We start from the raw sequence: 144,179 nt of genomic DNA, 5'->3' as shown, positions 1-144,179 counted from the left end.
GTGTTTCATGGAGTAAGAAACGTTCCGGTTTAAGTTGGACAGGAGTGTTCCATAATGATAGGGAATGCAGTGGAAAAAGGGAAGGCGACGGTCCGGATGTTACGCTGTCTAGGGCTTTCTACGCGTTTCGGAATTGGTATACGCCTTGTAAGTGAGTTTCTGCGCACAAGAGGAGGGGGAGAGAGTGGAGTGACGCGCGTGGTGATGTGGCGTGCTCCTATTCGTGGAGAAGCTCATTGCACCACGTGCGTGCAGCGAAAACGGTAAACAAGCTGGATCGGTCGCATTCACGTTGTCAGTTTCTCGTGTTTTACGTCATTTTCAAGCGATCATTGGTCCATAATTCTAGCTATAGAGCCACTTATCGGTCACTTCCAATAAGTAGTTCGGAGGCAGCTTAGAGGGATTTTTAAGCTCCTTCCCAACCATTTATTGGTTCATATTTGTAGCTAGAGAGCTACTTCCACTAATCTCTAGATTGCTAAGCTCCCTCATTGGCCGGTAGACTCAAACTGCTATAGGTCCATGTTTCTAACTGCTAGTCAGATATATCGCTCACGGTTAATAAGTAGTTCGGAGGGAGCTTATAAATCTAGAGATGTCTACATATCTAAGCTGCCTGCCAACTACTATTTACAATCCCCAAATCTTGCTGGACATCCACTCATTGGTCACTAAGTGACCAATGAGTGGATGTCCAGCAAGATGTGGGGATTGTAATTGGTTTATAAGAAAACTGCCGTTTTCTTATAAACCACAAATGAATCATGAACCACCCTATGAATCAAATGAATCACCCTATATATATTTTTTATTGGACTGTCTGGCCAGTGACTCTACTTTGGGTGACTGGATTAGAAAACGTACGATTCAAACCTGTCCAGAGATCGCGAAATTGTAATCGATAGACCTGTCCGCAAATCTGCCCAAAAATGAATAATACTGCGACGTAATTTACATATTTTCTGAAAAACGAGGAACTTCTGTGGAAAAGTGCCAATTCCGTCAAGTTTCGCTGAATCTCCGAAAACAAGGGCTTTAAGCATGTTCCATAGATTGTATTATTGACATATGCACCAAACGCCATTGACCACCCAACCACTTTGACTTTGGTATATATAAGTTCAGCTGTATTGCTTCTAAATGTATCGCACTACAGACTAAGCATTAGTATGTCACAGCGTTGCACTTACATGAAGCTGCTAGAATGAAGAAGATATGAATTATGAACTATTTATACATATCAATAATAACCTGGTAATAAATTGTAAGTGTTGTAAATAACCCTGAACAGCTTATCGCGTTCAGATCTTTCTTCTAACACCTCCTCCATGTCTTTGAAGTCGAGCATAGAATTCAGTGGGAGACCAAGGTCGTCCGCGGTGATGTGGCCAAGAACAGGGCCGTTATTTTTTCCCCTTTCAGATTCGTACAGTGCTTGAGGATATCTAGCTGCAGTTGCTGGATGTCTTTCAGTCCGTCGAGGACTTCCTTACTATGTTGCTTCGTCTGTGCTATGTGCTTCAGGATGTACTATTCGAACCCTGAAATTCAATAAGCTATGTGAACACAGAAGCTTCAATGGAAATCAAGAAAAAATCGTGAAATTTCCTGAAACAAACTCTTTAGAAAGGTCTGTAAATAACCCCTATTAGAAAATGAAATATCAAATTGCGTGCAAAATGTACTAATGTCCATGATGCTTTTTTTAATTCGAAAAGGACTTTCTATAGTAAAGTTTTGACACATATCCATTGACATGTTCTAAACCAGAGTCGAAAAGAAAATGTTACCGTTTCGATCATACCAGTTCAGTTCCAGTTGGGCTCCAGGGGACTATTACAAAGGATCGAAGCGGTTTATTCGAAATGGTTCAGTTCACGAACGGGTTCAATATACTGCATAAATTCAGGCCGTTTTCGTATTTCCGAAACAGATTTGCCATCGTAAAAGAAAAAAGAGCAATTTCTTCTGGTATCAGTATCATTAAACTCCGATTTCTAGGATACGAGAGAGAGAGAGAGAGATTATGGGTTTAATGGCACAAAGGCAGCAGGAGACGAGCAGCGGCTTTTGGAAATTTCCTGGAATGACGCTGAGGAGAGTTTGCAGAATTTTTTTTACATGTTTTTTTTTGCGCTTGACTAACTAAATCAATAGCTTCAGTAATGCTTCACTACCCGTTTTACCACTAGAAAAGTTGTCTTACAAGGAATAATCAATTGCAGGAATACTGTGCCTCGAAGCAGAAAAAAAGTTTAATCCCACCGCACAAAACTTGCTTCTTTGACGGTTTGGAAACTGAGGACAAAAACCTTGTTTTTCTCCTTTTCAGAGTAAAAAATTATGTTAATTTTCGCTTTAAAGAAATAATATGTGACTGGCAGGCATGAGTCCATTATAAATGAAACTAGCCCACTGTAAGAAATAAGATGCAAAAAGACAACAAATAAATTATTGTAATTAAAAAATTAATTATTTTTAAGGTATTATGTCAGAGCAGTTGCAGTGATGTTTCGATTTGAAAACATTTGTATCTTTGTAGACGAAATATGTCGGATCAGAACAGGCGACCTATGTTTCCACAATTGAAAATAAATTGTGGAAAGTATTGCTACAAGTCTCGAATTTTTGAGCATATGTTCCGAAAACAAAAGGAAAAGTAACTGTGTGTGATAGCACTTGTTCTATGCAGTACCACAATGAACAAAGCTCAGTCTAAATTTTCAAGGCATGCAGGAATCACACTGCATCCCAAACCGTGAATTTTTTTTAACGGTTTAGTTCCGGTTCAGGTACAAGATGGCAGCAACTATTTCGGTTCTGTGCAGTACCAGTGCGGCTGAAATTAATGGTTAATAACTGTTGTCGGTATACGTTCGGGTCCAGTCCGACTCCGTTGTAACCCATCTACACTGTAAAATGTGGAAAGTTACCGTTCAGCAACAGTGACCCCGTTAAGCTAGAGGTGATCTCTCGTCAGCTGCAAGGAAGTAAACGCGTATTCACATTCTGATGGCAACATGGCAGGGGAAGCAAACTTGATGCAGTCACTCACTCCAATGTGCAGAGACTAGATAAACTCACTTCTGGAAGGTTTGGGGAGTGGCCCTCAGGTGAATTATCTTCTGACCTTGCCAGTGACCCAGTTGACCCTCTCGAGATATTCAGCTGGGTTGTCCTACCTATCAAATGATGCACAGGTATCAACAAAGTGACAAACTGATGGCAGCTGTATCTAAAGAAGCATAAAAAATTTGAACCGCGTAGCCAAGATTTCACGCTTTTTAGCTGATCTGTCAAATTTCTGGCATATTATACAACATAGTTCTAGCCCATACATAATCTTTATAGAAAAACAGTGACAGCTGGTGGACAACCCTTGCAAAATATTTTATAAATGCAGCACCGGAAGAACAGAGGAAGTACACTATCCTTTCTGTCAGTGTCACAGGAAAGTCGCCAGTAAAAAAAATAAAAAGAAAGATGATCACATCTCTGCCTCATGAATCAAATCTCAGGTGGACACCTTACTGATAGTGATAAGGGAACACTTTCAGGCGGGCAGTGTCCACGTTGTAGTCTGACACTAAAGCGGTGCACATTTTTAACGACATGGAAAACATGGCTATGCAAGCCATATGCTGACTGAAAACAACTTTCTCTCATGTCCCTCGACTTGCCATACAACTTTTGAAATTATACCATTCATGCCAGATTAACAATCTAAGCTAGATAATTAACCCAGTTAATTAAGAGCGCTGAAAAACTGATAATGAGGAGGCCATCGCATGAGGAGGCCTTCGCTTTCCACCATGTTCAGCATGGTGACAATGGCCAGTTTAGCATATTTTCCATTTTTCTCACCCGTTATGATTTATTATTACATATTGGTTTTTCACTGAATTAAGTTAGCAGTGACGAAGCTTACTGCACGAGCATGTACAGCCCCCAGGCTGTACATCACAACTGCGTGAACCACATCCAGGTACTATTAATCGTTTCTCTATAAATATTCTGTGCCAGATAAAGAGAAGCACTATGTACTTTTCCTTGGAGAAATATGTAAGTGCGTGAAGCTACATTAAGTGGATTGCTAGTGATGCCTATGATGGTAATGGACGAACTGAGGAAAGATGAAGGTGTTTACACTGTTGCACTGTGTGGCCTTGACTCTGAGTTCTCACTGGTGTTGACGACAGTGTGGTTAGCCGACCCTCTGCAGGCAATGCTGGCAATCTGGTGGTAGAAATATCAGCAAACGAGTCTTGGGAGCCATGCAACGTTTCAACCACAGGCGACGGATGGATATGGGGTGATACCGGCGACGAACAGTCAGTAGTATGCCGCTCCAGCAAGCTTGCAGCTTGCACTTGCAGTTTGCACAGTGCGGAGTAAGAGGCGCGAACGTGACGGAGCGAGGAGGCAGGATGAGGGCAGCAGGAGCAGATAGCTTGCAAGAAGGCGGAACGGTGGGCTCGGAGTCAAAGCACGGCACGGCACTGAGAAGGACCTCTTCACGAGCACAGTCTATGACAGCGAGATTGTCACGCAGGAAGTCCCAGCCCAAGATAACGTCGTGGCAGCAAGACGACAAGACAAGAAATTCAACTGGGTACGTAACGTCTCGAATAGTGACCAGTGCAGTACAAGTGGCAAGTGGAGAAATGATAGTCCCGGAGGCATCCTTAAGGTGGCGTCCGTCGTAAGCAGCAAATCGGCAGTAATAACAGATCGAGCGGCACCGGTGTCTATCAAAGCAGCAACAACGTGGCAATCAACGAATGCGGGAACCAGGTTTCGAGGGGAGGGCGGGGGTGGTTCCTCAAGCGCCGTGGTCGCAGTCCGCCCTCGTCGGACTGTGGCTATTGGTTTTCCGGTCGCGGCGGACTCGGAGGGCGAGGAGACCGCCTTGAGGGTGATCGTCCGGGATACAGAGAAGGGGAGCGACGACGTGGTGATCGCGAGGGAGGTGCGAGTTGGGAACAATTATATCCTGGGGACATCATACGAGGTCTGTTGGTAGCTTCCAGGGGTAGATCTGACAGGGCGTGGGGTCTCGAGGCGCCGTAGCCGGCAGGATATTCATTTTAGCCCCAGAATCTTCATTGCATATCACGACGGCGTTTACGGCAAAATCGGGCAAGGTGTCCCCGAATGCCACAATAGAAGCAGGTGCGTTGTTCGCGCTGGCGATAAAAGGATGTGCTGACCATCGGGGCGCCAGAGCCAGGTGAGTCGTAAAACCCCGCAAAGGGGGCGAGAACAGCTGGTTCTGGAGGAGTGGGAGGACCGAGTGGTTGAGGAGGCGGAAGACGAACGACATCAGCGTACGTGGGGCGAGAGATGGGCGTAGTCTCTGGCGTTGTGAGGGAACGGGCAATTTCTTCACGCACAAGATGTTGAAGGGTATCATGACTAAGAGGCGGGGTGGGCGTGGGAGCAGGGCCTGGTAACGGTGCGACACGGATCCCTGCACGCACGAGTTCTTCGCGCAGCATGTCACGAATCATGCTACGGATAGTGTCTAGAGTGGGCGACGCCGGAGTGGCCGTTGACGAGAACGCAAGGAGGGAAGGTATTCGTGCATTTCTCGCGTCCTGAAGTGAACGACAAAGAGACACGACGTCAGCGACGGTCGTGGGAGCTTTGCTGACAAGAAGTTGAAACGCATCTTCACGAACGCCTTTGAGAATGTGTTTCATCTTCTGGTCTACCTTTGCACATAAGGAAAGAACGTTCTCAATGTACGACGGGTAGGGTTCTTCGGGAGCTTGCACGCGATGGGAAAGTTTATGCTCAGCATCCACTTTCCGGTGGGCTGGGCGGCCGAATAGCTCTCGGGCACTGGTGGTGAATGCGACCCAGTCAGTAAAATCAGCTTCGTGGTTCAAGAACCATGTCTTGGCTAAGTCGGACAGATGGAATATGACATTGTTGAGCTTGGTAGCGTCGTCCCACTTGTTGTAGGCGCTCACCCTAGCATAAGTGTCGAGCCACTCGTCGATGTCAGTGCCGTTCCTACCAGAGAATGATGGCGGGTCCCGCTGACGGAGAGCAGGAGCAAGGACAGGACGAACGTCCCCAATAACGGCGTCTGTTGACATTCTGGCGAGCAAGCGGTCAGAACGTAGCTCCAGAGTGGGAGTGTAGGCAGGGAACGGTAGCACCTCCACCAAATGTGGCAAGGAAACAGGTTTGGCAAGGTTTATTCGGGTTGAGGCTGGAACTTCCAGAAGCGGGAGCGAGCGAGCGAGCGTGCCGGAACCGATGATCACGATGGCGATCGTCTGCCTCACAATATATACTCTATAAGAACCACTTTTTTTCTAATCCAAGAGAGCCTATTCTAATCAAATTCTAAGCCAAAATCCAGTTCTAATCAACACAATCCAATTGTAATCCAACGCAAGCCATCTGATTGGCTGTCATTAGCCCCGCCCACTTCACGTTGATTGGTCCACGTCAAGCCTACTGATCATTGATTGGTCAATTGTAGCTCTGCTCCTTTATGCTAATTAGCTGTCTTGGCTCCGCCCACTTCACGTTTATTGGCTCATGCTGAGTCTACTGATCGTTGATTGCTCAATCGTAGCTTCACCCCTTTATGCTAATTAATTGGCTCCACCCGCTTCACGTTGATTGGCCCATGCCTGCTGATCGTTGATTGGTTGTCTGTAGCTCCACCCCTTTATGCTAATTACTTGACTCCGCCCACTTCATGCTGATTGGTGCACGCTGGTCGCTTACCTTTTATGCTAATTAACCGGCTCCGCTGATTGGTCGTAGTTATCACTCTCGCTCTGATTGGCCCGCACCGTTGAACATAGCCTTCACCAACGCGGGGTCAGCCTCGCTGCGGCTTTATCTCAGATGTCCAAACTTGCCTCTTTGCTGGCTCCGTCCACTTCGCATTGATTTTTCCATGCTAAGCCTACTGATTGGGCCATCACACCGATTGGTCCACGCTAAGCGCACTGGACAGTGATTGGCTAGGCTGCATTTGTCGCTCCTAAGCCACCAGGCAGCGACTTCAGACAAGACACATGACAATTGTTTTATTTCAACGTTTATTTGGTATAACAGGTGTCGTGTGAAGACGACGACGTTGACTTAACGCAGAGCAGTCTGCGCGTGTGGTGTGGTTTTGGGGCAATAAAGGATTCAACGTGTTCTCTCTCTCGGTGACGGTCTTCTGCGCTCTCATCCTGGCGGACACACCTCGACCACGACAACAGCCTCCTCGTTATGCAGCATTGTAGAGCATGGGTTGGTTCAGTTCCATCAGAGAGATCGTTGGTCCCGGTCATCTCTTGCGCTCATTGGTCACTCATCTCTAGGTGGAACCTTATGGAACCAGGGTTATTGAAACCTTCTACTCAGTTGGTTCACATTTCTATCTGGTCATCTCTCGCGCTTATTGCTAGCCTCACCTCCCTCTGTAGACAGCAACTGCTATTGGTTGTTCATCTAACTGCAAGTGGTTTGCTCATTGGCCCATTTGACTACAAACCTCTCATTCGTCGCTCATCTCTAGAGCTCTTTAAAAGGTTCCAACTGTGATTGCTCACTTCCACTCATCGCTAGACCCAACTGCTCCATTAAACAGCAAGCCGCTCATTGGTCACTCGCTCTAATTTCTAGATGAGATAATATAAGCTTAACTCTGGGATACCGGAACTTTTGCCATAGTTTAGCCTGGGGCTGGTAGGCTCCAACTGTTATTGGCTCATGCTAACTGTATGCCACCACAATGAAAGTATTTCATATGCTCTGACGGCGCCGAAGAAGGTTCTCTACACATAAAATAGATGCACCGGCCTTGATACTTGGGCCCTCTTTGCAAAGAAGGCTGATGCTGTCGATGGACTGATGCGTGAAAAATGTCCATTGCATTGATGACTCATTTCTACCCAACTGGTTCATAGTTCTAGAGAGCCAGCGTTGGAGGGCAGAACAACACAAAACAGCTTACATCAACATAGCGCCTCCTCCTGCTGTTCACATAGCCACAGTTGCTAATGGGAAATAAAAACACATGCTCAGGGTACGACGCACGCATCTCAAAGCACACTCTATCCACCTACATGAGTAAAGTTGGCTTCACCTGGTTGCGCGCGTGTGTTAGGTGACCCTGGGAACAAGCTTAGGATCGTTTTTCCTACAGAGGGTGCTTTGCACTTCAACATAAAAATTGATTTCAATGATCGATTGATTTCAATGTTTCGTGTGTTTATTTAGAGTGCTACCTCCCTTTGTCAAATTAATATATAACGATGGATTAATGAATGTTTCATTATTTAAAATTAGAGTTTTTTAGTCGTTGAACTAGAACTCGGTGAGATCAGATTGTGTGTGAACTTCTGATGATTGCGATGCTTGCGATGATGAATCAAACTATGAAACTTCCTTAAAAATAAAGCGCATTGCTTTGCGCTGAATCTACTCCAACCCTTTAAGTTTTGCGGTTGATGCCGCAAACCGAACCACAGAACCACATTCTAACACTGAGCGTACTGCCTTAGAGGCAGTTAATTTGGTATTGGAATTAGCATATTTAAAGTACTCATCATTAAAAAAATACCACTCCATGTTAGCTTTTGTGACTACTTTACTATTATGTTTGTTCCAACTGATGTCTTCGCTGAACATCAAGCCTTAGTACTGGCAATACTTGAGCAATACTGGCAGCTTGACCTGGGCAATACTTGATATCATTGATCATGTAATTGTCCTCATGCTCAAAAATTAAGGATAGTGGCAGTTACGACTGTTCCACTACAGGGATACCAACTCAACTGTAAAATACGTGGTTTATTGTAGCAACGGTGTTCTAGAAAAAAAAAAAAAAGACGACGTCGGATTTCCCATAGTGCAAAGGAGCAGCTCCATGGAGAAAATTATATGCGGGCATCCCGCAAACATGTTTGTTTTAGGATAGGAAATGTTTCAATATGCTGTATCTTGGTAGCCACTGACACGCATGCACTACAGGAAACGCAACAGCAAGGTGATATTGAGCGCAAGATTATCAAAAAGCTGTTGAGATATGGTGTCCCACTTTTGCAGGACAGCTCTTCAGAGGTTCAGGAGGGTCTAGGAGGCGGATGACGATATGCAATACGATTCGATTGGCTACGAGAGTAGCGCATTAGCCAACATGATATGGATTTCCATTTGCTGGGTGGAGTGTAATCCCCACCACAGAGGGCCATCTGAAAGTGGAACTTGCTTCTGCGGCTTAGCTGAACCTTTCTTCCATTAGGAGATCATTGCACCCAAAGCGGGACAAAACGCAACCAACAAGGAGGAAAGTTGGACAGCACGACATCAACTGAAAGAGCGAGACCTGTCCAACCTAATTCGGGACGTCTGCTACCGTTATGCATGATGCGCCAAGGATCAGAGGCACCATAAGACACAAACGCCTTCTGGTGCGCTGTACTTATGGTTACTGGTGCACCATGCTACGAACAGGTCGCTGCTGCACATTTCGCGCAGATTTGATGGGGTCACTTGTCTCCTGGGAACACATACACAACCTCTCACTGGGAACCACATATCAAACCTTCCTTGCCGCCAGAACACGCAATACGTGCTCTGGCGTCGAACGGTAGCTTTGGCGTAAAAACGACTGACGTGCAAAACTGCACAAACATGTGCATGAATGGTGAAAGTAGGAAGCCACTGAAAACGTTAGCCAGCTGTAGTACCATCACCTTCTTTTACCATTAATTTCTTAGGCACTTGAGGCGTTGTATGAATTTGTCCTTTCTATCTCTTCCAGTCTCTGGACATTAATTCCAATCATGCGCATGGACCCCACTAGGCATTTCTAATGCCAGATAGCTACACTTAGTTATGCTTGTCGTGGTATTTGGAACACTGCTATATCCATTCTTATCGTTTTGGGACCTGAAGCAGCTCGCTATCATCACAGGTTGTATGCTCATCCGTTGGGCATTAATTATAAGACGTTTATTTCATGCTCAAGCATCCTCGTCTGTCTAACCATGCTACCCCGAAATCTTGCGCACGTAGAGCACCAGGTGTCTTCCCACATCCAGGCTGGGCACCGTTTTAATGGAGCAGCGCTGAAAGACAAAAAGAAAAAGTATTTGTATTCCAATAACGAAGCAAAACAAAAGTGCTTAATTAAGCGGGTTGCGCCACATGGTTTCCAGTTACCCCGGATAAACATAAAACGCAATTGCCCCGATGTCAACCTGCATTCCTAGATTTGCAGCAAACTGAGAAATAGACGAGAAGAAAATCGGTTCCGCGATACGGAAACCCGTACGGTTATGACGTCACTGGAGGCGTCTTTGCCGATAAGGAATGTCACATGCTTCCTACTACCAATGAGAATGAAAGAAACTCTTATGTAGAAGCTTGACGAGTACAGATGTTCAACACTTGTTTCTCGCGAAGTGCGACAAGTAGAAAAATAATTATTTGCTTTTCAGTATTGTAGTGTACATGATAAGTGATTAATATACACGTACATGATACAATCAACCAGATCTAAGAAAGTGTCACAACCCCTTTTAGCTTGCAAAGGTTGAAGGAGACAACGAAATAACGAAACAAGAAGACGCGATATAACTTTACATGCAGGCGACCGACATCAATCTGCCACGAAACATCATCACGCGTCTGTGCTACTACAATGCACTGCTACGGTGCTCTGGACAACACGAACCATGCAGCAAAGCTGATACGAGGCGCCCCATTGTACTGAAGCACATGCAGAAACTGCGGTCAGGTATTTGTGACGTCGTCGCTAGTTTTCCGTTTTCGGTGCATACCCGCTTGAGGCGTAGTTCCGAAGTTCCTGAATATATGTGTCTGTGCGGTAAGGTCTCGATAGAAGAAAGCTCTGTGTACTTAGTAAGTTGATATGGCGTATTTAAAAATCTGATGCCACTAATTAACTAATCGGTTTCGCGGGTTGCCGATGTCCGTCGAAGTCGCTTTAGCGAATGAAACTCACATTTCTGCGGTCGTCAGTCTTAGCAGGCGTACACAGCGGAACAGCATGCTGTTTAGTTCATTATCAGGCTATGTTACACTATGTTCACACTTCACCCGCGTGAGTCGTTGTCCACCCCACCTGAGGCACAACTTCCAGGAGCCCACACCTGGAGCGCTTTGCCCACTTGGCCGAAGACTGCGTAGTCGCACTGACATCGATAGCATCGGCAATTGATCAGGGCATCGGGAGTCGACTATAATATAGCGCCCATTACATACTGATTTACAGATAAGGGCACTGGAGGTATTTTTGCACCATACGTTCCCGTCACAAGAAAGAAACAAGATGGTTGCTCCAAGGTCGTGTTGAACAGTGGGAGATGGTCGGGTCGAATCTCTACCATCGACGGTCTGAGGATCCGCCTCGATTTGCGACACTTTTCAGACGCCTGTCGGCTCAGCTACCCCAGAAGTCAGTACAGGAGGCACACGAACACCCACGCGTCCTCCTACTTCCTGCTATCTTCTCTCCATGTGCCACGTCCCTACGGTGCCTTGGCCGCACTTGCATTCACGGCTCTAACACGTAGTGAAAGAAAAGAGTCATGGTCGACGCATTGGGGGATCCGACGGAAATGCTTTAACATTACAACTTGAAAACCCTTTGGGAACTCCACTTCGCAACGCTAGACAGCCCTTCACATGACCCTACACAACGCTAACGCAAGACAGCGTCAGCAGCCCAACGAGCCTATAAGGCTCCCTCCTATAGACTTCTACCGAAGAAACGTCATCATGACGCTGGTAGACGGACTGCAACCGAAACAAATCAGAAGGGGAGGGCTGGGTTCCACGGATGGGCACTTGTTTGCTGCCTCCTGTTGAAAGAAAAGTAGGACCGAAGGTCTAGTCCCTTCCAGGGACCATCGTAATCTCCGTACCCGTAATCTCTCGTAATCTCGCACCCGAAAGACCGTAACTTTCGGGTGCGACCTTGTTTTCCTCTAGCTTCGAGCATAGTTCAACTCATTGGGGGCGCTGTCAAACACTATGACGCCCAGAAGAAGAACAGTCTCTGTTCGAAATATCGGCGGCTTCTGTCCTGAGGCAACTCCCTTCCTACATTCTACCGGTTCGCTGGATTTCTACCCATCTACTATGACGTCATTGGTTTGCAAGAAGGAATATGTTTATTCAGCTTGAAGGCTCCGTCACGCAGCCTCGGCCTTCTTTCGTCGCCGCTCATAACTTTCCGCAGCTTTCATACCCCATGGCGCGCCCACTTAGACAAGTCTGAACATGTCGACCGCCACAACTGCACTGCTCGCGCAAGGCGTCGCGCTGTCCACGCGGCCTCTCCTACTCCTTTCGCTTCCTGCTCTCCGGGTGCGCCGTGCCATCCTCCTCTCCCGTGGCCTACTTACGCGGGCGCTCCTCCTGTACTCTCCCTCTCTGCAGCGTGCCTCTTCTCCTCAGTCTACTCTCCCCCTCACCCCTAGTTTGCGCCTCTCTCCAGTTTCGTCGCTACACACAGTCCACCTCGGATTCTTTCGTGACGATTACTAAAACTCATGAAACATCGTCAGGGAAGAGAAACACGAGAAAGCGGCAGTCTTGGCAAATGTGAAGGTGATACTCTCGAGTTTGGTTTTCCTGAATTGAACACTTCAGGAACTTGTATCGCTATTTTAACTTTACACCTCAGGATAATTCCAAGTAGTGCAGCACTGCATGTTTGGGATGAAATTTGTGTGGCAGTCTGGTGCGTTTGCCATGGGTTGTTGCTCGAATAAAGGATACAACAGTACTTACAATTGCATCTGCAAGATGCTGCCTGTCGTGTTCGTCAAATTCCTGCACCGCAGTCTGTGAAACAATGTGCTGATGAGGTTCATGAACAGAACTTCATCTGGTATCGCGTTTATCCGAGTTGACAAAACGTACTGAAACCATCGCCTGTTATAAACGTCACTGCTTGAATTCCCTTGCTGATGTTACGAGTGAGGAAGCTACTATTATTGTTATTGTTATTGTTATTATTATTATTATTATTATTATTATTATTATTATTATTATTATTATCAATTTATTAGTAAGTAAACTGAAAATATTATTAACTATAATAAGTTCTAATTTGCTTCGAAAACTGCGAGTACCTGCACAGAGAGCCAAACTCCAAAGCAACAGGGAGCTCTACCTGCGCTCCAAGAATCAATTCGTAGAATTTTGTTGCCACAGGTAGTGCAGTTTCCAGTCTAATAATGCTCCACTTTTAGCCGATCTTGAACGGCACAATATGTCACCGTCATTATAAACGCTTAGAAGAAAGCATATTTTAAATTCTCACGCACGTGAGACGTATGTGGGAGGTTAGTGCGACGAAGTAATGCTGTCCCTATGATGACATGCCTATTCGGCTTAGTATTGGCTTCTTTTGCACCTGTTATCTATTGCGTCAGTAATTTGCTTCCTTCGTTGGTACCGCGGGATTTTTCGCGTCCCACTGCAGATAATTAATGTAGTAATTATGAGGAGGTGTGGCAGAGGATGCTCACTCGTCACCATCCTCAGGGATCCTTATGGGAACGTCGCGCGAGCTCATGAGGGGATTGTCCCGTTTGCTTCGCCCGGATGCCGGATGCTCGTTGCAACAAACTACGGTGCACTCTCCGAATTTTGATTGAAATATATCGGATAAATATTGTTTTGGGTCAATCGCTGCATCCAGTATCGCGGTGAGACGCAAACTTCTACTTCCCGCCAATACCGCGTGTTTCGTAAACTGCGACGCTCGAAGGTAGCCGCTAATTCCTGGTTTTCATCGCGAGAGAACACCATCGGTGAAGAGGAGACATTTCATCTGGAACGAATTGGCCAAGATACCGTCACTGGGCGTGCCAATGGAAATCTCACAACCCAATCGATTTCAGGCGTATTATTTTTGTGTATTTTTTTTTCAACATTTCATTTCAACAATCATTGAACGTCGGAACATAGTCACAAAATAAATCTGTGTCAAATACAAAAAAAATGAGAACAAAAACAGTTTTTGGAACAGAAATTTGGAAAAGCGACTTGCTCGTGAAACGGAAAACGTCAGCGTCCCTTGTGTCGGCACTGGTGGCTGCAGGCCGGCGAGTAGTCTTTCGCTTGCCGTGTACCTCCTGTGCGTCCAACGACAGAGATCATGGCCTCCTTGGTAGCTCGCTCGGTAACCTGTTGGCTTGCTGAGCTCAAAGTCGCGAGTTTGATCCAGGCCGAAGACAGCAGGATGTTGGGAAGTTAAACGTTGCTTTGGGCATCACGTGCCGGAGATTTCCGGTGCACGTCAAGACAACCTGAGGTGGTCTAAATTACCCGCAGTTCTAGACTGCCGTACGTGCAGCATGTCGCCACACTCAGCAGACAAACCTTACGCGCAACATCGGCGTCTTTTTTTTTCCTTTCAGGGAATATGCACAGAGCGTGGCAGGTCGAGATGTTATATAAAAATGCGTGACAACAAATTACTATTTTTTCTTGCAAAATGTTCCTTTTGAGATTGAAAGCTCTCTTGCGCACCTGAATGGGCCCGCTTAACTCATAGGCCGCGTGTCATGTCTGCATGCGGCGTTACGTCATGCTACCGCCCTCGCCGCTACTCGCAGGAAAGGGAATTTCTTACGTCTTCCTCTCCACAGTCCACCTTCGGTCATGATAGTTCCATACATCGCACAAGGGTGTAGCGGGGGTTTATTATCCACCGAGCACGACGTGCGGCATTTTCGACAGAAGGGAGAGTGCGTAGACTAGCTGGTGCACGACAATAGCAAGAAAACCAGAGACACTGAGACAAATAAAGTGCTTGAGTTAGTCTTTCTTTGCCATGTGTATCATGTTTTCTTGACACCCTGCAACATTATTTATTCACAGAATATATGGGGACGGATGCTGCATGTCTTGGAGCGAGGCGACACGCGGTAAAGGACAAACCCTGCGACGTCGATGTCTGCGTTAGTCCTTTACCGCGTGTCCCCTCGATCGACATGAAATGCAGTAGTTAAGAGCGTGCTGCACGACGCAGCATGATATGGGAGTGTCTAATTCAAAGAAAGCTCCCGGAAAATGCACAGAATCTCACAGAAAGTTTAAAATGTGATTGACATTTTGCTTTACGTCGCTCGTCGTTCCATAACATTGTCGACGGTGTTACACATTGATCAATCCTACGCAAACCTTGTCGTATAGCATTATGCGATTTCTCGAATACATAGCACGTTTTTTTCCAAAAAAACGTCCGTTGCCATTTTCTTGCTAAAACGGCTGTCGAAATTTCGGTCTATTTCCTCAAAATAATTGACCCTACACTGGGCAAGCGGCGTAAAGGGGGTAACGCAAACGCGACTTGATACAAATTGTTCGAGCTCACAAAACACAAACGACTAACTCCAGTCACAACATCGCACACAGCTTCGTTCACGAAGGAGTTCGCAGCTGCTGCACTGTTTACTCATCGCGAGACCAGTGGAACCCGGCTGTCCGCCATCTTCAAGCACAGGTAAGTAGAGCCACGAAAAGCCGGACCACGAAAAGGACTAATACTGTGACGTCGATGCCTGTGTTAGTCCCTTACCGCGTATCACCTCGCTCCGAGAGATTACTTAGTTTTCCTATCATTGCGAAGCCTTCATGTTAAGTAAATAGCGCAAGCAGAAAAACAGTTGTACTAAAAGAGTTGCGTCACTAACCCAGTTGGTGAAGATCATCTGTATCAAACATTCAGTGTACTGCGAGAGAGAAAAGATGGCATCAGTAGGATAAATGTAAGCAGTAAGTAATCAAAGAAGCAGGGCTGTCGTTCCGGGAAAATATATGTATTCAATAGCGTGGGCCCTCGGTACTTTTCCGCAAGCCCCAAGCAGCACAATGTACTGAAAGACGAGTGCAATAGGGGTGGGGGGTAGGTGGAAGGCTTTGAACAGACTTGTGAAACTAAAGGATATTGATAAGACGCATGCCGGCCACCCCTATTGCACTCGACTTTCAGTACATTGTGCTGCTTGGGGAATTTTTGTCCCAACAGAGCTTGTGCAGTGACGTCACTTAGGTCACATGACTCGGGAAAACATGCTTCCGCACCGGAGTCACAGCATGAGGGCATGCCGTGACCTGTTGAGGTATGCGCATAATTACGAGGAGATATTGTAAAAACACAAGCTGTCCCCTCACAAAGCCCGCAGTTGGACGGCTTCTACAATACTAAAAGTGAAAATTACGGGCAACACTCTCAACATGGTCACGAACAACATTGGAGACGGACAACACTGTGTCTGAAACGAGAGAAGAAAAAAAACGGCACCTTTTCGCACCAATGTGCGAAAAAGTGACCGCGATATCGTCGACGAGGAAGAGGTCGCTGCGTTGCGCGCGTGCGAGGGTCATGTGCGTCTGAAACCGCAAGCCATCTCGAAGGCGCACTCACACACATGTCTAAATTCGTTATTCAGCAAGTTTTCAGCAGACTCCGCGATGACAGTGCCAACTCCGACGTACCCACATTAACTTCAACTACACACGTGTGGGACAGCTTACATCTCATGGCCAAGGCTTTGTGGTCGTGTACTTGTTCATTCTCCCAAATTCGTGTCTTGGTTACGGCTTCGCGTTTCCTGAGTTTGGAATTGTACTTTAGCTTCGCCTCATCGTAACCACTTTGCGTTCCTTCAGTGCCTGGTCATGTTGTCTTTGTGTAGCCAACGCACGTTGGATCGCTTGTTCGCTGGATGTGCTATACCGTTCGCGTGCTGCAGTCGGTGCTCCGAGCCTCCCCATCTGCGGACGGCGGCCGTGGCCGCCACATAGCGTCTGACACACTGACTGCGCTCGAACCTCGCTTTCCTTTTTATTTTGATCTGCTGTACGATTTGCTGCTGCACCAACCAATAGCGCGCCGAATGAAGTGCGAGGATCCAGTAATGGTCTTTATAAAAGTTCCCTCATACATCTATCTCTCTAAAATATGTCATTGGTGGGCATGTATGAACAAGGCTTCAGCAGTAACATCAACGTCCTCAATGCCCGGCAAGGCAGGATATACTTAATAGGATAATTAGCCGCGCGGTCACACCGTCTACCCTACTACGCAATGCATCCAATCAGCCCACTGTCCATCAAAGCAATTGTCTTTATCAGAAGGAGCTATGCACGTCCTTCGACGGCCAGACAGAGAAATGAATCTTGAATCCTTGATGGTCCTTTTCCCAAGTAGAAAATCACGTGTCCAATCCTTAGCGGTTACTTTGTGAACTAACTTAACTGAAAAAAAGAAAAGAAAACTAAGACCTCTATCACCATGTCAGTGCTACTCTCGTCGGACGAAGGGCGTGGCAGTTCTATTTTCATCAAGGTCACAGGTCAGGAAAATAATGGCACTGCTCATACGGGCACTATTGCATGAGGAAAACACTCACGAGAACTGAAAATGCAGCTAGGAATATCATCAAAGGAAAGCATGCACAGAGAAGACAGAGAATTAGGCATAAAATAAATGCGCTCATATAATGTGGAAAATCAAGACTACTTACTAGCATCGAAGTATTTTTGTGCACGCGCCACTCAGTCAGAAAGAACCCCCGTCGTAAATCTGCCCCTCACAATAGCCGTACGAGGACGACATTCACGTCCGTCACCGCGGATACTCCCAAAGCAATAAGGTGCTCGTTGATTTCGCCGCCAAACGCTGCCCGGTCATTGGACTCTGTATGGCCGTCGATAGGCGCGGACGGGCAGCGGTGGACACACACTGATAGATTTCAATCGACTTTTGCGTGCTTTTCCCTAATTTGTTGGTGACGTTTGTCTCGCCTTCCTGTGCATGGTGGACGTTGACGTTGTTGTTTGCAATTCTAGCTCTTTTTTTGTGTTGTTGTTGTTTCAAAATAGCATGTTTTGTCTGTCGTCCGCAAAACCATTATTATACCGAGGGTGCTACCTTACCCTTCGCCGCGGGGGCAAGATTAGCACTGACGTAGCCACTGAGTAATAAGTCTGCAATGAAATTATTTCAGAAAGTAACCGCTTGGGCGAATAGACGCACAACTTTATACATGGACACAAAGTGCGAACATGCAGTTCAACCTTTTTTCGAAGACTGCGACCGTACCGCTCGCTGCTTCTTGCGACCGTTACTCTGGAGGACAGTGTTCTGGTTTGTGGTGTATTTGGTTTGCCTAGTCCGTGTTGCTAACTATTGTCCCGTGTCTAGTGTCGTTGCCAGCATATTATTTTCTTTCCTCTATAAAAGTTCGCATTCCTGTGTCGATTACAAGTTTCTTTGTCCTTGTCAGGCGATGCTTTCTCACGGACAGTCGTCGAGAACTGCGGAACCGCAGGCGATGCATCAGAAGACCGCGTGGAGTCGAGCGACGCGAGCCTTGTGGTCTTCCGTTTCCTCTGTTGCTGTGTATTCAGTAGGCTTTGCGAGAAGTTGCAATGGTGTCCTGGAGAGGAGCGCTGTGGAAGACAAGTTAATGTCGCTTTTTCACAACACGGGCGTGGGTAACGAAGGATCATTGGAAGACCCTGAACCGAATGATCGGGGTCAGTGGTTGCTCGTGGCGACGCCTTGAGTTGTAGGTGAAATTGCTCAATGGTCCATTTCCACATCCCCGTCGCCCCCTGCCGTGCAATGTAGAACGTCTGTTTATGCAAGTGATCACGGCAACGCCCGTACGAACTGGAAAATCATGTGCCAAAGTCGGAAGAGACGACTGCACGAAGAACGCGGAACCAGCGAAAGCTCATTACGAGTACGAGTACAAAGCGTCGGAAAGACTCGGTCTACACGTAAACTTGAAACGAATGACTTCCCCCAAGTAACATGGCGGTCGACTGCAGGTGGCCATTCCTGCCCTTAGACACACTTGGAAATGGCGGGTTATCCCATTCGCTGACGAGTGAGAGGCTGTCGTGTACGTATTTATCTTGCACGAAGGAGCTTCCAGTGTGAAGGGAACAGTCGAGGTTCAATCTGGGCGCTTCTGTCTGGAGTGACACTTGAGGATAATCCAAGCCGGATATGCTTGCCAGTCGGAGATATGCCAGTGTGCTAGAGATGCTTGTGCATCTGTGCCGGCATTAGTGTCGCCGTTGGGAGTAGTTTCGAAACATTTTGTGAAGCGGCCGATCATGCTCAGCAAATAGGCTTGACCTGAATTAGGGTTACAGGCCCCACAATATCTACGTGAATTCAGTCGAAAAGAGTGGCAGGCGGAGGTATTGAAATTACTGGTCGAGTAGTGTGTCTTGTGAGATTCGTTAACAGACCAGGCTGGCGCTTTTCCATCTTCAAATATCGGCTGCCAAACGTATAGTGACGGGGCTTTGTCAGCTTCGCTCTCCTTGGTGAGCCGAATTGTGTATGGTGTGTAAAATGCAATAAAAGGGGGAAACGTGTACCAAAAGGGACTGATACGATAAAGGGGGACAGAAGCTGTCCCCCTTTCAGAAGCTGTCAGGCAGTACGGGAATGAAAAAAAAAATAATGTGTAAAATTGACCTACGGGATTCAACAGACACGTACAGGCGTCGGATTTCCGTAGATACCTCACACATGAGTACAACAGGAGATACAGGGTACCGCACGTCGGACAAGTGGAGGTTGAGAGACGTTGGATGACCAAGAATATCAAGCACGACAGCGACTTGCGCTTCTAGAGAAGCGTTTCCGTTGATTTGCTAGGCGCTTTGATGCTACCACGTTTATCTCAAGATATCGTTACATGCATTCTGATGCTACCGAGTAGACACATGGGTGTATCTAAAATGTAGAATGAAAGTAATGTGCCTAAGTAGAAGGAAATCGTCTAGTCCTTGTTGATTTCACCATTGAACTTTCTTAACCACAAAATATATCGTCACTATACCGTGACCACGCCCGACTTCGTGCAATCACCAAGTTTATTTATATCATATTAACCTCAATATCATGATATCTGTTACGGTTTGCTCTTGCTGTTTACATGTTTACTTCCTTAACTGTCTGATGGTGATTATGACGCTTTTCTCCATTGGTATAGCTTGGAAAATTGTTACCTGTGGCAGGTCTTCTCCAGTGCTCTTTAAGCAGATGTACCCGTTTTCGCAGCCATAATTTATCATCTGTAGAAGAAGCAGTGAGACAAGAATTTTAACAACACGGATTACATTACTCTGCCTTACTAATCTCATGTCTCCCGCGCGCATGATTTTGCTACGTTCGTTACAGCGTTGCGGATAATTCTTGTATAGGTCCGTATCTCGTTGCTTTGTTTCTTCCTATATGTTCAATAATATGAGAGCGACTCGAGCAACCATTAATAATTTCGTTAGAGGGCCACTGAAATCATGAACAAGAAATTATCACCGCAGAATGAAAGACGTCGTTACCTTGGCATCAACACAAAAGGAACGCGACTCGCCCAATGCGGTTCACGGCCAAACGCATAATTTACAGTTTCCTTTTCCCTCTCACCCTCGGAAAGGCAGAAGATCCGGAATGTGTTCTCGTTGGTCTTAGCAATAGATATTCCTCCAATCATCCCGCAACAAAAGGAAGATACCTGGGACTCATAATCACCTGTAACCTTCACTGGGACATCCACATTGAATATATATTGTGCTATGGATTTCAAGCGACTATGCCAACAATTTCATGGCAAAACAGCCTAATGCTCGAAAATTGTTAGGTCGGCACCTGAGGCTGATCACGTGAGTGTTGCCACCCGAATGACTGCCAGGAATCTAGCGGTTTCAGTCGCTTAGATCACGCTAGGAGCATCGCGGTCTCCCGTTTTCGGGTTCCGTCGTCTGCTAAACCACGTGACCTTCAACGTGCGGGCCTATGAGGGCTCTCGCCACCGTTGCAGCGCGGATGTGACGACACTAGATAGAGTTGGGCAACCCGCTGCTCGGCCGTTTCGAGACCGGACAAAGCAAATGCTAGCTGGCAAATTCCGGGCGCTCGGGAAGTGCCACGCTAACATGTGAGATTGCTTCTCTTTGACCAAGCGACCATGAGTGCTCGGGATCTGGCAAAAAGAGTTGCCAGAAATGACCAGCCGAATTCGCCATAAAACTGCAAACTTTGTTGTCGTTGCGCCACTAAACTCCCAATCATCATCATCATCATACAACTGCAAAAACTGTGAAACTGAACGCCTATAGGACACTAGGGAAACCCATTCTAGAGTATGTCTCAATCGTGCGGAACCCTCACAAGATTGAGAAGATATAAAAATTTAAGGAGTTGAGCATTTAGCAGCCCGTTTCATAAAATGTGTTTATCGTCATCCGTCACACAAATGATTAATCAAGTAGATTTAGAACCACGACATTTACGGCGTAAAAAAAGCTCGACTGGAATTCCTGCTCTGTCTACACAATGGGCACTTAATGTACATAAAGACAAGTATCTTTTACCTCCTTCACACCACTCTGCGAGGTTGAATCGTTCCAGTTGTACAAAACCATTCGTCCCATGTGTTGATGTGTTTAAATATTCGTTCTTTGTGCATGTCATCGAGGAGTGGAACTCATTACCCTCCTCTTGTGCGTTAACCTTGAATATAAGTGAATTTCAGAGGAACCTCAAGCGACATTTTAATGTAAAAATCCGGTTCTGATTGGACGGAAGCTGCCGTCTGCAGTCTTTCTAAGTAAGCAAAGTAAGTAAATCAGTTAGTGAGTAAATACATAAATAAATTACCTTATCGCGGGAGATCATTTGAGGAAACCACTCCGAGGCCCCTCCGCGTTGTCTATTTTCTTGAGAAGGAGAGGGATGGCATACACTGTCTATCATTCTGAAATCGCGGACGACGCAACCAATCATGTTGGGTTCGTGTCAAAGAAAAGACGTATTTCATTCTGCGAGGAGAAATGTTTTCACTTCCTTGTCCGCTAACGGCGATTTCATGCAGGTCAAAATGCCGGCTTGGACTGGAGACCTCTACCATCGCCCTGTAATCTCAATAATTTCTGGAAAGACCTGGTAAATACAGGGCAGGTATGCAGTAGCATCTATGCTCCCGGTTCCCTGGCTCCTTATCCGGAAACGACGCATTTTTTTTCTAATAAGAGATTAGAAAAAAAATATTATATTTGACTTAGCTGGACTCGTTGCGTACTCTACGCCAATTTCTTGTTACCGCGTGGATGAAGATGGGCTCGGTCTGTCGATTATACGGCTCGGTCAACGTTACATCACCTGCTTTGGTTCTGTTGGGTCGTGTTGGGATACGTCAACGGTATCGTTTAAAACGGGTGTCTCAAACAAAGCTTAAAGTAAAAAATACAAACAGTCGCTTTCGCATTATGCTAAGAGCAGGTGTTTGTTGGGATTTCAGTAAAACTAGAAACCGATTATTTACAGTTCAATTTTATACCCAGCGCTTTCCTATCTGTGCCTTGACTATCAACAGCGTCTAGGATAGCCTCGTCTAAAAAAAATCAAGTCGCTGACTCCAGACAAATAGTCTATGATTGCGTTCTACCATAGCGCTAACACAGTCCTCAATCACATCGATCTTGTTCGCACAGAATTGTTACGCCCTCCAAGTGTACAGCCAGATCTGAACGCCCAGATGTGAACGCAGCCAGATACGTTGTCGCATGTGGACACAAAGTTTTTTTTTCGAGTTACATGAGAAACCACAGTAGTATTGGATAAACACAACTTAACTAGCAACATGACACCTTCCTCCTCTCTCACCCCCCCTGTTACCCCCAATTTTGCAATTTCCACCCCCACCAATTTTTTTTTAAATTGTTTTCGATTTGTTCACTTAAAATCGCTCATACACGCATAAGAATGCGATAATAGAGCGTAGAATATAATTTTCAATTAATAAATTCAATTACTATTCATTCCAACGAGAGAGAGGAGGAAAATATCAAATTATCGTTAAGTTGTGTTATTCTATAATGAGACACACGAAAAGAAGCGCACATACGCATAAATGCACTTTCTAAACTCATTTAATAATTCAAGTCATTACTATACACATTCAATTCATTAATGTGTCAGTCCAGGTTCGCTAACAGCATCAGCCCATGGGCGCCGCCTATTTGCAAAGCGTCACACCAGGCAGGTCGGAAAGCATCACGTCAGTTGGCAGCACCGCTGTCATCATGGGGACTTCCGTGCAATGCAGAAAAAAACAAAAAGAAGTGCTAACGAGGGGAAAACACGCGCGAAAACAGCCACACACACACAAAATTTTCACCATCGCGAATATGTGCGGGCATGCACCGACGAGAATAGCAACAAGGGTCATTGACAGAATGGCGTACAAGGGAATTGCGAACATGTTTGGGCATGCACGGACAAGAATAACAACAACAACAAGGGGAAGACTTTCTACTACTCGCAACAAGGTAAATCGCCAAACATACACTACTCCAATACACACTGTCAAGTAATCGCAGTTAGGGGGTAGGTAAACGCGACAACAGAAGAAGTATTAAAACGACAACTCACCGGCACCGAAGTATTTCCACACACATCACTCAGTCAAAAACAGTCGCTCGTCACGAAATCCGTGGCGAGGAGAGCACCAACAGCATGACCGCCACTCAGAGATCCACCCGAAGCAATGAAGCGTCCGTTGATTTCTCCGCCAGGGCATCAGGAGCTCTGCACTGTCAATGGTCGTGACGTCATCCGTTCCAAAGGTCGTCCAGAGAGGAGAGCTTCGCAAATCCCCCTCTGTTATTCATTAAATATAGTAACCAATTATGACGTCACTGTTTATGGAAATCTTGCATTAAAGCGAAATCCAGACGGGTGCGCACCTACACCATAACCATTGCACTAGCTTCCCCTGCGAGAATGAAGCACTGGTCTACCAGACACCGCGCTGTTTGACGTCATCATTTCCTCCCATTGTCTGAGGCTGCTCCTGTGAGCACCCAACCACCGCCCAAACGGTCAACGTTTCAAAGTTCGCTCTTGCTATCAGGAGTGAAGAATGCGCGCCAGACAAGAGTGCTTCATGCTCCCTGGTATTAATTGAATTTACATCGCCATATTATTTTCTTTACTGCGCTATTACTGATTTTTCATTCTTACATTAAAGATTACAAAAACTACTACTACAAAAAAAAATGGTCTTGCTCCTGTTATTGAAGGTCATATGAAATTACTCTAATTTTTAACAGTCATAAATTATATTCACTCATTAAAGGAAACACCATCCATGCGAAAAGGCTGAGAAAAAAAAAGAAAAAAAAACTGAGCCTTGCAATTAAGCGCTATTTCCTCGAAGACTTACTAAATGACTAAATAAACATATCAAAAAGCACTTTTTCTACTTTGAATCATCGTGAACCATATCAACATTTTTTGTACAACAATTCAAGAAACTAATCATCGCTCTCTTCATGGACGCTGTTGCTTCTGTCTAAAATAACTGCCCCTATTGAAGATGAGAAAATAATAAGCGAGCCTGGACCACTCAAAGTGATCAATAGGCTTACTCAATGCGCGAAAATAATATTTTCTTTCTGATTTTGCTTCTTAAAAGTAGCGCACTATCCACAAAGCGCGATCTCAGTTGTCTCGCGACGTAAACCCCCAATTATTATTATTATTATTATTAACCATAAAGCGCGCAAAGTTTTCCTCAACCCCCATTTCTGCTTGCTACATGATGTGTCATGCAGTGACGCAGAGCAAGAATGAATAAATTTAGCATATGAAACGCATTTTCACCATTCCGTTTTGCAGCTTGCTTCCATGACCAGACACACAACCCTCCCTTTTTTGTTCACGTTCTCTATGAAATTTAATTATTATTACTTGAAATGGAACAAACTGCAGCAGATTCGTCTCACAGAGACGGAAATTTGCATTGAACGCTCAGATACCCGATTTTCTGCGCTACGACTGCAAAATTAAGCACCATCATCAACACGTAAGTCATAATACTTGTCATGCCTTATCGAGCAATGTGCATACCGACAGGCATGACAAAACACAGAACACACACACACACACACTCCCGTTTCTACTGTCCGAAAATTATGGAACCGCGTAATTGTACGCACCCTGAATTTTACCAGGAAATCTAAACTTGAACAGAGCTAAAAGCCCGACAAAAGCTAACACTGACAAACAACAACTGAAAAACAACAATTAACAAACACACCCATTCGTTTCTGCTGTCTGAATTCGTGCTAAATGCGTGAGCGATTCCATCAGCAAGCACACCGTTTGAAGAAAGCCTAACAAATGTAGCTCAACACAGCCCTCGCCACAATAGCCGGGTGGGAGGCGGCACGATTCACAAAAAACGACTTCTCTTGCTGATTTTGCTTTTAAAACACGGTTAACTAGCAATTAAGCGCTCCAAGTTTTTCTTACTTCTCATTCCTTCCTGCGTCTTCCGCGTCCTGTCATGCAATGAAGCATGGCAATAATTAGTAACTTTAGCATATGAAAGTCATTTTCACCATTCCATTTCGAAATTTGCTTCCATGAGCAGGCACACAGCCGCCCGTTTTTTGTTCACATTGGCTATGAAAATCCAATAATCATACTTACTTCCAACAAATTGCAGTGAAATCCAGATTCGATTCACTTAGACGATAATTTCTACCCTCTGCGTTAAGCGCCCAGATACCCGTATTGATGCTGGAATTGTAATAGCTATGACTGCAAAACTTAAGCACCTTCATCAACATAACAGTTATAATGCCTGTCATGCTTTATCGAGCAAAGGGCATGCACAAGAATCGTGAAGGATGACAAGATACACGCTAACAAACAACTAACACACACACACACACACACATTTCTCCTCTCAGAAAATTATTAAGCAGCATGATACGACATACTCTGAATTTTTTTTTTTGATTGCGTGTTAGCACCGCGAAGCAACTGTGGCTATGAGCGGCGTACAGATGTGGAGAGACGGAGAGAGGACAGCAGGAAGGAGTGGGGGATTAGTATGCGTCCTGGGCCGACTTCAGGGGGAACTGTGCCGACATTCGTCTGGAAAGTCTTCGGAAAACCCAGGGAAAACCGCAGACAGCACAGCCGGCAGTAGGATTCGAACCCACCACCTCCCAGTCTACAACACGACCTTAGTTACCACCAACGAGCGGACGCCTTGGCCCACTCGGCCATGCCGCTGGTACTCTGAATTTCACCGATAAAACTAAGTTTGAACACAGCTACAAGCAGGACAAACGCGCAATCTATCAACCTACAACAATAACTGACGGTTAACTAGCAAACACACCATTTAATTCTACGCTAAAGGCATGAGAGATTCGATAAGAACAAAGCACACCGCTTTATGAAAGCCTAACAGCTATGTAGTTTTAATACGGCCCTCGCTGCGATAACAGCGTGCAAGGCTCATAAAATCGGTGCGAATCCTTGTAAATTAGCGTGCCCAAAACAAGCACTTCACCTTGCCCGCAAGTCATTCCACAAAGAACTCTATTAAAAAACGCGCGCGATAAACCTCATTTTTTAAACTAATATTTCGCGCAATCGTACATAACTTCTTCACTCGACCGACAGGAATAGGCATACACAAAGGACTTACTTGTCAAGTGGGGTCCCCGCATAAAATACGCCCGCACACAACAACAACAATAAATGATGACGATTAGATGGGGTGTGGTGGGGTGCTGCGGTGGGGTGAGGCACGCACACAGACACACATACAGACTCACATTTTTCACTACACACAACGAGCGTCGCGAGTCTTCACAGTCACAGAAATCCATATTATTTCTCTAAGTCAATAATTATTCATCGCAAAACACTGCCCATATATACTATGTATGCAGCCATGAAACAATAGAGCTTCGGTTCGGATGTTATAGGATTCACCGTCTGCCGACCGACGCGTACGAGAGAGAGAGAAAAAAAGAAAGAAAAACACGAGTGACAGCAGGCCAGGAATGTGCGTTGGCTATGGGTATGCGTACAGAAAAAAAGAAAGAAACGGTGCCATCATGCTCATATGCAGCATCTCTAATACATCTCCTATTATTATTACTATTTTCAACAACATCAACACCATAATACAGATGGGCTACACGAAATTCTGATTCTTTCCTTTTACTTGTATTCGCTTCCACTAAAATAATTTGAAGGAATAATATACAGTGGAACAGGAAAATGAGAACAGAATTTCAGCATACGCTACACGCTGGTTCACCTAACAAGCTCGAAACCTTTCTGAATATATCCTGCAGGTACTGGAATAAAGATTTATCGCAAAGATAATCATCTGCTGCACGTCGTATTTTTTAAAATAAGCAATGGTAAAAACACTCGCTCTCAGCGTGTTAAACGCTATATGTAGCAAATAATAACAACAATATCAGAGCATTTTTGTTCTTTATTTTGTTATTTCCAAGAGCTCATTACTTTGTGCGAGCCATAGAAAAATTAAAAATTTCTGCTTTGCTGCCGTTAAACTAGCACGAAAGCGCACTCGAATAGCAATGTGCATATTGTCAAGCATAACAAATGCACACGCTAACGACAACAATAACTACTAAGAAACACAACCCTTCATTTCTACTGTCTGAATTCGCGGTAGGAGCGTATAAGTGCTTTCACAAGAACAAGCACAGTGCTTGAAGAAAGTCTATAACAAATGTAGCTCAACGCAGCCCTTCCCACAATCACAGTGTTGAAGGCTGTCTTTCCTTTCTGATTTTGCTTTAAAAACGTAGCTTAAACAGTTTTTCGCACATAACATTTCTGCTTGCTACGTGACGCGTCCTATCATGTAATAAAGCAGGGAAAGAATTACTAAATTTAGCGCACAAAAAAATGTTTGCGATACCGATTCGCAATTCGCTTTCATGAGCAGGCACATCCCTTCCCTTGTTTGTTCACAACTTCACAGCGCGCATGAAATTTAAACACGATTACTTAAAATGCAACAAATTACTGCAGAATCGTCTCACGGGGGCTGGAATTTCTACCATCTGCGTTAAGCGCTCAGATACCCGCATTTTTGCACAAATAGCAAAATAGCTATGTCTGCAAAAAGTAAGCACCTTCAACAAGTTCATAATTCCTGTCATGCCTTATCGAACAATGTGCATACCGACAGGCATGACAAAACACAGAACAAACACACCCATTTCTGCTGACAGAACTGAGCTGTACAATGAGGCACGGAGCAACCCGGGCAAAACAAGAGCTCACACATTCAGTGAGCAGTGACTACTCCTTGATCAGCATAATACTACCACATACTGTGAATTTTACCCCGAAAACTCAGCTTGAACACAGCTACGGGCATGACAAATGCACGTGCTAAACAAATAACTGACAAACACACGCTTGCACTGATACTGTCTGAACTCGCGTCAAGTGAGTGCCAGCATAAGAACAAGCACTCCGGTTCTTGCTGTTGTTGTTGCTCTTAACTAACAAATGTAGCTTGATGCAGCCCTCGCTGTGATGACCGCGTGGAAGGCTCATAAAATCGATTCGAATCCTGGTAAAATAGCGCGTCCACAACAAGCACTTCACCTTGTTTGCAGGGCACCCTGTACCCATCTCTTTTGAGAAAACGCGATAAACTTTATTTTTAATCAATATTTCGCGCTACAGTACTTTTCTTTCACACGAAAAGGCGTAAACAACGCGGAGATTACTTACTTACTTTTCAAGTGACTTCCTAGCTTCACAAATACACACGCCCACACATATTTTTCATACACACAACGAGCGTCGCCTATTCAAACTCCCAAAAGTGTCTTCCCAGCCACATTATTCCTCAGGTCAATAATTATCCAACGACAAAATACGCAACACGCATATGCGCCAGTGGTACAAAGGACAGCGCGTCTTCGCACCGGATGTAATAGGAACTTCCACGCAGACGACACCAGCTAAAACAAATAAAGCAGCTCAGAAATGAACATTGCCATTGCGTACAGAAAGACATCGAGCTCCATGCAGTAATAAAAAAAGATGAATAACACAGAATTGGAATTCGTTGCCTCTTGCTTTATTTACTTACACCAAAATATTTTGAAACCATACTACAGAAGTGAGTCAAGCAATTGAGCAAAGAATACATCTGGATTCGCTATACACACAGCACCTCTAAGCCATTTTTAAACCAAACGAGAATGCATGTATTCATTAGTATGCTATAATGATCGTAACAAAAAAGAAAAAAAGAAAAGAAAGGAATGCATGTTCGCTATACATCCATGAGAAAACGGTGCCGAGATTTTGCGCAGCAGTTATGATACAGAAGGGTTATTTTTGCTTTTATTTTGTTGCACCCATATATTTTGTAAGAATACTATAGAGTGGAACGGGTAAATGCGAACATCATTCGCTACACACTGTAGCTGTCATCATTTTTAAACCAAACCAGTTGACATGTGTTCATCAGCATACGACCTTTCACTAGATACATAAGTTGCTAATGACACTCACAAAATTGTCATTCCAACATCATTGACTGCAAGCTTCAGTGCCCAACAGAGCAATGCGCGCCCATCAGCATGCCTTGGACTCACTTCGCACACATACGATACCTTTCTTAATATATCCTACTGCCACCGGAATCAAATGTTTATATGTTTATCGCAAGGATAATCATCTGCCTCGTGTCGTATTTTTTATTTTTTAAGAGACGCCGAAAGAGCCTCACTCTCGTCGTGTTAAACAGTACGTAGGGACTGATACAATAGAGGTCAGGGTAATTTTTCTTTATTTCTTTATTTATTTTATTTTTTCTTTAGAGTTTATTACTTTGTACGAGTCATCTAAATTTAACATGTCTGCTTTGCCGCTGTTAAAGTGATGAAACAGTGCGCTCGCACGGGGAATCGGTAACGGAGCGCGCGTCATTGCGTCAGGCGTGTCCTAACTGCGAGAATGGGCACGCATGCGGCTCGCGTGGGGACGTGGTTCAGGCGCACTGTTTCATCACTTTAACAGCGGCAAAGCATGACACGCGTTATAACTGTTATGTTCATGAAGGTGCTTAAGTTTTGCAGTCATAGCTATTACAATTCGAGCATCAATACGGGTATCTGGGCGCTTAACGCAGAGGGTAGAAATTATCGTCTCCGTGAATCGAATCTGGATTTCACTGCAATTTGTTGGAAGTAAGTATGATTATTGGATTTTCATAGCCAATGTGAACAAAAAACGGGCGGCTGTGTGCCTGCTCATGGAAGCAAATTTCGAAATGGAATGGTGAAAATGACTTTCATATGCTAAAGTTACTAATTCTTGCCATGCTTCATTGCATGACAGGACGCGGAAGATGCAGGAAGGAATGAGAAGTAAGAAAAACTTGGAGCGCTTAATTGCTAGTTAACCGTGTTTTAAAAGCAAAATCAGCAAGAGAAGTCGTTTTTTGTGAATCGTGCCGCCTCCCACCCGGCTATTGTGGCGAGGGCTGTGTTGAGCTACATTTGTTAGGCTTTCTTCAAACGGTGTGCTTGCTGATGGAATCGCTCACGCATTTAGCGCGAATTCAGACAGCAGAAACGAATGGGTGTGTTTGTTAATTGTTGTTTTTCAGTTGTTGTTTGTCAGTGTTAGCTTTTGTCGGGCTTTTAGCTCTGTTCAAGTTTAGATTTCCTGGTAAAATTCAGGGTGCGTACAATTACGCGGTTCCATAATTTTCGGACAGTAGAAACGGGAGTGTGTGTGTGTGTGTTCTGTGTTTTGTCATGCCTGTCGGTATGCACATTGCTCGATAAGGCATGACAAGTATTATGACTTATGTGTTGATGATGGTGCTTAATTTTGCAGTCGTAGCGCAGAAAATCGGGTATCTGAGCGTTCAATGCAAATTTCCGTCTCTGTGAGACGAATCTGCTGCAGTTTGTTCCATTTCAAGTAATAATAATTAAATTTCATAGAGAACGTGAACAAAAAAGGGAGGGTTGTGTGTCTGCTCATGGAAGCAAGCTGCAAAACGGAATGGTGAAAATGCGTTTCATATGCTAAATTTATTCATTCTTGCCCTGCGTCACTGCATGACACATCATGTAGCAAGCAGAAATGGGGGTTGAGGAAAACTTGGCGCGCTTTATGGTTAATAATAATAATAATAATAATAATAATAATTTGGGGTTTACGTCGCGAGACAACTGAGATCGCGCTTTGTGGATAGTGCGCTACTTTTAAGGAGCAAAATCAGAAAGAAAATATTATTTTCGCGCATTGAGTAAGCCTATTGATCACTTTGAGTGGTCCAGGCTCGCTTATTATTTTCTCATCTTCAATAGGGGCAGTTATTTTAGACAGAAGCAACAGCGTCCATGAAGAGAGCGATGCTTAGTTTCTTGAATTGTTGTACAAAAAATGTTGATATGGTTCACGATGATTGAAAGTAGAAAAAGCGCTTTTTGATATGTTTATTTAGTCATTTAGTAAGTCTTCGAGGAAATAGCGCTTAATTGCAAGGCTCAGTTTTTTTTCTTTTTTTTCTCAGCCTTTTCGCATGGATGGTGTTTCCTTTAATGAGTGAATATAATTTATGACTGTTAAAAATTAGAGTAATTTCATATGACCTTCAATAACAGGAGCAAGACCATTTTTTTGTAGTAGTAGTAGTTTTTGTAATCTTTAATGTAAGAATGAAAAATCAGTAATAGCGCAGTAAAGAAAATAATATGGCGATGTAAATTCAATTAATACCAGGGAGCATGAAGCACTCTTGTCTGGCGCGCATTCTTCACTCCTGATAGCAAGAGCGAACTTTGAAACGTTGACCGTTTGGGCGGTGGTTGGGTGCTCACAGGAGCAGCCTCAGACAATGGGAGGAAATGATGACGTCAAACAGCGCGGTGTCTGGTAGACCAGTGCTTCATTCTCGCAGGGGAAGCTAGGGCAACGGTTATGGTGTAGGTGCGCACCTGTCTGGATTTCGCTTTAATGCAAGATTTCCATAAACAGTGACGTCATAATTGGTTACTATATTTAATGAATAACAGAGGGGGATTTGCGAAGCTCTCCTCTCTGGACGACCTTTGGAACGGATGACGTCACGACCAATGACACTGCAGAGCTCCTGATGCCCTGGCGGAGAAATCAACGGACGCTTCATTGCTTCGGGTGGATCTCTGAGTGGCGGTCATGCTGTTGGTGCTCTCCTCGCCACGGATTTCGTGACGAGCGACTGTTTTTGACTGAGTGATGTGTGTGGAAATACTTCGGTGCCGGTGAGTTGTCGTTTTAATACTTCTTCTGTTGTCGCGTTTACCTACCCCCTAACTGCGATTACTTGACAGTGTCAATTGGAGTAGTGTATGTTTGGCGATTTACCTTGTTGCGAGTAGTAGAAAGTCTTCCCCTTGTTGTTGTTGTTATTCTTGTCCGTGCATGCCCAAACATGTTCGCAATTCCCTTGTACGCCATTCTGTCAATGACCCTTGTTGCTATTCTCGTCGGTGCATGCCCGCACATATTCGCGATGGTGAAAATTTTGTGTGTGTGTGCCTGTTTTCGCGCGTGTTTTCCCCTCGTTAGCACTTCTTTTTGTTTTTTTCTGCATTGCACGGAAGTCCCCATGATGACAGCGGTGCTGCCAACTGACGTGATGCTTTCCGACCTGCCTGGTGTGACGCTTTGCAAATAGGCGGCGCCCATGGGCTGATGCTGTTACCGAACCTGGACTGACACATTAATGAATTGAATGTGTATAGTAATGACTTGAATTATTAAATGAGTTTAGAAAGTGCATTTATGCGTATGTGCGCTTCTTTTCGTGTGTCTCATTATAGAATAACACAACTTAACGATAATTTGATATTTACCTCCTCTCTCTCGTTGGAATGAATAGTAATAGAATTTATTAATTGAAAATTATATTCTACGCTCTATTATCGCATTCTTATGCGTGTATGAGCGATTTTAAGTGAAAAAATCGAAAAAATTAAAAAGAAATAGGTGGGGGTGGAAATTGCAAAATTGGGGGTAACAGAGGGGGTGAGAGAGGAGCAAGGTGTCATGTTGCTCGTTAAGTTGTGTTTATCCAATACTACTAACCACGACGGTATGGGTGAACGTTTGAATTTGGCGCCTACAGTAGTAGGACTCGCACAGCAGTCGTAGGAAAAGTGAACAAGAAAACGCGTTTATCACGAGATAAATTTGATGAAACCCATGCTACAATGCAGCTACTCTGATAATGACCTTGCAGCGTAGACTCCTCTATTTCAGTACGATGTGACATTGCCATTTGAGGCCGCCATCCGCTTCATGCAATCTTAAACCACGGATGACGAGCTTTCTCTCCACCAAAGAAATTCACTCTTGAAAGGAGCGTAAAACAACGAAAGTGAAATGTCAGGATATATAGCTGTTTTATAGCCTGAGCCGTCAGCATTCTTCTTACGCCACAATTTTACTCCCAAATCCACTCATAGCGTTTCCTTTTTCTTTTTTTACAATTGAAACCGAAAATTACGGTCACCACTGTTTCTAAGTGGACACCCACTGTTCGTCAAGTACGGGGGAAAGCTACATTGCATGCGGACAACACTGGGTCTAAACTGGAAGAAGTTGGCTACGTAGGAATGAGGAACAACAATCATTGTTGCTTCTCGAATTGTGGATTGAGTGGCAGCAGGTGTAGCCCCGTGGAGCTTTACTCGAATCTCGCTAATAAAATATTAAGCGTTGTCTTTCACATTGAATCTTGTTTTACTATGCCTACAAGATACAAGCCGCTAAACTACGCCGTCAAGATGGACTGCCTTCTCGGTACCCTTCAAAGAAGACTACGACAAGAGGGGCACGACAGCGCCACCCGAATGATTTGAGAGCAGCATTTGAATGATTTTGAAGTGTACTCACAGCAAAAAGGAACCTGGAATCCGGGAATTTGTGGAGTTTCTGCAGAGGCGGATAACAAACCTTCACGAAATGTTGCACCGCCGGTCCAACCGCTGTTGCGACGAAAATGCCTGGCGAAAAGGGAAATAAATGAGTCGATTCGTGAGTGAATAACATCGTCAAAAGTTCACTTAACACGAGTAAATACCGACTCGTCTGCTTTACCGAAGAAACAAAGAACACCAACTTTATTGCAAGATGATGAATGGGAAGTTTCATCGCCAGGGGTGATTCTCTACCCAAGTGCTGGTGGTGACGTGGATAATGAAACAATGAGCTCCTTCTGAATAAGGATCAAAGTCCTACGCTGTCCGAAAAAGGTCAAAATAGCTTTGAATGCAGAGCGTTGCTGGGTTGGATTTGGCCAGGAACAAAGTAATTTTGCCAGAGAGAGGAGGAGAGAGTCCACCTGATTAAAAGAGCATACCAGCTCTCCGTCCCAATGTATTTCCTATCAAACATTTTTTATGCTTTTTCTTGGTAACATCCGCGCAGATGTTGAGGCGAGTGGAGGAAGACGTGATGAATTAAATAACGCAGAAACAATTCTGAAACATGTAGTATGTATTTTACGGTGACATCGCTCATGTGAAAAAATACACACTTTTTCTCGCCCCTCTGTGAACAGGTTTTTATTAAATTCCTATAGTCATTACAAAAAATACATCGTTTAATTTTTCTCAAAATATTTCACGAATCGATAGACACCCAGTTTATATGTCTGCCACTTCTCGTTTTTATAAAAAAGCGTGAAATATGAGTACGCAGACACACCAACTAAAAGCCCAGTGAACCATGTCATTCTGTGTAACCATCTGCTGTCGCACAGGAAAAACAGCGCGGACCGTATCCATCCGCCGAGCAAGCGGTGCGCATGCTTAGCACAGTGCTGGCTCGTATGGGAGGTGTGGGGGTGTGGATGGCATCATGCTGGTAGCTGCATCATCTTTCTCTCTCTATCTTCTCATTATTTGCATTGTCCACTGACTTAAGGCATGGCCTTGGAGACCAGTACAAAAGGCTGCTTAGCTGCTCGTGAGGGGATTATCCTCTGAGCCTGCATAGTCATTGCCTGTGTACCCTAAAGAGAAAGTACACTGATACAAACAACCCTCCTTGCTCTCTTTCTCTCTCTCTGCGCACTGTGCGTGCATAGAAAAGTGAGACGAGTTTATTAGCTTCCGGGGGCGGATAACAAACATTGAATAAATGTTGCACCGCCCGCCCAACCGCTGTTGCGACGAAAATGCCTGGCGGAAAGGGAAATAGATGTGTCGATTCGTGAGTGCATAACATCGTCAAAAGTTCACTTAATACGAGTAAATACCGACTCCTGAGTTGAAATTTCATTCAATTAGCAACATAAAATCGATATAATTCGCTGCACTAGTTCGTTAGCGATATCATCTTCTCGATGCTGGTATTTTTGTACAGTTGGCCACACAGGTCAGGGGACAGATCGAACACGGGACATTTGCTCGAAACGATCGAAACGGCGATTTTTTTATTGGTTCACTTGGAACGTTGATGAAAGAAAAAGAAAACAATAAAAGAAAGCTCCAGTTATAAATGCCGTTATCCTGAGGAATATTGAACTCTGTGTAGTCCGCTTGCCCATAAACACATTCTTCATCCTAACCCACTTTTTCGCATCCAAAAAGCGGTCCAAGGGCCTGAGTTGTTCATTCTATCCTGTTTCACATATTGATAGGGTTTTCCTCTCTGACAGATAGTGACATGGCATACGTGCATTTGAGCCCTAATCTCCCAACACTTTGTCAAATAATAATTGACGTCAGTTGTATTTATTCGCGTCGAACGTGGACAAATTTTAACATTGCATTGATAACGTTTGTAGTTAACACGACCATTGTCTTAGAGAAAGAACAGTTTCAGTTAATTTACCACATCACCATTACTTATCTGTTGTTGTTTAGTTTATTTACTTTGCGCCTATGTGCAAGTGAAACAAAATTCGGTTCTTTGATCTTGTTCTCTTCTTTTGTTCTTCATACACGCACCGAAGAAGTCCTTCGAAGCCTAGACAGTATAAGCCGGGGAGCAGATCTTTGCACTCTATCTTCTTCCTTTTTCTTTTTGGTAGCGTGAATGTGTAGGTATCTCAGACTGCAGATACAGTCCCTAAACAAGGTTAGACTAAGGTTCTATATGGCTGTTAATTTGATATCTTTATTTTATGCTATGGTGAAATTTCCTTCTTAACATCCACAGACTTCAAGTGGCTTGCGTGCACATTATGATAATCCCATTTCGGATCGTTGCTTTTAAATTTGTCACCAGCACTGAAAAGGGTGCCCAGAAGAAGCACACGCTATCGGCTGATCCCAATCAATCTGAGGTCATTTTCTTCAAAACGTGTCCTACTGGTTCGACGGATATTTCCGCATTATTACCGGCCTCGGTGGCTCAGTCGGTAGCGTGTTCGCCTTCTGATACCGAGATCGCGGGTTCAAACCCGGCCTAGTAGGACAGCAACTTGGTGGCAGGATACAAATTGCTTAGACACGCCGTCTTCTGCGAGGGACCTTAAATAGGGGGTGCCGTGTGCTGGGCTTTCGTCGCACGTTAAAGAACCCTCAGGTGGCCAAAAGCAATCCACAGACCGACCGCTGTGGCGTCGCTCATGAGCTCAGTTGTTTCGCGACGTAAACACCCAACTATTATTACTCCCGCATTGTTCTCTTGAATTCAGTCCAATTTTATTTTGCCTTCGGAAGGAAGGCAGTAAAAAGCCAGAAGCCTGCGCTGTTCGTGGATGGCAAAGGTCTGGAAATAACCAGTGGTCTCCCCTCTTTAGCTGAAACAAAAGCAAAATAAATAAATAAATAAAAATAAAAGGAGTAGAGGACACTGGTTGCGTGCTCCGTATGCTCGAGTCAAAAGCTACAGAAAAAGAGGTGCTAAGGACACGCTACGAGCTTTGAACTCCCCTCGAACAAACGGCGTCGAACGAACGGCTTTCGATCAAAAGTCGTTTGACCAAACGGCGTTCGATCAAACGCCTTCCATCAAAGGGCGTTAGACCAAATGGGCGGAGACCGACCAGACACGGGTTTTACCTTTGTCCCCTGCATCTTTTCTGTGTCGATGTTTATGTACATTGAAAGCTGGACACTCATTTATTGATTGTTTCATGGCCCGTACAACACCGCTTCTGCTGAAGATACGGTTCATCGACATCAAAAGTATGAGAGAACAACTGAAAAGTCTGTGTCTGACAAACAATAGGAAAATACGATACAGGATATGTGATATAGCAGCCCCACACAGTGAGCGTCATCCAAAGATGTCATTTATTTATTTGATCGATTTATTTGTCAAAAATGTTTATTATTTGACATCAGTTACTATTGTAACCAGGATGAGACCTTAATTGTATGTTTGTTTGACAGTGCTGTTGGAAACAGTGTGCCTCGATTACATTCGGCAGGTACTGCTGTAACTCTTGCCTGCTAAACGAGACGCTCTGGGCCTCTGCAACCCCTCCTCCCAGAGCAGTTGCGAGACTTCTCAGGGATCCGCCGAGACGTCCCACCCTTCCTGCTTTGGCACGAATCATCTCTATAGTTATTTGTCTTTTATAGGAATCCGGAGGTAAAGTTGAACTAAAGTAAAATTCCTGCCTCATGCCCGTCGGAATTAGAGTGGGAGCCTGATTCGCGCAGTCTATTCCAGAGCATCTTTACAACCAGCTTAATACGCACCACTAGTGATGGAGTCACGACGAGGCGTGAACGCAGGCGGCAAGCTCCATCCGCTTCATCGCCCGCTTCATCGCTGCTTCATCCCCCATGTTACTGAATGCTCAAACAAGGGGATGGAACTTGCGAGTTTCTTTGCAGAATTGGGTGAGGCGCTGCGAGCTTTTCGCATCTTGAAATGTCATGAAGTTCACTATAGTTCACTGGAGTCGCGAATAAGCTATGCCTCCAATCACCAGACTTAACACACCTCTGCAGAAAGCAAATTCAGCACATCCTCGTTGGCAACGACACACAAAGGCGATGTACACCACCAATACGTTTGCTACCTATGAGACCTGCGGGTGTATTTCTGACCAGACAGGCCGCTTTCTTACGCTACTGGATTTTTACAACACAATTGTAGGCAAGGGCAATTGCGTGCAGCTCTTGCAGGTGATGTTGGTGAAAGCATGTGCAATGCAAAAGAACATTATGCCATTGTTTATGCTTGAATGAAAATGCATTGCCCCGATGGCAAATAAGATACGATAGCAAAAGACATTGAGCTGAACAATCTCATGCCAACACACGCTGTTCGTTTACCGATACGACAAAGCATTTTAGTGCAGGTAACATTCGTGTACTAGGAGCAGTAATCTCTGATTAACTTCAAGGCCACTGTAGTAGATGAGGCACTTCAACATAGAAGGACTTCTTCAATTGAACTTCAGGTGCAGGGGTATCCATTCATTCTCACTGTGGAAGGATGCAGTGAACATGATATCCCTCAGTGCATTACAACATTACAATCACAAGAAATAAAACAATGCAGTTATCAACGCTACTACACATATAGGATTCCAAGAAATAAACATATACCCCCCCCCCCCCACACACACACAAGAAAATAAAGTAGGCGTTCATTAACCCGCAAAATATGAAGGTAAGAAAAACAGTTTTTCCTGCATTACAATGCAAGTTCGCAGATGATTCCACATAAGAGGTATCTATGCTTCGCAAGTAGTCTCTCTGCACACAGGTTTGCGAAAAAAACAACAACGAAAAACAGTGCAGACATTCAAGCATTTCTACAATTAACCAAAGGATTTGTGACACGCTCGTTCACACTCTTCTACATTCGAACGACGTGTTTCTAACCTATTCGTGTGCCTCTTTTAAAATTTATTATTGATGATTAAATAGTGCAACATAGACATGCGCTGATAAGCTATACCTTCAAACGGTCACAAAGGAACACCTACTGCTACGCAAAATTCGGAATTTCGTTAACCGAAATATTCCGATCATAGTGTTCCTCCTGTGCAGTTGAAGGCCAGAGTGTCACAAGTTAAGCCTGAAAGAGAGAAACGTTCCGCAAGGAGGAAAATTAACGCAATCACGTAAAGGATCAATTGGCGATATAGACGGGCGGAACTTCATTTTCTTCGTCTGAGGCAACTACGGGAGGTGGTTGTACAGGTAACGTGGTCGTTGTGTGAACGTGCTCGACAGTGTATGCGATGCGCAGCATGTCGCCTACCGGCTTTTCATGACTGACCAGCGGAAGCCAACTGTGCACGGATGCTCCGACTGACAACTTCAGTGAGAGTTGTACGTTCTCAACGGTGCGTTCATACTGCCCATTAGTCCACAACAATGCGTCACAGGCATCGAGAGACCGCCTCGAAACCAGAGGCGTTCGCCTGACAAACGACCACCAACACGGCGACCGTTTCACGATGTGATGCAACCGGCAGCAGTGACACAGGTGCCAATTTGGCAACGTTGGTATTCGCCACGCTTCTATCCGCCACACTGTTTCGCGAGACAGTCAACAAAGAAACTTTCTTCGTCTTGTTATTGCGTTTTTTTTTTGTTGTTGTTGTTATTAATGTTTCGGTGGCGTGGCGGAGAAGGCTTGCAGGGAGTTAACAACAGCAGCAAAACATACGCCTTTATACGCTACTTCTCCGCCACCGGTCTTGGAGTGTAGTTTGTCCACACGGCTTCGGTGAAGGTCCTGCCTATCCCAGTAAACCACCTACGTCCAAGGAATGTCCAGTGGATATTGAATTCTGGATATCTGATATCCAATGGAGTTTCGTGATCATCCGTCCGACGTCTAATGAATATCTATAGGCGATGAACTTTAGCCTTCTTTTTGTATCCAAGAGATGTCCATACGATTTATTCAGAGTTCGAGGTAACTCGTTACTGTAACTTACTGTAACTTATAACTTAACTCGGTACTTTTGCGCCGTGGTAACTTTCAGAGGAACTCGTTCCTTTTTCAGGTAACTTTGCCAAAGTAACTAAGTTCCAAGTTACTTTTAATTCGCTTTTCACTCGCGTCCATATATTTTCTTGCTTTCTCTCCGGTTCTTTCATGGCGTTTTATGCCATAACGCGTATTATTCAATCAATGACAGTATTCTATTTAGGAAGTTAGAACCACTGACATTGCAGAACCATTCCGCGCCCACATTGAGTAAGATGCAAAGCGTTCGAACTGCTGGACATAAACGAAAACGATCTAAGTGTGTTGCACTCCTCCGCAGGCAACTGCTCACGCGCGCTGCACCTCTGTCGTGCTATTTTGTGTCCGAAGCAACCTGGAAGTAACTCGTTCTTTCTTTAAGTAACTGCGTAACTGCGAGTTACATTTCAGGCTGAAGAATTTCGTTATTAGCTTAGTTACATTTTTCACACGGTAACTTAACTTGCAACGATTTCTTTTTGACGAGTAACTTCTCGATCTATGGATTTATTTCCTGGAAATGTGGATATACCCTAGAGGTTAAAATACTGGAGGCCTGGTGTGCTGCTTTGAAATACTGTGGTGCATATTTGGTCTCCACCATGAGACTGTACACTGTTCTCGCTTAAAAAAATTAAACTCAATTAAAATGTGGAAAAAGTGTGATTAAAAGTGTTATATAAAAATATGACTAGCTGGTCCCTGGGTTGTGAGACGTCTTGAATAGGGTTTTGGCAGTTTCAATGAGCGAAAGCACTGGGTGTTGGCCTTCTTGAATCAGGTGTGGGTCCTCTTGAATGGGCCCTTTATTGCTGGAATATGTATTTTAGAATGCAATTACTTTGAGTGCACAACACTCAGTGTCTATCACTTCGTGTTGCTTTATACTACAGGACCACTTGAACCAATCAAAGTATCGTAACATGTGTAGAAAGGAAAGATGAATGGCCTTTGCTGTGCTAACAGTCCTAAATGAGCAGTCATTTGGGCGTCTCCTCTGTGTACAACAAGAGCAGTTGGTGAACCAGTTCCCCACACGTAGAGCAGAAGGAAAAGCAAGAAATGGGAGGAAGACATAACTAGGATGCAGCTGAATGACCAGCGAATAGCTTATGCATGAAATGCCAAAAGATGTCACATCAAGCTCGAAGTGCGTCTTCACTAAGTTACGAAATATTTGAAAAACCCGCCTCCCTATGTATTCTACCATTGTTTAATACCCTTTGACTTCATTCTTGCATTGTAATTAGTGAAAGTGTGCATATTGCTCATGCTCATCATATTGCTCATCACAGACGTCCTTGAGCAAATGTGGCTTCGAGATGCCGTCACTTTCATCGCGAACTTTGGAAATCAACTGGATCAGTTCAAGGATGGGAACATATGCATAGCTATCTGCTTCGCATGTGCCTGGTATCTGCGGCAGCCTGACAGTGGATGGTTCTACAAACCCCAAGTTTCGTTTCCAGTGGCTCTCTCTTTCACGCCTGCTAGAAATGATCCTCATTGAGTTTTCGCTGACTTCCGAAATTTCATTCTTGTATCTAAATAACTATTCAACCAAATCTTCCGATATCTCAGTGATTGTGGAGTCTGGAATTTGCCCGGCTTCTTTCCACTTGAGCAGGAGAAAGGATAATTGATCCATAGCGCTCCACATGCTTGGTTCTTCGTCAGAGCGTCTTTCATTCCGAATCTCTTCCTCCACGTCGCCTGAATAATTGCTGTCAGCGCTGTCGCATCAGTGTAGTCCTGCAAAAACGGTCGACCACAAAATCCTCTGTGCGTTGTTCAGTGCCAGTGAAGAAATGCTTGTGGCGTCTCCTTGCATGTTTACTGAAGGAAGCATAACGCTTGAAACTTTGTGCGCAGCCCTCGAGACTACATATCCAGCCTTCCTCACTGATGTATACGAAATTTACAACATAAGTTGTAAAGAGTTGTAAAGAAGTTGTAAAGAAAGCCTGATACGAAACTTCGAAATGAGGTTATACTCATTGGGAATATTCGTAGATTATTCTAAAGCCTTTGACCTCGTCAATCACTTAATACTTCTTAGCAAATTGGAACACTATGGTATTAGAGGGCAAGCTAACCTCCTATTAGAATCATACTTAACCAACCGTAAGCAATTTGTTGTTATTAACAATTGTCCATCAGAGATGTGCGGACTGAAAGTGGGAGTTCCACAGGGAAGCATCTTGGGGCCTATGCTTTTCTGCACATATATCAACGACATTGTTGACATAAGTCCACATATTCAATACATAATATACGCAGACGATGTCAGTCTTTTGCTCACACACCAAGACATTGCCCAACTCAACACTCTAGCAAATAATGTTCTCTCTGCACTTGCACTATGGTCCAAGAATAACGGCATGATTATAAACACAAATAAGACAAAGGCGGTTTTGTTTCGACCCAAAAATAAGGTTCCCAGTTGCAGTGTAGCGCTGGACTTACGAATAAATAATGACATTATAGGTTTGTCAAAATCCACAAAAATTCTAGGAGTAACATTTTGTGACACATTAACGTGGAACGAACATATTACACACATCCAGAATAAAATGTCGAGAGGTATAGGTATTTTAACAAAATATCGCAACCTACTTCCAACATCTGCAAAGATTTACATTTATAACTCCATTGTCATGTCTCATGTCACCTATTGCCATTTAGTTTGGGGTAACACCACAGAAACAAACATCCACTCCTTATCCAGGCTGCAGAAAAAAGCAGTTCGAATGATCGCAAACGTTAGTTTTGATGCTCATACTAGAGAACTTTTCAGGCGGTATGCCATGATCCCAATCAAAGAGTTACATTTGTTCCTACTTAGTAAATCTTTTTTAAAAGCTGTTAAGTACAATAATACATACTTCCTGGGTCTCGCAAATTTGAATGAAAGGAGGTACGCCTACCCTTTCCGTGACCCAAACAAATGGATGGTACCTTTTTCTCGCACATCATATGGCCTACAGTCGCTCACAGTGACGCTCCCGCGTTTGTTAAACGACTTCTTGGATGCTGGCATGGATCTGTTTACACAACACATAAGTCGTAAGCAACTAATAAACCATTTTGTCTGGAAGGATACCCCTGAACCCAATGTATAAATCAATGGCACGCTCAAGTTGATCGTTACTGGTTGTTACTTGTTGCCCTTCATGACCTGTTTCGTTTAGTCTCTGTTTTTGAAGTTGTTGACGCCAATGTATTATGGATGACCTGATGTGTACAACATTCTGTTCCTTATATGTTTTTCTTTCTTAGTTTATTGCAACTGCTGCACTGCAACCGGGTGCCCAGCCTTAGTCAAGTAGCTAGGCTGCTTTTTGCCGGACACTCGGCGTTCATGTTACGTATGAACGAAATAAATAAACTAAATGAAATGAAATGAAATAAGTTGTTGAGTTTCATAATTAACTAATAAACAATTAGTGAAAGTTCCACATGTTAACTTGAACTTCAATAGACACAGGGACTCGCATACTTTGGTACCGGCACAGTCACAGGCGCAGTCAGGGACGTCAGAAGAGGGGGGGACGCAAAGCTCCGGTTTTGCCCCCTCCCCCTTCCACCCACCATCTCCACACACTGACGCCTATCACTGGAATCGCGAACACTGCGACTTTCAAAAATCGTCGACGGCACGGCGAAGGAGGTTGATAGCTGACATAAGAAGCGTAAGTCCTGGCTTGATGACGGTAAGTTTACCTATTAGAATGCTGTGACGACTTTTTCGGGAGTTTTGATTCAGTATTTGGCACGTTGAGATGTTTCGGACCGCACATGTCGCTAGACGGGTATGCTGTAGCCAGAGAACAGTGACGAAATAGAAATATATGAAGACTAGTATGAGAAATGGTGAAGTAGAGACTATTTCGGCAGGACAGTACTGCAAGTTAAAACATGTAGGAAGACCAGGTTACCTGGAGGCAGGTAAATGATGCATTCACACTGGTATTAGCTTGTAACGGGCAACGTTAATTTCAATCTAAGGACGACGAAGCAGGTAACAGGAAGACGGGCCCAGTGTGTGTTTTCCCGCCTGTCATCCGCTTGGTCGTCCTCTGTCTAACATCTCCTCTGCATCATGCTTGCAGGTTCATGGTAACGAGTGCTGTGCTTCTGTGCGCCTCGCTTTCCTTTTAGTCTCTCCACAGTCTAAAATGTAGCTTAGTGAAAATATTGTAAAGAAAAACCAAGAGAGTGAACAGGATGGCTCTGCTCTTCTTGTTGCATTATACATGCCGCCTCATTTTGCACAGGTGTTTGACCAGGATCTGCAAGATTTCATTGACCTTGAGCCGGACGAAGTGAAACAAAACGCTACAAAAATTAAGATTGTTCACAACTCCTGGATCACTACCGCCACCACGGTAAATTTCGGAATTCGTTTCATAATGTGGCTCTTTTAGTTTATATTGTTTGGAGATTTCATAATTGTAGCATATTACTTGAAGGCCACGTCAGAAGAGCATAACAACCGCACGCAAGATTTTGAAGACGCAGCACCTCTGATGGTCCCGGGCCGACAGTAAAGCACTATTCCTGAAGCATATGCACCAATTACTGCATGGTTATCAAAGTGTGCAACTTTTGTCTAATTATCAGAACAGGCGGTACTCAAATAATAAAACTGCCGGAAGTAAGCTGAGTACCAAGTGTTGACATTTTTCAGGCTTGTAGCTTCCCCTGAGACAGCGCACACGCCACCGCAGGACCCGGATGATTATAAAAAATTCGTCCTTCCCGGCTTTGGTAACCAATAAAGAGTCCTGGCAAAGGGTACTCCCATAAATGCTCCCATAAATGGGAAAACAAGAGGTCATATCGTTTCAGAGCTGTTTCAAGCGTATGTCAAAATTGCATGGTAAGCCACGGCAGCTTAGTCTGCCACCGCTGCTAAGTTTATGCTATCAGCATTAGGATTTCTTTTGCTTGTATCGATATCTTTTTACATAAAAAACGCGATTTTCTGTTCAGGTTTCCGTCTCCATGCCTATACGAGAGGGCGGTTGATCTATCTTTGTTGAAGTACCCCCACTTGGTGGATACTATTGGAACTGGAGGGGTACGTTTGTTGTTCATTATTGAGGAGACATTTAATAGGACGCTGTCTGTCAGATGGATACTTCTGACTGCTGTAGAAGTTACTTGCTTTACTTATGCTTCCTGTATCTCGCGAAACTTGGTTTATTTTAGCAATCGTGGAAAGAGAACCTGAGGCGACAGTTAAAAAATGAAAGAGCGAAGCTCGAGCCAAGGGAGGAGGGAGTGAGGAACATTCGCGAAAAGCATAAGCAGAAGACCAAGCCCTGCAGAAAAGGAGAAGATGCGCCGACACCAAAGATTGTGAGCTAAGAATCCCGCATGAGTGTGTGTACAAACCGTCTCATTCCTATCGTGTTATATACAGGGTGTCCAAACTAACGCGCACGAACGGTTCAAAAAGACGATGGGCTCCATGTAAATGAAAACCGCTGGGTGTAAACGCAAGTTGTGTTCCAAAACCACCTCTGATATTCTCATTACTAACTAACTCGCAAACTTGGAAATTTTTCACTGTTGAGCTATGGTGTAGATTGCAAAGTTGTAGAGAGTGTTGAGAAACCGACATCGCGACCGTTTCCGTCTATGTACGCCCCCCGTTGGCGTTTTTTCCTGCTGACAAAGAAAGCGCGATATACAAGAACGTACATCGTCACGGTACCCAGCGAGCCTTCACATGCGCCTGTAAAATAGTGAATTCACTCGATCTGTGCAAATGACATCTACAGATAAATTGGAACTGGTAATATTACCCTGCCCTGCAGTGTTGGTTCACGTAAAGCGTCCTGTCTACGCTAAAGTAACCCCAATTTTTGTTATTTTGCTTCGGAGTGTTCTGCAATGCATAAAATGAGTAGCTGCGAAGAACGAGATACGCTGGTTAAATGGCGGCGCGTGCCTCTGAATGGCGTCCCCTTCGCAATGCCCTCTGCTGTTTCACTGGGGCACAGCAGAAAACTTCACATAATTCGCCACATGATCTGGTAACGCGGACGTGGGCCCGGCAGACGGGGCGGCGGGATGCGTTTCCCGGGCGCTTTTGTAAATTTGATTGTGCGGCGCTTACGTGACTCACTGAAATAAAATAAAAAAAATGCACGGTTCCTCTTGATAAAGCGCTTGAAGGGCTAGTTTAGATTCCCTGTCATGCTAAAAGTAACATTAGTGCTCCTTTAAACCTGTTGGAGCAGCGTTAGTCCGGGCACCTTGTATAAATAACCACATGCCATGAAGTATGGTACAGGTATTCGTGCCGTCAGTTATCATTCACGTCTACTGCAATTGCGTTGCAATTGCAATTGCGGAATTGTAATTTTTTCCCCCACCATCTCCTCCTAAGGTTGTCTGGGCTGTGGTTAAGAGCCACTTCTCGTTGCACGGAGAGCAACGGCGCGCTAAACTGGTCACGCGTAGGACAGCAGGAAGACATAATAACGATATTTTTCTTGCCACCTGGGTCGTGAACACAGACTTGCATAGTGACAAAATGGAGTGACGTCGGCAGATTCTATCTGGTAGCATAAAAGAGCGAGCTTAACTTGACAAATTTCGGGGCTGTGTTGTGATATTTGATGAGGATAAAGCTAAAAAAAAAAACGGAATGAATCCACATCAGGATTTGGCAAAAGCGTAATAAGATTAAATGTCGTGGACCGTGGGCCTTTGCCGAGTATACGTTTTATTACAACTTTGTGACGTTGTTACCAGGACATTCTGTAGATGCAATTTCAGGCCAGAATTTTTAGTGCACCACTTGTATGCCGCCATTTGCATTGCACAGACAGTAACTGTTGCTTGTCTATCGTCTTTTCAAAGGAATAACAAGCCGTCTTCTGGCTGACGTTTCCAGGCTCGTTGAATACGTTCTCCCATGTTACCAATTGAAATCACATACGATCCGAAGCACACGAAGCACATAACTTGATTTCAGAACATGGACCACTTTGAAATTGAAGGTGAAAATAGCACCACCATACAGCAAACATCAGCACCCGAGGAGACGGACCACTACAAGGAAAGAATGGTGGTTACAGCAAAGGCAAGGCAATAACATATCAAGTCCCTGACCGTCCAGGAGACGCCAAACGTCTGTTCATTCCTCAAGAGTCAGACAGCGGTTAGCATGCCTTGTCACGGAACCCTCAATGAGCGCTTTCATCAGTTACCACAATGTATCTTCTCTGAATTCAGGTCTTATTGGTGTTCGAAATACAGAAAGGAGACTGGTTATGCCAATCCAGAGTGGATTGACGACCATAACAGCCTTCATTAATGAACATGGAAGTGAAGAAGATATCACCAGTGTACAGTATACAGGTAAGCGTAATTTGTCTTGCATAAGTACTACCGTGAGCATTCAGGGAACACAAAGTGTGTGGTAAACGGCCTCGCACACGACTTGTGGCGGCGCCCAGTGCACGATCTGAACAACAAATCGGTCGAGAGCGGCGATGTCGTGTTTTAATGTTACTTTTATCTATTTGCGACCTTCTGCATGGCGGGCACGAAGTCATTCACCCTCCGCTCGGTGTTCACGTTCATAATGCTCACGGTAGGACATCCACAAAAAAAGTCAGAAGCGCACAAATACACACGGACGAAGGCACGCAGACGAACAACACTAGAGCAGTGCGCTAGTGTTGTCTTCTGGCCTTCGTCCGTGTGTTTGTGCACTTGTGATTATGAGTTACCTATACCAACTAGCCCACCGTCTTTCATGACCGTATTCTATTGCTTGTACAGCGCATATACGGAAGTACGTCTGAGTTTTCACATGGTAGCTACTGACAACATAGTTTCTGAAACATTCAACACTACCCAGTACCAGCTGCGTTATCTATATTCGCCTTTTGTTTTCTGTGCCAAACAAATTGATCTTACCCCACGCATTCATGTCACGGCAGCGAACACAAGCATATTCGTGTTGTTGGGATACTCTTTTTTTTCTTTTTCTGACCGCATAGCATGGTATACGCACTTGCAATATTTACGCTGAAGTCGTAAATGTAAAACCAGTTGCCGGCTCGCTTTATGACTTTCAGATGACACAGTTGCTGCAAGTGGTAAAGCGCTGTGGAGGTAGCATGGATGCACTATTCACTAAGGTGTGCGCTATTTATTTCAAACTCCATTTAGCAATGGAGACCCACAATGTCACCTGCTTTCATTACCATATCTTTCTTTGTGCTATACCGTGTAATACAATAATTTCAGAGCGACGTCCTACCGCTTCACCCAGTCATCCTGGAGAAAGACCGCAGCTACGAGCTCTATGTTCACAGGCAGATGGTCTGTGCATGTGACGGAGCAGCACAAGCAGTTTCTGCTCTTTTTGCTGCCTTTTGGATTATTAACACTGTCTACACTAAGGAGGCACTTAACACATAAACATTTATTGAGATAGCGCTTGTTGGGCTCTCCGAAACAAAACCAAGGGTAAAATGTTTGCAATTCATAAATTTTTACAACCATTATATGACAACAAAATAAATATTCTTGCCAAGTTGCCAATTACGTTTTGTAGTTTGTGCTTGCCATCGATCAATGATACATGGTTCGGGCTTGCGTTTCGGTGTTCAAGCAACAGTGTAAAATAAGGTACTGCACAAACACATATCAACGCTGATGCACGTAACAACAAGGCACATCCCAAGTATATCTCATGTACACCATGGAACGCCCCATGTTACGTACAGCATGTAACGCACATTTTGTACGCCCCAAGGGGAATAATGCACACTCGAAGAGGCATAATTTATGCACGTCTAAGGTGTGCATATGTACCTTCGCAAAGGTATCGTTTATATACCCTCGGGTATTCATATATCCCTTTGCAAAGGTATAGTTTATCCACCCCTAAGGTGCTCATGTATACCTCCACAGAGGTATAGTTTATATACCCCTAAATATTTATATATACCTTTGTCGAGGTATAATTTATATATCCCCAGAGGTATACTTCCATGAAGGTATAGACAGTAGATGCCTTGTGGTGGTATAAATTCATGCAAAAAAAGGTGCGAGTTAGTGCAGGTCCGATTTTATACCATAAAAAGGTATTGAAAACATGTAAATTTGACAGTGTAAAGAAAGGGACTTATGGCGTAGATAACTTAGGGAATCTTCAGAGACAGCTACACGTGGCAATTGAATCAGCAATCTATCCTTTCTGCACATTCCTCCTCTCCGGAGACTATAAGCCTTGGGTACCATTAAGATTTTGTTCCGTGTCTGAGAACTTGTTATTTGCGCCCCGTTTTTTGCTCAGGTCGTCAGTACGAACCAGCTAGTCAGCGCCCTTTCATTATCATCACGGGACGTGCCGGTTGCATTGACCTCAGCTCACTTGCTGATTAGCTAGCACTACCAAACAGTCAAGGTGATAATCAGCCATCATCAACTCTGATATCGAAGCTTTATTGCAAGGCAACTGCATCATGTAGAGCAAATACTACGCTACGTTTCCACAGCTAAGCTTGAAACATTGCTTACAGGGTGGACTTCCTTCGTAGTTGCTTGCGTTGAGTTGCTTACGTGAAATACCAAAATGCGCTGCAGTGCATACACGCGTACATTCTCATTCTCCTCTGCCGTTTGTCCTCGCGTGGTCGCCTGTCCTCCTGACTCAGCAACGAAATCACAACAAAGGATGTGGTATATCGGAAATATCTCGTTCCAGAGGTGCGTATATTTTATTAAAACTGTTTATTACAAAACGAGCGTCTCTGTGAAGCTATAGGGCGCTCAGATACACTCTTCTGATATTGTGGACTAGAATTAGTGGTGCGCTGAGCGAAGGATGGTACTCTCGCTACTAGATGGTTCTACATGCGTCTCGATGGCGCATCGCGCGCGACTGAATCGCCTCTCACGGATTTCCGCCGAACTAATCGTTACGTGACAGCTTCTGAGCCATTAGCTCAAGAGTATGTATTCTTTCTTGCATGCGCTGTGTTTCACCTTGACTAGGGCAGAGAGCCCCGCCAATGCCTCACATACATGCAGTTTCTGAAATATGTTTTTTGTGCATTATCTATGTTATCTCAACCAGCACGTTAATATCGGTATGCGCGAGCTTCAATGACAAGAATAAGGCTTACGAAACCAACTTAGATGTTTTTCAGTCTGCGCGGGGAAGCTGGCTGTTCATCATCCGTATTGCACATATTTTTGATCATCAGCATGACAACATCAACGTTACACAAACAATCTTTAACAAAGTTTAACACTGCATAACTTCATTCAATAACCATCATCATATTTACAACAGAGACAATTGATACGTTATCCCATCCCAAAGAAACGGCTCAACCGCTGACTACTTATGTCTATGAAGGTTGAGCATGTTGATAGTTGACAGAAACACCCCTATGAAAATGCATTTTGCCTTTCTGCAGACTTCTTGTGGTCTTCTGTGGCCTTTCTGCAGAATTTGTGGTCTTTCTGTGCACCTATGTAACAAGTTTTTATTTCGACCGTTTTATCTTATAGATGGATGGATAGCAATTTCAGAGTGAGTTGCAAAAAAACAAAAAAAACAAAAAACAACAACAACACATATCGGGTATACACCCCTCCTGGGAGGTAGACAGATTCGTGTTATCGGCTCTCTAAACAAAGCGGTGTTTGAATCTGAATTTATGATCAAATGTAGTAGCTTGAATGCCACTTTGTCACCTTTTAGCTGCACATTAAAACTGTAAATTAAAACTATAAAACTGTAAACATTTTTGTTGGCTTTGAGAAGGCTGTTCCTCGTATTATTTATACTTCAGTTCAGCATACAACGACCACATGAGGATCATGCACATGCGACCGACAGGTTTGCTCCACATTTTGACTCTGCGCCTCCGTGCCTCGCCCTCGCCTTGTCACGAAGCAGTCATCGCGATTAGCATCATCGGAATGTCGTTGGAACGGTTACGACATGTTTCAACTGGCTCGTCCATTAGTGAACAAAGGAGGACGTGATTGTGCGTCGTAAGGGGTAAGGTGTGTGATCGAAGTGTGTTCTTAGGTTTCACTTGTATTCACACCATAACTGTTGTGCTGTAGGCTTTTGTTGTTTGTTTCGAGCAGCGCCTGCAGTCTTGAGTCTTGTCAGGTAAGTGTACAAGTATCACTTCGTGGTCGGTGTTGCTTCTGCTAATTTCATTCTCGTTTTTGCAGGCCATGAAAGAACAAAGGAAGGGAGTTGCCTCAGGACAGAAGCCGCCGATATTTCGAACAGAGACTGTTCACGAGACGGTTCACGAACACGTGGACGAAACGTCCACGTGTTCGTGAACCTTCCATTTTTCTGTAACCGTTCTGTAGCCTAGATCACTACGTTCACATAATCCCCTCCACACTCTAACAAAGCAGCCATTCACTCCGGCCGTAAAAGCCCGTACGGAACCTTTCTTCCCTCCGGGCTGTTGACCCACAATTCGCATGAACCTTTAAACACGTCACACCTAACCCTTTAAATACCATGCCAATGATGAGGACGGTGCCCAGAAGAAGAACAGTCTCTGTTCGAAATATCGGCGGCTTCTGTCCTGAGGCAACTCCCTTCCTACATTCTACCGGTTCGCTGGATTTCTACCCATCTATGAAAGAACAAAGGAGGATGTGACTCTGCGCCGTATGGGTAAGCTGTGTGATCGAAGTGTGTGATTAAGGTTCACTTGTATTCACACTATGACTGTTGTGCTGTAGGTTTTTGTTGTTTGCTTCGAGCACCGGCAGCAGTCTTGCGTCCCGTTCGGGTAAGTGTACAAGTGTCAGTTCGTCGCCGTTGTTGCTTTAATTTCATTCTCGTTGTTGCAGGCCATGAAAGAACAAAGTAGGATATGATTTTGCGTCGTAATGGGTAAGCTGTGTGACCGAAGTGTGTGATTAAGGTTCACTTGTATTCACACCATGACTGTTGTGCTGTAGGTTTTTGTTGTTTGCTTCGAGCACCGGCTGCAGTCTTGCGTCCCGTTCGGGTAAGTGTACAAGTATGAGTTCGTCGCCGTTGTTGATTCTGCTAATTTCATTCTCGTTTTTGCAGGCCTTACTTTGTTAAACAGTAAGCTGGGTGAACCAACCTTGTTGTTCCTATGAACATTTTACTCAGTTTTACTCACCTGCGTTTGAACATTATTAATTTGCAATTGCACGCCCTATTTCAGACACATTTCTCCCCTACGCTTGGAGACGTCGCTTTCGCCGAAATTCAATGAATTTTGAGGTCCAGCGTTTAGTGTTTCATCGTGGGTCGCCAGAAGAACAGCAGATCATTGACTGTCAATTGTGCGACGCGACACTGTGTGGCACGAAGCATGTGTACTTGTGAAATACTTCACTACTGTGTGCCCGGGATGTATTGTATGATTGTGTTGGTACTGGATTCTTCTCTAAAGGTATGCATTTTCGGAATAAAATAGATAAATATAGTTTTCAAGTACTTAATGTCGTGCAATTTATGCGTGCAGCGAGTGAGTGAACATATGCACTCATAGAAATACAACTTCACCGCATAGCACGCTCCTAGCCGATCATCAACTCGAATTATATTGCTATGTGCCCTGATTTGTTCAAAACGGTAGGCGTGCGCCTTTTTTGTGACACTTACGCTGTTCATAATTGTCACAAAATTGGCGTACGCCTCCCTTTTTCAGCAGATCGGCAGATAACGATATCATTCGAGATGTTTGGCCAGGAGCGTGCTATGCGGTGAAGTTCACTTCTAAGAGTATAGAGTCACAGGAAGTCCACAAAAAGTCTTCACACCATACGCCGGATAGTGTGTTGACAGTACACATAAAGTGAACAAAAATCGCACAGCTATTCTGTAGCCAAATGTCTACAGAAAGTTGAGGGCCATAAGTCAACAAGAAGTAAACATACGCTGTCAACACGATGTCTACAGAAACTCGGCAATGTTTGCAGACTGGTTTCTGCAAATTTCTCTCACTACATCTGTGTTCATTTAGAAATTAAACTAATATCAGGCCAAGGGACTAATTAATTCCTCGTAATGAAATTTGCTGCCTACAGGGACTGTTTTCTTTCGACACCAGCTGACAGGGTGCCAGCTACACATTTTGCCGTGAAGAGAGTTTGCTACCCATGTTGACTGGGGTCTGTAGAAAGTAAAGAAACTAAACACCAATTTTCATAAGGGATAGCTCATAGCGGCGGACGTGATCAACTCTTTTGTTATGACGAAATGACGAAAGATTGTTATCTGCTAGCAGTGACGGTGCCATGGAGGGACTGCCCTCCCCGCCACCGAAACGGTTACTGGTATTTTTCTAACGGTTCAGTTGTAGCTCAGCTCCAAAACTGCGTCGGCGGTTGCGATTTGGTTCAGTTCCAGCTCGGCCAAAAATAACGGTTAGTAACAGTGTTCCTTTCGGATTATGTTCGACTCTCTGACACAAATAGTCTCAATAAACAAGTGCACTGTTCATAACCTATGCATGGACACAGGAAAGTGGGACACTTACACTTTTTGTCCTCTATGACGAAGCAAAAAGCTCAGGGGAAGAAAAAAATGTGCAGTGAACCACTCAATAAGTTTGTGAAGGGTACCTGCTATCAGGGCGCAAAACTATTCCACTAGTAAAACCGCGATCTAGCACGTTGAGTCTGCTGACACGGTCCCTTGATAGAAGTAGAAAGTAGCCAAGAGGTGCACGAGGCAAGTAACCTATTCGCTTTCTCCTGCTACGTATACATAAACTGACAATATATAGTGTGCATGTTTGATGGATTGCTGTTTGCGATCTCACTGATAAAAAATGAACGGCCACCGTGCCTGCGAGATCACATGCGTTGAGCCATTCCATTCTTTTTCCCTGGTAGTGCACATGGACTGGATGGCGTCACAGCCCGGGTGTCACCCGGCTGGTGTGCAAATACTTGCTGGAGAATGGTATAGCTGACTATCCGGACAAGCAAGCTGCTTTGAAACAAAACTGAAAATAGCCACTGAGGTCGAACCCTAGTACGCAACTTTTTCTTTTTGCTCTTCACATTTCGGTTTGAGTGTGCTATTGTCATCATTTACGAATTAACTACCGGCGCAAAAAGAATTAGTTTGCTGTATTCGGCACTGAGGAGTGCTCCGTGTTCGGTGTGATGCTCACCTTTAAAAAAAAAATCCTTGTGGAGTCTCTCTTTAACCTAACCCAACCGAACCAGGTGTACAAGTACAAGTGTTATTGCGTATTTATAACGCGTAATGTGTCATAGTTACCTCTGTCCTGTCGTTCGCCATGACATTCGCAAACCAAATTTAAAACCATTCGGATAACCTACACTTACAAAGTAGTTTGATGGCACTCACAGCGCGTAATGTAGGATCACCATCCAAGAATCAGCCACGTTTCGGGTTGCCTCAAACTTTACGCAACCTCACGTTATAGATCTTGTCGCACAGTTTCAACGATTATCACACACAAGTGGCAAAGGAGAATAATCTGTTATAGAGCCACATAGTCCACAACTGTGACCAGTTCTGAAACAGTGTCTCAATGCTATATTGAACACAAGACAGCGGCAGCAGCCACTTAGTCGAATCGAAGTAGAAAGCGCGACACGACCAGGTAATCTTGAGCAGAGTAACGCCACGTCATGGATATTTAGCACAGGCATCGATTTCGTCGTAATGGCTGTCTGGTATGTTCCAGTTACGACGGGACAGCGCTTTTATCTCGCTGTATTTCTTTTCACATTGCTTCCAGAAGCACAGCTGTAGGAAAAAAAGGAGAAACGATTATTGTTTAGCACGGAAAGTAGAGCGACTTTGTCCATTATGACATTCAGGTGACTTGTGACAATTCGTGCGTAAGCCTGACGGGGAGGTACGTTAATGAAAGGCTTATGTAACATGCTACATCTCTGAAATCAGGGACAGGAAACAATTTGGCGCTGCACTGAGGAGCATCTGGCTACTGGCCGATGTTAGGGAGCACTCGGGTTTTCGCCAGACAAAGAGATCAGTGCACTAGAGCGATATTCGAAGCTCTCACGATGCGTGACAGAAAAGAAAGCTGTGTCAGTGCACTTTGCATTGAGTTTCAACTACGGGAGATTGCCTATCTAGAGGCGTCTCCTGTGTAGCCAATGTGCCCTGTATTCCGTTGTTCCCTCCCATTTCCCTTTTCCTTTCCTGCGGTGCACAGCATAAACTTCAGCTGTTACTCAGCGCCTGTCGTCGATGGTTGCTGCGCTGTGTTGTTGTGTTCATTAAACATATCGCACCATGGACGTACACATAGATGAACGCCTGTGTCTGAATCCAAATCGCGGTCCAATAACGTGAATCGTACGAGAGTTATTCAACTTTAGACCCATCGTCATTTCAGCTGAGTCGTTGAAATGAAAGCATCGGCACGCGAATTCTCTCTTTTTTTTTTTTTTTTGCAAAAATAAACAGTCATGTGATATACGTAGAACTGTACATGAAGACGTGCGACGTTGTCCAAACTCACTTGGATAGCCAATGACTTTTCGTCGTGTATTGTGCGCTATTTGAGTACAAAATGCATCTGCGCGGCTATATGAATCTGTTTTCTGTTTCGTGCCACGCAACCAGGGATTGTGACGGGAAACAGATGCTGAAACTATGAATTGTATCTACCTGAATTTCATCGGAAACAAAAGTAGAAACAAACGATAATGGTTTCGTTACTAATACCAGAAACCGAAACAGAAACAAAAATGTATTTTCTTTCGTCTTACCAGAATCGGGAACAGAAACGAGAACGGAGCCAGACACTGAAAGAGCTGAGACACAAAAAACAACCGAAATACATACTGCAGGAACGGAAATCGTTACCAATATTTAATCACCAATGAATGAAAACGAATACAGCCAGCGGGGAACTTCGAGGGACAAAAAATGGAAGACTGGCTAGTCGCTGACGGCCGGTAATGACAAAAGCGGCAGTCCAGATTATGTCCCCATTTGACCAAGATCGATAGTGATGGATAAAGCTATTGAACAGCAGGCGTTTTATGAAAGACATTAGCTCGGTAATAGGTAGGACGAGCTTGTCCTGGTAGAGCGACTGATTTTCCCGAGAGACTTCAGTGGCGAAGCGTTCCACCGAACTTGCGTGAGATTAAAAAAAATTAAAAATAACTTCTTGTTAACACAATCACCCGTGATTGAAGCCAAAAATGACGTAAATGCGTTACGTTAAACTCGCATATATTGCTAATCAGCCTTAGACGGTGTTCCGCGGCGGCGAGAAAAAAGTACAAGGTAAGGAACTTTCCTGATCTCCAAGAGGTTACAGCTTGGGAGACAAGCTCGCGAAAATTCTATTCTGCTCCGAAAAGGAGGTGAACGCAACAGTGACTACTGAACTGTACAAAATAGATGCCGCAGGGAATCGGAACCGACCGAATATGGAACCATCTTGCCCCGTAACAGAGTGGAACTCCTGTCGACCGCGCCATGTCAGGCACAAAAAATTTAATGACGGTGTCGCCCAGCTGGTCGCGTGATGACACAGTGGTGGTCCAGATGATATCTCCATTTGGGAAGGACAGATATCGATGAATAAAGGTGTGAACAGCAGGCGTGCTAGCAATGCCGACTTTTATTCAAGTTAGACGTTATAGAAGATAGCATTAAGACTTTAGGTTCGTAAAGGGTCGAATTAGAGCTCGTAGATGTTGATGCGTAGATTCTGGCCTATGAACTCTCGTGGCATCTCCCATCGCTTTTATGAACGCGACGGTGAAAGTGATGAAATGTCAGAGGGAGTGATGACGACCATGATGATGCTCACACAATGTTCTTTTCAGTAACAATCACTGCACATAACGGCAAAGGTGGCTTTCTTGAAGGCCAACTAAATCATACGGATAGAGGTTAGAAGGAAAGGCGGGGAGGAAGACCAAAAGAGAGCAAATGAGCTGAACGGAGCTCTAATTTCTCTGTGGGTGGCCGCAGGAAGGCATACCGAATCAGTCGAGGGAACGTAGCGCATTTTTAGCTGGTGAAAGCAGGCGCAATTCCGAAACCAATTGGCAACGCTTGCTCCGGAGCTTCCGTCGGCTACGGATTTTGTCACAGTGTGCTTCAGTCGAGGATCGTAGCCAAGGCTAGTCGGGGCAGTGGCGGTGGTGTGGCGGTGGTGGGGCAGTCTGGGATGTGTCATCCACCCGTCGAGATTCAAACTTGTTCGACCGCGTCCTGGCGGGAGTGGATGGTTCTGCGGATCACTTTCGAACTTACTTTCGCTGAGCCTCTTGTTTATATTCAGTCTCAGCTGCTTAGCATTTCTCTTAAATATATATCGAGCGACCAGACTGTACTGAAAAAGCGCTGTGACATCTATAGCGCGTGTTTTCAGGAGACACAATATTGACCCACAAAGGGAAAGCGTTGCCAGGATTTTCCCAATATTGGCTGAAACTTGACACAAGGGCTCCATATTGCCATGATAGGCAAGCCTGAGCGATGGGAAAGACACGTAAATAAACACTAACACGAGGGCTCAAAACCAGATAGACGCATAATAGGTAATAACGAACTTCCTGAACACGTAGACGGTGCGTGGGAAGACAGAGAGAGGAGGAATAGGGAATTGAGGACAAAGTGAGTTGAAGGAAGGTCAGAGGAGCCGCTTGAAGGCCGGGTGGATACATACAGACGGCACACTACTACAATTGCCCACACTCTGTATGGCCAATGCTTCTCTCAAAAGACATTTTCGCCTGCCTGGATCCCACGCCAGCACCGCCGCCTGGGACCATAGGGGTTGACAATTATTACAGAGTCTTAGATGATCCGACAAATTTGAATCTGGGCTGTTTTTATGCTGGCCCAACCTTGAGCGCGCATTGAGTGGTTTGACCTATGTATACAAAGCCATAAGCTAGCGGAATTCTATACACAACATTTTTTTTGCAGATGGAACAAACATGATGGTTCTGTGTTCAACATTAATTGCCATTTTTTCCTTTATTTTGTTCATTGTGTTTCTTAGAAGACTCGTCTTTCCTTTATCTCCAATGTGAGAGGGAGAAAGAGCACACTATCGCCTCTCGCGTCCTGGAAAAAGATTAGAAGGAAACAGAACATGCAACCCAAGATAAGGCCAGTTCCGATAGAGTCACCCGATACATTTGTTTTTGTTTTGTTTGCGCAAGTTAAAGCTGATCTTCGACGCATGAGGCGGCACTGTGCTCCTTCCTCCTCTCACGTTGGGATGAAGGAAATACGCATCTGCGAAGATGCGCAATGAATAAAATGAAGAAAAAAATGGCGTTCCTTCACTAATTTTTTGCGGGCGATCTATGGAACGGATTTTTGTTCTGAAAACGGCTACGATATCAGGTGACCGAAAGGAACAGATGATCCATTGGGACAACTTTGTAGCTTTTATAATTAACAAGCTAATTAATGAAAACTAATTAAGACATTGCCTTTGGACTTTGCTAGTGCCCTCTTAGGGAGTGCCCTTCAGCATATGCTATATTGCAATTGATTTCATCTTGGAAAAAGTGTTCTAACGGCTCTGGCGTTACAGTGTACGAACGGAGCCTCAGACAACCACACCCTGGTACGGTCACGTACGAATAACCTTTTTTCTGTTTCCTTCTTCCTCGTCCTTACACATCCTACATTACATACTCTTCATCGTCTTCCCAGATCTTACATCACATGCCCAGTTTTAAAAGGTGCCGACCCGGCATCGTATATACAATAGTTACAGTGGCTACATTAGATCATATACATATTTACATCATAGGAGGCAAGAGGCCTCAGGTAGGGCTTTAGTCTTTCAACATGAACGATGTCGCTCCAGGCACAGTCCTCAGGCTCGATTTCATAATTGACCGGAGACAGACGAGACACTATGCGAACGGTCCGCGGAAGCTCTTGGAGCCCTTGACACCGGTTGGGGGCGACTTGATCAGCACCAACTGTCCCTTCTCGAAAGTGACGTCCTGACGTCGCCTGTCAAAGTAGGACTTCTGTTTTTCTTGAGCCAGTTTGATGTTCTCGGCAGCCAGCCTCCTTGCACAGTTCAGCCTCTCATGAACCACGGTGGTGTATGTCGCGGAGTCTTTCAGCTCGGCGAGCTCCTGTCGGTTAAAGACAACATCGAGGGGCAGCACCGGATCGCGGCCGTACACAAGAAAGAAGGGAGACTGTTTGGTGGATTCTTGGAATCCAGTGTTGTAGCAAAATACAACATAGGAGATTATGTCTGCCCACTTCTCTCCCCCCGCCGTTGCCAGCGTCATCATCTGCTTGATTGTCTTGTTGGCCCGTTCACAAAGCCCATTAGCAGCCGGATGATATGCTGTGGTCGGGTTGAGCTTGATCCCTCGATGTCGGAGGAACGATTCAGTTGACAGTGCCATCATCTGGGTTCCACGATCAGTGGTTATCACTGCCGCGCAGCCGTGCTTCAGGACCAGACGTATTTCAATAAAGTTCTGAATCGTAGTTGCCTCGATGTTTCTGACCGGCTTGGCTGCGACGAATTTGGTCAAGTAGTCTATGGCAACGATGACAAACTTGTAACGGCGCGACGGCTGGAACGGACCGATGATGTCCAAGCCCACGGTATGGAATGGAGCGTGCGCTGGTATAGGTTGCAATCGACCAGAAGAGAACGTCGACATCTTGTACCTCTGGCACAAATCGTAGCTTTACCGACGTCGTCCATCTTGTCGAAGTTCGCGATGGAACGTTCCATAGAAGAATGGTCCGCCATCTTGGACGTAGGTTTAAGACGATCGGTTGAGAGCGTCTTTCGGGCGTTAAGTTGTAACGGCTCTGGCGTTACAGTGTAGGAACGGAGCCTCAGACAACCACACCCTGGTACGGTCAAGTACGAATAACCTTTTTTCTCTTTCCTTCTTCCTCGTCCTCACACATCCTACATTACATAGTCTTCATAGTCTTCCCACATCCTACATCATTATATATATATATATATATATCCCGAACGATGCGCAGCTACCCAGGGCTGACGAGCCGCAAACACGGCGAAACACGTGTCCCCTGGTGCTGTCGCATCGTTCCATGAGTATCTGTTTCTCTACGTGCAGCCATGGAAGCCATCTTAATCTGTAAGTTTGAATTGCAAACACGTCTAGCGTCATTTACTTATTTCTTTAATGGCTTTTCCCCCTCTTTGTAATTCACTGGCTTGCACTGTGGCATGAGGAGTGCTCAGTCACCCTTCCAGGTGTATATCGCTCGCTGAGTGACACCTGGTTTGCCAATCCCCAACGATGCGCAGCTACCCAGGACTGACGAGCCGCAAACACGGCGAAACACGTGTCCCCTGGTGCTGTCGCATCGTTCCATGAGTATCTGTTTCTCTACGTGCAGCCATGGAAGCCATCTTAATCTGTAAGTTCGAATTTCAAACACGTCTAGCGTCATTTACTTATTTCTTTAATGGCTTTTCCCCCCTCTTTGTAATTCACTGGAAGCCATCTTAATCTGTAAGTTTGAATTTCAAACACGTCTAGCGTCATTTACGTATTTCTTTAATGGCTTTTCCCCCCTCTTTGTAATTCACTGGCTTGCACTGTGGCATGAGGAGTGCTCAGTCACCCTCCCAGGTGTATATCGCTCGCTGAGTGACCCCTGGTTTGCCAATCCCGAACGATGCGCAGCTACCCAGGGCTGACAAGCCGCAAACACGGCGAAACACGTGTCCCCTGGTGCTGTCGCTTCGTTCCATGAGTATATATATATATATATATATATATATATTTAAAAAAATCTGTATACACTTAGCTGGGACTCCCTGTATATGAAAATACTAGTATTCCCGTCAGTGGCGTACCCACGGGGAGGCTAGGGAAGGGCTCAAGCCCGCCCTACATGCCACTGACCGACCCACGCAAATCGTGCAAATCCGAGGAGAACATAATATATTGGGGGGGGGGGGACAGTTTGACGATCGCGAAAGTTATTTCAGTTCAAGCGGCACACTTAAATGGTTTCCAAAGTATGAGCTTTTAAATATCCTTCCAATCTCGTGACACCACCTCATTGGACATTATCGTATTGTGAATGTTCAAATCAATTATTTTCGTTTTTTTCAATGGCATGCTGCGGTGTGCACAAGTATTGTGTGTTGTCGCACCCAGGATCAGCGGGGGGGGGTTCGTGTAGACCCCCCCCCCTTGGAGGTCTGGCTACGCCACTGATTCAGAGTTGGGAACCAAGTCCGACGATACCCACGTTCAGCGAGCGTGAAGTCAGAGCATCATGATAGTCGGCATATGCGTTTCATTTCATTGGTACGAATACATAAGGTCATTGCGCTCAGTATTCTGTAGCACTCCCCTCTATAAAAGAACAATTTTTCCAACATATCTGCCAGAAATACGTAGAAGGCAGTAAGACCCTGGAAAATCACCAGTGATGAATCACCTAACGTCATAGTCAAGATTTATTTGTTGATGGAGAATCGCTTCCTAATCTCACCGCGTTGTGAGTACTCAGCAAAATTTGCGAGAGAGGAACAGAAAGAACACATGTAATCGGCACAACGCAAGCGGCGCAGCGGGTGCATTTATGTTATGGGTGCGTTAGCATGAATGTTAATTTTAAAAAAATCGCGTCTTCCAAATTAAACAAATAATGTGATAGCGCTTGATCGGCTATAGTCCGTTGCCTCAGCTGTTCACAACGGCGCTCCTGTAATTTCCGGGATACGGAGAAATCGCCTCCGTTGGGAACCTAGTTTAGAACTGGGTCCTAGGTTAGTTTTCAGAGGTTAGGTTAGTTTAGGCTTGTTTTTGACAGTCCACCGTCCACAGTTCATCGCATCGTCCTCATCACATTATAACTGGATATTCCGGTATCCTAAGCTGTTATTTGAAGAAACGTAATTGATAAAAGTTTCTTCGAAGGGAGTTCTAAGCTCGCAGCGTGTCCTAAGCACCTCTTTTTCTGTAACTTTTCACTCGAACATACGGAGCAGGCAATCAGTGTCCTGTCCTTTTTTGTTTGTTTGTTTCTTGCTTCTTTTTTTTTCAGCTAAACACAGGAGGCCACTGGTTATTTACAGACCTTGTCATTCACGAACAGCACGGTTTTCTGGCTTTTTACGCTCTCCCATCCGAAAGGAAAATAAAGTGGAATAGAACAATGCGGAAGTATCCCACGAAATTGTAACGGGACCCATTACTTCAATTCCCGCTTCACCTCCAGCAATGCGGTAGAGTATCGCGCCCGGCGATGAAACTCCCAACCCATCATCCTGAAATAAAGTTGTTGTTGTTATTGTATCCCGCGAACAAGTGGGACGCATACCGAAGAAAATGTCTTCAAGTTGGGAGCAGCCAATAGTGTGTGCTTCTGTGCACACTTTTCATTGCTGGCGACAGGGAACGATGATAGTGATGTGTGCACGAAAGGCACTCGAAGTCTGAATGCTAAGAAGGAAATTTCGAAGGAAGACATATTAACAGCCATATAAAATTTTAGTTCAATATTGTTTAGAGTATGCATGTGCTTCGAACGAACCAATAAAGAATCAAACGACCGCTGCTGTCTCCATCAAACGGTGTTCGATCAAATGGCTTTCGACCAAATGCCCCGCGTTCGATCAAACGGCTTTCGTTCTTGCGGAGATTGCTCTAGGAGACATTTTTTCCTGGGGATGGTTCTTCCCGGGGACATTTTTTCCGGGTAGGAAAATCCGGCATCTCGGGCGAGCTTTGAATATATGAAACGGCGTCTCCCTGATCATTCCTCCATTTGGCAACTAGCGCTCATATTCATCTCTGGAAACGCCAATTTTGTAATTGCATCTGTGTTGCCCTACAAGAATAGTGATTTTCCTGACCCACATGATAACGAGACCGAACTGCAGTTTTTGCAACAGTCAAGCAAGAACCTGTTATGTTGTCAGGTGATTATTGTTAATATCTTTCTACTCTGTGTCCTTTTATTTTTTGTCGAATCGTTCCTCTTGGCGTCCAGCAAAAAGAAAAAAAAGTTTGTTGGGAATATCGCTGCGAGGCCCCGCCGCTCGACCTTTCCGTATCTTCCTTGGTTGGGTCGACCCGAAGCGTTTATCGCCCTTGGCCTCCTTTGTACGGTTTTGCAGACTGGCACACCAAGGCGAGAAGAAGGGAGTCCCCTGTCACTGGGGGTTGTCGACTGACATTTTTCTGAGCCGATGTAATGTGAAAGAAAAATAAGAGGGAACATGGGGGAACGGAATACGGAAGTTTTCGGGTAAAGAAGTCTATTCTGCGATGAAAATTTTGAAAAGTATTTTGCACCAACGCCCTGTAAATGAATTCAAATATTTGATAATGCTTACTTACCAGAAATATACATTCCAAAATGTCATTTTTGCATGAATAATAGAGTTATTATCAAGGTAAATTGCATGTAAGCGAGTGCAAAAAAAAAAAGAAAAGAAAAAGGGAATACTGTTTCGAGCACTAGATTTACGTGACTTGCATTCTAAGCGCGTTGTGTTTATAGCCTAATTTACAGCCGCTGGTACATCCAGTTGAGAGCCTCCGAGATACCGACATCTCGGGCGAGCTTTGATAGCATATGAAGTTACCTTTCCTTGGCTAATTCCTCATTTCTTAATTGGCAATCGCCTTGTGCTCAGACTCACTGCTGGCAACTTTCTTTTATAATACCATCTGTGTGTGTACTGCCCATATTATAATACATTTTGTTTCATTGTTACATCAAACCAGTGTGTGTAAGTTTTCTCAAAAAATTTATTGAAGGATCACACACCCAATATACCCCTTATAATTGTACTTAATGAAAATAGCGCTTGGCAGAAGTTGGTATCAGCGTTCATCCAGAAATCATTGTCAGTTTTAAAATGCCAGAATGTCAGAATTTGTCAAAATGCTTTTGCCATTTCATGGTTCTGAAATGTTCCCGATGTCGTTGGATGTCAAAGATCTATACTATTCTTTTAAGAAACCTTTGCTGTTGAAACGCGTTTCGGATCTTTTGAACGAAAATTTGGTACGTTTCCAGTCTCAGGCTCGCATAGCTATAAGTGATTTTTTGGAATTGCTGAATTTGTACTTGAATTCTAACGTAACTTTCATAGATGGCGTTTTATACACCCAAAAGGATAGTGTTTTCATAGGTTCGTCTGTTTGCACCGTTCTTATCTGAAATCTATTTAGGTTGCCTCGACCCTCATTTACGTGCTTTTGTAAATCCGTGTTCGCCTGACGCTGTTTTGGTGGCTAGATACGTTGATGATCTGATATTTATGGCTCGTTCCCGGTCCTGCTTGGTAGAACTGCAACGTGTGGCTCGTGAATCGGCCCCCGAATCTCAAGGTTTTAACCAAAGGTTGGGCCAGCATAAAAACAGCCCAGATTCAAATTTGTCGGACCACCTAAGGCTCTGTAATAATTGTCAACCCCTATGGTCGCAGACAGCGGTGCTGGCGTGGGAACCAGACAGGCGAAAACGTCTTTTGAGAGAAGCATTGGCCATACAGAGTAGGGCCATAGGGGCCATACAGGGCAATTGTATTAGTGTGCCGTCTGTATGTATCCACCCTGCCTTCAAGCGGCTCCTCTAACCTTCCTTCTACTGACTTTGTCCTCAATTCCCTATTCCCCCTCTCTCTGTCTTCCCACGCACCATCTACGTGTTCATGAAGTACTACATATTGAACGTCTTGCTGGTTTTGAGCCCCCGTGTTAGTGTTTGTTTACGTGTCTTGCCCATCGCTCAGGCTTGCCTATCATGGAATTTATCCACGAGCTAGCCTGCATTTACGCCATTTTGTCTATGCTCCATATTGCCAAGTGTGAGCACTAATGGGGAAAATGTCGCCCCCCACCAATGTGGGCTCATATTGCAAAAATTCAACCAATATGGGGAAAATGTCAGCAAGATATTACTCATACCTATATTACCCATGTGCACCCCCTAATGATGAAAATACAGATAATGGGACGAACCCGTATTGATACCTGTTCCAAATGGCCAAGTCGCACGGCAATATCGGAATTTGAAGCGTGTGAAGCGCCCTACTCAACGCGTCGTTACATTTCAATAACTTCCCGCAGACTATACACATTGCTCGAAACAACATATCTGGCAATGCCACTGTAATATGCACTGGAACACCTGCTGGTATACCTGCTGTAATGAGTCACCACCTTGCTTGATGCCAATCGGTCGAAACCGCAGAATAAAACAAAACGTTTCAAATGTCATTTCAGCGAAATCGCGGTAATTATAGAGGGGCGTAAAAAGTTTGTAGCGGTGACGAGGATGGATGTGCCTTTGCAATTTCGCTACACCTGCATCGAGTCAATGCCATGCTAAAAATAATTCCGACATAATTTCCTGTCAAATACTGTGTTTTTAATTCAGGATGTCAGCTCTACTGTGAGTACCTGCTAAGTAGAGCTGATGCTAGCATTTATCTATTGCTTGAAGAATGCTACGTAAATGCTTTGCAAAGCGAGCAACACGAGAATACTATGTATTCACGCTGTATAATACGTTCAGACGCTATTTTTGCTTGCTCCCAACGCTATCGAAATACTACTCAGTAAAATAAGACTGACAGTAAAAAATAGATTGTATAAACATCCTACAGATCCGTATATCGAAGACGACTTCCCGATGACATTCGAGCGACATTCAATGAGTGTTCATATCCTGGTCTCTTGGATAGTCCAGGAACTTCCCCAGGATATATGAACTGCGCTTTATACATCGGAATGCAAACATCCAGAGCGCGATATTCTGTACACAGACATGTGCTGAGACATGTGTTGTTTACTGGGTAGAATCACAAAGTAAATGGATTTGTGGGATATCCCCTACATGTCACAACGATATCCGGATTTTCAGGACTTTCGTGACCAGGCAGAGATGTTCCAGGGATATTAATGAAAGAGGTACATTGATCGTTGAATTTGATTTGAATCAATCGTTGAATTTGAGCAACAAAGAATACGAAGAGGACAACACAGGACTCAAACCAGCTGTGAAGCTTTAATGCAGAGGGTACCGGAAAAGTGTTTCGTGGAATATCGTTGTCTCCGGCAAGGCGCGCAAGCGTAGGAATCCTAAGCAGTCAGAGGTATATTCTTTTTTTGTGTTGCAATTTTCTTCTCCACTTCGTTCTCTTTGTTCGTGTTTAGTATGTCATAGGAGAGCTTCAGGTAATTGTGCTTGTTGATTTTGCGGAATGCGTTGCAACTGACAACTTAATGCGATAAATTTCCTCGCGCCACTAGGCTCCCCAACGGAGAGTAACACGACACGGGTGCTACGTGGATTGGAGACAGACCCGCTTACAGCCAGAAATGTATGACCGAGAACCGTGGCTGTCGTACGATTTTTCTGTTGCTAAGGTGGTCGAAAGTGTGTAATGATTTCGAGTACTAGAAAGGCGTTAATAAAGTTCGAAATAATCGAAAATATATAATTCATAAATAAAATGATAAAATAACGGAAGGACAAACAGGAATACTAAGTGTGAACTAAGTGGGACTAACGAAGGAACCCCTAAATTCGCACTTACTATGCTAATTAATTTATGTATTCTATCTTTCAACACCAAACAAAGTGCAATACCATTTTATGTTTTAGTATTCAAGCTCCCGAGTTGGAAAATCGTGACAGTCTGAGTGATGTGTGAAGGGCCGGAGAAAAAACCTCTCCGCTCCCTTCCTCATTTAATACCGGCATTCCGCATCAGCGCACTGGTAGGTGGAATACCTCTCTACGGCAGCGAGGCCAGGGGGAGGGGGGAGAAGGCTGGCGTCCCTGTTGTTGCTTTGCAGTTAGTGGTAGTTAGTAACAGCTAGTGATAGTGATTCTTACGGGTAGATAGATTGGGTAGTGGTGGATAGAGCTGCGTAGCGGTAGTGCGTGAACGGTGCGTCCGCAATAAACGAAAAAAAAAAGAGAATACGCGCATTCCGCCGCATTAATGATGCATTATTTAATCGCACTTCGATTTTTGCAGTGAACCCGTTCCCTGGGGTAGCAGAATTTTGTAGCAGAAATTGCGTGTGTAAATAGTGCATACGTAGTTCAGTTGTTTGAGATACTGGCATTGGTTACACGCACGCGCGCGCACACACACACACAAATACACACGTGCACAAATTGTTCATCAGTGTACTTGTTTCACGTATTTACTGTTTATTTTCACAGGTGCCTGCAGTATCTTGGATGGGGTGATGGAAAGTATAGCGGTCTGTCCATGAAGCGTCTGCTTGCTGAGTTGTGATTGTGAGATCATCCTATCAACTTGGTATCAGTCAACTCAGTAACTCAGTCTCAGTATCAACTACGTGGTGACTATCGACGTGGTGACTCTTGATGTTTCAGTGCCCTCTCGTCCTGGAGGTTTGATCCAAAATAGGTTGAAGTCAGGGCTCAAGTATTTGCCATATTAGCGTAGGACAGCCGCGTTAACAGAGCCAGGAGAGTGGTAGCGCACAAGTACAAGACATTTTAGGTTCTCCTGAGGGTTGTGTTACATGTCTATCACCTCTATATTTAGATATGTTTTGAAGGTATACAAGTCGAATGACGATTGCAGGACAGAGCGAGCTCTGGAAGGGACGACGTTCCTCAGACGCTTCAAACGAGTGCGTGAGCTATAAGCTGCGTCACCGGAGACGAAACGGGCACTTCTCTCTAGACATAAAGAAGCTAGGTGTCTGCGTCGTGTCTGCCTGTGTCTAAGCGTGCGTCCTTTGGGTTGTTTTTGGCGCTTTGATTAAAAATTTGGTATCAATGTCCTATAGTGCCACCATAAAGCATTCAAGAGAGTTTGACGGAATGCCAAAAGATGCAACCAGTTTTCACGAAATATTTTGGTGCTTTCATCTGGTCATGGCTTAGCTAATAAAGTTGGTTGTCCAATTAGAAGATAAAAGTGCACGTACCACATGGTCGTCGTCGAAGCATGCTTGTCGGGACTGAAAGGCAATAACGAAATGTTAAACAGTTGTGTGACGCTCTCGTACATTTGGATCAGATCATAGCACACTCAAGGGTACCAAGGAAAATGTTTTTTTTCTGTTTTACAGGAAAACATTTTCTGTGCCCAATCGTGTGATCGATCATACAAAGTTCGGCACCAACCCCTGATGTGAGAACAGATAGGGTATCGACCATCGCATTTGTTCTCGTTAGGACGCTACGCTACGTCACCCTACGCTGCATGACGATACGTCATCCGTAGATGTCTCACTGACGGCGATGTCTGCCGTGGCCATGGCCGTGATATCTCACACAGTAAGCTTCCGTATTCGTGCTACATATTTACACCCTGCTACCCCGTTTACCCTGCTACTTCATATTGGGTTCACATCAGAGCAAATGTACCATGCTTAAATTCGGGTATGTAGTTATTCCTCGAAAATATTCTGGCACAGCGTCGATGTATTGTGTGTACTGGACTGTACTGAAAAAGCGTTCTGACATGTGTTCCCACTGTTCGACATGGTCCAGAATGGTTCTCAGCACACCACAAACCCAGGCAGCACACGACACCGGGCCGATATCAGCAGCTAGTTGGGCATGTCGGCCCAACATATCCCCGACACTGCCAACTTGTGACCGATATACGACAGAAGTTGGCAGTGTCGGCTCGATGTTGATGGAAAACGCGACATCTAGCCGACACTGCCAACTTGCGACCGATATCACGCTGAAGTTGGCAATGTGGGCTTGATGTTGACCGACACCAGCGAGATGACGCTGACAATGTCAACGCGCGATTGACATCTCATAGATTGACAATGTCGGCTTGATGATCACAGAAAGGAGAGTTGTTTGTATGTGTGAGCGAATTAAAATGAGACAGTCACCTCCACCATTTTGATTCCGAGACGAACAGGGCTCTCGAATTTGCGGAAGCTCGTAAGACATGAAATATATAGTATATGTTTTCGTTTCGAAAGGAATACCGGTACCTTTTGAAACCTTCTTGCACTTCGTTTTTTATGGAGCAACTTTTTTTCGTCTTGCTTTTTGTAATGCCGCGCTCATTGCACCATAGGAAATACGAGAAATAAAGGAAACCATCAGAAAATAAAACGAGTAATAAACAATGGTAGAAATAATATGTAGTTTCCTCGCAAACAGCCAGTCTAACATTGTTTTCATCCTTATGATTGCCAACACACGAATAAAAATACAAAATTGTGTTGGCGCAACATCGGTCACAAATCGGTAGCATGTCGAAATGACATCGGCAGCATGTCCAAATCATATCTGGCCAATATCCTGACCCGACATCGGCCCAACTCTGAGCGGTGTTGCAAAGCGTATGTTAGGCCGATGTAGGGAGCGTCGGCAGCAGCACATAAGGTTTTGCCAGGAGTTTCCCCGTATTCGATGAGACTTGGCAATAGGGGCTCCATAATGCCAAGTTTGAGCCGTTAACGGGGAAGTGTCGCTAATATCGCCCTGTATTGCAAGTGTGCAATCCGTCCCAACGTCATCCTCTCGTATGCTTAGCGGCACATAAAATAACTTTGTTCTGTTTTTCTAAAGGCGTTCTGGAATTTTGACACGGCAACAGCCAAAAGACAGCAGCGTATTCGTACGAACGGCACGAGTGTTATCACCCAGCAAGAAAACACTGATCATGTGTAATCCCTGTGTTCAGCACATGGTGCTAAGGCGTCGCATCGCTAATGACGACGACGGTGTAGCGGAACTAGACGCCATATAACAATGGCACGGGGAAAAAATCCGCGCCGGTTACGCTGTATTGCGCTCTTCCAACATTTTCACATTATTGCGGCCTCTGCCAACGCCACCTAGATACAGAAGGTCTGCTTATTACCTTGTCTCCCTCCTTCTCTACGTGGACACAAAGCCTGACTTCGTCTGATTGCGGTTTACCCTGTTACAAACTCCGAAATGATTGCAACTAACTTGGGGCCTGTAGACACGAATCTGTCGATAAAGAGAACGCTTTCCACAAAATTACTCACGATAGAAATATGGGACAGTTTTGAGCTTGATTTTGAAGTTTTCCTATTTACTACGCCTGGACGGCAGTGGTTCATCTACGTGGCTACGACAGCTAAAAGCTTTGATTTGTTTTTTTTTTTGTGGCGCATTAGTTAATAAGGCCATAATGCGCCAAATAGTACTGCATGTTTTACCTAGGTAAAATTTTTGTGCTTACTAAACCTGTGCTAAGTGCTAGGTTAGTAATTAAAATCAGATCCTTTAAAAACTCGGTATCTCTAAAAAAAAAAAAACATGTATACCTTTTCAAAGGGTACAAAACTTTCATTGCTGAGCTGAAGAGCCGGGTGCAGTGGCTAGAAGTTTCTATTGCACGAAACAAAATGGCGTTCACGGAGATGCTGGTAGGCTGGGCATACAATGAGGATGTGAAAGATTGAGAATTGTTCCCCACAGTCACTGCATTCGGGACAGTCTACTTCCCGTAAGAGATAGGTGTGTCCCAGGCGGCGCCGACAGGATAGCACCTCATACAGTTCATTGGATGCAGATGGAGGAATAGGTTTTATAGGTTTTATAGTGCGTAATTTGTTGCTTGTCTGTTGGTCCCGAAAGCTGTGCCAGTGTCTGCTGCTTTTTAAACATAGCCCGAGATCTTTTGATGGAATGTCAAAGGGCGTTATGTCGTATGTTAGGGCAGCACCAGCTGCTTGATCGGCTGTTCCTGGTATCCCACCATGGCAGGGTACCCAGCAGAAAAGTAACCGAAAAACTCTGTACTTGCTAGGTTCCTTGCACGATGGACAATGGTGTCTTTTGTGCAATAAATGCTACAGGTAGTCTGCGAAGTCAAAGAATCTGCGTATATGACTGATAATTTCATACGATTTTGTAAGATATAATTAAGGGCTAAAATTATGGAATACACTTGACACTTCTGCTGTGAAGACAGACATGGTGACCTTCACACGATGTGACCATAGCGCATGATACCTCGGAAACACCCTTTGAACCATCAGTGTACAACTCTATGTCGCTGCCAAAGCTATCCTTTCGCACCTCAAATTCCTGTTGCAGTTTGTTGTTTCACAGTTTCACGTTTGTTGTATCTGGAGAGGTACATGTTACATTTTGGAGGGGCTGCCATGAATGAGTTTTTTACTTGACTCAAGGATGATAGAGTTGTACTCTGGAAAGCCATAGTGATCACCTGGTTGTGACATTCGAACGCTAAAAGAAGACAGAGTTGAATGCCTGTTCAAGAAATGCTGTCTGAACGGTGTGCCTCTCACACATTGATATGTTGGGTTCTGAGGTCTTGATTCTTAATGCATATGAAGCAGCCAGGTAAAACCTGCGTTGCTCTAAAGACCACTGATTTGATTATATGTATAGACATTGTATTGGCGAAGCTCTGAAAACTAAACGTATTCCTTGGAGGCCTACTGGGCCCAGGATTTTAAGTGTTGATGGCCGTGCTGAAACGTACACAGCACATCCATAATCCAATTTGGAAAAAAGAGTGGAGACGCTCCCCAGGACCGGTGAAGCTGAAGTTTCGACCGGGATTTGCTACCGCCGTGAAAAACACTGTTCTGAATGGCTACGCCACATCCACGGGTGACAAGGCTTTATCCATCTAGATAGTGTTGACTCTGCCCTATGCACTTACAGTCTGTGGAGCCTTGCATGGACCAAGGAAGTTGGTGTTATACTGATGTCCCGAAACCCCACACAGCGTGGTACACGATTCGCTCACTGTAGAGCCTTGGCCCTAGAACGGTGACAGACGAGACGTGTATTCATCACTCACCATATCATTGTCACACATCCAACATGAAAATGACACCCATGAGCATTTTCAGTAAAGTTTCAGAATCAACAGCATTAGATGAAGTTTCACGGGGCCCGGGATTGGACTGAACTATAACGTCTTATTTTTAGTTTACTTCACGCTAGCGCCAGGACTTCACGCAGCGCCTGACGCCAATTGCGTGCTTCGGATCAAGCCTGAAATCAAATGCATGCGATCATCCCTACGGCTATGAGTCTTTATTACTCGCCACTTTCGGCATGGATATAAGGACGGTTCTCGCCGAAGTCGGCCTAACACGCAAGGAAATTCCGCTGCCTCGACGGCACAGGTGCAGCGTCCAATGTTGCTCGATAGACGAAAACGTGCTGGGAGAAGGCAATGCATTTGGGACAGGTCCTGGTCGCACGTCACAGGAAATGTCAACCCACACGTGACTATAAATATGGCCGCACCCGTGATCTGCTCGAAAATCGTTTGTAAACAGTCCGTTTACTCTTTTTGTGCACTGTTCTGGGCGTCATTCGATCTCGGTAGTTATATTCATCCGATAATCTCGCACTAAACACTGTTTTCTACGTGAGGTCTCCTACTGTTGACCACTTTCAAAGATGCAATGACGACGTACTATTACACACTGAGTCGATGCGATTGGCTTAAACTGAGGGGAAATCTGCTACTATGTCTCGAAAGAAGCATCGTATAGTTGACGTTGCCAAAATACGTTCGTCTTCTGGCATGAAGCCAATCGGAATATGTCGACAAGCGCTAAAACGACATGACCACAGAATAATGTCTATGCTTTGACGCCATGCTTAATGTTGCTTCACGCGTGTTTCCTAACGTGGTGCCTAAGCAGAGGCCTCATATTCTCCACTTTCGGGGCTTCTATCAAACGCACATAAAGGACACATCTTTCAGAGTGTTGTTATAGCTGAAACCGGTAGTATTCCCATATAAATGAAGCGTGCTTATCCTGAAATGCCTTCAGGTGTAGTAAATAATGTACCATTTAGTGCTGAGATCCGAAATAGCACTGATATACTTGTGTTGAGCAAAAAATGTATGCATGCCAGGAGTTTTGTTTCTCTGGTTGCGAGGTGAAGGATCCCCCTGAGGTAGACGACTTGCTTTGTGAGTGACGTATTCATTGTGTCAGTAAAGTATCACTAATCATACGTGAAGGTGGACACACTGGCAACCACTCCACTAGGTTTGCAACATTGGGTTTCCTTAAACCTGAGTGTAGGATTTATTCTTTGGTTCCATCAAGAAGCGGTCCGTCCGTAGTACCAGAGTACCTCATCACTAATAGTCTGCTGCTGAGACGCTTAGAGCTCACACAATACTAATCAATCAAATACTATCGATCGCTATTAAACATTAATGCCGTCAATCCTCGCATCTTCTTTTCATCACGCGCGAAGCAATTTCCTTGGAAATGCAGTTACGGGAAAATTCAAAACAAAGAGTTTTCACAGAAAAAAGTTTAAAGGAATTCGAACAGTCGAAAAAAAAGTTCTATTACTTCGCAGCACTACGACCTCGTTTACATTTCCATAATTTAAACAATACGAAAATACGAAAGATATGATTTTTCCCGTAGTGATGCTTACCGCTGTTAGTCCATCTAAAGTAGCGGCCGCCTTACAGAAATTATCTACGTTGAATCCCACTACTCCTGAAAATGTAGGCGCCCTTTGCGTGTCTGTCGTTGTGTAGCATAGGCTTCTATTCAAGTCATCCCTGTAAACAAACAAATTAGCGTCCAGAAATTTTGGTACAGGCAGAGTAGCTACGCTATGGGAAAAGAGCTGTCCAAAAACTGGAACTAAGATGGCCATCTTCAACACTCTCGGAGCTAATCATTATTGAGATACATTGTTCTGACTTCTTAGTTGTTGTAAATGCGATCCGTATTTGTGTCTCCGTGCTAAGCGTCTATGCTCTGCTCTCCGTTGAGGGGCATCAGGCAAGGGTACCAGTGGGCTGTGCGACTGGGACAGAGGGCGTCATGCGGCAAACATATTTTGCCCTGAATTTTTATGAAAACAATGCGTCTATTCAGCAGCCTTCCTTTCATGTTGGCACTCCGACGCAAGACTACATGCCATCATTCCCATGATTCCATGCCTATACCTTCGAACGGTATTGCTTACTTGCAGTGTAGAAAACACGTAGTTTATACGTTAATGTAAGCATCTTCCCCTTTCATGCAGGCCAACTGTCCCATTGTGAAGGTAAGTAATCGTGATCACAATCATAGTCCGGAATTTTTCTTTAGCGTGCACCGAAATCTCGGCACAGGAGACACAAGATTTAATGTCAGTCGCGGAAGACAGCAACTTGTGCCCTTCCAAAGAACTTACCATCGTCATCGTCCTGCTCTGAATCTTACCAGATAACCAGAAACGTCTTATGAACATCCATAAGACATGTAGTCCTGGATATTCTGCACTTGTAATAGATATCCATTTTAATCCAGTGGACGTACTATCAACATGTAAAAACCAGCTACACCGGAGTTCCTCAGCGATTTGTACCCTTCCAAAAAAATTTACCAGCGTCATCGGACAGCTTTGAATTCGCTATCTTTGGATCGGCGGGCGGACACACTACTGACACATCCGCCGAGAGAAGCCATTATGAAAGATGAGCCTTACTTATATGCAGGGATGAGATGTTGGTAGCACTGATCAAGATGCTTTTTATCGCATTCACCCTCCTTCGCTATCCTGCAAAACGAGAGTCATATGGTCATGTGAGTTTATTGACTGGCTCGAGACTTCGTGGCTCAATCTCCAACTGCTGCAAGCGTACAACACTTTCACGTACATTTAGAGCCCCTTGCTGAAGAAAATGAATTGAAAACAACGGCAATCACGAAATGCTCAGCGCAGCGGAATGTTTTTGTGCATTTGTTTTCTTCCTTCTCAAATATTTTCAAATTCTTCCTGCGCGCATGATACTGTGCTGATGCGTCCACCTGTACGTTGACTTTTCTTTATTTTGTTCATTGCGCATCTTCGGAGACCCGTCTTTCTTTCACCCCAAATCTGAGAGGAAGAAAGACCACACTGTCGCCTCTTGCGTCCTGGAAAAAATATTATCAGGAAAGAGAAAATGCAACCCAAGATAAGGGCAAGAGTCACCCCATGCACACGCTTTTTTTTTTCTACAAGTTAAAGCTCATCTTCGATGCATGAGGCGGTGCTGTGCTCCTTCACCCTCTCACACTGGGGGTGAAGGAAAGACGCCTCTCCGAAGATGCGCAATGAACAGAATAAAGAAAAAAATGGTGTTCCTCCACAAATTTTTCACGGACTATCTACTGAACGCCCCCCCCTCCCCCCGGGATCCTCAAGGGGCCCAATATTCCCCTGCAGAAAGAGCGCGAGCTATGACGGTTCGATGGTAGTACTTCCCACACGTGAATTCACTTTGTGTATTCCGTTTCACGTAAAGGCTCACCGTGCCAGAGCTCGAAACGGGATACTAATCCGAAGAAGCGCGAAGAAAGCGATAAGAAACGCCGCATTAACCTGTGCCGAGGACAGTAGCATCTGCCACTCTTCATTTTCTTTTCTTTATTTAGACTAGCTCGAGTTTGCGGGAAGTAGGCATGAATTGAATGTGCGTGGTGGTTGTGTCTCGGCTGGGGGAGGGGGGCACAGTTTAGCAGGTACGCTATAAATTCCGTACGTTGTAGCGCCCCTGGTGAAGTCAAGTTTGTCTTGACATGATGTGCTGATATCACTAAGGTGTGCACACAGTGAGACTGGCCTTGATCAACGCGATCTGCCAGCACCTGACTTCGTACATGACATTGATAGGGTAGGATAAATCGCACTTTATCGCACATGTAACACTGGTATGGCTTCTTGTTTTCATTGGGCGCAACTTCGGTTTGGAGGCAATAAAACCCCCGGAATATTGCGCCATGTCAAATGTCAAGATATGGGTTCGTACTCCAACGAAGAACGAGTGGACATGATCCTGGCCTTCGCGGAATCTCAGAGGAACGCATCTTTGGCTGCAAGAATTTACGCCCAGAGGTGTCCCCGGAGGCGCCACCCGGATTATAACATATTATCCGTCGACAGAAATCTTTCAATCTACGGCACCTTCGTCAAGCCCCATACGAGAGAGCCATCTGCGCGGAACCAGCAGGTCACGTCCAGTGTTCTCGAACATATCCGCGATCATCCACATGCAAGTGTCCGTTCCACAGCAGCTGTCCTTGAGGCGAGCCGAGCCACAACACGTCGCATATTGAAAAAGGCCGGTAGATATCCCTACCATCCCCACATGCATCAAGGAATCATTCAGGCTGACTACGGCACTGGGCACTTGCCATGCTAGAGGACGACGAGGACTTTCTATCAAAAGTCATATGGACCGATGATGCGCGATTTGGGCGCGACGCAAATGTCAACACCCAGAATCGGCACTACTGGGTTTCTACTAACCCGTATTGGCTACTCCCTGGTAAGCACAAGTGGCAGTGGTCATTTAATGTCTGGTGTGGCATTCATGGTGACCGCGTCATTGGCCCATACTTTTTGACGGGCACCTAACTTCACATAGGTACGTCGGCGAAGTGCTCGGGAACGTTGTCCGTGACTACCCCGACGAAATGCCTTTGTCCGACCGACGCAGCGTCTGGTATCAGCACGACGGCGCCCCAGCTCATGATCGCGGACGTCCTGCCTATGGTTAGACTTCGTTTTCGGAGACAAGTGGATAGGCGCAAGAGGTCCTGTTTCCTGGCCAGCCCGATCCCCTGACCTGACTCCTTTGGACTTTTTTTTTGTGGGGATACATAAAGGACAGAGTGTACGACACCGATCCAGCGACGCCGGAAAACTTGAGGCGAAGGATCGAGGAATGCTGCGCACAGATAACCGTTGAGCAGCTACGAGGAACCGTGGAATCAATTGAAAAGCGGCTCCGTCTGTGCCTTGCCGCGGAAGGAAGGCATTTTGAACACGTCCTGTGATTTCTGTGCCGCAATAAATCAAATTTTTGTTTTCCTAGTTTTGTAGTTTGAACTTAGGAGGTGGCCTTCATTATAAGTAAAGAACGAATCTTCATTGCGGTTGCAAGCACAAGAATACATCGTGGCGGTGCATAAGGAGCACATCGCTCTCTGCACCGTCACACCACCGTCGATACATCGTCCAACGGTCGTCTATGGACATTCAGAGAATATGGCATTACAGAAGCGAAACCAAGTGGGGAAATGGCATGATACGCATAATTTTTCCTGCTTCGAGATTGAAAGTGAATAGAAGGTCAATTGGTCAGAAGGCTTGTTATTTCATGGTACGAAAGCTCAGGACAACAACAGAATCTCCGCTTCACTCCTTTGTTTTGCTTGTTTGTTTCGTGCGTACATTCTTTGTTTTGGCGATAAAAGCACGTTATCTCGACTACACGACGGCCCCATAGAGCGGACTGTACATCAATCAGATAAACAGGAAGGAAGGTTGGCGAAGCGGGTTCTGCGGCTGTTACTTTTCTATCAGCACTCCCTGCTGCCAAACATGCGGAAGAACACGTAATTCCCGGGCGGGTAGCAATGTGAAAGAACTTGTGTTTGCGGTCCTACGCGAGGAAAATATGTAAACCGAAACTAATTAATTACTCGCGAAAATGACTAGACCCGATGATTTTTTTCTCTGAGGGGTATGTGCTCAAGATCCCCAATGGTGTAGTAGATGTCGCGGTACCGTCGGACGCGTACTTTGAAGGCTGTCATTTCCGGGTAATTGATTTTTAGCTAATTAATGAAAGTGCGCACATCAATTTCACACTGCATGGCTGGTGGACGATATCTCAGAGATGGTAACAAAAAAGAAAGTTTCCCGATAGATGGCGCCGTTCCCGAATTATTCTCCCCGGGGATTTATCTCAGACACCCTGTATATATATATATATATATATATATATATATATATAAGTGAAAAAAATAGCATAGGCTCTTTGGCTGCACGTTGAACATATGTTTATAAGTCCCAAACGTCGCCACACCAGCATTGGACAGCTGTTTCGGCCTTATTGGGCCTTCATCAGCAATGCGTAGGTGGGCGACGTTTGAGCTGGTGGCGTCGGAAGGTCACGTGGAACGTGATGTTCTCCCGTCAGGGTGAGAAACTTATAAACACACACACACACACACACACACACACATATATATATATATATAAAATCCAAAAAATATAAGCAATACACCCTGTATATGTACATACACCTACAAACACACATCTGTGTGTTGTCTGTGATAAGTAAGTAAAAGCACAAGGCTATCTTCCGACAGCAGCAGTACGTATATTGTGAGCTCCTTCGGCCCACTTTGCCGCTAGGGGCGCAACCATCAAAGTTTTTCTTTTTGCATCGCAGTCATACACAGCCAACCCTCCCCCTGCACCAGTAATTACCTCATGCATATAATACATGGATGTACACTTGAAAATATTTTGTGTTTCTGACATTGTGTAACGTGAATTACAGATGATACTGACGTACACTCTTAGAAATGGATCTTCTATCGTGTCTTCTACAGACACCCGAAAAACGGTAACTTTGCGGTTTCTACGTAGAGGCCACGCGAAAGCGCGGGGAATGACGTTTCCTCCTTTCGCGGTCGTTTCCCCCTCCCCGCGTGCTACTGCCTGGCCCCCGTTTCCCCCTCTCCCCCGTCGCAGGCTTGGCAGGCAGGCTTGCAGTCAACAGAATTTGTTTCAAAGGGGATTGAAGACTTTATTTCGGCAAAGTTGTGAAATTGTGACAGTGATACAGTGAACTAGACTTGCAAACTATGCAGAATACCCTGTTCACAGAGAAATGACTCAGAGAAAATAAAAATGAATGAGAACCACACATACTCAAAATATCACAGATTGCACAAAACGGCGCAGCTCGACACCGCTGCTGCGAAACTATTTGCAAGCTTGAAACTCGCTACGAAAGAAGTTTCGCTGGGATACAGACCTGTTTGTTGCTCAGGGCATAGGATCACCATATTTCAGCGGCTCTACATCTCTTTGTGGGGGCTGTTGATATGGCAGTTGCCACCCGTTGTGCAGCGTTTCCTCTATGCTTCCCATCTTGGCCTCGAATCGGAATTCTGCTTCAAGGCGTAACTGTGACGAAGTAAACGACGACAAAGAAGCATTACAAAGTGGATAGGAACAACATTAAGTGTAATAAAAGTCACTATCGACAACAGTGAAAGGGTACGAACTATAACTTATACTAAAACGATGATAGGATAGGATAGGAAAACGATGAAAATTGTTGCGGTTCGAAAAACGAGCCTTTATTATGATGACGATGAGGATGGGAACGATGGGTCTGAAATCCTTCTCCCAGTACATTGGTACCCAGTGGCGTATCTAGCGCTACCTGCGCCCATGGCAACATGGTTAACCTGATGTCCTTGGGGATGCGTTTTCGTGTGGTCCGCAGTAGGTTTCACGCTACAAGCTCTCTAACGGCGGGTGCTTTAGATCATTTATGAAAGTGCCAGGTTGAGTGCCCCACCTGGCACATTCACACCCGACCACATAATGGCGCCCCTGTTCACCTGGCGCCCATGGCACCTGTCCACACCTGCCACACCCTAGATACGCCACTGTTGGTACCACAGCAGTACCAAGTATGTAGGAGGAGAGATCAAAGAGATATCTTACTGAATGCGGTCATGGTCGACAGGTGACTGCTAGCATTGGACGCATATTCCGGGTAACACTTGTGCCGTGTACCGGCTAATATCTGTCAGTCTTCGGTGAATCGCACGCACATTTCCTCCAGGCGGCACGTTGAACACCAGTGAAGTCTTCGGTGGTGACGTCCATACCCACCGCGGCCAGCTGAGACAGAGAATGGTTACTCAAACCACGGTCGAAACGAGCCCCCGAAAGACAAAAACATCCTGCGTCATACACAAACGTTAGCGCTCGTGAAGTCCACGTTTAGAGGCAGTTCTAACAGAGCTACAAACCGGATACAGCTGATAACACATAAGCGTCCCTCGAATACCTTCACTATATACTTAACTTCTCAAGCATCACCACATAATTTTCGTTGACGTTCTGTCACAACCGCCATGACACTTCCATTCGCACCTGCACCTTCCAAATGATCGTTAGGAGCGTGGGGAAGTAACAGGTAGCCATTACAGTAGTAGTGCTGCTAGCATAGTTATCGCAATAAAATTTATGAAACGGAGGTGTCTTACCTGTAAAAGAAACCCAGAATCAGCAAAGCAAGGAAACGCCTGCGGCAAGGTATCGAAGAAGAGGTGTGAGCAGTGCCGCGCCACCAGCATGTCTAGCCCCGTCGCATAGTTCACGTGACTCCTCGACGCCGGTCAGGTGATCACTCCGAGCGCATAGAAACCACGGCAAAAATTTAGACAACACGAAATAGACTTCACGACGTCCGATTCCTGGTCACGTGATAAACGTGTCTTCTACACGGCGTACACGCCAAAAAAAAGAAAGAAGAAAAGAAAATTTTTATGGTATTATCTTTTCTCCCGGGTCACGTGGGCAGCTGTCGTCTAAAACTTCGGCCTTCAGCGTGAATCTAGAAGACACGGCAGCTCTGGACGGCACGATTGAAGGCCTATTTCTAAGAGTGTACTGAGAAACAACTCCCCTGCTTACACCAGCGCGCCGACAAACATGTCGTACATACTTGTAGAATGAACAGTTGAAAATATTTCTTAATTATTTCATCTGCATGCTGCGACCCTGCATCAACTTCCCGACCACACATGTGCGCCAAAACGCGAGCAGCTCATGTATCCGTATACACAGATAAGTGTGACAACACATTGGAACAAGAAACAGACACAATGTCACCTTTGTTATCATTGGCTCACGGTTTTCCTATCATGATTCGCGCTAAGTTTCTGTTCTCACAATAAATTTGTTTGTTTGTTTATGTTTATACCACCAGCCTATTGCGGTGTCGAAGGGAATGAACAGGCGGACAGCGCCGCAGCAGCAGCTCTCACGTCTCCGAGACGGACCCTTATTGCGCTGCCGAGGGGAGATTGTCGTTCCGTACTTCCACGCCTCGTCACTCCCCTGGCTTCCTCCCAATGAACCGCTGACACCCCAGATATGCAGAGCAAAGTTGATTCAGCGCTCCGTATACCTCTCATCAAGATCCCCAATTAGTTCATTGAATGGCCGTCGATGTCGGTTTTAAAACGCGTGACTCTCCCCAGTGCTGTCACTGCGGTGCTGTGGGAGATCTACAGCATATTCTCCACCTTCCACACCTTCTTACGTGACCTTCTGACGCCATCCGCTCAAACGTTGCCTGCCTGCGTACTGCTGATGAGGCCCAAGAAGGCCGAAACAGCTGCCCAGTACCGGCATGGCGACGTTTGACTTACAAACATATATATATATTATATTCTGCGGAATAAAGCCATTATAGAGACAAGTAAATGACACTAAACGTGTTTGAAATTCAAAATTGCAGATTAAGATAGCTTCTATCGCTGCACGCAGAGAAACAGATACTCATGGAACGATGCGACAGCATCAGAGGACACGTGTTTCGCCGTGTTTGCGGCTCGTCAGATCTGGGTAGCTGCGCATCGTTCGGAATTGGCAAACCAGGGGTCACTCAGCGAGCGATATACACCTGGGAGGCTGACTGAGCACTCCTCAATGCCACAGTGCAAGCCAGTGAATTATAATCTGTGGAAGAAAGCCACTAAAGAGGCAAGTAAATGACACTACACGTGTTTGAAATTCTAAATTACATAATAAGATGGCTTCTATGGCTGCACGCAGAGAAAGTTACTCATGGGTTGTGTGGTTGCGGTGCGTTTGCGGGTACGAATTTTCATACCCGCACTCATCACTACCTATAAGCTCATGCTTCGTCGTCATGGACCCCGTGGGCAAACCTTCCTACGCATGTCCTCTTATGTGTATAGTGTGTACTTAGTGTATGCTCCATTGGAACTTGCGTATTCCCGCATAAAAGACGTACCTGAGCAGGGTGTTGCTCCACATATATTGTGTAATAGCCATGTAGGAAAAGGGAGGGTCGTAGTAGATGTCGGGCAGAAAGTGTCCTCCACAGGGTCCTGTTCTTCTTTCGTGGACGTCTGAAACAAGTCAGCACACTGAAACAATGAAGACACAATAAAGATATTTTGATACTCTATCGACCACAATCGAAGAATCACGTATTTCTGTACTAGAACGCCCCGACAGACACAGCCGTTCCAGTCTAAAGTTCCGCCAGCAATGCATTTCGCTAGACACATCTTGCCTGACCCAGACACACTCAGCAAGCTCTAGGCAACATTTTTACATTTCAAATTGAAATTCGGAACTGAACGAAATTGAAGATGGCTACTATCACCTTCAAGTAACGGAGTAGTGTGAGAGGTGAGTGAAATAGTTTCTATCTGTATTTCATTCTTTCATTGTATTCTATTTGTATTAGGATGAAATTAATTCGAAACAGGAAGGTTGAAAGGAGACCCCAAACATTTCTCCCTCCCAAGGCCACCGCGTACAAGCAGTATACCCAAGCAGCTCCTGCCTGCTCAGCGACATATATAAATGCTTTCAAACATGAGTAACCCGCACGCTTCTCTCCACCACGCATACGCCACATGGCCTATACGCCACTCCGCCATAGGCTACGTGGCCTTTTGCAGTTCGGGATTAGCTCTACGCTACTGAGGGACGTGACGTTTCAAATTTCCAGCCAATAAACAGACTCCATTACCAGCTGTGAGGCGGAGTGTTCCGTTTGTTTCTGTGGAAGTACATTTCGCATCCGTCGTTCCGAAATTGAGCGTCATGACATCTCTAACATCTCCGGCTCGACTAAGCAATACTAAGCGCCCAATGCCGAGGCGAACGTCAATAGTTGGGCTGACGCGATTCCCACCCGGGTACCTCTCAGTTACAACTTCACATGGGCAGCACACTAACCATTGAGCCACGCGTGCTGGTGACGCGATGCCGCGTGGTTCAATCCAAAGTACGTCAGCCCAGTCTTCGGAACCATTCGAAGGTGACCAAGACGACGACCCATCGCTTACCTGAGATCTGGAAAGTGTAACGCCGTATATTCATTGGCGCTTGCAGTGTGCTGCGTGTTACTGCGCGGAAAACGTAGTGCGCGTGTGATAGCTAAATTGAACGCATTTCTTTTCCAGTTTGAAGTTTTGACGGAAATTGACTAGATGAATGTTAATGATATTTCATTGAACCCTAAACGGTTCAATGGAATATCATTAACATTCATCTAGTCAATTTCCGTAAGTGAAGTAAAATCATTCGAGGAACCCTTGATCATAAGTTCGGTTGGATTTCCGAAAGAACACATCGACTGAGCTGGCTGTCTCAGTACAGAAAGGAACCGTACTAAGAAAACATTGAAAAGGAACTCATTACTCTGGCAATTTTTATTGATTTCAGCAAAGCATTTGATTCCTTTTCACATAGGATACTATTACTAAAACTGTCGCGGTGTGGAATCCGGGTCCCGACACTTTCGCTGTTCTCGTCATATTTGATAATAGGTATCAGAAGGTTGGCATTAATGGCTACTCTTCTACACTGCAGCGCAAGGTAGCTGACTTGGTCTTTTGCTCTTTAGTGTTTACACGAATGATATAGTGTGGTCACCAAGAACGCTAAGTTTATCATATATGCCGACCATGCGAGCATCTTTTTTCACGGTTCAGACCTTGACGGGATAGTCACGCATGCAAATAGGGTACTGGGACGGGTAAAGTATTTGGCTGATCCTAACTGTTTGAACATCAACGCCAGTAAAACTAAGGCGGTTTTCTTCAACGCAAAAACAAGTTCAGCCCTCAGTATATCTTGAAATAGATAACACAGTTGCCGACATAGTACAAAATGCCAAAACTATCGGCGTAACTTTTTCTTCTACACTTGCTTGGTCATTAAACGTTAATGACGTGCATTCCAAGGCATCGCGAATCTTTGGTTTTCTGTATAGATATCGTAAGCATCTAACCAAACGAATTATGCTACTCTACAACTCATTAATGTACTCACATTTTAACTACTGCTTCTTGGTATGGGAACAACCAAAATGTCCAACCAAGATAAGTTGCTTGTGTTGATTCTTCCGAATTTTGGATTGTCTACCATATAACCACACCACAACTGGTTTGTTTGAACGGTACTCGCTGATTATTATTCATAACCTGTACCGATATAAACTTTTGTGTTATTACTGTACAGCTCATAAAAAGTCCTTAGATAATATCTTATCGTTGTTTGACCTCAAGGAGCACAGTTATTCCTATAATCATCGCGCCAAGAGCTTTTGTCATATCCCCCGATGTAGAACCAGATATGGTGAACAGAGTGTTCATATAGAGGGTGTTCCATTTAAGATTGACCCCACCTTTAAAAAATAATGAATCATCGCATAAGAATGAAACCAAGTGCACAGTGTCACCAACGCAGAGAGTGGGTGCAAATGAAAAGGTGTAAAAGAGCGGCTTCATAAATTTCATAGCCCACAGCTTTTCTTTCTTTCTTATTGATTTAATAATCTCGCGCTCGTGGTTCAAGGTAAGTCGTGAGCAGATATCTTCCGCTTCCCCTGTTTTGTGTCGCTTCACGCCTAAAAAACAAAGAAACGAGATAAAGCGCCGCAGTGACCTCGCTGGTGTTCCCGCACCCGTGACAGATGACACCATAGGCGGGACGGACGACATCAATGCTTGTTCGTCAAGCGGTCGTGAGAAAGCGCTGTAATCAAGCGCTCTTTTCGCGCGACGGAAACTGATTCCGTCGTAGTTTCGGAACTCCGGGCCCTTTCTGCTGGCCCGGGAAAAAAGACTCGAATGAGCTAGAGAGTTGCAACACACTGCATTCGCTTTCTCATGTCAACACCCACAACTTCACAGTTGACATCTCCGGTGTGATCCTCCTAATTAAAAAGTTAGAAAATTAATTAATTAATTATTAAGTTAATTGCGCGACAAAAAATACTATTAAATGCTCCAGGTCACTGGTAACACTATGCACTTGGCTTCATTGATGATGATGATTCATTATTTTTTAAAGGTGGGGACAATCTTAAATGGAACACCCTGTATATTCCCATGTATCTTGAACGAGCCCCCTATTGATCGACTGACAGTGTCAAAGAAAGATATTCATATCGCATGCATTTATAGTTTACCTTGCACGGATGCTTTTCGTGTCACTTAGCCAATGCCATTTTGTACGGGAGCTGTGAACCCGTCAAGTCGTTACTGCGATTTTTTTTCATTCTTTCATTCATAATTGGTGAGGCAAGCGCCAAGTCAAAATGACTTGGCTGGCTGAGATCACAGGCTGGAGCTAAGAAGCGACAGAGTGCATTGAATATGTCATCCATATCCAAGCGCCTTTCGGATTTCAGCGATAGTAAGTACAACTAGCTTTCACTGCATAAGTTGCGCTGATATAATACAGAGAAATGCGCACCTTGTTTTACTGCCCCTTTAAAGCAGCATGGAAAGTGGGGAGAAAAAGTTCACTGCTCGACCGCGTTGAAATGCCTCAAAACTGTCCTACCAAAGAGTTTGTGACCTATGCGAACGTTTCATGCCCCCGCTCGCGCGAACCTCTCCGCTTAGTTGCAGAGGTCGCGTGACAAGGCAAGAGAACGCGTCGCACGATCTAGCGAAGCACCTGCAGTCTCACAGGAGGGATGTCACTCGAAGGGGCGTGCAGGTTCACATGGAGTGAGAAAGGACCCCCTGCGAAGATATGCCGGCAAGTCCGAAATTTAAGCACATATGAGACAGATAGCGAATATCTTGCAGCATATAGTTGAGACAACAAATGGTCAATAAATTGATATTTGAATGATCCTTGCGCAATGTGTTAAGGCGAGAAAGTAATGCATCATCAACTTAATAATAAATCGATCAAACACACACAACGTGTCTCTGAAAACCATAAAACGTGTGAATGGCATTTCTTATTGCGCGCCGAGCGACGTAGCAACGCCGACTTCATCATATCATCATGATTCGTATATTTGGCCGTGAACGATCCATGGCCGGAGTCCTAGTGTTCTGATTACATGCCGGTACATCCATGATGACTTGCTCTTGACGATCCTTACCAGCCTCATCTCGCTTTCTTGGGGAGATCGTCGTCGTTTGTTTTACTGCTGCGCTCAGACGGTATGAGCGGATGATGCGCGGATGGCTGCTTCCGACGAAACATCAGTCTTGCTGGAGTGTTTCCATTGCTGCATGACACGTCGTATGCTGCTTGTATAGAAATCGCCAAATCCGACACGCTACTGTTCCTGAGGGTCTTCTTGACAGGGCTCCTTTAACCTCGTCAACCGTTCTCTCGGCTTGTCCATTAGTGGCAGGGTGAGAAACAAGAAATTTAGGACGGGATGATGGCTTGCGATACTCTACCCCATTGCTGGTGGTGATGCGGGGAATGAAATAATGAGCCCGTTCAAAATAAGGATCAAAGTCCTGTGGTGTCCAGAAAGGTGAAGAGAACCTTGAGCGCAGAGCGTAGGTGTGATGGATGTGGCCAGGGACCAAGCAATTTTGTGAGAGAGGGGGGCGGGAGTCTAGGTGATTGAGGGATGCGCAAAGTACGGTTCAGGGTGTGAAGATGCTGGTGTAACATGCTTTACACCGTTTCTTTTGTGGAATTCCTGGATCTCCTCGGATACAAATGTCGTCCCATTATCCAAAACAGCCTTCCGAACACGGCTGCCGAATTGTGAGTCATGTGCCGTATTTCCGCCCACTTACTGTAGGCATCAGCCACCAGTAACAGGTAATGGCCTTCAACAGGCTCAGCAAAGTTCATATGAATCGTGTAACACGGTTATCTGGGCGTGTCCACTCTGGCCGTGGGGCTCTCGCAAGAGCCTTCTGTGCCTCACAGCATGCTTCACATGACTTAACCATGGTTTCAATGTCTGTCTATGTCACTCCATCAAGCATAATCCCGCTCAAGCCCTGTCAAGAGAACGCTCAGGGACCTTCGCTTGTTGGATTTCGCAAGCAGCGTACAAAGTGTAATTCATGCATTTGTGGTTACTATACCACGGTGAGAGAGGCGGAACCAGAGATGAGGAGGGAAGAAGGACGACCCAACAAGAATTCTCGAAGATTCTCGAACGATTTCGTTCGAGGATTCTTGTTGTGTCGTCTTTTCTTCCCTCCTCGTCTCGGGTTCCGCCTCTCTCCTCATGCACCAGCTTGTGAGCGCCCTCTCACTTCTTTCTATACCACGGTACCCAGCATGCACAAATTCAAGGGCTTGCTTCTATTTCCCTCGTGAAATGGCAACATTCAATCCTCGAAGTATGCGACCACAATGTAAAGAAAGTTCTGTCGCCAATGTCCGATATCTTCGTAATTGTGCATCCTGTAGCTCGTCCGGTGTCCCCACATTAATAGTTTCGTACACTTGAGGTAGTACTCGACCACAGTGCATTGCTGCAGATATGTCTTCTACTGTTAGAGAAGGACGCCTTAATGATTCCCGCATTAACATATCCTCAGGCGGGCACTATTCGTCATCTGCCGAAGACATGGGCAACCTGCTTAATACGTGATAATTGCAGTTGAGCTTTCCCGGCCGGTAGCTAAAGTAGTAGCTGTAAGCTGCTAGCCTCCTGGGCACATCTGTTGCGGTACAGTATTTGTAGCTCCACCGATGCTTACCATGGGCTTGTGGTCAGTATATACTTAGACGTGACGTCCTGCGAGGTGCATGAGAATATGCGTAACCGCATGGCGAGTACAATGGCGAGTCCTACTGCATCTGATTGAGCGTAATATCTCTCAGCTTGATCCAAACTCCTGGACGCAAAATTAACCGTCCTTTCATTCCCTTCCTTGTCAAGTTGTTCTGGCACTGGCGCTACACCATACGTGGAGGCATCACAGAGAAATAACGGGCGTTGAGTACCATAGTGGGCTAGCATAGGAGCCCTTCAGATTTGCTGCTTGAGTTCCTCAAAAGCATTTTGGTGCTCTGTAATACACCAGTTATTCAAAAAACGTTCGTAGAGCGCCTTCATCCCAAGGAACGACTGCAGAATTTCCTTGAATGTAGGTCCGTGCGCATTCTGAAGCGCATGTAGTTTAGCTTCTGTTTGCTGAATGCTTAAGGCAATTATTTTGTTTTCCAAATCTACATTTCGACATCTTCAGCCTCGGCCTTGACTTTTCTAGTCTGTCAAGTAACAACTTCAGGCGGTGATGCGGCTGCAGTGGGTCTGCTCTGCTGGCCATCATGTCGTCCAAGTAGATTGCTATGCCACCAATGCCAGCCAAAAGCTCGTCCATGTGTTTCTAGAATATTGCTGGAACAGCAGACATTCCGAAAGGTAGGCGCTTGCCTTGGTACAGTTCCTTAATTGTACTGATGGTCAATCGTTCAGCCGAGGATTTCGTCACTCGTAATTGCTGGTAGGCTTAACCCACGTCTAGGGTTTAGAATAGCGTGCCCCCTAGCAGCTGAACTAAGGCTTCACTTGCAGTCGGCAACGGGTACGCAGCCTTCATCGATGCGGCGTTAACTGTCCTGCAATAATCACCACACAGTCGTATGCTGTTGTCCTTCTTTCGCACACACACTAGAGGAGTCGTCCACTCTGCATGCTGCACAAGCTCTAGATTCCACGTTGTTCCAAGCATTGAACCTCAGCACGTGCCGCATCCTGAAGTTCAATGGGCACCGGGCATGCCCTGAAAATGTTGATGTTGCATCTGTTTGAAGCTTGACGTCAACAACATTGCCGCTGTTACCTTGGATGGCACTGCCAAACACCTCTAGTGGTCGGCTAAAATCTGTTCAAGGGAACCACTGTGGAAGCAATTGATTCTGCGTACTTCTATCCGCAGCGGGTCGAAACAGTTCCTTCCTAGCAAAAGTATCCATGGACAGTTTGGTCATGTCCTTGTTGGACAGTACAGTGACGTTGCTTGATCCCAAGATTTCTAGTCCTTCTCCAAGTCAAGTCCTGAGATAGTTTTCGTAGCTAGTGAAGGTATGTTGTCGTACTAAGTCTGATTGTACGTTTCTTCACTTATCAAACGATAAGATGTGCCTGAGTCTCATTCTGACTGAATTGACTTGCCATTCACTAATAACGTTGCGAGCAACTTGGAACTCGAGTATTTATGGAATACCTGGTAGAGGTCGTCCTGTCACTGTCCTCTACAAGAAAATTTGATGTCCTTGTCAGCTGCTTTCCCCTTGCGACGTGCTCATGCTATATGACCCAACATCTTAGAGCATATACACTGCGCAAGTCTTATGCTTGCAGTCCTTGGCAGAATGTGGAACGTCACAACGACGGTAACGGAATTTGCGTACCTCTCTCGTACCTGATGGACATTCAGTTTATGAACGTGCCCCTACGATACTCCTGCGTACTGTTGTTCATCAGTTGCACCTGCTGCTCGTAATGCAAAGTCCAGTACTTCACTGAACGTGAGCTCCTGCTCAACAAAGGCCCAATGCTAGAGGTTGGCGTCCAGTATGCCGCAGACAAATATATCCCGCAGCATTGCATCAAGCGGCAAGATTGTAGATGTAGACCCAGTCCCCACTGTCATGGTAGTACCTGCACGTCCTGTTGGGCGATGCTGTGTTGTCAGCTGCTGCTGGGGTGGTTACAGAGCGAAAGTTAGTCTGCCACCAGCTTCCTTAGTACTGTAACGTAGCTGTTGATGGACTCGTCAGGTCGCTGATCTAGCTTTTGGAATCTGCGTCCGTGGAGCACCTCGGAAGGTTGTGGACCACAGTGGTGCTTAAGTAGTGACTCGACAACCATTTCGTAGGTTGTGGCATGTAACTGTCGTGCAGCGAACAATGGTCGGATTGTTGCAAACGTTAACCTACATTTCGTGAGTAGTTGAGCTTGTTTCTTCACGGGATCTTGAATTCCGTTCGCTTCAAAGATGGAGGTCAGACATGCCGCCAATATAACCCAGTCTGAATTGTTCCACAGATCCGTCAACTGTTGCTATTTTGCTTCCGTCTCAACGCCGGTGCTACGCTTATCCTTGGTGGGTTCTTGATATGGCACGATACCGGAGAAACCAAGCCGATTTACAACGATTTCTTAAATTACATCACTGCGCCACTCGTGCGCCACCTCGCATTTCTTTCTCCATCGTCGTCTCGAAATGTACAAGAACATGTCATCCAAACTCACCTGCATAATACTTCTCCCCTCCACTCCAACAAATGTGGTTACATGCAGGAAAGCTTCAGCCCATATTCTGTTTTACTCTGTTAGCACTTATTCAAAATATTTTGAATGATTCTTGTATTGATGCAATCGCAAACCGGAGACACGAAGCAGCAGCGCAACGTCACCAGCACTGAAAACGTTGACTATCCATTATATAATGTTCTCAGAACCAATATGCATAAATGTTCGAGCGCCTTCTACATTCTTTATCATCAACCACAGGCACCTAAACAGATCTGTCTCTTGCCGTTCGCTCGTCATCCGTCCAGTAACACGCTCTGAACACAAGAGTAGCGGCCACAATGATATTCCATGGTGTTTTGCGGCCGCTATACGCCAGTGACGCCGCGTCAACTGGAGGCAGCGGCGACAAAGGCAGGTTTGGAAATACGCCACTGAGCATTCGAAATAGGTCTGTTCCCCCATAGATCACAATATGCGATGCAGCTTGGACCCCGTTTCAACAACCGTTCAAATTAGTTACCCACAACGTGTGAGCCTATACAGTTTGAGCATCAGCGCAAATTTCGGAATTTCAGTATTGGGCTGACCACCTTGGTAGCTCAGACGCTAACGTGTTGACTGGCTGAGCCTAAGATCGGGTTCAAACCCGGCCGAGTGGGGCAGGAAGGTGGGGGAGGGAACACTGCCTATAGCACCATGCGTCGGAGATTTTAAAGGAACCCCGGATGGTCGAAATTATCCGCAGCCCTACACTGCGTGACGCCCAACACGTCGCCACATTATAGGCCCCCAAGCCCTACATGTAGCGTAATTGGCGCATTGTTGTCCTTACTAGGTTGTGGTTATTACTTGCTCTGCCTTGTATACTTACCCCAATAAAAATCGTGAGAACTTGCATTGGTGAGGACCTTTCTGAAAACAAGTTTCGATGGAGTCATTTTAATGACCACTTTCGCACTGACGATCGGAACGATAGCAGCACACCAGCGGAATATATAAAACAGAACGATAGCTTTGGTGAAAACCAAGGAATTAGACACGTTGAGCAATGGGCAACTGTTTATGCTAAAAACACATTCTCTTGCATTCGTCGTGAAACGACTTGAAATGAATTTTCTTGTAAGGGGTCTGCGATCTAGGAGAGACATCTTGCGTCGTGTGCTATTCCATCGACACCCACCTCGTGAACACGAAGACGATGTCGGACTCGTTGGTCCCAGGGTATTCAACAATTGTGCTATTAAGCATCGCAACGGTTTGATGTGAGTCAATCGACTCAACCTGTCTACCATGAATTTTCACGAGGTGGTTCCTGTCCTGTTCCTCATTCATCTGGAAATACAGAGGGTTAGCAAAGTCATGCATGTGTCCCTATGTCATGAAATTCCGGGGTTTTCTATGATAGTATTTATCATCATCACTGCCGCCAGTGTGGTCGCTGCGTGGCTTAGGCTCAAATTTTTGAAGGCGATTGTCCTTCCAGTGCTTTGGTTCCTTTCCTTAGGAACCCACAAAGCTACCCTCGAGAGAAGGTAGTCTTCTTTACCTAGCTATAGTATTGAAACCTGCTTCTGTTTTCCTGAACTGCTTCCAGCAGTGCGTCTGATTGCGAGAGTACAGAACATAACTTTACTAACCGCGTCCTAAGGACAAGCCATCGTCCTATATTTTGAACCTAAAAATCTACACTACATGGGTTTGGGAATGGACGATTGCAAGAAATCTCAGTGCTGAATGAAGCACGCGTTACGCCATGGGCGCTTATTGAACTGAGAAAAATAGAATTGCCGATTGTGGTTTCACTTTTGATGACTTTGACACGTGTTAACATTGACGTTGTAAGGATACCCATGCTATCTCCACTCGGTGTATGCTGTCAAATGTAGCATCATGAACACTAATACACCATAACAGATAAGGCAGTGGTCCTGCTTAAGCCAATAATGACCTACAAGACCCTGCTGTACAACAAGAAAACCGATAGCGTGTCGACGGAAGGCGAGAATGTACGAATGAAACGAAATGTAGCCCATCAGCAACTTTTGTAAATGCGGCCCTTTGGTGTCTGCGAACGTAAGGATTGTCTGAAACTGGGTGGAAGGTTCTCTGTCGGAGCGAAGGATTGGTCGGAAACGAAAGTAGCGTTTTAAAGTTCTGGCCTTATTTTTGCCCATTAATAGTGTGCTGAGTTCGCGGAACACCGCGATATCAACGTCCCTTGCAAACATATTCCAATAATTTGTTGCTGCTATGAAATTGCCTTGCCCTCAACCTGGTTTCATGCCAGCACCTTGGCTCAGTATGTGCCGTCTGTATGAATAGGGCCACTGATGCTAATGCATGTCTGGAAGTGGAGTATAAAATCGTACCACATAGGTGTCGTAAACTTTCATCTTCAGCTTGATGTTATTTTCTGCAAAGGCTGCATTGATCTGGAACGTAAGAAGAGAGATAGACAGTGTCCGTTAATTGGTATATTATGAAGTGTTTTTGCCATACCCGTCGAAGTTTGTCATACGCGTCGAACTTGCGATTCGTACATTACATAGCGGTAAAAACTGCAGAAAAGAATTACCTTCGTCCACGAATAAGTTCGAACAACATCGTATAGTGTGGCTAATGCAAGTTCCATTCAGAGCGAAAATCATTTTTCCAACGCATTGGGTGGGGTTTAAGCAGTGTTGTACAGCTTGGGAAAAAGAGTGCACGGAACAGCACCGCGCCGCATGTCTACATATCAGTGACATCCAAACAGGAAACAATGGCGGACATACATACTGATACATGAATAGAATAGTCAGTCACCCGTTTTTGACTCAGAGCTATTGGGTTCGAATCCTACCGCCGACTGTTCTCACTGAGGTTTTCCCTGGGTTTTCCTTAAACATTCCCGACGAATGTTGACCCAGTTCCCCCTGAAGTCGGCCCAGGGCGCATACTAACTCCCCTGCCCCAACTTCTTTATACTATCCCCAGTTCACCGGTCCACATCTGTACACCACTCACAGCCACAGTTGCTTCGCGGCGCTAACACGAAATTTAAAAAAAAGTCACCCGTTTAATATTCGACCTCTTCCTGGTATAATGCAGACGACCTCTGCGATGAAGACATGCGCCAGTGCCATGCATGCCAACTTTTGTCACAAGCTGTACGTGGCGGTACCGGACATGGACATATACCGTAATGGCTCTGTTTTCCGTTTGTGAGTAGAGATCTCGCAACGTTTCTAGCGAAGAAAGAATTTTCCGCTGCAAACATGGGTGGCTGCGGGCTCTCTCAGCAACCTTCTGTAAAGCACACAATTGAAAAACAGCAAGGAAGCTTCAAGGAAGCTTCAAGAAGCAAGGAAGCTGTATTACAAATTTTCGCGTGCTGACGACGAGAAAGCATTTAATAAAGTTTTGGAAGGTTCATTGTTGTTTTTGAATTGTTCTCTACTAGTTGACCTGACTTTTGCAGGTGTACTGGTGTATACCCCATCTACTTTCTGTAACATGGAAAATGCAGGGCAGCCAGGTCTAACGCGATGGCAATCGTTCAACTTCACACAAAATGCGGGGACACCTTGAAATTGCGTGTAATGATTTGCAGATATGAGTTAAATGTAGGACCATACTAGAGAGAATAAAGCGCTGCGAGTTTGGCATTAAAGGGACCATAAAATGATTTCCGCGAAATCCGAGTACTCTGCAGGAAACCGTGATCCGTAACTATCGTGCACACGTCGACTTTTACCCGGCCCTGACTGTTGCCTTATTAAGTACAACGGAGGCGCAGTTACTAGGCAAAAAATAGCCTGCTGACGTCATCGCCATCCAATCCCATCAGCCAACTATGAACGACGAGGAGAACACACCCCGCGGGGCCTCGCGGGTGCATAGTTTCGGTTTCGACAACAACGACGTTGTAATATCTATTGCCGAACTCAATTGAAATATGGCGAAAGGCAAATTATGCAACGATCAAACAAGATATTATGCGACACACACAGCGTCTAGGAATCGTTCGGCATGTAGCAGCTCATAAAAGGTCACCGACAGAGACATTTTCAGGGAGGAAAACCTGCTCTTGTAACCATGCTGACAGTCAACGGCTATATCACATTTCTCGTAAGATTATGTCTCAACGGTTAGATATAATCAAATAAAACATATGTCATGGCGAAATATGCAAGCTTGCTTGCAAATTTGCTCGTTGCAGTTTGCTCGCAAAAGCTTGTCCGCCAATCAGCAACATGCGGTATGCATGATGTCATGGCCAGTTCGCCTCGCAGGGGGGCGTAGCAGCTATCGTTCGTCCGTGGTTGATGTAGAATATTTTTGCTATGTGAACCATTTTCACCTTCATATTTCACACAGTGAATGCATTGTTACAGAGGAACTAACTAAAAATGATCATAGGCTTGTTGTTGGCAATATCCTTCATGGTTTTATAGTGGTAGCTGTTAACGGGAACGTGTCAGGAAGCCGATGTGGTTGTACCACAAAACTCTCGGTTTTAGTTATTCAAATCAACATAGACATATCTACACGTAATGAAAGCGGTTTTGAAATACTCACAGATGTGTACACTATCCCGGAAACCGTCTCGATTTTACAGCGTTTCCTGCCCCGCTAGTGCCACGATTATGGTAATACTTTTCTCCCGGTAATCCCAGTTGTACATATCCTTACTTACTTCACAGATGACAGGCCAGTACTTCTCACTCTAAAGTAGTTGTGCATATATCAGCAGTAAAAGTGTAACATCCACAGGCCGACACAGCGGTTACCGCCGAACTTTGCGTTACGTAATTGTAAAACCGTCCTGTAATTTTAGACGGACCATGTGTACCGTAAGTAGCACGCATCATGATCAAGAAAAAGGTACAGATACACCGGCTTCACGTAACAAAAGAACAATTTACTTCAACAGACGTTTCGTCCCCCATGCCGGAGACATCATCAGTGCGAGCACACACGTGAAAATGACGTCTAACCAGAGTTCGAGGTAACTCGTTCCTTTTTTATGTAACTTTGCCAAAGTAACTTAAGTTAAGTTCTAAGTTGCTTTTAACTCGATTTTCACTCACGTCCACATAATTTCTTGCTTTCTTTCCTTTCTGTCCTGTTTGTAAACACGGTCGTTTTCAGGCACATAGTTACAAGTAACTCGTCACAAGTAACAACTAACTGAACACAGTACTTTTGCGGCGTGGTAACTTTCAGAGGAACTCGTTTCTTTTTGAGGTAGCTTTCCAAAGTAGCTCGAACTAAGTTCCAAGTTACTTTTAATTCGCTTTTTTCCCGTTTTTTCCTTATGACATTTTGTGCCATAAAACGTGATATTCAATCAATTCAGTATTTTATTCAGGAAGTAAGAACCGCTGCCATTGAAATGAATCAACCATTGTGCGCCCTCAGTGAGTAAGATGCAAAGCGTTCGAATAGACCTCTACCAGAGGAACGTCATCATGACATACAGCCTGAAACCGAAACAAATCGGAAGGAGAGGGCTGGGTTCCACGAACGGGCACTTGTTCGCTGCCTCCCATTGAAAGAAAAGTAGGACCGAGGGTCGCGTCCCTTTAAGGGACCATATCGTAATTCCCTCAAGACCGTGGCTCTTGGGCGCGACCTTGTTCACCTCTAGCTTCGAGCCGAGTTCAATTCTACCAAATTTTGGCGCTGTCGAACACTATGACGTCATTTGTTTACAAACAGAGAGAGGTCTATTGTTGGACATAAACGAAAACGATCTAAGCGTGTTGCACTCCTCCGCAGGCAACTCTACTGCTCACGCGCGCTGCACCTGCGTAATGCTATTTTGTGTCCGAAGTAACTTGGAAGTAACTCGTTCTTTTTTAAGTAACGCAGTAACTGCGAGTTACATTTCAGGCTCGAGAACTTCGTTATTAACTTAGTTACATTTTGCACACTGTAAATTAACTTCCGAGTTAACTAAGGAGTACTTTTTGACGGGCAATTTCTCAATCTATGCATCTAACCCAGTTTATGAAGGTCGCTGTATACGTGTCTAGGAGAGGGCCGCGGTTGACATTGCACTCTCAAACATTGATATTGCACTCTCATTGTACTCAACAAAGACGACTATCACAAGAAAATGCAAGACATCCTAGATGACCCTGCACACTTAGCTAGGTTGCAGCACGACCCCACACCAGGAACCGAACATTCTTCGGTAGACCAGCTGCGTGACCTCAAGAAAAAGGGACGGTTGGACGACGCCACATACCGACGACTGTTTTCCTCGGATGCTTCCATTCCCCGAATCTACGGACTACCTAAGATTGATAAACCCGAGTGCACCTTGCGTCCAATTGTGTCCTTCATCGGATCGCCGACTTACGCTCTGTCCTGGTCGAAATCAAATTCAAAATCAAAATTCCTGGTCGAAATCATCGCCCCTGTAACCGGAAAAACACAGCTGTCGGTCCACAACTCGACTGAATTCGTGCAACTGGCCCGTGACCTGACGTTGGAAGAAAACGACATTATGGTGTCCTTCGACGTTGTATCTCTCTTTACCAACGTCCCGACGGATGTGGCTATAACTTTGGTCGAGGCAAAGGTCCGCACACGTCCCTAACTGTTGTGGATGTGGTGTTACTTCTGCTCTTCTGTCTCAACCAGACTCATTTTGCTTTGCGTGGTCAAATTTACCACAGATTGCTGGCTTCCCCTTGGGTAGTCCTGTGTCACTGACCATGGCAAACATCGTAATGGAACACGTGGAAGAGACCGCCCTGCAAAGAACACAACACGTACCCAAGTTCTACAGACGCTACGTCGATGACACTTTCGTTGTTCTTAATCAAGACCATCTGAACGACTTCCTTTCCATTTTAAATGGTGTGGAGCCCACAATACAATTCACGCAAGAGCTTGAACAACACGGCACGCTCTCTTTTTTGGACGGCAGCGTTCACAGATGCGAAGACGGCACACTACAAACCAGCGTTCACCGTAAGCCCTGTAACAAGATGAATTTCTTGAATTTCGATTCCCATCATCCGTTGGAGCAAAAACGAATCGTCGTGAGAAGCCACAGGTCTGACAAGTTCGCCTCGACTGCTGAACTACTCGCAGCCGAAGAAAAGACGATTGCCGACTCGTTGACTAAGCGGGGATACCCCAAGTCATTTATTGCCAACATAAGACGACGGATGCAAGAGAAGAGATCACACGACAAGAGTAATCACAGCCAGGGCAGGGTGTGCATTCAAGACGACTTTCAAACCTGTCATGAAACTTCGTAGTTTAATTTCCAAACCTAAAGTAGCCGGCCCACCCATGTCCCAAAGCAGAACCGTGTAGAGATAAAATGTCACGATTGCAACGCCACATACATAGGCAAAACAGGTCGCAAATGTTATACCCGGTTTAAAGAACATACACGGGATGTGAGAAACGCAACAAATGCGACGAGGTCGAAGACAGAACTAGTCGACCATTGTTGGACAACGGACCATATTTTTGACTTTGAGAACCCGAAGATTTTGGCTCGTGAACAAAGGTGCCCGGTCCCCGGAAACTGATCCAAAGGTCCCCGGAAACTGATGGCATTTACGGCGTGACCCACTTGCGTGCAATATCAACCGTGGTCCTCTCCCAGGCATGTACAGCGACCTCCTTAAACTAGGTTAGATGTCATTCTCTCGTGTGCGCTCGCACTGATCATGTCTCTTGCATGGGGGACGAAACGTCTGTTGAAGTTTGACCTTTTTCGTTATCTCTATTCCCGGCTTGTGGAACATTTTTGCACATCACAACACACATAGCACAACAAAGTAGAGCAATGTGAAAAGTGCAATTGGCCCCTCAATCATACTCCTTCAGGTCACTATTCTTTGGGTCTGAGTTGGAATATACTGCCTCCGCGTGGGATTCTGATCACACCGCTATCTCGAATTCAATAGAAGTATTACAAAATGGGGCTGTCCGATTTATATTCGGTAATTACAAACGCCAGAATGACGGTAGAATCTCAAACGCCCTCTGTTTTCCACTTGCCCAAAAATAAGCCGCCTCCGTTTGTTGGTGTCATTTATGCTGCAATACTGTCAAATGCTTCATTTGCTTTATTTATGCCCAATTTGTTCACGTGGTCTCTGTAAATCTTTGTATCTGCTCTTGTTAACATTGTACTTCTATTAAATTATTAAGGTTAACCATTTTCCTATGTATTCCGTCAATCCCCCTAGACTTGTTGCGGTGAATCATCTCCTTCCACCGTCATTCGTGTAGTTGTTCTTAGGCAACTAATAAATGCATTTCAAGGTGGCATAATACGGCAGCTGTCCACCTTCCACCCGGAAACCAAGTAAGTGGTCCATTTTTATTCTGTGGTTTATCCCTGATTCCCTAAATCAACATTTTCCGCTTCCTACAGCTGATGCGATGCCCGAGAACACACATGGTCCTCAGGATGTCCTGACAGTGTCATCATGTATCGAGGTGTATCGCCAGAACGTCCTAGGGATAACGATCGTGGACTGTCCGTGAAGAGTAATTCAGATTCGTCCTGTGCCCGTCCCTGTAGGTAGCTAGCGGGGCGAGCAATGATACTTTGTTTAATTTACCTGCTCAGAGTTTTTGTTTTGTTTTTTCGGCCGATCCTGAGACAAGATGGACATTACTCTTAAATAAAGAGTGTTCCAACGTAAAACTCGCTGCCTCCAAAAAGGACGATTGTCTGTGGTACATGGAGCATTTCTCGTGGAAAGGACAGTAACGCGCGATTATGTTGCAGTGCAAGAAACGGACTTTGAAGCGATCCAGAGCTAATACTTAGATCAATTCCTCGCTTCGAGTATTTTTTTCTTTCTTTTGGTAACCGAAAGAAAGATGGGCAGCTCACCCTTCGTTTTGTGTCGCAGGCGAGCAGGACTCTCGAATTTACGGTGGGGAGTTAAAAGCAATTAAAAAGATCTGTTTTGGCTTCGGAAGAAAACGTCACTTGGCGCTTGTTTCTGTGTGACTCCTCGCTGTCCGTCCTGTAAAACATTGCAGCACTTTTTGCACCTTATTCATTTTATTTTATTCGACAGAAGGAGCTGTATCGTCCGAGTGACACTCCTGAATTTTTGAATTGTGTGAGCGAGAGCCTGGGAGAGGAGAGGGTAGGCATACCGTAGTGCATGCGTTATCCCATAAACCTAAGAAGATTAGTTCGAAACATGACGTGTCAGTGGTGTAGGCTAATATAGGCTTCATAGACGGTGTCGAGTTTTTAACGCCCGTGTTGCGGGAAGCAGCATGCAGGGGATTTTGTTTAGTGCAGAACAGGAGTAGTGTATTAGATACCACTGTCGTGTGGATGATGCTATATTGGCCCACTGGGAAGGTGGGTGAATGATAGATTGAGAGAGCATGCGCTTGCGGTTCCGTCGGCCCCGTCTGGCCATTGCGTAGTTCATTATATCGCTGCACGTGTGAGCCGGATTTTGGTATGACCTTCAGCGTTCTGAGCGACTCTCTAGTGTTTGTTAGCGACGTACGTACACGATTCGTTAGAAGTAGAAATATCTCTCAGAGAACCGAGAGGATGGCGGGTGAAGGTCCGCGCATGAAAACCTCAGACACACAACAACGAACAACAACTCAAAAACAACTTTTAGTACTGTAGGGACAAATACAGGAGTGTGATTGGACTTTGCAGTTTTGGAGCAGAAATCTGAGCAGCGGAAATGCCGGTTTGGAGCAACAAAAACCAGTTTGGTAGAATCTCAATAAACTGACAAAAGTGCAGTCAGGTAAATATTTCACGAAACGTTTAATAATGAACACATTTGTAAAGTGGCGTACAACATAGAAATTGCTTAAAAGAATTTTAGTTATCAAGTGCCTCGGAAGTGCCTCGATGGCAATTTCTATTGCACTGTGCCTTTCTAGATTTGCTAGGGCTGCTACAAGTATTGGTTCTGCTTTGGTTCTGGTTTGCGACAGGAGGGTCTGTCTCTCGAAAGGTTGTTGATTTCATACCGTTTGGGATCCTCGATATGATGTGACATTCTTCTTGCATTTTTGACGTCACCCCTCAGTTTTCGCTCTGTATTTTTTGGATTCGTACCAATTCGTAGTAAATTAGAATAATGAAAGCCAATTTTCAGGACAGGGGCGCAGTTTAAGGCAATTGCACATTTGCCTTTTGAACACAATTGCCTTTGAATTTGTTTTCAGACATCGACGAAAACAAAGCGATCTAGCGGTCTGCAGAATGTCATGAATTGAGTATGCATTTGTTAACATGTACAAGTCCTAAACAGTATGACTGTGAATGCGACCTACATCTACGTGTACAATTTTACACAAGGACATCATTTTTAAACAAAAGCAGACCAAACAAAAGACCCCTCAGTAAGAAATTCTTTTGTGCAAAAAGCTGAGCCAGGCCGGCAAAAAAAAGTGCGACCGAGAGACGCACGGCATGTGTTAATGAAGGAGACTCCCTCCTGTGGGTACGACTGTAATATCAGCTTCCAGGGCTGTCTTTAAAAAAAAACGACGAGGTCATTACCTGTTACTTTCGACAATACCAAAGCCATGTAGGCACCGCAATACGTGTTCGAGCGCGCCCGCAGACCATGTAGCACCAGAAGCACAACCGGAACCATGTGGACTCGGATTGATTTAGATAAATAGCTTAGTATGGGCTTGAACTCACTCGATAGTCGACAAAGCCACTTAGGTTAGCCGGACGCGTAAGCTAGGCTATGGCAAGTGCAAGCACCCACTTCTGTTTTAGTATTGTTGCTGTTCAAGATGGCGGGGGGACTGACTTTGGACTGACTTTGACTTTTTTTAACAGAATGTAGCAGGACATCGCCTGGGCGCAAAAATGCGCAATCTGCGCAGAAATCACACCCCTGCAAATATATAAGGTCAAGAGATATGGAGCGGGGAGAGAAAGCCGCATAGACAGCTCTTTAGAAGAGAATATGTCGCCCGATATCTGATTCATTCAACAGTTAGAAATGAATAAAACACGGAAGAAAGCTCTGCGGCAGAAAAGGTTGTTTTACGGTTTTCTTTTTCGCTTCCCCTTATGCTACAGGGAAATCTGCGGAACATTCATTTAGGACAGAATAAAAGGACAAACGAAGTCGCGAAGCACCCGGGGCGAGGACCACAGTGGTATTGCTGACACAACCTGCCGTCGATACAATCGCCAATGCTATGCTTTCATTTCATTTCATTTATTTCCCCTTAAATGCCCATGCGGACTTTACATAAGGGAGTGGATAAATTGACAAAATATGAAGATTTACAAGCATGATGCAAACCTGAAGTTGCATACAAATAAAAAATAATAATTCAAAATAAATTCAATATTCGAAATAAATGAATACATAATAAGCCATTAATGCAAAAAAATATACAAAAAGTGAACATCGTAGTGAAAACACATTAGCAAAGAAGATATGATGACAACTGTGAACGAAATGAAGCACTGTCCTGTATGTTTAATACTGATTCGGGTAGACCATTCCATTCGTTTATTCCGAGAGGCAGAAATGAGAAGCAGTAAGCTAATGTTCTGCGTTGAGGACGTCTTATTTTGTATGGGTGATCAATGCGAGATGACACGTAGTAAGGCGGTGTTATGAGGATGTCCTTAAGGAATGGAAGGTGATGGTAAATTCTGTGCAGTAGTGTAAGATGTGCAACCTTGCGACGGATGTTAAGTAGAGGTAACTGAAGACTAGATTTCATTTCTGGAATGACTGCTGGAATGACAAGAATAATTAGAGCATATGAAGCGACAGGCACGGTTTTGAACACTCTCGAGCCCACGCGAAAGATAGTCTTGGTGAGGGTTCCAGATGGACGAGGCATATTCTAACTTGCTGCGGACGAGTGATCCGTAAGCCACTTTCCTTACTGTGACGGGAGGATGTTTAAGATTGCGCCTGACATAGCCGAGGGTTCTGTTAGCGTTGGTGGCGACCTTGGTTATGTGTTCCTTCCAGGACATATCAGAGGTGAAGGTGATCCCAAGATAAGTTAAGGAGGTTACGGACTCAATGGGGAGGTCGTTAATGTAATAATCAAAGCTAGGAACGTTTTCTCGTAAAATGAACGACCTTGCACTCAGAGCTGTTTAGTTGCATTTGCCAGCCGGAACACCAGTTCTGAACGCGGTGAAAGCCGTCCTGAAGCAGTGATTGATCCGAGGAGTTAGATATTTTTCTGTAAACGACACAGTCGTCGGCAAATAGACGTATGTTAGAGGAGAGACCATCAGGTAGATCGTTATTGAAGATCAAAAAGAGGAGTGGGCCCAAGACAGTTCCCTGTGGGACACCTGAGGTAACGCGTGACCCGGGGTAAGAGCAATTATTGACAGATGTGTATTCATGTCTCTCATGCAAATCGCGAATCCAAGCAACGACGGGCGGGTTTATACGTAGGCGGGCTAACTTGTAAAGTAATCGTTCATGAGGCACACAATCAAAGGCCTTGAAAAAGTCTATAAAAATGGCGTCAGTTAGGCAGTTATGATCCATGTTGGAAAGTAGGTCATTAGAAAAGCTAGATAATTGGGTCTCACACGAGTAATTTTTTCGGAATCCATGTTCGAATGGTGAGAGAAGGTTATTAGTTTCCAAGAATGATATTATGTTTGAAAATAGGACGTGTTCCATTATTTTTGAACAGCCATTAGTAAGGCGAATGGGACGATAGTTCAACTGGTTACGTTCGCCAGATTTAAAGATCGGGACGAGCTTGCCTACGTTGCAGTCGCTGGGCACGGTTCCAGTAAGTAATGATTGGGAGAAAATGAGGGACACGAAGCTACTGCAGGAGTATTTAATGCTCTTGAGTACTTTTACGTTAATGTCGTCAATACCTGCGGCAGAGGGCTTTAATCTGTCAATGATATTCACTATTCCATCAGCATTAATCACGTCCATGAGTAAGAGGACGGAGAGATGGCACAGAGGACGCGTCCTCACGCGTAAATACAGAAGCAAAGAACTCATTAAATGCAAGAGTTTTTGTTTGTTTGTCAATGGTCTCATGGCAAACAGTACTCGTGTTAGTTTACATGACCGGCAACTTAGATGATGAAGGTAGACATCGGAGTTCCTGCATTTATCGCTTCGTTTATGGTCAGGAAGCCTGTCATTAAGACAGCGGGAAGTCAGTTGCACGTATATCGTCCCACAGGAGAAAGGGTGTAGAGTAGACGGCATTCTTCCAGTGCGGCATATACCGGTTGTTTCACGAAAGTCCCCAGGCTGGATAGTTCGTAAAGAGGTGGGGCCATCGAAGAAATTTCTTTTTCGTAAACATGCTTGGGACATGGGTCATCAACTGAGTCGTGAGCGGCTCATATGGATAGGCTCACTAAGAAATCAATCATCCTAATTTTTAATGTTTACTTTGCACGCTTTCAAGACCACTGTCCTACGTATCGGTACCTTCAGCGAAATATATTCAAACAGACAAAAAACGAACGCGTCACGCTCATATAGAATGCCAAACATAGCAAAGCGTATCGTGCTGCTGTTCCTAATCTTCCGTCGCCCCGTGTTATGTACTAATCGGATGAACACGACATTGAAAGGCGGATAGCCGATTGAAAGAGCACATTGGTGCACTACTCCGCGCAAGAAATATGTAAACCGAAACCGATTAATTGCTCGAAAAAGTCCTAAGCGTCGACGAGTTTTTTTTTTTCTTGGAATTTTTCTCGCTGAAGGTCCCCATACATAAAACAGATATACCGTAGGTGTGTGAAGTAAAATCGTTTATTAGTGAGGGTATGCAAATGAGCCGCTCACAACTCAGTTCACGGCAGATGTCTTAACCAAAAAGAAAGGTCCGCTTTGGTACCACCTGTTTACGAATTATTCAGCCGAGGAGTGAACACCCGGTAGAGCAGACGCATCCCTGCTACACCTGACTTTAGGTACTCTGGTGTTTTTTTGCACAGTGGGAGGCGCGTATTTGGCTGGGTAATCACCATCATCATCATGATCCAATCAAGTTGTTTTTCCTGAAATGGTAGGACAAGCAGGACAATCACTCAGCAAGTAGAATGCATCATAGTTGATGAATTCGGGACAAATACATTTTGTTGAGTTTGGGGTCCGGTGAACCCCAGAAAGTGGACTCAATCAAGTATTTCGTATCCATTTGCTTAAAAAAAGTACCGAGCCCTATAGCTTTCACAGCAAGCTCTATCATGAAGATAACCTCTCCCACAATGTCAGAAACATACCTTCTCTCTACACATTCCCATCGTAAGCAACGCAGTACGTACATCTAATTCACACTTACTATATTAAGCTGGCTTTGTGCATATATCATGAATTGTTCCTTGGATATCGTGCTGTAGCTGTGATCACCGATGAAGAGGACTGTGATGGGGCGCGTTTCAGCCAGTTTAGTGAGTTCTTTGTCGGTCAGGGGACCCCTCGTAGCTGTAATTGAATATAAAAGCATCAGTGGCACTCTGCTCATATTTACGTGTTACTCTAGCTCCTATTTGTTTGCCATGTTGCATATTTCGCATGTCAGGAGGGCAGAGTGCTTACGATTCACCCGAAAATATGTTTTCTACAGCGTAGGGCACGTCTCAGAAAAATGTTGCTAACGGCTATTACAAAGCTGAAACATCTTTGTTGTTAGGTGCAAGCACAACGATGCAACTGTTGCAATGCGAGACTTACTGGCCTTTAAACGCGGATTCGGGCACGACCAAGTTGAAGGTTAAGTGCGCCTCGTGAAATGGATTCAATGGGAACTGTGTGGGGCCAACGTGTATAAACAGTTGTACAGCAGCACAACATTTGTACTCTTCCGCCATTGGTGCAGGATTCGTGCTCGCACATATTATGACTTTTTTATAACCGGAAGTCAATTAGGCGTCTAAATGAAATTTGGTATGAGTTACATTGATGCGTTATATTGATGGAACGGATTGCATCTAACCGACATCAATTTCTATTGCCAAGTAGTAATTTTTCAGTTCATTCGCTTTTTGCCATCGTATTATCAAGTGATCGGTAGGTTTTGCGTCTAAAGGCGCATAACGATTGCAGTGGTGCTAGCCGGCTATACTGAATCGTGCGCGTTCCCATCCCGCGCACGTCAAGAGAGGGAGACATTATGCGTGTAGTGGCACAAAGGCGGCAAAGGGAAAAGAGCGCCACAACTATGGTGAGTGTGTGAGAGATGAGGATAAGAGAGAGAGGAGGATGACGATAACAAGTGAGTGTAGCAGTTAAGGGCTATCTACAATTATGAGCGATGAGATGATCCAGGATAAGAGATTTACATAATGACTTAGATGACAAAGACAAAGCGGGGCAGTGCTGAACATCTACATCTGACACGAGTCAGAACGACTGAGATTTCGAGTTTGAAACCGCACTGCGAATAACTTCATTTGAATGAATATACAGTTCCTCTGCAACTGTGACGATGGGTCAATTGCGGTTCGGTTCCTAGCCCAAGTAACTAGCTTCATCTGCTACTGCAGAAGTTCGTGTGCTACTCAGTCTGTGCAAGCATCTGCTGGGAGTTTGAGGCTCTTGGTGCAACGGACGTTTGACCTTTAGCCGGAAGAGATGCCTCACGTGTGTCTCCTTCATTTTTGGAATCACGCCAGTTGTCGACTGGACAATTGGTAGAGATTTTAGGGAGCACAGAGTGTCACAGTTCGAGGCTCGTTGATCCGTCCGCAACTGATGAGAGAAGTCCCATCGAATATTTCCAACAGACGTGTCCGGGCATTAAGAAGATGTGTAAAACTTTGAAGACGAATGTCTTTGTCTTTGCATGCCAATGTCTTTGCATGCAGCGGTCCGGCGTTACATTACCCGAATACAAAAATAAGACTCTGGCCACGTTCCTTGCTTTTCACGGCTTTCATCACCACCTTACAGGATCAACGACTCAGAGCTCGCTTTGCTCAACAAGTGTCGTTGGTATCAATAATGCCTTACGTATCGCCGAAGCCTTTCTCCAGGCAGAACGAGAGCCTTGTCAACACAAACAACACCCACACATCCACACATGTCAGTAAAGTGCAAAGTGGCGATATTCGGGAACACGAGAAATGTTCCATTGTCGAGTGTTCCTATAGTTTCACCAAGGAAAGCTGTACAGTTGGTTTCTAAATGGTACATAGCCAACGCGTGTGCAGAAGGAAAACGTCTCACGGGTTATATGGCCGTCAACAGGTAAGGACTAGAAATAGGAGGAATCCACAATTTTACCAATCCGAATCCAAAGACGGTTCTGCGACTCCACGAGGCTTACGATTCTGGAACCTGAACTGTTTGAACTACAGTACGTGTACAGCCTACCTGTGACCTACATTGAAATTGCCTGAGCAAAAGAAGGACCGAGAACTGCAAGAACTGAGCCGTGAACTCAAAACTGGCGTAAACAAAGCCAAGAAGTGGAACTGGGGTGGTGAAGAGTCCACGCTGCAACAGGACTGCATCCTTCGAGCACACAGAGTGTTAATTCCATCGATCCGTAGCAGCAGGGTCCTCATGGAACTGCACCGAGGGCACTTCGGAACATCACGAATGAAGGCACCCGCTAGAAGTTTGGTGTGGTGGCCAGGCATTGATATAGATGAGATGGTCAATAGCTGCACGCAGGGCTTACTACACAGGAAAACGGCGGCCCTTGTGTCAGGAACTTCAATGGAAGCAATCGGAAACAGCATGGCAAAGAGTGCATATAGACTATGCAGAGTCCAACAGCAAGTAGCTACCCATCTGCGTGGAAATTTTTTTTTACAAAGTGTCCAAAAGCGTTTTGAACACAGTCAAGGAGCACATACAAGGCTATACACTTGCCTGAAGTCCTGAAGTGTTCAGCAGGTATGACTTTCCAGGTACACTAGTGACAAAGGCTCTCTAAGAAGCATGGGTATTAAACACAAAGTCACAGCTCCGTTTCAGCCAGCAACAAATGGGCAAGTAGGGAGATACGTTCAAAGTATCAAGCTGGGCCTCAAAAATGGACCATGCAGTGACAAGCCTTAAGGACTGTTTGCAGGAATTGGTTATGCTGTATCGAAGGTCGCCAACTGCGGCTACGGGGAAGTCGCCTGTAAGATTGTTTCTTGGCAGAGATATTCGCAGACTGCTAGACCTGGTCAAGCTTGTGAGTGTTACTAAAAAAGTGTGCAGCGAAGAGACGAGATATCGCAAAGACGAGAAGGTAGTGGTATGCTGCTATGGCCGCGTGAAGAAATGGACTGTTGGGGTAGTGGTCAAGAGCTTAGGCCCCCGTAACGACATGGTTCTAGTAAGTGGTGATGTTTGGAAACGGCACATAAATCAAATGCCTCCTTTAAGCGAGAAGGCTGACATTTGGAAGAGGTAAACGCGTTAGTGCATCTCTGGCTTGAGTTGGATATGTGTGACCAGGAAATAGCTGGCAACTGTCAGAGCATGTTCAAAAGATCCTGCATCTTGTGATAACGGAGGACTGGTAACTGTAACCAGAAGTGCATGGTCAGTAAAACCACCGGACAGGCTAACCTATTAGGAAGGGAGGAATGCTACCTGCTTCTGATAGCCGTAAGAATATAACACCCGCTAGAATGGAGGCAAGAGAGAGAGAGCGTTCCTACGGGCCTGTGTCTGATTGTGGATTGTGACCGGCATGTCGAGATGGCACCCTGCGCTGTCTGTTAATTCGTTCTTGCAACAGTTCCTACCCCTTTTGCGTAATTTGGTTAACACCAATAAAAGAATACAAGAAAACTCAAGCGGCACTGACATCACAACCCTTGGCGTCACGAGTGGGGCGGCGCACGAGAGGTAACGTGCTTACGGTGGCCAATGGGAACGACATAGCTCTGAGCGCTGTGAGGCCAGCTCTTTGGTCGATAGTGTCTTCGAGGGCTTCTATCTGGCTAAGTACGACACGTAGAAGAATATTTTTTGCTTCATTATTCAATATGTAATGAACGGCATCCATAAAGGTGTCCCAACTCATTTCATGCTAATCGCATGAGCAAGGCTTCAGGGTTTTTCAATGAACAGTGGAACAAAGAAGATTGCAAATTCAGTAAACATGACAATGGCGATCGCAGTGTTCATCGGGAGCCGAAATCTCCATGACGTCAGCTGCCACGCCGTGTCGCGTCTTCCGGTGATGCAAAACAAAGCCATCAAATGCGTTTCTCTGGAGTGTCTGACTGACAACGTGGATATTTAGGGTAATTGATTTTTCCATGTTACTTTGGCATTATGAATGATGGTATTCTTTCTACATGCTTAAAATTCAATCTTAAAATTTGCATCATATAAATACTCGAGACTACGGACCACCAACGGACAGGCACAACACCAAGTCTCCCTTCGTCTTCCCTATATGGTGTCGGGGTTTTACATTATGAATAATGTTCATGAGCTTGTTGCTTCTTAACCATTTTTTTCATTGTCTTAAAATTTGGATGTCAATATTTTCTCTTATCCCTACATACGCAAGTGTTTCAATTGATGTTCATACTTACTTGTTGTGGTGGTTGTGCTACGTGAGAGTTTTGGCGTCGTCGTATCATCTGAGGTTTGGGATTGAATTCTGGATGTCAGTATCGTCCTTAACTCTGCAAACTTTTCAATTGATGTTAATACTTACGCGTTGTAGTGGATGTGCCATGTATGACATTTGGCGTCGTCGATGGGACTCGATGATGGATGTCTCCTGAATCTGTAAAGAGCAACTCTGACAAAAATCAGGACCTGGAGCAAACGAATCGGAATTGTTGCAGAATAAACGTTGTCGCTAATTTTGAGTCCGAAACAGATAACGGTCTGACCCGTCAGAAAATTTGTCGCGAGGGACGAAATGTCGTTCGGGAAACCTTATTTTCCGCTAACATGCCTATCAACACGGCAGAACGACAGTCGTAGAAATGAGGAGAAATTAGTAGAGAAACGCTTTCAGCAGATCAGTTTCAGCAGATACATGAGGGGCAAACAGTGTATCACCTGCATGATTCTAAACGGATCACTCTTGATCGGATCTCTGCTGTGCATTCTCTGCACTTACGCACAGCCGCCTTGTCGTTATGACTGTGATACATGGAGCACAAGCCAGTAAGGCTGCACTTTTCAGCACAAAAGCGGACACAGAAAAAAGGTGGTTAGCTAGATAATGATACTGACTCGGCAGTCGGAAGACACGAATATATCTTGCTGTCTGAAATTTGGCTTTGGCATAAACATGCTACAGGAGGGCACATTATTTCACAGTTAACATGCACATACTGGTTGAGGAAGATACTATTTCCAGTGTTCCTACCTTGCTTGAGGAGCATCCAGGCTCTTGCGGCGACGACGAGCATAACCATTGCAAGAAGAATTGATACACAGGCCAACACTCGGCATCTGGAAACGAAATACGCAAGAACAAAACGCTGACATGCAAACTTCTGAAGTTCATCGAAATTTAGTGGGAGATGCTCTCCAGTTGCTGAGTTCTGACTGCCGCAGTGGCGTGGAACAGCAGCTTTTTTTTTGTGCATTCTCTTTCGACGGTCAAAGTTGCGATACCTAATTCGCAGTAATACATCTATGGTCCCTCAGATGACATTCTTGCAATGCCACTGCGACTGTTGCACCAGTAGCACTAGCTGTGCGAAAACTACCCTAATTAGCCTTAGCTCGATTTCACGAAACGCTTCCAGACATTGTTCGCGGGCGAGATATATCAGAGACATATCATATATGTATGTCAGAAAAGCTCACACATGGTGTCTGCAGGAAAAACACCGGTCGGATTTGATTAGGTTTGGTTTTATTTTTGCGACGGAGCTTGCACAGATCGGCGATCTAAAGACTAACGCGTTGCAGCAGCTGTGCACGATCGTGCCGGCATACAAGCTTCAGTGGTGAAAGAGGGTATCGACATTGCCTTTCCGAAGCTATTTCCATTCGCCCCCGATATAGTTCATATTATTCGTGACCTTCGATACCTTCCTATTTTATGTTATTATGGAATGTGCCAAGAAACCATTAAAGGAAAGTTACCCACCAACATACTCGACATGGTCCCAGTCAACACACATGGTTGGTTGGTACGTTGAATATTGCTGAACCATGTTGAACGCAAAATGCGGACATTGGTTCCGCGCTGATTTTACGTAATCAGTTCAGCATGTCAAACGTTTAACGTGGATTGTTGCAGACAAATTCACAGTACATTATCATAGAAAGTCACAGGAGGACAGACGTCGAATATACAACGTCGCTTTTGCGAAAATTTTGCGTCATACCTTTAGCAAAAAGCAGGCTCAAACAATGCGGATCTGCCGCACAAACCGTTCAACAGCGCTTTACCAAGGTTGCTTTTGCATGATTCTGCTAGTGTTAACATTGCAAGAGATCGTACAAAGAAAATATGAATATTGTAGTAATTCCATACGTGAGAAACCTATAGCTGATGGGAAACCAGTAGCTGCTCTCCCAGTAATCCAGACACGTTTTTTTATAAGATCAAATTCCATTGATTTCAAGGAAGAATAAAAGTTTGGGCGTTTTGAGTCCCCTTTTCTCCGCCAACTGCCTTCATCCCATCCTCTTAACTCTGCCCCCCTGCCGTCTGAGACCCCCCCACACACACACCACCGTACCACCGCCAGCCTGGCACCCGGCCACAGGAGTAATCTGCGCAGAAGGCGTATTTTTTCGTGAGGCGCAGACGAGAGAATCACGTGATGCTCTAGCACATTGCGTCGTTGCAGCGGTTAATTTCAAACTATTCCAGACGCCGCTGGAGGATGGAGTCGAGGAACATGACGGCGTCTCGATGTCTTGGAGGAGTGCTGTAATTTCCATCGCGTAGAGCTCCAGCACAGGTTGAAGTTTGTGAAGCTTTAAGTGAGCATCCCTCGTAGGTAACGGATGCACCACATGCTGTCACAGCCTAAACAGGCAAACGGCCGTGATGTCTGTTTATTAGCGTTCGTTTGAGACTATTGTTCTTCCAGTCGATTCAGCCCACCGAGTTCATGAGAATGAAAACGATCCCGGGTATGCTTGTAGGTACATTAGCGTGCGTGTGCTACTTTTAATTTGTGGTCGATTCACTGTAGTTTTCATCTTACATGTTCTTTTAGGAAAAGGAACTCGGAAAGTGTCTCTCTTAGTAAGCTTGGAATCATTTATCGTCTAATGCGCTACAGGTAAGAACGCTACGTAAATCGGAAAATTCTGAAACGTTGATATGTCTGTATCATGTCTGTGTTATTTTTCTCAGTTTGTTTTGACAGCGGAACTTATACTTGGCCAGTTCCAGAGGTTGGAAACAGGCAGGAACAGTGAAATCGGTAGCCGTTCAGGTAAGGCGACAAGGGACCAGAGGCTACAGTTGCGTCGCTAGCAGGCAGGATACGATTATACTGGTGAGTAACATCGATGATCCTTCCTAATTACATGAGGTGGCGATATTGTGATCGTGATCTGTATAAACGGACGCTGTGTGGATTGCAAACATAAATAACCACAAAGTGGCCTTGACACAGGCATGAGCAGCTCATCAGGTAGATATTTTTTACAGATGAAACGTCCAAGTGCCTACGTGTACATATAAGCTGAGGACCCAGCACAACCACAAGCCAATAGTCCAGAAGATAAACACGAGGGCTATACCAAATTCAAGTCAACACCTATGCCATATGTACTTTGGGTAATAAAGTGATTCTATTCTCCACTTTCCTGCGAAATTATTTTTATACTAGACTTGGGGGGGGGGGATGTCTACAGGGACATTCAAAGTGTTAAGGGGATATACTAAAATACATGTAATATTACACTGGACGTGTAATTTTCATCGTCATGATAGCGTTGGAGGAACGTTGTAAAGCGCTGTTTATTTTATGCTCTCATGTCGTACAATGTGGTACGTTGTATTCACATATAAACTGCATTTCATTTACGTTAAATTTACGTTGATCGGCACTTGTTAAATTAACGTGTTTTCGAGCGAACATTTGACATCATGATTTCGCGTTCGCTTTCATCGCCGGTTCAACATTCATTTTGTTGATATCCAACGTTTTTTCTACGTCGAATTTACAGTAGTGTGTTGACTGTAGTAATACGATCACGTGTACGGTATGATACGCAGCAGATAGTCTACTTTTTCTTTACTGGTTTAGCCATACACTGCATTTTGTTGATTATATTTTTGCAGGGGTCATCTAAGGCAGCATGGAGTCAAGAAACTGCCATCGAGGTGCCATCCTGGTGTCTATACCGCATGCAGTTATTACTCTGTTTTCAAGGGGGGTGGGGGATATATTTATTTTCACAGGAAATGTCAGCCGGGAAAGAAGTCTTGCTGTTCGTTATTAAATAATTCCTTAGTGTGTATTCTTGGGGCAGTTGAGAGTAGGGCGATGCGGGGTCCGAGATCAAAAGTGTTCCGCCGTCACACACGCGATGTCACTGCTGAAGAGACCGGTATCAGGAAGGTAGTGGAGAAGCACGGCGGTTACACCACTGCTCCGCGTGCCAATTAGTGTCGCGAGAGAGATGGAGTATCCGAGACTGCTCATGCGAGACTTGAGCTTGTCGCGAAAGGACCTGGAACCGCGGCAGTCGAGAAGAAGGTGACGAATATCTGACTCAACGATTCAGGTAGAAAATAAAGGTGTGGCTTGCTGGTCCATTTTGAACAGCGGTGACGGACTGCGGTTGACGTTGAGGCGGAGGCGATGTGTGACAGATTCTTCCCTCCTTGAGACACGACCGCAGATAGTGTACTCCATTGTTGCGTGAATGGTCCTCACTAGTCTGTTCTTAAGGGGATCACGCTTTCTAATTGAAAAGTACTTTTCGTAACAGTCAACTTTTTACTTCACAAGATGATCGAAAACGCAAAATGAATTAGTAAAATGGATGCAGAACGGCTGGCTCTTAGCGCGTTTACCTCAGCAGTATTCTGAGCGGACATATTACTTTTCAAAATAATTGATAATGGGCAATAGTGAATGAAGAATCATGTTATACAACCTGAATTTGAATTTTTTTTCAGTTTGTGTGGCGCTGGTGTATGTGAATCGTAAGGCTCTGCTGATTCGCCTTTTCAGGCTAGAAAGGAGGGTCGCGAGGGGGGGGAAAGACGGCAGTTGTTTGCTGGCTCTGGAACGGATAGCTGCTTTCCTAGCGAACAAGATATTCGCTACCATATAAGTTGTACGATCAGTAAATAAATCGTTTGTTATTCTGTGTTATTGTTCATCATCTTCGGCGGTTTGACGGGTCAGGTCAAGCACCCGGGTGGGATTCAGGCGGCGAAATCACACAATTTACACTGTAAAAGATGATCTTATTTTACGGAAGACATCGCAGACAAGAGTTTGTAAAATTTTGCGTCTCCCTGTCTGTAATTGCCCTTTACCGCGTAAAAGCCGTTTTCCTGTTCCAAGGTGGCGTCCATCGTGTGAAACGACCAGTGCGCTCACCGGCCTGTTTCTTGCACCGTTGAACACACTTCTGTGTAAGACTATCCTGTTGTTTAATGTCGAAACAGCATGAAATGAAACCAAAACCGAAAAAAATATTGCAGGTGGCATTGTATTCGCGACGCGCAGGGGGCTGCTACTTGGCGGGTGGCGATGCTTTGCGGATGACGCTTGAACCTAAGACGCCTACTCCTTAGAAAGTGGAAGTTAGAAAAGAAGAAGGCACGGTGGTACTGCCCCTTCGAACTCGAATTTGCGTTGGAACGACAAATCAGTCAGTAAATCAGAAAATGACTGAGTACTTTAGTGAAACGTGCATCTCCATTTGACCTTTGGGCACGGAACATCTCCAAGAACACGCTGACATCCCTCACTCATCCTGAGGATGTCAGTGCGGGACAGCAGTGACATCCTGGGAATGTCCCCACATGATCCTCAATTTGTTAGAAAAGTATTAGAATGAGACTCCAGAGATGGTCCTAGGGACAATATCTGGGTACTCTGAGGAGCACTATAGGATCATGTAAAATCCTCCAGTAAATCTGCATTCATTTCTCATTTCTAGAAGTGTGCCGACTTTACAGTAGAAACGGACTCTCTCTCTTGCAGTTTTCAACCTCGGCCACCAGCTTGTCATTTTCCGTCTCTCATTTTTTATTGTTTTTCGATGACGAACAATGGGTGCAGTGGCATAAAAAGCAACAAATACAAAAGGCCATGTGCCACTAAGTGTAAAACTTAAGACCGCCGACTTTGAAAGGAATATCCAACAGTGGCATTTCCTTTCACAGATAAAACACATACTATATATTGCTTATCTTGGAATCTCCCGCATGTGCGAGAGTCCTCCCAGCATCGCAGTTAAAACCAAGGGTGAGGTACCTAAGTTTAATTCGATTTCATGTATAAGCAACACACCAGTGACGAATTCCTTGTATGGTAAGGATACAACCAAGGTAACACCCGTGTTTCCTACTTAGTTGATTTAAAACCTCCACCGAAAGTGAAGCACGCGCTGTAATATGCCATCACTTTTCTGTATCTTCCACGCAAATAGTCCGTGCAGCATCCCATCAGGGACGTTGCACGAATGTTCATGGCAACAAGATCACAATGAAAGGTCTAGCAAGCTATATTTTATCGCACATTGAACCCAGTCCATGAAGTATCCGTCGGGATGAAATCATTCAATTTGTATTTGTACCACTGTATTTTTTGTATTTTCTCTTTGTAGTATTTTTGTAGTTTATAAATGATCACTGCTGATTTGGTTGAATTTGGTTATGACAAACAAACCGAAACACTAATTAATGGGCGCAGGCATAGAAATGCACATCGCATTGTTAAATTAATTTACTTCTCCTATATATGTCCTCCGGCTGGCGGCCGCAGGATGTACGCAAACGACTATCACTGGAAGATCCCATGATGACACTCTCCGGATCTCCTCCGGACATCCCATCACGGACGAGGACGCGATGACACTTTGAGCTATACTGCTGGCGCCAATGACTAATGGCTGACGTCAACGTCTGCAGTAGCACAATTTGTTGCTGGGACGTTGTGGTAATGTTTTACTCAAACGTTGCAGAAACGTGGCTAATGTCCTTTTGAAAATCAGTTGCAGCAACGTTGCTGGAAAACATTTCTGCACCATTCTGACAGAACATTGTTTTCCCAACGCAAACGTTTCCGGCAACGTTTCCGGCATGTGTCCACAATATTGTGACACTGTTACAGCAATGTTCTTCAACGCACACAGAATGTTGTGGCAACATTTGAGTAACTTTTCGCTACATTATGACAGTGTTACAGCCATATTTCTTTAACATAACACAACATTTACGCAACAGTTATACAACGTTCGTGCAACATTGTAAAGCGTTGCACCCATATTTGTCGAACACAGAACAAAGGTATGGCAACATTTCATCAATGTCATACTGCAACGTTGCCTTAACGTCAATAATCTCCACGACTTCATTTGCAACATTCATTTGTAACAACCAAGCAACGTGCACACAACAATGCAACAAACATTGCTGCACCGTATGTACACATTTTTCAATGCGTGACTACATAGGTGCCGTGCCCCTCCCTCCTGACTGGGGTTGGGGGAAACCCGTATTGCCATCAAGGAGAAGAGCTATCTATGGAGGTAGACTCTGCTGGGCAAACCGCTTGGGCGTCCCACTCGATGGAGCATATACTGAAACACAAACTGTTGGGGTACTTTCATTAGGTGTAGTGGGACGTAAAGCATTTGTAACGGTGATGATAATGCACACTTGCAATTAACCCATGTATCTATAACGAGTCAAGTATACCCAACAACATTCCTGACATCCCTTCCTGTCGAGTACCATGTTTTTGAGTCAGACTTGTACTGCATGGTCTATTAACAGAGAGGAATGGACGAGGCCCCCTTCACAAAACCTGGACACCTTACGAATATGATGCCTGAAACGTCGTATTTCTTTTCCAAGAAACATCGCGGCAATGCTGTCTAAATGTTGCACAAATACAATGCAAATGTTGCTTCCACATTGCCGTCTCAGTGTTGCAGAAATAGAACGCAAATATTGCCTCCACATTGTATTTGTGTTGGAGAAATATGGCTGTAATCCTCTCTCAAAGTTGCAGCAACATAACACAAACGTTGTCTTAATGCTGTATTTGTGTGGGAACAATATGGCTATAACGCTGCCTGAACGTTGCAGCAAAATAACAAAAATGCTGCCTGAATAGGGTAATCTGGTTGAAAAATTATGGCTGTCTCAATGTTGCAGCAACATAACACAACTGTTCCTCCATATTTTATTTGCGTTGAGGGAATATGATTGTCACGCTTTCTCAATGTTGCAGCGACATAACACAAACGTTCCCTGCATGTTTTATTTGTGTTGGAGGAATGGGACTGGGACGCTGTCGCAATGTTGCGGAAATGTTCTCCAGCATCGTTGCTGGCAACAAACTATGAATGGGACATTAACCACGTTCGCACAATATTTGAGGTAACATGTTCACAACTGTCTTGCAAAATATTGCGCGGCTATATGTTACGGAACAGATGCCTGGATGAGAAATTGTTGCTCGAAGGTGACTCAGGAACGTTCAGACACTGTTCCATAGCAACATTGGAGGAACATTGCACTGCCACGTTGCAGGAACATCATAAAATGGATATCAACGTTGGCACCTAAACAAATGATCCAAGCGATCCTGTGTCTTCGTAAAAGATTGCGGAAGTGTCCCGTTGAGCCGAGACTTCTCATGCAAGTAGATTTTAACACATTTTTGTGACACGTTAGGTGAAGTACCTTGTTTAATGTTGCGAGTGTGACGCCAGAAAAGTGTAGGAAACAGTACACTCTAAAGTCCGTAACCCATAAATAGAAGTAAAAAACTTGCAAACTTTTTACCTCTATTTCTAGAGGTAACTATGTTACCTATACTCTGAATAACCCTTGTACACAGGTTAAAGCATAACCTGTAGTCACTTTCCACGTTGCTGCCCATGTAACTCTTACACAGAGGTTAAAGTATAACCTATACCCACCCACTGCGTTGCTAGGTTTGTAACCTTTATCTTAAAGTTATTCAGTGAAGCCATCTACACAGGAAGGCGGGGTGAGGCGTCCCTGAGAACATTGCACGAACTCCTAATAAAAGAAGCACACCACAGAGAAATGTGTCCTAACAGTATTGGGTAATCATAACTATGCGCTCGCGGATGCCGATTTGCCTGTACCTGAAGCAGAGTAAGCTCGACACGCGCATCTTTTTGGAAAAATAAAAAAAAATCACAATACTAAAAAAAATTGTGGAGCTCAGTTGCAAAAAAAAAACGAGTAAGAATGGAACCACTGAAAACAAATTAAACGCATGTCACGACTTTCCAAAAACATCACGGAACTAAATATCGTTCACTGCATGCCGCTATGTAAAGTATTTCATTAACTAAAAGGTTGTTACACGTTCTCAAGGACACCTTGCCCAATAAAACGCAGGAAATGCTAAACGAAAATATGAAGCTTTTCTTTGCAAACACAGCGTTACTTTATTATCAACGGTTCATACTACATAGTATTCTACGCAAAATACTCGAAAAATATACTGTAAAATTATTTATCATCTTCATATGACGCATGGAAAGACCATTCAAAGAATGAATTGTAACATATTAAATAGGAGTAATATTAAAAGTTCAAGATGCAACACACTTTGCACTGAAAGTCAAAATCGAGTTCACAAGTCTCTTCTTCAGTGGAGCAAAATATCTCCGAAGGATCATGCAGAGAAAAGGCATATATGAAATATGAGTATTACTAAACTGCAGAACACCTTGCACTGAATGTACATATAACGGAACTGAGTTGACAAGTCACTTTTTGACTTTAGCAAGATAGATAATTCGTAGTCATCTTCACATGACGTGTAGAAAAATTATCTAAATGAAAGTTTAATAAGATAAAGAACCCCAACGCATTTTGCACTTAAGGCACGTTACAAAAAATCAGGGGTTCCTCATAATGCAACTTCCGAACCTGATCTGATTTTACCAAAGTGGTGTCAATCTGCACACCCATTTCCTGAAACAATTCCTCTATGCTGCTTACAACGCAATCGACAACCACCTTGGAGCAGATGCAGTGGCCCTCTGGGTTATGGCATAAATAGCCTTTTTATTTCAGATTATTCTTCGAACTTTGATCTGTTCTTTCCAACTGCTCAAGTAGCTCACCTATACATTGTGTTGGCTGGCTCATCCTCTCATGTTATGTCATCCTGTACTCGTGTGCTTAACTAAATACAAAAATTCAAATGATGTATGTATCTTTAGATGGTTTCAAACGTTGTTCCACAAGTATCACAAGAAGGGAGAAAGCCACACCCAACACACTGAACAACGTGGTCACAAAAGCACTGGAAATACCTAGTCGACAATCTACAATGTTGGCAAATATAGGTTCGTACATGGCTGGCTGGCTGGGTTTGCGACGAATCCCGAGCTTGCGGAGAGTTGTGGGGAGGACCTGGTTTGCTATCTCTCCGAGCCTCTGCAGAGTTATAGACTGGGATTGGGCTGCTTCTGTATTTCTGCTGGACTGTTCGTATGTATTTGTGTGGCACAAGATACCTAAATATAAACCGCAACGTCAAAAGGGTACGCGCTGAATATTTCATTTTTACACGTATCCCCACAGTTTACGAGTGCAGGAACCATTACCCACACTATTCACTTACCCTCTGCCACAATACTGCCAGGTAACTCATGGCTGTGTCCATCAAATTTGGAACCAGTGGAGCTGCGCTATGGGTTACCTGCGAAGAACAATCTTTTTTACTGCAATATTCTGCACAAATTGCAAGGCCATAATATATCGGGTGCTTTTAGTCCTACCACTTTCTGTGCTATTGCGCCGAATGCAATTGTAACGTTAAAAATGCTTTGCTCATGACGTCTCAAGTTCAAAACAACCCGCGAAGAGCCAAATGATAACGCTTACACAAGTCTGACGTGGAAACGCGCAGCTTGGTTATCCTCCTTTTCGGGATTCTATCATGTAGTCACAGGCGACCATGTGATGATAACCGACATTTCAGTGCAATGACAGAAGAAAAAACAAAAAAAGACCATAAGCGACGGTTAAAATAACTGGTTAGGAATCGACTTAAACAATAGTGAAGGAAAAGAACGAATGTCTAATTCAGGACGAGGAAGAAGCAGTCGCAATTATGATGCGTCTTTGGGATCACTAAAAGCGAATGCATCAAGAAGTTTCACGCAACGCAATCACTTGCTCAACGCATGCATAAAGCGCGTTCCTCGTGTTACAAACCTGTTTCACTCAGTGCTGCATGCTTGGCTCGTGCATGGTGACAATAACAGCATGCTACTTCCAGTGCATGTCCATTTTCATCCATTTCTCCAATAATTGCATTCATCACAATCACAGCCGGCGTCCGTGCAACGTCCCTGTGTGAAACCTCGAATGTCTGTGTGCGTCCGTCACATCATATATCCATCTGCGAGCTTCGCCCATGCAACATTGCACTAACATGAGAGTGAACTACGCAGGAATGTAATAGCAAATGCAGAAGGTTACTTACTATGTGACTTTGAATTCCGTTGTTTCCAATGCAACGGATGTCGAAGCGGCGAGGTACCACACAGCAAGCGAAACGCTCCTCCCGCTTTTTCCTGATACACGCTGTTGCCAACTGCCACTTGACGTGCAACCTCCACCTGCCGACTTTCGCGAAACTCCGGACCACTTCGCTTTTATAAGTAACGCTGGTAACTTCTCCAAAAGCGTAACGCCGTCCTTAGGGGTAACGCCACTGTTTCTCTCACAATGTAACCTGTAAGAGGGCAGCGCACGTCCGCATGTAACCTTTGAATGGGCTGTAACCTTTACATCGACCACAAATAACTTGTATTTCACAAGTTAGGTGCGTATCAAAGTAACGTTAGAGGGAACTAGATTAAGAGTGTAGTGTCGCGCTGCTTGATCTGGAATGCGGAAGTGAATACTTACTCTGATGAAGTCGCTGGAAAGTGACACCGACCTCATGTCAAACACTAGCAACAACTTAACAAATGGTTCAACATGTGCCCTTGCGCATGACCATGGTTCTTTCGGTATGTGGCCAACACTCGCACATTCACAGCATTCGCAGGATATTCGCGAGACACTAATGTTGCCTGGGCAATATTCCATTTTTTGAATATCGTCGCGAATACTTATATGTTGGATTATAATCCCGAAGCGAATATGAATTTCGATATTCGAGTTGCGAATGAAATCGATCCAATCCCTTGCACACCGAATATACTCGAATACTCGCCGGGGAGAAGATCACGCAAGAACAAGCAATGCCGGTGTGGTGCAGCGAAATCACCGCAAACAGTGTTTGAGTGCACTAGTAGACTTATCCTGTCACTTTCCTTAATGTGACAGTCCGAACCTCCACAGGTATTCGGATTCCGACTGCATTCGACTGTGCTATCGTCCAAGTGAGCAAGCTTCCCCGTTTTAGAGAAAATAGAGAGTTTTAGTACATTGTTACTAAAAGGCGATTCCGTAAGTAACAAATAGCGTTGATGGTTCTGCGCACGCCCACAACAGAGAGAGAGATTTGCGCACGGCCCATAACCACCAACGCTATCCGTTACGTACGCAAAGGCGATAGCGCTCGATATACTAGAACTTACTAATGAATGACATCGTGCGCTTAACCTATATCCGGTTTTCGTTTCTCTGTGACGTCAGCGGTGTTTTCGATGTCACGATTGAGCCAAACATAGAAATCGGCGCGTTCAACCCTAGCGTCATGAGCCTTGCGGGTAGAGAAACTGGGTAGTTGGTAAGTCATACTTAAGGTTTTTCTTTCTTTTTTTCAGCAGAGAGACAAGGACAGAAGAAACAGACAGGAAGGCTGCGTACTCACAACTAAAGGGAAATTTTATTGTTGACACATTTAAATATGTAATTTCCAAGGCGTAGGCATGTCACAAACACGTGAGCGCTAGGAACATTAGGTCACGTGAAGACCAGGAATCATTATCGAGTCAGCCCTGTGACCTTCAGTAACTACGTCTTCTTTCCGTGCCTCAAGGTCAACATAGCTTGTCAGCCTCAGCCGGCTGACACAGCATAGGTTACAAGAGGCACCTGAGAAGAAAAAAAAGAGAAATTAAAAAAGAAAGCGAGCACTGAAGCAAATGCAAGAAAGTCAGTCCAGGGAATGATATCACAATGTTCTCAAATGTATCAGACAAAATGTAAATCAAAGTTGTTTTTTTTAATGTTTAACCCATTCCACCCCCTCTAAAATGTATCTGCAACAACAGGCTCAACGAAAAGCACACTGTAAGGAGTTTCTTCTAACCAGCATTCAATGACATTGACAAGGAAGTCGACGTTGAACGAGCGTCATTTAGTCACAGTATAATTACTATGTGCTTAAGAGAAACAGCCACAACAATCGTGCTATTGAACTGACATTCAAGGCCCTCAACGAAACAAACATTGAGCAACAGAATGCGAAACGTTTAAGATTCCCAGCACCTTTGTAGCCGAAACGCATACGCCGTTTGTTGTCAGTACTGCTCTTTATGAATCGTAATTCGACAAGTTCTGCATTAGAAAAAAGAGAACATTCCGAAATACCTTTCCTAGAATAATCGAAGAGAGAGATCCAGCGCCATTACGCTTAACATTCGGGAGGAAGAAGATAGCAATAGCAATAGAAACTTTCGTTTCAACACGATCTAGCTGTAAACACGCTGTTGAGCAACATTAAGCAGCAATACTAATAGTGCCATTTGATCAGAGCGTTCAACGGGTGCCATTCATAACGTAGTCAATGTTGCATTGTACGCCTCAAAGTACAACTTTTGCACGTATTTTGAAGTATGCTACTGACAGACCCTTCTAGAACTGTTCCTGACGAAGTATTAAAAGCTACACGAGTCCAAACAAGTAGTAAAGCTGTTCAACTCACCTTTATTCGTGCTTTCGTGTACTCATAACAGAAGAAGCTGTAAGTCGCTGGGCTTGCCGCTGTGTACTCAATTATTCCGTAAGTTATTGACACAAAAACTGCAGTAGGATCCTATTTTTCGGAAGTACACGCTCGTTCGCTGTTTCAATTTTGAATTCGTCTTCGAAATAGCATCTCTGTCGAACGCAACCACAGCAAGCGGACGCCATTGTTGGCTTCCCGACGGACGGCATAGGATGACGTCACGGAGCTTTGGAGGGGCCTTGTGTATGTAAGTGGTGTTGACACAGCCCGCTGAGAGGAGTCAAGCAGAAGCCGGAACAGAACGCTCCTGACGTCACTACTGTTCCAAATGCGGCTTTCAGCCGAGGGCAAGGGATGCAAGTTCGGAATTGCATTACAAATTCTTGGAGTCGAATATAAACGAAACATTTTGCATTATAGATCGGAATGATATCAGGAACCATCTGACAAGGCCTGTTTACTTCACATTTGGGGTCCAGACTTGCCCTCTATTATGTCAGAACAATGGTGGTGAAGTACCATTTCGTCCTGGAATGCTTCATTCTCGAACGCATTACCTCCTCAATAGATACTAACAGAGATTTGGCTCTTGTATACCGAATTAAAACATATCATTTGTCTGCTAACATTTCCTGTACGTTCGCTCTTGATTTCTACTCCGGCTATGCGTGCAAACCGGTCCATTTTGGAGCTATTAGCTTCGTATTCGCTACGGTTCTACACTTATTCGCTTCGTATTCGAATATCCAAAACATGTTGTTAGCTTCGTATTCGCTTCGGCACTATAAGTATATGCGCTCCGTATTCGCTTCGGTTTTCAAACCACTGCTTGCACGGGATAGTTAACATCTAAGTAGCTGAGACGTTACACTGTATGTCGTGATGTAGTAGGGCGATAAGACATCTAACACAGTTGCTCACTGAAGAAATAGCGATAACCGTATTCGCACTCACATTCATCGACGAGATTTACTTCCTCAGGACGTTCAGCACGAGCGGCAGCAACTTCTGCGGTACCAAATACAATGCATTAACCAACACAGGTAAATGAGTGAGCCAATGACAACTTGTGGACTGCGCACAATCTACAACTCTTCTAATGTTTCCATCAGCGTCATATTCCGATGGGATCATTCATCCGGCTGTGGGATACGAGTCTTGAAGTGGCAAAATCGAGCCTATAACTTGTAGATATCGACACATTGCTGCCATAATGGCAGTTATCAATTGTGTTTGCGAGAACATGTTTCCCGCTCAACATATGCTGCTTGCGCAGAAATGCTCAACTTGTAGAAGGCATATGTTATTTGAAAAACACTGCATGGATCGGTGATCTGTGCTGCAATCTGTGGACGGTTTCAAAACCATGGTCGACATGTCAGTAGATAATGTCGTAAATTAATATATTGTTTCATAAAGTGTGCATTATTGACTCGAGTTCATAGAATAGCTGCCGCATTACAACCTGTGTCGACACAAGTTAAACTGTATTGAAATGCAAGAGGAAAACACGTACAAGAACAGCACAACGCACACAGATAACACTGATAAAGCACTCCCTCAATAGTCGAAATGCCCTTCTTATTTACATTCTCGACTCGTGTAGTACTGTGTCCGTCCATGGGACGTTTGCTTTGCGGTCGTACGCGGAATTTCAGAGGCGGTGCCTGGTGTCATTCTTAGGCCTGGTTTCACCATCGCTGGTTAACTTTGAATCAAGCGTTGCTAAAACGTGAAGTTAGCGCTTAAATCTATTTCACAAATGTTAGTTGGTGACGTGGTGAATGTTCCAGTAACAATTGCTGTCTTTTGTAAAGCAGAGTTAAGCATTAAATTCAAGTTAAGGGACCGTTGATCTCGGTTGAAGTGTTAATCGGCGTTGGTGAAACCGGGCCTTACTCCGTTCTCAACGGTATCTTACACTTCTTTAGATGTGCACATCATGACAGGGCACATGTCAGTAGACACTGTTGCTACACTTTAGACCTTCACGATGGGATGGTCGTTCAATCGGTGCAAGCAGTCGGTGCACCATTCTCACGTAGTCAGAGCGGGGTGTTTTGGGAATTCAGCTCTATCCAAAATCTACCTTTGGTACTGCTTTTGGTGAAGGAGAATGAAGGTGACATCCTCCTGCTCCATGCAAGATTCCCACAGAACCCTCCCAAAATATTTCCCTCACTACGCTACTGTCTGTCACGTATACCCATGTCGGTAGCTGACGCCTGAGCACCTGCCGTTGCTGAAATACAATTAAAACGATAGAGCGTCAGCATATACCACAAAGCGATCTCCATAGGAAGATGCAACTGGTATGTAACGATGTCCCACCATTCAAAATTCAGTGTGTACCTCCTAAAATGACTGTACAAGGTGTTTATCTGTATTCGTTACATAATTTTCAGCAGTTGAGGTTTACGGCCAGGCTAACATCACCGCGAAGTATGGAACTACAAAATTACACAGTACTAGAATTTATTAATTAGTTCTAATTATTGTGTTTATTGCAAAAGCGGGAGATCTGAATAAGAGACCATCCTGGTTGAAAGCCATTCCATGTCTAAAAAGTCCCAGAGCAAGCACGTGCGTAAAGGCTTCCACCCACGGAATTTGATATGCGAATATTCCAAAACTGTTAGTGGGGCAGATTTGCATATCACAATTGGAGGATGGGGATTTTAAGGCAGGTCCGTGATTCAGGATTTTTTAAACGTGGAATGGCTTTAAACTAGGAAAGCCTCTGATTCTGATCTCCCGCTTTTGCCCGAAATTCCCCAATTCAATAATTCATAAATCAGTCCTCCTGTAGTTGCATTCTTTCTTCGAGGTGATGTCAGCCTGGCGGTGGAGCTGAACTGCAAAACTCTCAACCGTAATTGCTCTGCAAGTTTAATAAAAATTCTGTAACGAATAAAAATAAACGCCATGTATATCTGCGGCGTCTTTGAAAGTGTTCGTGTTTCAGAACAGCACACCACTGAGCAACGTGCCTGTTTTGCGTTTTTCGATGTCCGTCCAAGTCACTTCACCTAATAAAACGAGACTGTTAGGAATGGCAGAGCGCATGCTCTAGAGCACCAGAAAAATGCGACGTTGACTTAGCCCATACTTAGGCGACATCTCGGTTTAGTCGAGATTTGTCGACTATACGTCCGCGCACATGTTCTACGCGTTGCTAGGCATGCTACCAAAATGCACCCCGAATTTCGGCCGATGATTTCTGACTTTGGGGGACACTGCCTTTAAACCTTCCAGTTCAATGCGATAATCGCTGTATTCATAGAGGTAGAAGTCGCACACAATGCAACAGCCTACCCGATTACTACATCATGGTTCCTATGGTTCTCCTTCCGGCTGAATAGCCATTGGATGCTTCTACTTTTTCTGTTGGCGTCACTTCCCATTTCGGATGAGAAATCTGGCAAGGCGAGATCGGGCCGAATGCGGCCCGAAATTCTGTTCTTCTCCGAAAAAAGTTGGTTCCCGAAAAATTGGGTCTGGGGTCATGTGGTTCGCGCTTAAGCGTGTTGCACTCCTCCACATGGAACTCAAGGTCACCAACTGCTCACTCGCGCTGCTCCTGTGTAGTGCTATTTGGTGTCCCAAGAAACTCGTTCTTTTTTCACTCAGTAACAGCGAGTTACATTTCAGGCTGGAGAACTTCGTTACTAACTTAGCTACATTTTTCACATGGTAACTTAACTCGATCTATGCTTTCAACACGTTGCCTGCTCAATATCGATTCATCATTTCTGTGGTGGACTACTATAGTAAATGGCCGGAAGCCCGCCTAGCGTCGACGGTTACATCAGACTCCATCAACGACTTCCTTACGGGGCCCTTCTCTAGGGACGGATACCCTGAGTTGGTCATTTGCGACCATGCGTCCCAATTTGGGGCCAGCGCTTTCAAAATGTTTTTGCAGTCGATGGGTATTGAGCCGTTCTTGTATCTACCATCACCAAGGTAACGGACAGATGGAGCGATTCAACCGAATTATAAAGGATTGCATTCAAGCCATCACCGTTTTGCATGACAACGTTCAACGGTCATCGAGATCTCAAAAAGGTTCTCGGTGTGTACCGTAGCACGCCTTATGCAGCCACTCAGCTTTCTCCTGCCGATCTGCTCCACGAGACACCTGGGGACATGTGTGGACATAGTGGTTTCCGCGCATTGGATGGTGACGTCGTACAGGAAATGGACAGGAAGCGTATCATCGCTTAACAAAGATCTAAGGCGCGATTGGACAAAAGCAGGATGGTCAAAGACCCCATTTTGACCCCCCGGAGACTTTGTGAGAATTAAGCTCCCGGGGAACTGTCCAAAAGGCACCCCACACTTCAGACCGCCAAGAGAGATGCAACGACAGAGTTTCCCGAGCGCACATGGTAGGACGTGGAATGCAACACGGCTTTCAGCCACTGCCTCACAGCAGCCACCAGCGTCAGCTGTGAGAGACGTACACGTTAATTCTGACCAGCACGACTCGGACCCGTCCCGTCCACCCCCATGCCTTTCACAGCGCAACAAACGATTCGTCCCATAAGCATCTTCCACGGAAGGGGAGTGTGTTGTGCAGTGTAGAAGGCGCATGTGCCAACCGAAAGGCACATGTACTTCTTTTTATTGGGCTGGTGAATAAAGTTGAGTTCTGACTGGATCACGACACGGTTCACTTGCGATGCAACAAGGGTGACATCCACATGTCCTTTGTAGAGTTCCCATAGAACCCCTCCAGAAATATCTTCCTTTTACGCTGCTGTCTGTCACTTACCCGAGCCGATAGCCGCCTGGGATGTCTGAGCACTTGGCGAGTCTGAAATACGGATTAAAACAGCAGAGCGTCATTATCTACCAAAAAGCGGTGTCCATAGGAAGAGAAAACGGAAGAGGAGAAAACGGAAAAAAGCGAATTAAAAGTAACTTGGAACTGAGTTACTTTGGAAAGCTACCTGGAAAAGAAACGAGTTCCTCTGAAAGTTACCACGCCGCAAAAGTACTGTGTTAAGTTAGAGTAGCGTGTTACTTGTAACTATGTGCCTGAAAACGACCGTGTTTACAAACAGGACATCACTGAGTAACGTGCCTGTTTCATGTCTATTGTTTATGTCCGTCCAAGTCGCCTTACTGAACGAAATTCAACTGTTAGGACTTGCAGAGCGCACGCGCTACAGCACAGCAATGACAGCACTGGGGAGCATTGCAGACTTGTCTCAAGCGGTAACGCCGCGGCGCAGCCGTAAACCACATCAAGGCTCATTCGATGAAGAAATGCTCCACCTTGACAAGAGGCACGTCGAGGCATTCGAAAAGGGAGCGCTGTATAACTCTGCTCAGCAGAGCTGGGGGAGAATATCGGTGGCCTATTTGCGGGAACACAGGCACAAGGCGTTTAAGTACGAAATGACGATCTGCTCTCACCAGCGCCATACGGGTGCATCTCATGGACGAAAGCTACTTATGCTGCGCTGTCAGCCTGTTCATTCTCTCTACCCTGTCCACTGCTTCGTAGACAAACTTGTAAGACACTAACACATTCATCACCATCCGTGCGTATGAGCTTTTGATGCCTTGCAGCGCATATTGAGAGTGCGCCAACATATATGCCTGAAAGCGTCAGAGGAAAACCCAGAAAAAAAGTAACGCCACCAATGATTAATATTAAGTTCCTGCTAGTGTTACGCGGACCAATCATTCAGCTTCATGAGCTTATGTAGCGTGAGTACTGAAGTCAAAACGCTTTATCCTTGTTTCCATCTCGGAGCCACAGATTGTTCGCTTTTTTTAATTTGGTGGTTGTGCGTGGTGTTGTAGCTGTTATTGTTACAGGCTGCACACAAGAGCGCAACACCACATAAAGCACTCCCTCAATAGCTTAAATCCCCTGTGTATGTACACTCTCGACTCATGAAAGTCCAAGTTACCCGTTAAGACAGTGAAGTTGCGATGTCATGTCTGTTAATGGTACGTGTGCTGAGCGTCCATACATTTCGCTTGGTTTTGCAGGTTGTAATTAAATGCCAAATTTGATAGCCTTGTCTTGTTTTTCGTCATTTCCTCAACTCCTTACATGTGAAATAGTCTGCAGGGCACATGTTAGTAGAACTGTCGCTACAAAGTGGACGACCACGGCGTAATGGAATTTCCGCTGAATAGCTGCAAAGCATTTATCAACGCGGACGTAGCCAGAGGGGAAGTTGGGGGGATTTAACCCCTGGTCAGAAACTGTACGTTTGGGAATGCTATTCGGGAAGGGAGATGAGGGTGACATCCCCCTGTCCCTATGTATAATTATCATCAGGTGTATAATCAGAATTAGCATGAGATCTAGAAGCTAGCGATAATACCATAGCATCATTCCTTTCGTTGAAATATCAGATACGACTGCACTCGATCTCGTGATAACCAAGAAGTGAACGAAGAGCGAGCTTCTCGCGCCTTCTTGTCCTAATTTTATTTTTCTCTTCTAAACATGTACCGAAGAGCCCATGGGAAGCATGTCCCATAGACTACCTCCCGAAATATTTTCATGGCTACGTTGCTGTTTTTCACTTACCCAAGCCGGAAGCTGCCGACACCTGAGCACCTGGCGTTTCTGAAATAAAAATTAAAATGAAAGCGTCAACATCTACCAGTAAATGATGTCCACAGGAAGAAGTCGCTGGTGTGCCACGATGTTTCAGATTTAAAAATACATGGGCTACGTCTAAAAATATCTATATATTTGCAGGATCCGAAAATGACCTTCTTTCAAAATAGGACATCACTGAGCAACGTGTCTGTTTCGCGTTTGTAGATGTCCGTCCAAGTGGCTTGAATCCACTTCCAAGAATGATCCAAGAAGCACTGGTTGATGTACAAGGAAATAAAATAAAACTCGAATTTGAACAGCAGTGGTTCAGAGGACGGTTTTCATCTCATTATGCAATCTCTTCCATTTCTAATGCGAACGAAACCAGGAAACATTAGGCTCCAGCACTTCGTTGCAGTCAAACGTGAGACTTATTGTGTCACTATCGCCAAACACAACACATTAGTGACATCTTAGTGACAAGGCAGCTGAAAACTCGTCAGTACTACAGCAATTTCTTCTACCCGACACATATTCTCGAGATGGGGACTTCGAATCCTGGGAGAAGCACTTTTTCACCTCAGCTCCAGATAGTTATTGGACCAACGAGCGAAAGTTATTCATCTTTCCGTTCTTCGCCGCAAATGAGAGATAACATAGTACGAGATCGGTTTATTCTTGGCCTCGAATCTTGCCACCAGAGATGAGGTCACCTCTGCTATCCCTGCAACGCTTGGTGATGCTTTTCAAATTACCGATACTTTTCTAGTAGCCTTGCAGTTATTCGCCAATTACCGCCATCTCCTTCCGCTGCATCGCACACCAGTGGCGTACATGTCACAAGCCACACCCACGACAGATCCACTGGCGGGACTTGCATCAGCGAGAGCTGAATTGGACAGGAAAGTGGATGCTCTTGCCACCTCTGCAAAGTGCACGCCCTGCAAACGTTCCAGTGTGCTACCGCTGCGGCAATCCGAGTCACCGCGCAAGGTGTTGTACACGGCGTCCACGAGGATAAGCCCAGTCCCGGTTTCCCAGATATCCGGCAACAGAAAACTAATCCGCATTCCTTGTGCGGCCTCGGTAGGAACGCCTATACAGTGGTCCACCGGCAACCTGGGAGGCCCCTCAAGCTGGATTACAGGCGCCATTGAAGGTTCGCCAGTTAGGATGCTGCTAGACTCGGGATCCAGTGTGACTATCCTCAACTACGATATGTGGCAGCAACTGCGGAGGCGTTCCCCGACCCAAGCGACTGTACCCCAGCCAGTTTACGACCTCAATGGTAACTCATTGGACGTCGCAGGAGTTTATGACCTCAAGATATATGTCCCGGGAACCACCAGTACCGTTCTACCTGGTTTCGTTGTCCGGGTATACCGCGTGACTGCATTCTCATCGTAAACTTCCTTGTCAGACACCATTACATCATCGACTTCGACTCTCGCACCCTCAAGCTCGCTCGAAACACAAACAGGGCCACAGGGAATCGTACGTCAGCCACTAGACCTCTGCTCAGCGGTCACTACTATACTGCAGCCACATACGGGTGACTCGGAGGAGCATGAGGTGTTACTTGTGGGAGTTTCCGTGAGCAGCATTTCAGACACGATGTACACCAGTCGGAGACGCTGGAGTTCACGCCGATCCAAAAGAATCTGCATTTAAGCTTCTCCAACGTTTTTTCTCCTACCGAGGTGGCCTACGAAGGGGATGTCATGTGCAGATTTGAGGATTTCGGCGAAGTTTTTGGCTCTGCAGGGACGGGAGGACTGGTGGGACACTCTCTTCCACACTAAACGGCTGTCGAGGATTTCCAAACAATGTTTGTGGCGCAGGTAGTGCTTAGATTCGGCCTGAAGAGACGGGGCCGTGACGCCTCCGACTGGGTACGAATGACCCACGACAGAACTGGGTCATGCATTTGGTGCGCACATAAATCGGCATGGGACAGTGCTGCGGGCGGCCTTATTCGCAGACAAGCCAGGCATTCGCGACAGGGCGTCGGCGTTGTGGTGCTGTATTCCCGGTGGGTGAATAACACGAAAATGAAACTCAGTTGAGTTGTTCTGCTGAGTTCTCAGCTGAGTTGTTCGAGTTAGCGTGCAACATGGCCTTCTGGTTGCTTGAAGCACCTGGGTCGTTGTAGTGCACTGTGATCGGTCCTGCTCACAAACTCCTAGCCGCTAAGGTAACGACGAAATATGCGAATGAAACAGACAAGTGAGAGCAGCTCTTTGCGTGTGAGTCTACTTCCTCTCGGGCTTGGTTAGGGCTAGACTTCCGTAAGCAATGACTCGCCCGCCTCGATCTTTATGCGTCGTTCGGTCTAGTTTCGCTCTTGAGAGAACAGCGCCGAAACCGCTGTCGCTTGCATCCGTGTCCAAAATGAAGTCTGGATAGCGAGGACTGGCGCGCGTCTGAGGAGGCGTTTAAGGTGGGAAAAAACAGCCTCAGAGTCTTCGGTCCACCCACAGGCGGCGCACTTTTCGAGCTGACGATGCAGGGGAGAGGCGATAGTGGCGAAATCTCTGGTCAACCGGCGTTAATACGACCTAAACCCAACAACGACCGGAGTTCCTCCGCACTTGACGGTGAGGGCAAGTTGACGACCTTCTCAGTCTTGGCCGGGTCAGTATGAAAGCCATCTGGGCCAACATGGTGCCCAAGATACAAGACGTTGTTCTTTAAAAAGCTGCCTTTCTGAAGTTTGACCTTGAGGCGCGCTGACCGCAGCCGAGAGAGAACGGCGTTGTGGTGCCGCAGGTGTTCTCGAGGAGCCCTACTGAAAACGATGAATGTCGTCCAAATAACAGGGACAGAATCTGAAGTCCCATACAGCGTGCTCTTTAGAACGTGGAAGGCGCATTGCAAAGCCCGAAAGGTAGCACATTGAATCCGGAGAGACCGGCATCAGAGCCGTATATTAAAAGGGAGTCTGGCCATTGGGAGGAGTCACAAAAAGAGGCTCGACTTGTCAATCACAGTTTCGCTCCACTGATTGGTTTGCTCTTTATCAAGGGGGTCGCCATGACACCTCACTGCCACCCAAAATGGCGACGAAAACAAACACGCAGTGAAGCGGGGATTTCGCGACAAAAAATTTTCACAGACTACTCTGATTTTACGCTGTAAATGTACATCCTCATATACGTTTCTTGGAAATCAGTTTCAACTAATGCTCATTCATCGATATCTAACCGAAAGTAATATGTTTTGTCGCCGGTGTTAGGCCTAGTGAACACGACGATCACAACGAAATCATAACAAAAACGGCGCTGTGCTGTACAATCTTATATTTAATTGCTGGATTTCATGGATATAAACAGTCTTGCCTCTTATATTCCAACTATTCATGTATATTTGATTAAAAATCATACCGACAACAGAGTGTGTCCCAGCAGGTGGTTCTGCCGGCAGCGGTACAACGACGGAAGCAGACGACAATTTCCGACGTGCCTTACGCTCCCTAGGTGGCGCTCATCAAATTGGCACCAAAAATCCACCAATTTTTCAGATTGCGAGAGCTATCCATTTCAATCCCATCCAATCCACTTGCCACCCAAAATGGCGCTGCCCATGTTGGATAAGGGGGCAAATAGTGAGGACAGGCTGATTGATAGCGCCCCATATTTCAAGACTTCATTGGTCGGAAAGCTGAAAAAGTGGGCGGAGCTTCAGGTATAGGCATGACCCATTAATGGCCAGACTCTCTCTTAATATACGGCTCTGACCGGCATGTGTCGTGAACGCGACCTTGTGTCGGGGTTGCGCACAATCTGTTAATCATCGTGTCCTTGCCTGCTACACGTCAAACAGAGAATGCTGCTGCTTCATGAACCTATTTTCTTGTCACCGCTATGCAGATCTGGCGGCGCTCGAACATGTTCATCGATGAAATATGAGTCACTGAACAGGTTAGCCAGCTGTAGGACTCGAACCCACTTCTTACAGCTGGCTAACCTGTTCAGTGACTTTCATCTTTCATGGCTAATTTCTTTGGCAACTTGAGGCCTTGTATGTGATTGTGCCTTCTATGTTGTTTCAGCCTCAGAACATCAGTTCTCTCACGCTCATATTCATCGAGCCAGAATTCACGACAACACTTTAGTTTGAAATGCCATTGGCTGTTCGTAGTCCGATGCTTCTGTCGAGAAACAGTAGAACACGATCAAAGACACCATCATACACGGATGAGACAGCCAACGCACTTGAGTCCCAACGAAAGACACCGGCGTCCACAGTTCTAATTTCAAATGAAACCGCCGAGTGCCGAAGGGCCGTTTTCAAATTCCGGCAACCAATCCGGACGAGGTTGGGGCGTCAGACCAATAGAGAGGCACGGATTCCTTCGTGCGCAGTAACACGCATTTTGATACAGATTTTGCAAGATCTGTGGGGGTCTGGCCGTGCTCTGGGACACGCTCAGAGTCTGTGACACACGCAGAGCAAAGTCAGAGGCTATCGAGTAAATACTGCAATACCAAACGTAACCCAGCTGAAAAAGGCCTCACGTTTATTCGTATGTATAGTCAAGTGCTCACAGACCGATACGCATGAAGAACATTTTGCTAGGCTGCTTATGGAAACGATCATTTCAACGTACCCATGGCTTCAGTCCAGTCTAAAGTTCTAACAAGGCTAGCTGCACAGACGGTGCAGCTTCAATAAATCCGTGTGGTTGGATATGTTTAAGCCCTTTCACAAAGTGTGCGCTCTAAAAATACACTAAAGGTTCCAGAAATAGGAGATTTTTTTTTTACTTCCCTAATCAGATTACCAGCTTTATTATATTCGTATTTCACTTACGTAAGCTTCGCTAATCATAACACCAGCTTTATTATATTCGGGATTTCAGTGATGTATCGAAGTATCGACGATACAAATCGAGTATCTGTGTCGAAAATCAATTTCGGTTCTGTATCTTTTATCGCTATTAGTTTTTTTGGAGGGTATCGAGTATTGGCATCGAAGGTACTGTTTAAGGATCGTGCCTAGCCCTGGCTGGAACACATAGAAAGATCAAATATATACAAATCCTCAAGTGCCTAGGAAATTAATGATGACAGATGGAAGTCACTGAAAAGAGCTCGGACTCGTACTCGCTGTTGGAGTCGGACACACATCTTCTGGATTACAGGTCCTGGGCTTTACCAATTGAGCTATGCTGACACATCTCCAAGCAATTTCCAAGAGTGCGTCATCTGAAGGGACAAACCACACACCTGTACGTGAGGCTTTGTATGTATTTGTCCTTTCTATGTGTTCCAGCTTCAGCACATGAATTGTCTCATGTTCAACAGATGCCGCTTGCGTCTATCCTGTCGTATGAATGTGTGTATGAGTGAGAAAAATGTAAGAGTGAAAACGGGGATGAGTGAGTGACAGAGTGGTTGGTTTGTCCCTTCAGATGACGGACCCTTGGAAGCGGCTGGGAAGTGTGTTAGCTTAGCTCATTTGGTAGAGCCCTGGACCGGTAATCCAGAAGATGTGCGTTCGAGTCCTACAGCTGGCTAACCTTTTCAGTGACTTTAATCTTTGATCTTTTAGAGCGCCCACCCTGTAGGTATAACATCTGAATCGAATGAAACAAACACCCTGGAGTTATATCCCTGCAGTTGATATCTAGTTGGATCTTCGGCATACTGTGTGCATATATCTATCGTGGAATTCTAGTCGTGGTTCTTTTATCCATGAAAGCACCGCCATCAGCGTCACATACGGTACATATTTTCTGTCGGATAACATAGCGCGCCCATGATCGATTTTGAGGAGGCATGGGCTGTCTCGCAGCTTCTTCCTCCCGTGCCACCTTGCCCCTTACAGTACATCAACACCCGTTACGTATCGCCTGCCATTTGGGCACGCAGGACTCTCACGCCTGGAGTTCCCCCATGGAAAGTGCTTCTGACATTCTTCTCGCCCCAGGCGCTTCCTGGCAAGCACACACCTTTCTCCTATCTCTTTTGTCCGATGGCGTACCCAAACTGCACAATATCAATTTCATTTTCTAACAGAGACGTAAAAAGCAAACACTCTTCCGCATTCTTGAGAGAGGAACAATCTTCCAAAAGCAGGGCGGTCCGAATAAAACTCCCACCAACGGAAGAAACTGTTTTGCATAGGGTGTATCTAAATAGGCCCAGGTAAAGTTAAGCATATATGCGTGTTAAAGAAGTGGTGTACTAACAGACTAGGAAACGTCCTCAAGTCACAAGTTCTTTATCAAATACCTCCCGACTCCTGTACATCATACGCTATATCGTTATGTGATTGGAAGTAAATCAATGTCTCTTTTTTCTTCTTTTTCTAGAAGATACGAAGGCAGAAAAATAGGCGATGTCAAGTTGCCGGTGGTGAGTAAATCAAAGAGTGATATTAAACGGTAGGAGCAACTTATTTATTTACACATGGTAAAAATATGAATATCGTACAGGAACGTATATACAGTTGACGGGGGAGGTGTAGCATCAGAGAGTAACACGGTGATGGAAAGGATGCAAATACAGGTGAAAATGAAAATAACATAAATACAAACGAAAAGAACATAAATAGAAATGCTGGGGTATCATCCCCTACGTTTGTATTTGTTCCTTTCATTTTTATCTGTATCTGCATCCTTTCCACCACCCTGTTACCCTCTGATTCTAAAACTCCCCCGTCAACTGTATATATGTTCCTGTACCATGTTCGTATTTTTGTAACCTGAAGTGTAGCCTCGCGCACGAAAGTGTTGTGACCATGGGTAAATAAATAAGTTGCTCCTACCGTTTAATATCACTTTTTTCTAGGTTAGTTCAAGGATAAGCTGGTCCATGTAACCCTTTGATTTTATGGCAAACCTCGTAAGCGATGCTACTTGCTTACACGTCACATTACACACGACGCGCATGCTTATAAGTATGTTGACGGGAATTTTCAGTGGTACAGAACTCACCACTCATGCTGCAATGTGGTACTTTTTTGAGGGGGGGGGGAGGGGGGCTTTGGGCAGCCCTGTATGAGGACGTAGATGTCGATACTCCTAACAAGTAAATCTTCGGCACAGCGGAGCAGATTTATCCGCACCTACAACACTTCGTACGCCCACAAATGTTTTGCAACTCCACCAACTTTTTTTCCCCTGTGTACCACTCTTACTTGTACCTGCACCCCTATCTTGGTGCAACTCTGCTCCGCCTCCAAGAGCTTACGGTTTTGAATAAAATCCTCGAGCGCAGGCAGAAGCCATTATACTATCAACATGAAGGGGTACTTACGCAGTGCCGCGGTAGAAGCGGACATGGTTGTCATCTGGTTTGCAAAAAAGACAGTTTCGGGAATTGGTTTTTGCATGGAAAACATTAAGTGCCTGAAGGCTACGAGTTAACACACAGCAATGGATAAGAGAGTCCGAAACGGAAGGACTCTAGTGCTTTAATAAATAAGTCAAGCTAATCAGTGCTCCGAATAAAAGGTTTCTTGTAAAGGCTTATAAGTCTTTCTGGGACGAGGTCCCAGCTGGCTAAAAACCAGGTATTGAGGGTCATGTAATTTCAATGAACATGGGCGCAGGCTCGAAGTATTCTATTGCCCCCCGATATGTGTTTAGTCGAAACATTTCAACCACATTCCACTGGAAACTACATCCATGAAATGTCGAAGTGTGACAAGTGAATATTTCTTACCTGATGACACAGTTCAAGTAAAATTTCAAGAGAAATATTCCAGAATCCAACTCAGTGTTGAAGAAACCTCAGGACCAGCACTGTTTGATCGAGAATGAATGAATTGAGATTGCTTGAAGAAACAAATGAATCACAAAGACACCAACTGAAGCGAAAGCTTCTCAAGTGAAAAACAAGATGAAGATTCTAGAAACTCCAAGGTCGTACTTGAAGACACCAACGGGAAGTTGAAGGAAGCCAAAATAACCTTAAGCGTAAAATGAAACGAAGGAAGGAAGAAGTTCCTTCGTACTCGTCCAGTGCTGCATGCACTCAAGGAAAAGTATTTGCCAAATTGAAGCGAGTAGAATAGGAAGGTATCCTGACAAATGTCAATGTCAGTGCATGGGCTACTCCCAACGCTTTTGTAGTAAAGCCCAATGGGACAGTCACGATATGTGGATATTTCAATAGGACCGTCAATCAGCACTCAGTAGTGGATCCGTATCCTTTACCACTCGGACGGATTAACTGGTGGACGGAAAAAAACAAAGATTGACCTCCGGCAAGCATTCGTACAAATGGAATGTGGATGAGAACTCAGGCAATTTGCTAAACAAGAGTACGGGAAAAGGTATCTTCCGGTATAACAGAATGGTGCTTGTTATTGCCCCCGCACCCGCGATTTGGCAACGCACCATCACGTTCAACAACACGTTCTACAGGGCGTTCTTATGACACCTGGAACGCAAGGAGACATATCAGTGAGTGGTACCACTGAAAATGAAAATCTACAAAAATTTTACGGAAGACCTTAGGAGCTTGGAATCGTTTGGATTGAAAGCAAGCCTGCAGAACTGCCCCTTCTTCCAGAACAGCATTGTGTACTGTGAGTACAAGGTCAGCAGCGAAGGTTTAAATAGGACCCAAGACAAGATTCGTGCTGTACTTGAAGCTACAACACCCCAAACGTCAGCCAACTGCGTTTTCTGTTATGCTGATGAAATTTGGAAGGATATCTTATTCCGGACAGGCAAGGGCCACAATGGAAGGGAATGCAAGGGGACTGGCAAGAGTTGCAAACCTTTTCTGACCCTTGCACGCACTTTTCCGAAAATCTGCAAAGACGAAGTCGACAAAAGACTACAAGGTAGCATTCGAAACTGGTAAAGAAATTATTGCATGTGACACAGTCCTCGTGCACTGCAATCCGCAGCTACCACCCCGACTCCAGTGATGCCAGAACAAGTGGTCTCGGCACGGTCTCGCGAAGTGCATCATGGGACGAAAAGGCCAATCGCATTTTTCTCGTCAACTCTGAAAATGGCGGAAAAGAACTACTCACAATTCAGCTTAGGCAATTAGGCTTCACAATTCACAAAGATGCCTTTGCCATTGCCTTAGCCATTAACCGTTGACGCACATATCCTCGACAATGAAGGGGATGTCTGCAATCTAATGTAACATCTAAGGAGCACGCTTCCAACGCTATGCTCTCTTCATCTCCGGCATGGACTAGGATATAGTGTATAATTAGTCAGAAGCGAACGGCAATGATGAAGTTCGTCGCGCTTATCTATCCCAGATGTTCCACCGGTGAAGCTGAGCTTGAGCATCTAAACCACTTCCTGTTACTCATGCACAACTGCGAGACGCTACTCGACGAGATGTGTCCAAGATATATTTGAGTGTCACGAATGGCTGGGGCAATTCTAACTCGGACCAGGATCTTGTGCTTTACACACAGTTCCACATCTCGTCGTCATATATGTCGTCTCTATCAAGCTAGCTCATAATCTCAGTTGTCTGGCGGCGTAGACCCCGACTTATTATTATCTATCCAGCGTCGACGAAGGAGAAAGCCCTTCCTTTTCGTGTTCAGAGATAACCGCTATAAATTCGACTGGATAACTTTCCACGACCGCGTTCCCTCAATAATTTGACCAATGACTTCGATTGGACTTACCTTTATGTCGAGGCGGATATTTCTGCAAAACGAAGTCGCACAATGAATCGTGCTACATCCACAGAACGAAATATCATGAACGCGTGACGTACTTCTTCTGCTTCATCCCATGTACATCATGTATGAGCGCTGTGGAGAAATTCGCTCTTCCAGATAACTTTACTGAAGAAGCGGGAGATATTTACGCGTCAAACACGACTGCAGTATCTAGAAAATTCACAGGCAACGCAATACGTTAAATATATATATAGGACTAGGATTCCTGCTTTTCTGGTTTATCCGGAAAAATCGGTAAACCATACCGCAGTATAGTTAAAGCCATTTGTAGCTGTCCGAACAATGCTGGTTTTTGGGGCTTCCACAAAACTGCTGAGTAAGAAGACCAACGCTCTCATGACTAGATGACAAGGTCGGTATCCTTTTGTGCCGAGAGAACCTCCTATCGCCGATTTATTGTCCGAAATCCACTGTGCAGTTGTGTAAGTCTTTGGCTTAACTATGCGCCAAGCATTCCTGTAATTTTGGTGAAACCCATTGTTACCTACAGAGGAGCCTTGACAAGGTGACAATGAAGTTAGTACCACACTACTCTGTGACACTATTCGATATAAGGACATTCTGTACACTTCGCATGTGCACTACAGAAACGTAAACAACGGGTGTTATACGAGATGCGTTCCATTTATAGACGAACATGGTATATTATATACATACGATTCCATAATAATATTCCATAATATTCGATTCCAGGAAAACGTCCCGTCCAGCAATGCTGTCCACCGACTAGGACTTTAATTTCTCTTCTTTTTTGTGTGAATTATGCTTCCTTTTTTGTTCTGAGTTGAGAACGGGACACAGCAAACACATATACCTTGTTTTCTTGAAAGGACAGCTCCTTGTCAAGCGATCTGCAATGGCTTTGCCAATAACTACACTCTTAGAAATGAACTTCACTACATAGCACGCTCCTAGCCATCCATCATCTGGTATCGTTATCTGCCCTGATTTGTTGAAAACGGGAGGCGTACGCCTTTTTTGTGATACTTATGCTGTTCATAAGTGGCGTACGACGAACACACCGCTCAAAGCGACACTCTGGAGCTCCGGAGGGTGTTGGGATTGCTGCTGCATTCGATTGTGCTCACACGTATGCCATCCGCGTAAACTACGAAGAGTGAAAGCTTCGCCGTTTTGGGGGAGAAAAGAAAAAGAATGAAACCCTACGGTTTACCCATATCCCATTTCGATTTCTCCGTGTCGTCACCGTTGTTCCCAACGTCACAATTCTGAAAGACAACACAAGAACAGTCTGCGATTGGTTGAAGCACGAAGTGAGATTTACACGTGGGACTTGACCCAGTTGGGACTGGTGATTTGGTTTAATAACTGATGTCATTCCGAACTATGTAGCGTGTGACCTTCGCTATGCAGGTCTTCAGGCTTTCAGGATTCTCTCCTGAACCGGCAAGGTGAAACGTGCTCCCAATTTTGCACGCAGCATCTGCACACACCTGACAGTGGTATCGACATCATGACTACATGGGCTGCTTGACACTCTAGTGTTGTGTTTATATGCCCCCGTGAAGGCTCTCATTTGTCCATACAAATTCGTCGACACAAAACACTGCTCACAATATTTCCTTGTGCAGGATATTTCTACCTGTACTTTTATCGGATAACCAAGTCTGATATCCTAAAGACACGCTTTTTGTCCAAATTTCTCCCACTCGACATATACAGCAGCACCCTGCATTGAAGCTGGTAAGCATAGCCAGATCTCACCAGCACAAAATTGTGCCAAGAAACATGCTCATAGTGATTTCCAAAAAACATTAGTGCTTCCATAATGACAGAACACAATAGTGCTTTCCTATGGGGCTTGCATCTTTCTGGGCAAGCAAATCAAGCTTCCAAGGGGATCTAGAGCTTCCTCCATATGGTGCCCTTTCCAGAGTCTGATCTGAAATATTGTACCTTGTTAATGCACTGGGACATCCAACATATAACTCCAGGTACACTCTCAATGCTACTATTTTGGAATGTCACTCATAGCATTTCAAAGGCGAGCTACGTGCTTGATATTTGTGCCTTTACATGCTGGGTAACATGTACCATACTCCGCTGTATAGCTGTAAGGCACATGGAGGTATAACTGCTTCATGGAACCTCCCCTCCCTCTTGTGACCTCCGTTTAGTTTAGAAGACAAACATGATGGATTCATTTTTAACAGGAAACACTTAACAGTAATCTAGGAACACAAAGCTCGTTCACAAGTACCGGCGATCACTGTAGTGTGCAGCAAGTCGTTAAATGTATCAATCAGAACCAGTAATGGCAGCACAGTACGAACTATTGCTAGTGATGTATAACAGATGCACTAGGGACTGTATTAAAAGTACCACGCACAATCAGCGTCATTTTTGTTGCTGGAGGTAACAGCTGTTTGTGCACGACCTCCTGTGAGCTTTGGATCGGAAAGTGACTTGTGTCTAGCTACCAATGTTGACATCACTAACTTTGACGATGTTGGTCCTAAATTAAAAGAGCGGATTTCAAAATTTCACTTCATAACGATCGTTAACTTTTAGCTCACTGGTGGGTTTATTACTTCACTTACCTCGCTCACCTGTTCCTCACAACGTTATTTTTGCTTAATTTGCGCAATTTCGACTTGAAAACTATTTTTGGGTTGTTTCTCGAAAGGCTCATTCACAGCCGCTCCGCGGTAGACCGGCTTTAAACTACCCCCACCCATAGTTTAAATCAGTCCTATGCAAATACATGGGAGTTAGACCATCGCTAGGCCGCCGGGTTTACGTCGTGTGAACGGCGAACGAAGTGAGACGTTGAGGGCAAATATTGATTGGAGTGCAACAACATTCGCCTTACAAACACTTCTAGCAGCTTTACAAGTCAAAACTTACCTGTATTTCGCCGAAAAATTTCCGGCGAAGCGTAGATTAGGCCTATGCGTTGTGCACACAAACACCATGGAGGCCGCCATGGGCCTTACGGTACCCGGGTTAGACCAGCGGGGTGGTTGTTCGAAGTACTCACGTGATCAACTTAAACCAGACGTCGCTAAACCAGTGGCTAAGTGGGACTGGTGAATACGGGCATGTGTCTTTGATTGCGCAGCCTATAAAACGGTCGTCGGGGCAGTACCCTTTGTGGTGCGGTTCACGGGAAATTTCTTTCCTAAAAATACTTGGGTAGCCGGTCAAAGGCATATGTAGAGAGGTAGTTAAATGTCAGTTAAACGTCTCTGTCCACTCTTAAATCTGCAGTAATTTGAACATTCCGCTACGTTGTTCCCACATATAACTTCCATCGTATTCACTTTATTTTAACGTCGATGGACGATGCTATCTTAGCATTGTTCCAACACAACAATTTGCTTTTTGATTTTCATTTCTTTGTTGCCATTGAATCTTCGTTAATTTTGTACACTGTATTTTCGACACTGAATTTACAATGCTGTGTTGACTGGGGTAGTGCAGAGCAGGTATAATCACGAAAACTTCATTTATGGCTGTAAACAAGAAAATATTTAAGGCAGGACATAAATCATGCCTGTAGTCCCATACTATCCCATAGTACTGCATCCAGTAGGCATAGCCACAAAAATTCAATGTATAGCCGTAAACAAGGAAATAGTCCTAACAGGTCATAAATCATGTCGGTAGTGTCATACCCTTCCACAGTAGTGCATAGAGTAGGCATAGTCACAAAAATGTCAATTCATGGCTGTAGTCAAGGAAATAGTCAAAACAGGTTGTAAATCATTCCAGTAGTCCCATAGCATCCTGCAGTACTGCATAGAGTACGCATAGTCATACAAAGTCAATTTATAGCTGTAAACGATGAAATTGTAATATCAGTCACAAGCTATGCAAGCAGTTTCATACTATCACATATCAGGTAGTGAGCAGGGTGATGAAAAGATAAAAAGATAATGCCGCGATTTAGGATTTAATTCCATGACATAAAGAATAACATTTGTAGCATGAGGATTAAATTATCCAGAAGAAAAATAAAGTCCTTGCGGTATTGGATTAAGAGCGGTGGCATGAGAATTGAATCTAGTGAAACAAGGATAAACAGTGGCGATATCAGGATTAAATCCCACAGTAAAACAATTGAATCCTCGGTATACGGATTAAATAGGACAGGGAAACCTGTAGACGTACGGTTATATTAGTTTATGTTGGGCCCGGATGGGTTAGGTTAGGGTTAGGTTAGTGTGCCTTTAACAAGGAAATCTATGACCACCATATTCTTCTAGTCATTAGGTTATGCTACGTTACGTTGAGGTAGGTTAGCAATTAGGTTAGGATTCGTTAGGTTAGGTTGTGTCCCTTTGTTTGTTTGACGTTTGTGTATAAAGAAAATCTATAACGAGTATATGGTTATAGTCCTTAGCTTATGTTAGGTTGGGTTAGTGGGTTAGGGGTGGGTGTTGGGGTTAGGTTAGGTTACGTCGGGTTAGGTTACATTAGGCTACATTATTTCCTACGCTTCTTTTTGTGTTTGGCTATCAAGGAAGTCTTAACTGTCATGTTCTTCTATAAGTTTTCCCATCGTATTTGATCCTTATACTGTTGTAATTTAATCCTTATTCCACCAACTTTAATCCTTGTTTCACAGGGGAGTAGTCCCACAATATCGTATCCACATTCACAGTCACACATAATCTTGTAACAGTACCGAAACCCACATTTTGAATGAAAATATGGGTAATATCCATACACATGGAAAGAGTAAGACAATATCATAATCCAGATTGACAGTCCCACAGTATACGATTACAGTGCAGAAACCGAAGTATAATGAAAAACATGGGATAGTTGACATGGGAATAGTCTCACGATATTGTGATCCAGATAGAGAGCCCCACGGCATCCCATTACACTGCAGAAACCCGAATTTGTAATGAAAGGAATGGGTAACACCCGTTGACATAGGAATAATCGCAAACAAACAAAAAAATCACGTAACCTGTAAATAGTCATGCGGATTCAATTGCGTGACCAGTGGATTAAACCATGTGAAATGAGGATTAAAAATAAGACGAGGATGAAGATTAAATGTCATGGTGTCACGACTATAATGTTCAAGAGAATTCATAACAGACAGGAAAGAGCTGCAGTCCTCGGTTAGGTTAGGTTAGATTAGGTTGGGTAGGGTAGGATCAGGTAGAATCAGGTAGGGTTCGTTAAGTGAGTCAGGTTGGGTAGGGTAGGTTAGGTAAGGTTAGGGTAGGTTGGAGTGGAGTGCGATAGGGTGGGTTGGGTTAAGCGAGGTCGGGTTCGGTCGGGTCGCGCTTGCTTCGGTCATGTTACATTTGGTTAGGTTGGATTAGGTTGGGTTAGGGTAGGTTAAGTGAGTGAGGTAAGGTTAGGCTAGCGTAGGGTAGGTTGAGGTGCAGTGGGTTGGGATGGGTTAAGTAAACTCAGGTTTGGTCGGGTCTCATTATTTTGGGTTAGGTTACATTGTGTTGGGTTACGTTAGGTTAGGTTGGGTTGGGTTGGGTTAGGTTATCGTAGGCTAGGGTAGGCAAGACTAAGCTAGGACAGGCACAGGGTACGGTAGGGTAGGTTGGAGTGGAGTGTGGTGGGGGTGAGCTGGGTAAGTGAGGTCGGGTTCAGTCGGGTCGCACTAGTTTTGGGTTAGTTTACGTCGGGTAAGGTTAGGTTGGGTTAGGTTATTTAGGGCTAGAGTAGGCTAGGCTAGGCACAGGTTATGCCAGGGTATTCTAGGTTAAGTGAGTGTGTCATGATAGTTTAGCGTAGGGTATGGTAGGTTAGGTTAGGGAGGGTAGGGTAGGTTGGAGTGGAGTGTGGTGGGGTTGGCTAAGCGAGGTCTGGTTCGGTCGGGTGTGGCTAGTTTGGGTTAAGTTAGGTTGGGTTAGGTTGGATCACTTAGGATGGGCTACGGAAGGCTTGGCTAGGCTAGGCGCAGGGTACCGTAGGGTAGGCCAAGTGAGTGAGGATAGTTTAGGGTAGGGTAGGTTGGAGTGCTTTTGGGGTGGGGTGGGTTAAGTGAGGTCGGGTTCGGTCGGGTAGCACTAATTTGGGTGAGGTTACGTTGGGTTGGGTTACATTACGTTAGGTTCGGTTAGGTTAGGTTACCTTACTCTAGGCTTGGCTATG

General features: G+C 44.9%; 2 protein-coding genes and 3 long non-coding RNA genes across 8 annotated transcripts; all 5 read right to left on the bottom strand.

The window, feature by feature from the left end:
- Positions 1-10,008: 10,008 nt before the first annotated feature.
- Positions 10,009-20,079, bottom strand: LOC135376567 (uncharacterized). Its single transcript, XR_010417750.1, has 4 exons — positions 20,047-20,079; positions 15,702-15,740; positions 12,787-12,840; positions 10,009-10,094 (listed from the first exon to the last, which is right to left on the bottom strand). It is a non-coding gene; the product is annotated as an uncharacterized LOC135376567 (long non-coding RNA).
- Positions 20,080-46,524: 26,445 nt separating this feature from the next.
- Positions 46,525-82,737, bottom strand: LOC135379042 (uncharacterized). Of its 3 annotated transcripts, none has more exons than XM_064612297.1 (7): positions 82,593-82,735; positions 81,634-81,751; positions 74,277-74,348; positions 73,230-73,359; positions 71,473-71,574; positions 67,760-67,792; positions 46,525-46,873 (listed from the first exon to the last, which is right to left on the bottom strand). In XM_064612297.1, exons 1-7 carry the CDS (start codon positions 82,693-82,695, stop codon positions 46,793-46,795), a joined length of 639 nt encoding a protein of 212 aa, XP_064468367.1. In that variant the 5' UTR covers positions 82,696-82,735; the 3' UTR covers positions 46,525-46,792. The 3 variants fall into 3 exon arrangements, with proteins under 3 accessions (XP_064468367.1, XP_064468366.1, XP_064468368.1); XM_064612296.1 differs by lacking the exon at positions 46,525-46,873 and adding an exon at positions 54,042-54,590 and having other exon boundaries at positions 82,593-82,734; XM_064612298.1 differs by lacking the exon at positions 46,525-46,873 and adding an exon at positions 66,985-67,208 and having other exon boundaries at positions 82,593-82,737.
- Positions 82,738-91,011: 8,274 nt separating this feature from the next.
- On the bottom strand, positions 91,012-119,848 carry LOC135394569 (uncharacterized). The gene is made up of 7 exons (XM_064625376.1): positions 119,845-119,848; positions 109,138-109,223; positions 108,472-108,543; positions 108,347-108,394; positions 104,140-104,282; positions 92,220-92,282; positions 91,012-91,182 (listed from the first exon to the last, which is right to left on the bottom strand). Exons 2-7 carry the CDS (start codon positions 109,184-109,186, stop codon positions 91,012-91,014), a joined length of 546 nt encoding a protein of 181 aa, XP_064481446.1. The 5' UTR covers positions 109,187-109,223; positions 119,845-119,848.
- LOC135376562 (uncharacterized) lies at positions 118,411-119,229 on the bottom strand. The gene is made up of 3 exons (XR_010417746.1): positions 119,146-119,229; positions 118,550-118,627; positions 118,411-118,442 (listed from the first exon to the last, which is right to left on the bottom strand). It is a non-coding gene; the product is annotated as an uncharacterized LOC135376562 (long non-coding RNA).
- Positions 119,849-122,791: 2,943 nt separating the features above from the next.
- On the bottom strand, positions 122,792-136,288 carry LOC135379043 (uncharacterized). 2 transcript variants are annotated; one of them, XR_010418681.1, is made up of 6 exons: positions 136,082-136,288; positions 135,674-135,707; positions 128,397-128,435; positions 126,615-126,656; positions 124,044-124,079; positions 122,792-122,845 (listed from the first exon to the last, which is right to left on the bottom strand). It is a non-coding gene; the product is annotated as an uncharacterized LOC135379043 (long non-coding RNA). The 2 variants fall into 2 exon arrangements; XR_010418682.1 differs by lacking the exon at positions 128,397-128,435.
- Between the last annotated feature and the right edge of the window lie 7,891 nt (positions 136,289-144,179).

Source organism: Ornithodoros turicata, chromosome 1 (assembly GCF_037126465.1).
Source record: "Ornithodoros turicata isolate Travis chromosome 1, ASM3712646v1, whole genome shotgun sequence".
Taxonomy (NCBI): Eukaryota; Metazoa; Arthropoda; class Arachnida; order Ixodida; family Argasidae; genus Ornithodoros; species Ornithodoros turicata.
Note: the sequence above shows the minus strand (reverse complement) of the source record. Positions and strands in the feature narration are given on the sequence as shown.

Coding starts and splice junctions, on each gene's coding strand:
- LOC135394569 (XM_064625376.1), bottom strand. CDS start 109,186: ATGGTTATGCTCGTCGTCGCCGCAAGAGCCTGGATGCTCCTCAAGCAA. Junction 92,283..104,139: donor CACAAAGCCAGCTTAATATA/GTAAGTGTGAAT, acceptor CTTACGTTCCAG/ATCAATGCAGCCTTTGCAGA. Junction 91,183..92,219: donor AAGTTTACGACACCTATGTG/GTACGATTTTAT, acceptor CTGTATTTCCAG/ATGAATGAGGAACAGGACAG.
- LOC135379042 (XM_064612296.1), bottom strand. CDS start 82,695: ATGGGTCGTCGTCTTGGTCACCTTCGAATGGTTCCGAAGACTGGGCTG. Junction 81,752..82,592: donor CCAGCACGCGTGGCTCAATG/GTTAGTGTGCTG, acceptor GACTTGTTTCAG/ACGTCCACGAAAGAAGAACA. Junction 74,349..81,633: donor TGGAGCAACACCCTGCTCAG/GTACGTCTTTTA, acceptor CTCGTTTTGCAG/GATAGCGAAGGAGGGTGAAT.